This window comes from Mastigoproctus giganteus, chromosome 14 (assembly GCF_048544385.1).
Source record: "Mastigoproctus giganteus isolate SK-2022 chromosome 14, ASM4854438v1, whole genome shotgun sequence".
Lineage (NCBI taxonomy): Eukaryota > Metazoa > Arthropoda > Arachnida > Uropygi > Thelyphonidae > Mastigoproctus > Mastigoproctus giganteus.
The window spans coordinates 75,312,419-75,456,597 of NC_143588.1; the positions used below are offsets into that span (position 1 = coordinate 75,312,419).

General features: G+C 37.4%; 1 protein-coding gene across 1 annotated transcript; it reads left to right on the forward strand.

Annotated features, from left to right (window-relative positions):
- The first annotated feature begins 38,174 nt into the window (after positions 1–38,174).
- LOC150075250 (uncharacterized) lies at positions 38,175–107,102 on the forward strand. Its single transcript, XM_090388413.1, has 6 exons — positions 38,175–38,323; positions 59,173–59,259; positions 70,016–70,116; positions 91,611–91,709; positions 100,477–100,644; positions 106,769–107,102. Exons 1-6 carry the CDS (start codon positions 38,297–38,299, stop codon positions 107,100–107,102), a joined length of 816 nt encoding a protein of 271 aa, XP_090244539.1. The 5' UTR covers positions 38,175–38,296.
- The last annotated feature ends 37,077 nt before the right edge of the window (positions 107,103–144,179 follow it).

Sequence of the window (144,179 nt, forward strand, 5' to 3'; positions counted from 1 at the left end):
TTTTGTCCTTTCTGTGCACATTATACTTACCAAATTCAAATTCCGCGTTCCTTATGTCTGAGTGGCAACATTTTTTGATAACCTTAAAATGTCTGTATTTGATGACCAAACCACGATCTCAAATTCATTAAACATTTTTGCTCTACTCCTATCAGTATACACGCAGGTATACATTCACTTATTTGTGCTCTTAGCAACCCTAACACAGCCCGTGTATGCTTGTCTCTTGAGGATCCCCAAAAGGCCTATATGCCCGACATATTGCTTATCAGGCTAATGCACATCCCAGAAGAAGCAGTGCAAAAATCACTTTCACCTCTGCCTATGGCTGCTGTGAATCTATTAGTCTGTGTATCCCCCCCGCAGAATTAGCAGTTCTGGGACCCACCTAACACTGCGATAGCATCAGCAAATTTTTCGGTCAGGAATTTTTCTGGGCCGTTTTCACAATGTGGTTGAGCTAGTCAGTCTCAGGCGAGGATAGCATGGTTTTCTCTCTCGAAAATTCGGGTGGTTTTCGTATAGCAAAACAGTAAATCGACCACAGAACACACGGAATTTACAGCGCAATATAACCAAAGCTGCTGATAGACCTGAAACCCTACAACTAACAACCAACAAATCATTTAGATACAGGATGAAGAGAGGACCTAAAGGAGAACCTTTTGGGACACGATGTGATACAGTAAAAGGAAATGAAGCCTCTCCTTCAACGACAGCTAATAAATGGCAGACGTTTAGATAGAAAATTACAGTAAATGGCAGAACGTTTAAAGTGACAAATGTCAGGGTGAATGTAATCAAATGCATCGAATACATCGAGGAATAATACATCAATCTGTTTATCTCTACCAAGATTGCTACATAAAATGTGGATAAATACGGCGAGATTCGTGAGTGCGTTTTTTTTTCCTTATATATATAAAGAACACCATAAAGATATATGTAAGTGCACATAAACATTATGTAAGTACAATTATTCATTTCACTCCTTGATGCTCTTCCCTGTGTGAATAAGATAGAGATTTGCACATCTCTTTATCTGCTGATAAAGTTGGCAAACATTAAATTAATGTTTGTCAACTTTATTAGCAGCTTTGTGTTAAGGAAACTGCATGTTACATGCGATAGGAGTGTCTGGTACTTATTTTTACAAAACTGAAAATTCTTTCTATTTATTAAATCAAGGGACACAGAAAATTATTCGCAATCAAATCACAAAGGGGATTAGACGAGGTAAAATATATAATATGGATAAATAAGGCGCCTGGGGATGATGGAATCCACCCAATTTTATTCAAAGCAGCAGCAAGGGAGGTAAGCAAACCTTTATCCATAATTATGAGCGTACCCTTGGATTCATGGGAGGTCCGTACAGATTAAAGATGTGCAAATGTCTATCCTATTCACACAGGGAAGAGAATCAAGGCGTGAAATGAATAATTGCACATCTGTAAGCTTGACCTTTTCTTCCATGGAAAATAGGAATCGGTGTTAAAGTAATGCAGGGCCATACAGACAGGAACGCAATTATACGGCCGCACAGCATGGATTTGTTAAAGGGAGATCTTATCTGACCAATCCAATTGGATACTATGTATCAAAGTAGCAAAGGCAATGGGTGCTAAAATAATATTTTCGACTTTATATTGTTAGATTTTCGAAAATCTTTTGATACTGTTCCACATGAAAGACTGTTAAAAAAATTGGACACTTTGTCAATATGTAAGGGCTACTGGGATGGATAAGGGCATGGTCGAGTGGCAGGAAACATAGAGTGATTATTATTTGCCACTGCTGTTCATGGATTAATGTTGTTAATGGAATTCCTTGGTACAACGTTGGCCCTCTTACTGTTTATCGCTTTCAATATTTATTAATGATGACATGTCAAGTTTAATGTCTAAGTTCGTTGATTATACAAAAGTTACAGGGCGATAAATAAGAGGAATCATGGTATGCTACTGAAAAAAAATAGAGAGAGCGTGGAACAAGCGCAAAGAAATATCTAGAGAAACTAGGCAGATAGGCTAAAAAGTGGAAACTGAAACTGGAAATTGGTAGAAGCTAGTACTTGTATTTATCAATGTATTTATCTCAAAATAACATAACAATTTAATGCTACCATACTGAAGGTGGGAGGAAACGAAAACGACCTGATGTACATTCCAACATGAGGTTCTCAGAATCTCATGAAATGCCAGTACAGCTCATGGGGGTTCTGTCAATGATATATAGGATTTTTTTCTGCAGGAACATGGAGGCAATTGTCCCATTATATAAAAGAAATGGTTGAGCTGCACCTTCAGCAATGCATACAGATCTGCAAGCCTCGTTTTAAGAAGGTTGTCGATCCGTTGGAACAAGTTCAAAGAAGTGCAACAAGATTAGTCAGGGATTAGTCAAGTTAGTCCCTAACTAATCTTGTTCAAAGAAGTGCAACAAGATTAGTCAGGGACTAAACTTGAAAAAGCCTTCAGTTCTGTAGACTGTAAGTAAAATGCAGCATCTGGAAACTAGGCACCTGCAAGGAAACTTGAATGAAGTACTTGAGGCTTTGAGGCTTTAAATGGATTGAATAAACTAAATACTGATGCACCTTTACCCTTTATCGGAAGATACACATACGGAACATAAATTGAAAAATGATGGTCGAAGGATGGATGCATGGAAATTTGCTTTCAGAGAGAGAGAGAGTGCACAGCTTAATCATTTAATTCGCAAAATGGACCTATCTTAATTTTACGGTTCATTGCTGAAGCCTGCCGACTCTCTCCTTTTCGAAATATCTTGCGGAGTGTATTCACTTGTACCATCAATGAACCCACTGATCGAAGCACTCCGGAAGCCATTTCTTGATAAGTCTTTGAGAATGGTCGTTTGTCACAGATCCTCGACCTTCTTTAATATACGCCTGTGCTACTTGAAAACTTGTATCCTGGCATCATTCGCCACTGCTAATACGTTCTCGTATTAACTGATGTAAACTGAAATTAGAATACTCTCGTTCAGATCAGTGCTTCCAAACAGAACGCATACGAGCATTACTTAAAATCTTTTTCGCTACAGTTTTTCTTCAAAATTTTATTTTACAAAATTGTGCATGCATTTTACATATTCAAAATACATTTTTCACATAATCGCTGTCTTTGTCTATTGCTTTAACGCCACCCGGACACGGAGACAAAGTTGTCGATCGAAATTCTTTTCAGTTTCTTGGGGCCACTTTGGCAACATCTTTAAAATTACGTTCACGAATAAGGAATAATAATCTTCAGTAGACAAAAATTTGAAAATCCAAAGAAACGAGTTGTGCCGCATGTAACAGTCCATGTGCAGTTTTTTTTTTTTTTTTAATTTCCTTCATTTGCCAAGTAGTATGCGATCTTGCACTGTCAGCAGAATGTACAAATAACATCTTTCGTGCATTTTTCTGGTCGAATTATTTTGGTTGTCGGTCCGTTATACGTAATGTTCATTAAAATATTCATTACTGTGGAAAAGGCTGTTTTAAACACATTCTGTAGGAAGCTTAGATGACGTAACTCTATGGCTTGTCCTTTGATTTATGGCGTTTTTAATCACCACTAACATCTTTGAAGGAAAGGTTTGCCATCTGATTATAGAGCACCAACAACTCAGAAGCAACTTCTTTCCTCTGAAGTCTGTGGCTTAATACATAGTACGAGCCGTTGTTGAACAAACCATGAACACACCTTTCAATGATCCATCTAGTTAATTAGTGTATTCACATCACATCCCATCAAGAATCTATAAAATCCTCCATAACAGGTACCAACTACCATGTACTCGACTGACCAGTTAGAAAGCATGACAGTTTTAGGTTGAACTCTGATGATATTAATACTTTGTTGTTTATTTTCTATATTCTTGAATTATAAAATAGCCAAAAATGAGGCATTGCTTTCTTTCATTATTTTGGATATATATGTTCAAATGGCACGTTTGAAGAGTTTTATAATTGAAATGAACAAAAATGACACAAGGAAAAAGCCTGCCGACCCCTGATCTGGAACGACGCATCAGACAGGACTCAGCAACGAATCAATATAGCGAATCTGAAGGTCATGACTGAACAAGAATAGAATAATATCAGTAAGAACACAAAATATCATGAGGGAGACTCTTAGAAATCCCAAGGAGAGCACCCCACTACTTTTAATTACGCCTCTGACATACCTACCCGAACTCATGCCACGCAGGACGATCAATATCATCGCCGCTAAGGTGGACCTACGTTCTTTTAGGTACATTCTCTATTATTTTGGCAGGGCAGTACAGTTTTCCTGTAATTTCAGGCTAGGAAATCGAGAGCTAACGCAGGCCCCAGTGCAAAAAGTGCATGACGGCCCCCTTGTCTTTATAATAATAAATCACTAAATTAAAAAATTAATATAATAAAAACATATATTTTATAATATTATTATATACATGTATAATATTTTTATTATAAGTTTGTAAACTTTTTCTTGATTATTATATATGAATTTAATTACTTTAAAAACACGTAATATTAAGGTTTCAGCAGGGCTCCTTGAAGAACTGTGGGCCCAGGTACTATAAACTCCTAATCCCCCCCATATTGTCCGGCTTGGTTTCAGATAAGTTACACGCAAGATGTCAATTGTGCTCGCGATGAATTCCAACTACGAAGGATTTATCTACACATATAAATATTTACAAAAGAAACAGAGATAAATTTATTGTTTTTTAAATCTCAGCTCACTAATGTGTTAACTATAGAAATTACACAGTGAATAAGCAAATTAATCATTTTTTTTTTTATTTCTGTTGACAAATTTTACTTTATTAATGTGTGATGATATCACATGAGCGAGGGAAAATGTTTTGCGATAAATTTTAAACGTGACGCTGTAAAACATGCCACAACATAAACAGAAATAAACCACTACAACAATAATAAAACGGAAAACAGTGATGGTGTGTACGAACAGGTATCTTATCACATCCCAGAAAAGATAAAAATAGTTAAAAACCTTTCATATATTTATCAGAAAGTGAAGAAAACCTTCGCTGACTGCTGTGAAACTCTATCCTTTACCCTTTCCACACATAAAAAGAACACATTCGTGAGTGCAATAAGGAAACTACAAATTATGGAGCCGCCTAGCAAAATTCTCGAACTCCTCTTTAATAGCCAAAACTGTCGGGCCCTCTAACTCTGATTACACCAGCACACCTGTCATATTGTTTCGCCACTGCACACATGTAAAAGTAGTATCGAGAGATAATCCGAACTGTCACTCCAGCCGAGTGATCAAGCGAAAGGGTATATTAATTAGTACACGTGCTTTGAGTGATCAGGGTTCAATTCGTAACTGTTAGTACGGTGCTGTTTCATGTACTCTTATCTTGTGAACTCCTGTGACCGTGTGGTTATCCCAGAGTATAAACAGAAAATTAATTTATTTACATGGATCTGCTCAGCAACGATGTTCTAACTACAGAAAGATAAAAACACTCTTAACCACAATTGAATCCGCCTAGAATCAAAATCTAGCCCCAGGTCTATTAGCGCTCTGTGCGAGATTTTTTGGTACGCCCGCTCCGACTTGAAATTTACAGCAAATTAGTAAATTTTCGGGGCATCTTATGCCGCCTCCAAATTTTGGCGCATTGTTCGGGAGAACCGCTCTTCGTGCCTTAAGCCGGCCCTGCCTAGAATAAACTTCTATTTCGTTACCTATGAACGAAGATGTTTATCAGTACACTACGGAAATGACGACGCTTCCGTGCAACGTTAGTGAATGTTATTGGGGTATTTTAGATACTTTGTAGTCTTTCCGAACGGTTTTCCCATTCGTTCGCAGAAATTAATTGAAATGTAACGACAACACAGGTTTCGACTATTATTACTGAGGCTGATGAACAGTAGTCAGAAGAGTGAAATTACATTTTTATATAGCTGTAATGTCTACTCTCCAAAATAGGCTTTCTTTCTTTCTTTTTTATCAGTTGAACTTTGCGTATCATGGCAACTATGTTATAGGCTCTTATTTTTAAGTAACTGAGTGGAGCTGAAGTGCGCTACCTGTATTTGCAGTACTTATGTCATTTCTCTGTGATGGGTGAGGAACTGGACTGTGTTTACCTTCGTACTTATTGCAGCTTAAAAGTTCAAGCTACCAATTGTAATCACTCAGAAAGTGCTACTCTAATATGCGTCTGAAAATTCTTCCTTTATTTTCTCTCCTCCTCGTCCAATCTGCCGCACACTTTCTTTTAACCTTGTGGGTAGCACAGTTGGTAGAATCGCCGTCCTCCCCACACCGGGTGGAAAAGACCTAAGTTCGAATCCCGTTGATGACGGGAGGAATTTTTATGGGTCTTTTTCACAACGTGGCTGAGTAAATCGGTCTTAGGCGAGGACAGCATGGTTTTTTTTTTTTTTTTTTTTTTTGTCCAGAAAACAGAAAATCGACCTCAGATCACACGCAATTTACAGACAATATAGATGGAGCAACATGGCCTTAGTCGCCGATGCTCCTAAAACCCAATAATAAAGTCTATGTTCTTTTCTTTTTTTTTTTTTTTACTTCGGCACAACGACATTTGTCACAGGAGTTTGCAACTATTCATTTTAAAGATAATATTATCCTTAATTGTATTCAGCTGTCATGCGAGCTCGAACCACGGGGAAAATCAAAGTGTGGACTACTCTACTCCAGTGTTAACTCTCGCCCATGTCCTCTTCACCCCTTCCTAATTTTATTAAAATTTAGCGGTTAAAGAAGAATATGGTAGCACATCTTGCCTATTTCTAGCCCACATAATTTTTACTTCCCATAGTTTTTCGTAACTATCAATTAAACCTTCGAGAATGCATCGTTCACTCTTTGTTCACAATTGGAATATCTCTCCGTAGAATTACCAAGGTTCTATACTTCCTACCACCACTAGCCAGCCAAACGTCTATACTCATTCATCCAAACGGAAATGTAAATACATACAGATCTGAAAGTATATACAAACTCAGCGTCCCAACGGGGCATCTTTTCGGGGCATCTAAGACCAAGACAAAAGTGTAGATTAATTTACTGAGCGTTGTATACAAACCGGTATCCATTTCCCCTTCTCCCTGGAATGCAATCCGTTATGCATTTTTGCACTGAATCAGAAAGGTGTCTGATATTCTCTTGAGAAATATACCTCCATACCTGCATGGTCATAAATAACCAGCAGACTAGAAAAAACACATCTTAACTTTTAACTTATCCAAATCACAATATTTGGATAAGTTAAAATGCTTATGACAAAGCTAGAGCTCTGTATTTCTTAGAGTTGCACATCATGCTGACATACAGGCAGAGCAAGTTACACAGAGGAATTGTATCAGCTGGGAAAAAGTGTTCAAGGCAGGCGAGATTATTAAGCTTAGATCGCCATTGGGTGTTACGGGTCCCACGCATGCTCAACGGGAGATAAATAATGAAACAACAAAATCTACAACTTGTCCTTCCGTTTCTTTCCAGTTTAAATCATATCAAGAAGTTAGATACATTCAATATTAATGTAGCCCTGAAGGTTTTAAATGATTTCAGTACTGATCCTGACTTACGGTGCGTAATACAGAACGAGTTATATAAGCAGAGCGTTACCATTTCAGGAGCGTTCGATTTTTTTCTTAAATTAATTGAATTTTTGTTCATTTTCTGTGATTGACAGAAGTGAAAAGTAAACATAGTTTTCTCCTTATCAATTAATTGCTAAGATTATACCGTTATAGAACACTTAATAAAGCTCTATAGTTTTATGTTCTCTAAACTTCGCCCTTTAATTTAATTAGAACTGTATATTTATTACTCGTTCTACCATATACTTTTATTTATCTCTCTCTCTCTCTCTCCACCGGAAACACCACGTTCACGAGTACTAAGAATAATGCAATAAACTACATTTAATCTATGAATTTCTTTTTTGCATACAATTTGTATGGAAAAAATAAGTAATAATTGCCAGGTTTCTATTTGTCCGATTTTAATGAAAATTGGAATGGCTTGACAAATATGAAAATCCATCCACTGGGAGTCTCTCTGTTACATGCATTTCGGGCGGACGTGATGAGCAAGCCAGAAAAACATTTCTAATTGTCCTGTATTTCCTATAATTTTAGAAATCCAGTTTGTCAACAATAGCCACATACTTTTTTTTTCCTTTTAATAAAAATTAATTTAGCCTGTGTGCATTATGCTCCGTATTTCTTGTAACTTGTCTATCAACATCTTATATTTCTGAAAATTATATCCACAATTCGTATATCTTTAGATACTGCATCTTATTTTTCTGCAACAGATTTTCCAAGTTTTAATTGAAAGGCTAGTAGCAGCACTGATTTCGAAACTGCAGAGAAACCGTCTGAAAACATTAGTGGTATAGGGTCGTTTCTTATCCTATACCATTAACGTGTTCAGAAGGTTTCTTGACCCAATACCACTAAAGGACTATTTAACCGTGGAGAAGTGGCAAAAGGACTAAGTAAAGTTTCAACGTAACACATATGTTTAAGATTGCTTTAAACAAATTAGTTAATATAAGTAGGGCGATACATTTCAGACGCTTACATTTTTATTCTTAAGTTGATTTCTTTCATTTTTCTCCGATTAACAGAAGTGTAAGGTAAATCGCTAATTATCTTGCTACCAATTAATTAACTAATAATATATATATGTCACTATCACTTCACCTGCCGATGTAATATTCACTGTTTTGAAATACTTTGTAATCAATAGGGCGTGAAATAAATCAAGTATTGCGGGCTCTGTTGATTGATTTTGATTTTATTGGCGCAAAAACGACTACGGTTATACTGCGACAAGAAAAGCGGGCTCTGTGATTATATATATTAAACAATCGTAGTTTACTGTCAACGCTTTCAGAGGAAAACGTGTGCCATATAACCTCGCCCAGCGAGGTTATATGGCACACATGGACAACAGAACTTATCTGCACCACCTTTATATAAATTATTTAAATATAAAATAATCATCAATGCTGTTTAATTCACAAAAGAACCTTGAGGTCGTCACAGACATTCTCCCAGATATGCCAGACAAGCTGCACTTCCTACATGGGAGTCTAAAACGCTGATGGAACTGATATTCGGGTGACACTCAAGTCAAGTGGACCCAATTTTGGTGAAGTCCGGACGGTTTATGACAGCCAAATCCGCTGCTTGCACCTTCACGATGGTGGGACAGTTAGTAATCCAGGGTATAACCTCCATGCACAAGTACATGGTGGGTTACCACCCAGGTGTGAACCAACGTAAGCAGGGGTCGAGGTGTGGCACCCACACCACAGGGAGGAATGCAGCCCCTCTATGTTACCAGGCAGAACTAGGTGGTAGATGACTCTCATCAACCGGTGCAATACCACCACTTTGCGGCTTGAAGTGGTGGAACCCATGTTTAGTCTCTAGAGCTAAGTTCCGGTCAAACCTTCCCTATCTCTTCCATCATGCACTATGATTGATGACTTTTGAGGTTATGATGAACAACGTGGCAAGATCCAACATTCCTTACATTTCGAGGGTACAGCTCTAAAACGGTGTTCGCAGGCCGGCCCCTAGTTTGTACACTGGACCGAATCTATTGGTAACTCTCTAGGAGGCTTCCGGATCAGCTAGTGTATAATCTTGCTACCTCTAATCTGTCAGATAGTGACTGGAGGGAGTCCGAGTAGTGTGTATGCGGGGAGCATTGTCGAGGCCACGTTATGTCAAGGATCTGGGTATATTCTTACCATGTGTACGCCATATCCAAAAATATCATTACTTCATTCAGCATGTCCCACCCACTTTTTCTTACTATTGAATACACCATGAATTGTCAAACTAACAGAGCACGCTTATCTGCGAAAAGATCTAAACCTCCCAAGGACTTCCTAATTCATTTCACAAATATACGTGGTCTCAATTCCAATCTCAACGATGTCCATTTCCACTTGCAGTCTGCCAAACCCCATGTACTTTTTCTGACAGAATCTCAGTTATCGGTTGATTCAACTACTGCTAATTTCAGATGCCCAAATAATTCCCTGCATGATTCCTTTCGCCTCAAATGTGGTACTTGTGCGTATGTCCGTTCTGATATTCCCTGTCAGAGACTTGGCAATTTGGAATCTCCTCTCTTTGATCTTCTCTGGCTTAAAGTCTCTCTACCTCATTGTGTCAAATTCATCTGTTGTCTCTCCCGTTCTCCCAACTCCACTAATCACTTGGAGCTCTTTGACTTCCTCTCTTTGCAACTTGACTTTCTCCAGTCCAACTTTCTTAAAAGTGAGGTAATTTTCCTTGGGGATTTTAATGTTCACAGTTCCTGCTGGCTTCCATTTTCTAGTCACACCGACCCCGCTGGTCGAGATGCTGAGGCTTTTGCAATTACTAATGACCTTGCACAGATTGTTCATATACCTAAAAGAATACCAGACAATCCTAATCATACAGCCAACACGCTTGATCTTATTCTCACAAACAACCCTTCTAAGTACACGGTCAAAGTGAGAGGTCCTTTAGGCACTTCAGATCACAACTCGGTGTTTGCCTCTTCTGCAATGGAGCCTTTATCTCATGGCTATTCACAACCTCGTGTTGTTTGGCATTACAAGAATGCAAAATGGGATGATCTGCAAGATTTCTTTTCTTCTTTTCCTTGGTCGGATTACTGTTTCAAAACTTCTGATGTCAACGTTTGCTCAGATCGTGTCAGTGAAATTATTCTTGCAGGAATGGAATCCTTTATCCCATACTCCACTTTAAAATCTCGTTCTCTATCTAAACCTTGGTTTTCCAATAAATGTTGTAATGCTGTCCAAGAGAAGAATGTTGCATATCGTAATTGGCTTGTTTCTAATTCTTCAGTTTCATTTTCTGCTAAACCAAAGCTCGCAACAATTGTAAAGCAGTTAGTAATCAGTCCAAACTAGAGTTTGAACAGGCTAAGAGTAGAAAACTTGCTTCTTGCCCTAATGGTAGCCGAGCATTCTGGTCTCTTGCCAAAGCTATTGGCCGCAACTTTTTCCCATCTCTGCTCCCACCTCTGTCCAAACCAGATGGTTCTGTTGTCATTTCAGCCAAGGAAAAAGCTGACCTGCTAGCATCCCATTTTATTTCCAACTCATGTATTAATGATCTTGGTAAAACATCTCCCAACATTCCCAACACGCTCCATTCAATGCATCCTGTGGTCTTCCGTCAAAAGGATGTCAGAAGGATTTTGACGAATCCTGATGCTACGACAGCTCCAGGTCCCGATGCTATTTCTCCACTTGTTCTCAAAACCTCTGTTCCTGAACTTACTCCTATTCTTTGCCGCCTTTTTTCACTTTCTTATTCCAAAGGTGTTTTTCCTTCTGCTTGGAAATTTGCTCATATCCAGCCAGTTCCTAAAAAGGGTGACAAATCCCTCCCATCCAATTATCGTCCCATTGCAATTACTTCTACTCTTTCTAAAGTAATGGAGAAATCAATTAACCGCCAACTCTTAAGCTACCTAGAAATCTTCCGTCTGATCAACGATCGCCAGTATGGATTCCGTCAGTGTCGATCCACTGGTGATATTCTGGCTTATATTACCCCTTTATGGACTAATTCAATGGAAAAGTTCGGTGAAATACAAGCAGTTTCTCTTGACATCGCAAAGGTTTTCGATCGTGTTTGGCATAAAGGTTTTCTAAACAAGCTTCCATCTTATGGTTGGCCAACTGTTTTTAGTAATTGGTTATCTAGTTGTCTCTCTGATCGCTCACTGAGGGTGATGGTAGATGGCTCCCTGTCTTCTAACTTCTTCACTAATGCCGATGTCCTCCAAGGTTCAGTTCTTTCCCCCATTCTTTTCCTCTTGTATATTAATGACCTTCTTCCATTGACTGGAAATCCTATCCATAGTTTTGCCGATGATAGCACATTGCATTCCACTTTCCATTTTGAGGAACCTTGCCCTGCTTAATCAGCTTCAACTTCTCGAAAATCTGCTACCAATTCCTTAAATGCCGATCTTCAGGTAATTCTCCAGTAGGGCAATAACAACTTAGTTGACTTCAACCCTTCTAAAACTCAGTCTTGTCTTATATCTCGCAAAAAGTATTCTTCTGCTCCTATGCTTATCTTTAGTGACACTCTGATTTCTAGGCAAAATGATATATCTCTTTTGGGGATTACCCTGACTTCTAATCTCTCTTGGCACAAGCACATTACAAATATTGCTTCCTCTGCATCTAAAAAACTTGGTTTTCTCTTTCGCTCTCGGCGTTACTTTTCTTCCAAACAGCTGCTCACTCTGTATAAATCGCAAATCCGCCCTGCCATGGAACATTGTTCCCACATCTGGGGTGGTGCCCCCAAAACCTCTCTCAGACTTCTTGATTCCATTCAGAAGAGGGCAGTTAGGCTAATTAATGATTCATCTCTAACAGAGTCTCTCCACTCGCTGTCTCATAGACGTACTGTTTCTGTTGTATGCCTCTTCTACAGATACTTCCATGGGCACTGTTCTTCTGAATTGGCTTCTATAATTCCCGCTTTCTCTTTCAAAACAGTCCGAACACGTGCAGCCACCTGCCAACATCCTTTTACTGTCCAACTTCAAATTCACAGAACCAACTTTTCATCTTCCTCGTTTATTCATTCAACTGCCGTTTTCTGGAACAACCTTCCTTCATACGTATTTCCTGAAAATTATAGTCTACAGAAGATCAAGTCCAATGTCAACAAATATCCTCTTTCGTCTTCTGAACCTCCAACCCAAGCACGGTACTAAGTACTATTGGTTCTAATACCTCTCGTGTTAGGGGTTTACATATACAGTGTATATAAAAAAAAAATCATTTACTTATATCTTCCTGGATTTTAATAACAATTGAAATATAACAGGTATTTAACGTTTATGCTCTGATTAATATAGTAAACAAATAATTTAAAATTATTATATTAGGGGCACCCGTAATCTCTTGTATATAATAAACAAATACTAATAATTCACAATTTCTGTATTTAGCAAACTGATAAAAATAGAACGTGCAAAAAGCAGGTGATTTTTTTATCATTTTTTATGCGCCAGCCGATAACATTTCAATTCTAAGCATCAGCTATATTACTCATTCATTCCTTAAATCAACACACAGCAAAAAAAAAAAAAAAAAAAAAAAACATATCCAACGTTTCAGCTACAATACACAGTATATGGATAATCTATGTAATATGTATAAATAAATAATAATTGCCGGAATTTTATTAGTCCAATTTTAATTAATTTTGGTAGGGCACGATAAATATTTCTAAAAGAGCCAAATATAAAATTTAAGGAAAATCCATCAACTGGAAGTCGAGTTATTACATGCGGACGAATGTATATGAAGAAGACAATGGGCGCTTTTTAAGCATATTGGAATGCTAAGACTCCTAAAAACCACTGGTGAACTATTAGCATGACAGATAACACTCCCATATTTTAGGGTTGAATTTGAAAGTGTCTGCAACCCATAAATTAGGGTTGAATTTGAAAGTGTCTGCAACCCATAAATTAGGGTTGAATTTGAAAGTGCCTGCAATTCTGCCCAGACACGATAGGAGGGAGTATATGATGAGAGTCCTGTCGATCAATTCGGCCCTGGAAAGATTGTGAAAGGCTCAAGTGGTAGAATTTTTTTCAGCCTGGTCTGTACTTGTTAAGAGGAGGACTGCTTCTACAGGGAGGGGATACACTTAAATAGAAAGGGTGCAAGAATGTTTGCTGATGCTATCGAGGCAGTGTTAGGTGGGTCGGAAAACTGCTAGATTGGGGGGATACAAGGATTAATAGATTAACAGTAGCCACTGGCAGAGGTGAAAGTGATTCTTGCACTGCTTGTATTGGAATGAGCCGCAGCCTGGAAAATAAGATGCTGGATATTTCAGAGACTGCTGGGAATCATTGGGGTACAAGTAAACACATGGGTTGTGTTAGGGTAGCTAATAAAAAGAATAGGTGCATGTATACTGGCGTGTACACCAATGCTAGGAGTTTAGTAAATAAATTTGATGAATTTGAGGTATTGCTCAAAACATCAAAGGCAGATATTGTGGGGATTTCAGAGACGTGGTGTCACACAGATATAAGGAATGCAGAACTGGAATTTGGGGAGTACAATTTCTACAGAAGGGATAGACAGGATAGGAAGGGAGGATGGGTTATGCTATTAGTTAAGAAATACATAAAATCCAAGGAAGTGAAGCCAGTCGACATTGCTGGACAGTGCAGTATCGAGTCAGTTTGGTGTGACGTAAGCATTGGGAGATCAAAATTAAGAGTAGGAGTGTGCTATAGGCCTAATGACTCTGATGAGTATAATAAGAAATTGTACAGGGAAATAGAGTGGGCCAGTAAATCAGAGAGTCTTATAATGGGGGATTTTAATTTCCGAGATACTGACTGGAATTTGGGGGCTGGTCACTCACACTAGTAAGGTTTTTGTGGATTTATTGGATGATTGTTTTCTACATCAGCATATTCGGGAGGCAACTAGAGGGAGTAATACTCTTGATTTGATTATCAGTAGTGATTCTTTATGCATTAAGAATCTGCAGGTAAATGAACCACTAGGTGGCAGTGATTAGTGTGCTGAGGTGGGATTTACTCAAAGAGGTAACTACCATTAGGGGTAAAGGGAAGGGTTATTGCTTTCGTAAAGGTGACTACGATAGACTGAGACAGTATTTAAATTCTATACAGTGGGACCAACTGATGATGTTACCAACAGCAAATTCAAAATGGGAAGCATTCAAAAACTTATCTTGGAAGCTACTAGGCTTTACATACCAACTAAGAAATATTGTTCAAGGTTTAGGCCTAAGTGGATGCCAGATGAACTAATGAGACATATGGCAGAGAAGAAAAATGCATGGGATACATACAAATTAACACGTGACACAGAAGCCTATGATAGATACAAGTTGATCTGTAACCAAGTTACAAAGGAGGTTAGGCAGGCGAAGGCAGATTACGAGAAATCTTTGGCAAGGGATGCAAAGAAAAACAGCAAAGAGTTCTTTACTTATGTAAACTCTAGAAGGAAGTGGATGAATCAGATTGATCCACTTGATATCGATGGGTCAACTGTTGATGATCCTGCTCAGGTAGATAACAAACTAAATGAATATTTTGCATCGACATCCACACATGAAGAGTTATTCAGCGAGGGGAATGCCAGAGGTATATTCAACTCTGGCAGTAAGCTAGAGAATCTTATAATAACTGACAGTAAAGTGGAGGAGAAATTGTTGAAGATAAATACAAGAAAGGCACCTGGGGTGGATGGGATCTATCCAGTTATATTAAAGGAAGCAGCAAAGGAAGTAAGCAAACCCTTAGCCATAATTATGAGAGCATCCTTGGACTCAGGGGAAGTACCCATGGACTGGAGATGTGCAAATGTGACCCCAATTCACAAAGGAGGATCAAAGGGCGACACAAGTAATTATAGACCTGTTAGTTTAACTTCTGTTCCCGGAAAATTAATGGAGGCACTGGTTAAAGAAGCACTGCAGGATCATCTAGACAAGACTTCAGTTATAGCTCAGACACAGCATGGTTTTGTTAAGGGGAAGTCTTGTCTGACCAGTTTGATTGGATACTATGATGCAGTCACAAAAGAACTGGATGCAGGGAATAACTTTGATATTATATACTTGGATCTTAGAAAGGCTTTTGATACTGTTGCACATGGAAGACTGCTGTACAAATTGCAGCAGTGTGGCATTGGAGGCAAATTGCTGCTATGGATAAAGGGATGGTTGAGAGGGAGAAGACAGAGAGTGGTAATCAATGGACACTGCTCATCGTGGACTAATGTTATTAGTGTAGTCCCTCAGGGTTCAGTATTGTGTCCATTATTGTTTTCTGTGTTTATAAATGATATTGATGATGGTATATCAAGCTTAATGTCCAAGTTTGCAGACGATACGAAGGTTGGCAGGGTTGTCAATGACACTACTGACACTATGCTACTGCAACAGGATCTGGAAAGGTTGAGCAGATGGGCTTAGAGGTGGCAAATGAAGTTTAACATTGACAAATGTAAAGTACTACATATGGGAAACAGCAACCCCAGAGCAACGTATCAACTCTGTGGTACTACGCTGACAGTGGTAGAGAATGAAAGGGGCCTGGGGGTGGTTGTGCAGGCAGATATGAAGTTTTCTGAGCAGTGCAGACGGGCTGCAAGAGTAGCTCATGGTGTATTGTCGATGATATAGAGGAATTTTTCTAGCAGGGATAAGGAGGTGATTATTCCCTTGTATAAGGCAATGGTCAGGCCACACCTAGAGTACTGTATACAGGCCTGGAGGCCTCATTTCAAGAAGGATGTAGAGATGCTGGAACGAGTACAGAGAAGGGCAACAAGATTGGTGAATGGAACAAAGGGATGCTCTTACGAAGAAAGGCTTAAGTTTTGCAAATTACAGTGTCTGGAGACTAGGCACCAGCGAGGTGATCTGATAGAGGTGTATAAAGCCTTGAATGGTTTGAGCATGCTCAATGCTGATGGGATTCTTCCTCTTGCTAAGAATAATCACCTGAGAGGGCATAAATTCAAATTGAGGAAAGACAGATGTAGGATAGACGTGATGAAATTTGCCTTTAGCAAGCGGGTGGTTGGTTGGTGGAACAGATTTCCATCCCTTGTCGTGGAAGTTAATAGGCTAAATAAGTTTAAGGCTCAGCTGGACAGGTATTTCGAACGAACAGAGAGGTGAAGTGGAAGTGGTTATTTTTTATTTATTTATTTATTTATTTATTTATTTTTTTTTTTTTTGGCTGATGCTGCATAAACTTGCTTTCTTGCATCAAATGCCTCTACTAATGCTAATATCACGATTTCTGGGTTGCGATTTGTAAACCATTGTTGAATTACAAATCTTTCACCAGAGCGTTCCCGCACACATATCCTTCAGTCTTTGCTCTCTCAACAGAACCCTATCTCATCACAAAAAGTAATCGTCAGCATTCTTCATTCGAGCTGGCTTCATCTCCGCACCACGCAAGTTATCGTATACAATGATATGTGTGGAGGAAAATCAACGCAATGCACCACATTGCGTTGATCCTATCAAATTTGTCTCACAAATTTGATAGGATATTATGATGTGGTTACAAAGGAACTGGATGCAAAAAATAATTTTGATATCATCTATTTAGATTTCAGGAAAGCTTTTGACACTGTTGCGCATGAATTGGAGCAGAATGGTATTAAGGGTAAGTTGCTACAATGGATAAAAGGATGGTTAAGTGGAAGAAGACAGAGGGTGGTAATCAATGGGTGCTGCTCTTCGTGGACTAATGTTATTAGTGGAGTCCCACAGGGTTCGGTGTTGGGTGCACTGTTGTTTTGTATACAGTATTTATCAATGATATTGATGAAGGTATATCGGGCTTAATGTCGAAGTTTGCAGATGATACAAAGGTTGGCAGGGTTGTTAATGACAGTAATGGCAGTGTACTACTGCAACAGGATCTAGATAATTTAGGCAGATGGCCTAAGAAGTGGCAACTGAAGTTTAACCTTGACAAATGCAAAGTACTGCATATGGGTAGAAGTAACCCCAGAGAAACGTACCAACTGTGTGGTACTACACTTATGGTGGTAGAAAATGAAAAAGACCTGGGAGTAATTGTGCAGGCAGATATGAAGTTTTCTGAGCAATGCAGACAGGCTGCCAGGGCAGGTCATGGGGTTTTGTCAATGATATATAGGAATTTTGCTAGGAGGGAAAAGGAGGTGATTATCCCTTTGTATAAGGCAATGTTCAGGCCACGCCTTGAGTACTGCGTACAGGTCTGGAGGCCTCATTTTAGGAAGGATGTAGATTTACTTGAGCGTGTACAGAGAAGGGCAACAAGATTGGTGAGGGGAATGAAGGGATCCTCTTATCAAGAGAGGATTAAGTTCTGTAAATTGCAGTGGCTGGAGACTAGGCACCTGCGCGGTGATCTGATTGAGGTGTATAAGGCCTTGAATGGGTTCAGCACGCTGAATTCTGATGTAATCCTTCCACTTGTTCAGATTACGAACCTAAGCGGGCATAAATTCAAATTAAGAAAGGACAGATGTAGAATAGATGTGCGGAAATTTGCCTTTAGCCAGCGGGTGGTTAATTGCTGGAACAAACTTCCATCTGTCGCTGTGGAAGATGATAGGTTGAACAAATTTAAGGAGGAACTGGACAGGCATTTGGAGGGAATGGTATGATTTTTTTTTTTTTTTTTTTTGGCTGATGCTGCATAAGCTCATACACTTGCTTTCTTCCATCACATGCCACTACTACTACTACTACATAAACGCCATCCCGACTTTGCCAGTCGTCTGCTAATGTTGCTTCTTCGTATTTGGTATAGATTTGCCTCTCTCTTTTTGAGAGAAATAAATGTCAACCGCAGCCTGTCAGTGAATTATTCGGTCCTCACAACCTCCGATGTTTAGCATTAGCATTAGTTAAGGCATATGATGCACGAAAGCAAGCTTATAGAGTATCAGCCAAAAAAAAAAAAGAAGAAAAACCTTCCCATTTCACTCATCCGGTCACTCCGAATGTTTGTCTAGTTCAGCCTTAAATTTATTTAAGCTATGAACTTCCACAACAACAGATGGAAGTCTCTTCTAGTAATCAACTACCCGCTGACTAAACGCAAACTTCCGCACGTCTATTCTACAACTGTCTTTCCTCAATTTGAATCTATGTCCCCTCAAGTTCTTAATCTCAGCAAGTGGAAGTGTCCCATCAGCATTGAGTCTGCTGAAACCATTCAAGGCCTTGTACACCTCAATCAGATCACCTCACAGGTGCCTAGTCTCCAGATGCTGCAACTGACAGAATTTAAGCCTCTCCTGGTAAGAGAACTCCTTTGTTTCTCTCACCAATCTTGTTGCCCTTCTCTGTGCTCGTTCTAGCAACTCTTTACTTGGATGCTCGAGGACGACACAGTAGCTATGAGTTGTTCTTCTGGCCGCAAGTGTCAACGTCGACTACATTTCCTATGATCACGTCCAACGGGAACAATTTGCTCAAGAAATCCTCCGGTTTCACAGAGCCTGACTATACGTTCCCGTTCGAATAAATTCAAATGGATATAAATTATTCGCCTGATTATGAAACTCGAGTAAAATTTTATTGCAACAGGTATTGTAAAAAGGTTTATTGCACTTGATAAAGCAACTCAAAGAATTGCGTATCATACAACCGCACTTCAGTAAACCTCCACATGGGCACCTTTAGTAGCATGTCCAGTGAGAAAGCATAGTTGAAAAAATGGAGCTCAGCATAGCGGCAGCGAGGACGAAAAATAGAAAGACCCCTAGTATAGATCAATTGAGCCCGAGATACTTAAGATGGTGGTAGAAACTATACCGAACACAATATTAGGACTCCTCAACCGATGTCTCTCTCGGTGGGCCACTTCCCGGCCTCGTGGAAAATAGCATGAATAAAACTCATCTTAAAAAATCCGACAAAACCACAAGGAATGCCAGGGTAGTATAAGCCAATCGCCTTGCTGTCAATTTTCAGCAAACTCTTAGAGCACCTTCTCTACCAGAGAATTGAGAACCACTTCCAAAAATCAAACCTCATGTCGCCTAATCAATATATGGCTTTAGGAAGGGGCGCTCGGCTGTAGAGGCTCTGAAAAATATTATTGAAACAGCTAAAAACTGCAACACAAAATCCTTCCTCCTAATATCGAATGACTTCGCAGGAGCCTTCGATTCTCTCTGGTGGCCTGCTGTTCTAGCCAGGCTCCGGAAGGCTCATATCACAAGAGACTTGCGTCAAATCCTATCTTGGAAACAGGCAAATCACTGTTACCACTCCATACGCCTCTGTTTCTAGGCTGGACCACAGGGGCTGCCCTCAGGGTTCCGTCCTGGGGCCGCTCTTTTGGAACCTGGTGCTTGACGAGTTCCTCAATTTGGATGTTCCAAATGTTAAAACCCAGGCATATGCGGATGACTGGTTCTGATGCTGCAGGCTGACAGCAGGGCACGACTGGAGACCATAGCAAACTGGGCCACTAGCGACTTGCAAAATTGGGCTAGCGCAAATCTCCTTACTATCTCCTCAGACAAAACAAGTTCAATACTTCTCAAAGGATTCCTGGACACTAAAAGACCTCCGAAGATTAAGATAAAAGGGAAAACCATAAAGTTGCTAACAGAAATAAAATACCTCGGAGTAATACTTGACAGAAACCTTAGCTTCACGCCACATCTTTGCTACCTGAGAACAAAAATAAGAAGATATGCCAGTCTACTGGCAAGAGTCACTAGAAAAGACTGGGGCCTGAAGAAGAGGGCCCTTGGTGTCCTCTATTAGGCATTATTTATCCCAGCACTAGCCTATGCAGCTGGGGACTGGTACACAAAGACTAGCACAGCTGTCAACGAGAAAAAACTGGAGATGACCCACCGATCGCTATTACTCATAACGACAAGAGCTTGCTGCACTGTGAGCACCCACGCGCTCCAGGTCCTGTCGGGATGCCTTCCCCTGGAATTAGAGATTTCGCGCTGGAGGTTGCTGTACCAACATTCCAAAGGAAAAATTGTCTCCCATATAGGATTCACCACAGACCCAGAAAACTTCAAAACCGTGGAGAACAGATGGATTTTACAAAACGTGAAATCACTATGGCAAAATCGCTGGAACCTCACTAACAAAGGTTCCATTACTAAGAGGTTTATATCGGATGTCGGACAAGTTTATCCACTCTCCCCGGCCTGGTTTTCGCACGGACTAAAAACCACCTACCTATTGACTAGACATGGCTAATTTAGAAAGAGGCTATATGACTTTGGAATCTCAGCTACTCCGCGGTGCTCTTGTGGACAGGGGGAGTCCTGGGAGCACCTGGTCTACGAGTGTGACCACTACGATGACCTCAGATGTTAACTATACACCAAGGTTCACTCGCTTCTTCGAAACCAGGAGGACATCGTTCTGCAAGAGGAAGAGACTTACAAAGCCTTCACACTTTTTGCGCAAAATCTGTTCACAAGACAACGGACCCTGCCCTCCCCTTAAGCTGAGGTATCACAAAAGTTCACAAATCCACGAATAGAACAATATCAATCACGAAACAACAGCCATCCCTCAACAGCCCAGAGTAATGGAAACACAACTAAGACTGTGACTCAACTCGGTCAGAGACACCACAGAAGACCAGAAGAACCTCATTTTTCCTTGTTGGGCACCTGGACTAAAGGACATCCAAGATGGTCATATGACTCATCGTACACTGTTTCTCTCTTGAACGGTGCTTTCTTTCCCCTCCCGTGGGGAGACGTGGCTTGTCCCCCATCCACTCCTCCCCTTCCCCAAATCTCTTCCCTCTGGTGGGGCACTGGCCTGCTCCACTGCAATCGCAGGGCCATCCTCTCTATCGGCCCCTTACTTCCTTTTCTTCCCTCCAGTCTTCAGTCTTCCCATCTCCTTTACTGTTGACTTTCACAGCGTTTTCAACCCTGCGCGTCCAAATTTAACTACATCAAAAGTTTCTTGCCCGACCCATTTAGGCATATAGAAAATATTATTTCAGAGTATAGTCCCTCGCAAACTTCTGAATTATTCTAACAAACGCTGGTAACTAACCGCGAACACTTTTTATTTTTTTTTTATTTTAGGTTCTAGCCACTGAAATCTCAACAAAGTAGGTCGCAGGACCCGCCAGAGTACTATATAGGTAACACCCGGCCGGCTTCTCCGTGGAAAGGTATGGTAACGTCGAGTCCCATTAGAGGCAAGGTGGCTAACAAGCCGGATGAACAAGGGCACAACATGCTACATACCACATGACCCATATACTTTTAAATCCATGACTTGTCCGATACAGTGTACATACGCGGAGATGGGAGAAATCCCAGGAGCCGTTAGACCCAAATATACCTATACAGTATAAAACTCTATAAACAAAATCCGTTTCCCTTCCAGTCAATATATTTTTTTTCTGTTGTCCCGTTATCAAGCTTCAACACATTCTTCATAATCTACGCTTCTCCTCCTGACATGAATCTCACTTTAATGGTCATTAATTGTACGGACGCTATTTTTAACCATTACACAATCAATTGTAGTTCAGTTATACAATATAATAACCCCACTCAAGTGTTCACCTGTTCGACTTTTTTCTTGTGCGATAATGCCAGAACGCACAAGCTATAGAATTAGTACAATAGAGATGCTCGGATATATTATGATGCTAAGGTATAATTGCTAGTTTCAAGATGTATCCACTACTTGGCCAGTTGTTAAGGTGTGATCTTTATCGTGAATTACATCTGTACAAGTGTATTAATGAGCTGTTTGGTATGTATGCTGTGCAGGTTGAAAAATACGGAATAACTCATGGGAGTTAGTCTGCGTTAGGCTGAGAGAGTAGCCTAACTACATCTCTGACTGAAGACACCAGATTCCAATTAGGAGACTGAAGATTTTCTTTTTTTAAGTATTCCTCCAGTCTCCGACGGATTCAAATCCAGATTTTTTCAAATGAATGATGCTAAAGAACCTGAGAAAGAAATAAAATGTCATTGGAATTACGACACTAAATGAAAACAATCTACAAAGTAAATGTTGAAATTTAAGCCTAAACAAAAATGTTTGCTGTGTCTTCCCTCCTAATAAAAACTTTCGCTTTTTTTTTTATTTCTTTCTTTCTTTCTTTATACGAAAAATAGTATTATCGCACGCTACATTAAACGTTAGATTCTAAACGGTCTCTCAAAATTCAGGGGAAAACCAAGGAAGCTGATTTGTTATAATAGCATAAATTTAAAAGTTATCAGCATTAGCAACGAAGGATTTCAGCCATTACCTATTTAACAGTATAAAATCTTATTGACAGATTCACTAAAACAAAAACTATCAAGTAAGTTAAAATTAACAGCTTGCGATTAGAAAATTAAACCAGAAAATGTCATGTAGCTTTATATAAACATTTCATTATAAAGATAATTTTTAAAGAAACATCTGATTATTTGTTTTCTATAATTTTATCTCTATTTTATTTTTATTTATTTTTATTTATTTATTTATTTATTTTTTTTTTTTTTTGTATTTATAGAAAACATACAGGTATCGGCATTCTTTTCAGCCTCATGTGAATTAATTTTTTTTCTATAATTTTCATTATTTTCACACAGTTGTCAGTATATTCCAAGATTAAACGTTGTTGCATTTAATCCCAATTTAGATTATTAAGAAATGCAAGAATAATTGCAAGAGCAATTAAAATATAACTAAATTAAGTAAATACGCCATTTTTGGTTTATATTTGCTATGAATGAAATGAACTAACGACATGCTTACGTATAAAGAGCGATGAAATAGTTCGCATGACACTCCGGCTGTAACTACATTTAATGTCACTGCTCTGATAGCACAATTATACGTCAGCAGAAGATAGGAGTCTGATGCAATCAGAATTACTACCGTTTGCAACATGACAACCTGAAACTAAACGTTTACTATTACCAAAAATAAAGCACTTCATGCAGTTACAATATGTATAGAAAAATGACTATAACTGTCATAAAACATCATTTGAAACGAAACTTCCTTAATTATAATGTCATTTTAATAAAATCTATATTTTTCTCTTCGTAAACAAAATCGGGTTCTAACTGCTACAAAATCAATAAGACATAAGATACGGAGATATCTGGAAAAATGATGCTATTATTAAGCCTTAAAGGTTTCTTCAGGCTCTGCTGTCCATCTTGCCAGACCTACTCATCCTAGCTAGCAATTATCTTCTCGATGTATATCAAGATCGTTACTCTTTTATGTCAATTGTACAAGTGTTGTAAAAAAAAAAAGTAACTGCTTTTCGTCTCTTCCTTCTGAAACGAACGTTTGCCATAGTTGCCCTCACTGAAACCTGGTTACATCCATATATATATTTTTTAAAATCAGATTGGGGTGTAAACATCACCCCAGAAACGGCATGCGAAGCCAGGGTTTCTTGCTAATATACAAGGAAAGTAACATTTATGGAATTGTCTCAGTTCAATAGACAAGTGTTTTACAATGTTACTTGAATGAATCATTAAGCATACATAAATGTTACATGAGTGAATATAAACAAATAGTCAAAGAATACATATACAGTCAAACAGTCACATGACTAATTCACAAATAGTTTTGGCACGATGGTGTATACACGATGCACAGTCTCGGTCTGGTAGTTCTTGTCTTTGTAAAATCGGTCACAGTCTATACCCAGGGCGAGAAAAATACCTATAGTATTGGAAGGGAACATCCAGTCTACAGATTTTATCCTGTTCCTGAGTGGCTGCATTGTAGTTTGGCTATGTCGACCGGGTCTGCTGGAAGGGGTGGGGAGTTGGATGGTAAAAGACTATCTCAACTATGCTAAGGATTTCTATCTCTTTGATGATGAGTTTTGAGAGGGTAGATACGTTTATTTTGATTAGTATCAGTTGCCAGGGTACCCAATCTAGGTTTGCTTGAAGGGTACTAAAGATAGTAAATGTGTTTTCTAGGTAGGGTTTAGCCACCTTAGGATCCAGTATTCCACAGTCAGGAACCTCCTGGGATTAACTGGCGCAGACGTCCATACAGGGGAGGCATATAGGGCGATGGGAGAAACACATCTCACCACATAGCGTCTCACGAGATTAGAACTTCGTATCCCTGTCAGTTCCTGTTTAACACTTGAAAATGAAATTTCACCCCTCTTCTATTCTATCGTCTGGATCGAGACTCGGAGGGTGATGGCGTTGATATCTTTACCCATCATGTGGTCAAAGTGCTGCAGTTCAGTAAATATTTCTCTTTTGAAGGTAACTCGTTATTAGTTAACAGACCGTATGCTTTTTTGCCTTGCTCCCCTTCCCCTAGTTTCTTTAGCCACCATTCAACAATTAGAGAGTATTATAGATAAAGCAATCTTTTTGAAGCCTCCAAAAGCAATACCACTCATTCTGCATGATTTTAATGTCCCAACTACCTTTGACTCGAATCGCTCACCAAATTCACCGGCTAAGGAATTCTGCAGCATTCGGCTTAGGGCGCCTCCGTAGCCAGGTGGGCAAGAGCAGCATCTAATCAAGAAGCGTGTGCTACGCTTTTTGATTAGACCGTGGTTCGAGCCCGTGACCACCAAATACGGGAAGGCCAAGGAATGACCACCGCATATTCCCGGAGCAATATGGCCTTAGTTGCTAATGCTCCTAAAAACCAAAAATAACAATAACAATTCGGCTTAGTAATGCCCTAACTGAAATCTGTACCTTTCCCACCCGGAACTCCTCCTACCTCGATTTAATTTTTACCAATGAATCAACTCTCTTTACAATTTCTAAGGATGAAAATTTCATCCGATGAGATCACTTCTCTATTGTAATTGATTTCTTTTCTGAACCTTCCTCTAATAGATAAAAGCTTTAGGAACCCTTACTAGAATTCGTTAAATCGGTTTCTGGGAAATTTTGATTGGATTCCCATCCAAAGCTTTGAATCGATTGATCCTTACACTGACAATCTGTACTTAATCCTCCATTCCATTCTGCAATTTCTAAATTCGTTCGGTCAAATTTTCTTCCACTAATCGTAGTAACTTCCCTCCCTGGATGTCAAACAAGCTTGTGTATCTTCAAAAAATTATCTTCACAAAACGTATTTAAAACTCAAAACTAACTCTAGCTACTTTTTCTTCTCTTCACTATTAATAAAGTTATATAATCTAGATATTCTCATTTTATTCATTCAGTTGAAGCTGAAGTTACTCGAAATTTCAATTCCCGACGGTTATGGTGCTATCTCAAATAGCTATCGAGATCTTCCAGAATTCCTATGTTAACTAATGGTCCAAATATCTCAATCAAATGTCCTCTTGGCATTGCTAACCTTTTAGCCACCAATTTTTCGAAACTGTGTTCTCCTAAACAAAAACGTTTTATTCCCTTTTATCCGCTTGATCTAATACCAATGACTCCTTTGGAAGATTAGTTCTCACTACTTATGACGTCCAAGGTCAGCTATTTCTCCGTCTAAAGATTTCACTGCTCTGGTCCTGATACCTCCCTGCTTTTCTTCAAGAAAAGCAGTATCTTTCTGGCTCCAATTCTTACAAATCCCTTCAATTATTGTCTCCTTCGTGGTTGTTACCTTTCGGGGTTCAAAGAAGTCTATATCATCCAGATATATAAAAGACAGAGTGAGAAAGCTACGCCTACCAACTATGGACGTATTACTACACTGAATACAATTGAGAAAATTTTTGATCTCCTACTTTATAAATATCTTAGTTCCTACCTTCACCCTTTTGTCAATAATCATCAGTATGGTTTTCTTCCTAGGAAATCCACTGTTTCAAATCTGGCCTTATTCTCCCATTTCCTTCAAACTAAATTGGAGAAAGGAAATCAAATTGATTCGCCTTTCCTTGATATTTCACATGCATTTGACTGTGTTCACATCGATCTTCTCTTCAGCTTTCATCTTATGATTTACGATCCCCTTTACTGGATATGCTTGATTCACTGCATAGAAATAGTAAAATATCGGTAATAATCGATGGTACTTCATCAACTCCGTTTGCTGTTTCATAGGATGTTCTTCAAGGCTCACCCTTTTGTCTGCTCTTCTTTACTGTTTACATTACTGATCTATCAACTTTATTTCAGATTGTTAATGTTCAGTTATCTATTTAACTCTGTTATCTATTTTTCAAATGACAGCAATGAACTCCACTCATATCCTGATTCCCCATTGCTCCGGCTCAATAAAAATAACTTGTTTCTAAACCAATTAAAATGTAAATTATGTCGCTTTCGCTCGAGTCGTGTAGTTGCACCTTCCGTCACTGCTGATTATTATATTAGAAACTCTCTCAAGTACTAATACACTTTTCGATAAAATTAACATGAATATTTTATTGTGTAGAGTGTAGTAGACGCGAATATTTATATAATAGGCATTGATATAACGGGCATGAAAATTCCGAGTATCCAACAGAAATCGATCTACCACCTTACAGAGTCGCACATTATGCAAATTATTCATGCCTATAAAAACACAGGTTGCAACCACATCACTTCCTTCCCGGTTTTTTTTTTTTTTTTTTTGCTTGCTCAGTGGGATGTTCACAATTCCAGTACTTAAGATTGCAAGACATCGTCGTTTAGACAATTCTCTGAGATGGCGGGCCGTTGGACGAATTTAAGACGAGCAGTCGAAGGCAGAACGTTGGTTTAATGTATCACGCAGTGCCGTCTCGGCACTATGGTATCAATTTCAGGAGACAGGAACCATCACGAAAAGAGTTGTCCAAGGTCTCCCGAGGGCTATGTAAACCACAACAGATCGGTATCTGGCTCCAACAGCAAGACGGAACCCTACAATGTCCTATCAACTTTTTCTGGAAGTTGTTGCTACTGCCAGAGGTGAAAACATTTCCAACCGGGCTGTGTTAACAAGGTTCGATTCCAGTGGACTCTACACAAGAAAGCCAGTGGTTTGTATCTCATTAACCCCAAACCACCGCAGAGCTCGTCGAAACTGGTGCCATGAACATGACTTGGAGCCCTGACAAATGGGGTTAAGATTCTGTTCTCTGATGAGTCCTGTTTTAGCTTAAAAACAGATCCTAGACGTTATTTCACCTGAAGACAACGAGGAATGCGGTACCATCCCTCCACCATTAGAGAAAGGGACGCTTACAGTGGAGGCCGGTGTTCTCGTGTGGAGTGGAATGATAATAATCAACGGCCGCACTCCTTTTCGTGCTTTTGATAGGGGTACCGTAACTGTGCAGAGGTACTAAGAACAGATCCTCGAACCCTATGTGCGACTTTTTACGGGTGCGGTTGGCTCAAATTTTCAATGCACGACAACGCCACTGCACAGATCTCAAGGGGTAGAGGAATATCTTGAAACTGAAGATATCCAACGACTGCCGTGGCCAGCACGATCAGCTGACTTAAATCCGATCGAACATGTGTGGGACTGCGTTGGGCGTCGCATTGCACGCAGACAGCGAACTCCTCGGTCACTTGGAGCTAAGGTTATGAAAATGACGTACTTGCAACAGATCTTTGTTCATATTCTGACTACAGTTTACTGATGAGAATACTTCCATGGTTTGACCACAATTTACTTTGGAGAAAACTTCCACGGTGCGGAATTCAACTTTCCGGGTTATATTTCATTTATTAAAAAGACTTTTTTCTCAGACTGGACATTACATTGAAATTATATGCACTGACTGCAATTTCGCACTAGCTACTTCTCGTGGCAGGGACTCCAAATTCATTTTATATGAACTGCAGCGCTTCAATGTCTTATAATGGTGCCGGTACACGAAGCGCAGAACTCCAATATCTTGTAATTGCGCGGGAATTAATGCTATAAGTCTGGTTGAGGTTTTTTTTTTTTTTTTTTTTTTAGGAGCATTAGCAACTAAGGCCATATTGCTCCGGGGATATGCAGTGGTCATTCCCTAACCTTTCCGCATCCTCCGTATTTGGTAGTCACGGGCTCGAACCCCGGTCTAATCAAGAAGCATGTGACTATGCACTGCTGCTCCTGCCCACCTGGCTACGGAGGCGCCTATAAGTCTGTAATTATCTGTACAGTATTGTGATTAGTGGCGGGGATGCCAGGAAAGCTGGCTGGGACCGCCTAGTACAATAAATAAATAAAATAAAAAGTCTGTGCTGCTGGAAGAATGGCATTTACTGCCACCGAATCATATAGACGCCCTTATATCGAGCATGGTTCACCGCTGTCACGCCTGTTTAGCAGTTCGAGGGAATTATATGCCGTACTGATGTCATGTCACCATATTTTTGAGCATCTTGTATCGAATTCTGTAATGACCTTTTTAATAAATGTCCCTTATCCTCTTCCTAGCGACTTGAAGAAATTTTGATTTGACAATTATTGAGCGGTCAGAGAACTAACTTTGAAATAATATGTACATATGGTGCATCTGGCAGACCGGAGACGTTCAAGGGCGCTACCCCACCAGACAGTGTCGAAGGTCTGTGCGGTAGTATAGTGGTATCGTCACCGTCCTCCCCACACCGGTTCGAATCCCGTCGATAACGCGAGGAACTTTAATGGGCTTTTTTCACTCCGTGGCTGAGTTAGTCGGTCTCAGGCGTAGATAGGAGGGTTCCCCCCCCCCAGAATCTGGGGTTTTTCGTCCAGCAAAACAGACAAATCGACCACAGAACACACGCAATTAACAGATATATTGACACACAGCACAGCAGATGAATTTAATTATTCGGGTGGCCTAAAAAATAATAGTTAAACTTTCTATATACATTCACGTTATGCTAGTTAATTAATTTTAATACAATCTATTATTATATTATTTATTTTACGTTATGTGATAAATCGGGACAAATGGCGTCCTGCCTAGGGTTCTTTCGAGACGCCTCTATAGAGAGCCGAAAATTCGGGACGGTTGGTCACCCTAACCACCACCCAGACGGCACCGTTTGCAAAATGGTATGGGATAAGATATTCTGTTGTCCACATACTGTCCCTATTAGATTTAGGAAAGCAAAAAAGGTGTAGGAAAGTGAAAGTAGGAAAGGAAGAAGAAGAAGAAGAAATGCAGTCGAAAGAGGAAAGGGACAGTTACCCCTCATATTCAAACCACTCAAAAACTCCTCGAATAGGCAACGCTTCCCCAGTAGAGAGACTTTTGTTGTTACCTTTTCTTAGAAACTCCGAGCAGCCTCAGACACCCCAGGGCGATTTGGCCCGTCTTCGGTGGGTGGATAGGTAGGTACCCTGGTGATGCAATTCTGTCAACCCAGTTGAAGTTAATTCCACATTATGAGACATGCCAGGTATAAATGCACAAGGCATAATACGATATGAGATTAAAATATACATAAAATATCGGTGTAAATACACCATAAATAGCTCATAAAAGAAAAACTACAATCGTAGTGCAAAGGATTTAATTATAGCTCATATTGTGACTACCTTCACAACAAGTTACCATATACTGTATTGCACTACTCGAATAAGTAACGCTTCACTAATAGAGAAGACTTGCTTAATATGGGACATGTTTTGCTGGCAAGAACTAGGACCCCGGTGCGTATGGACCAACATTTTACTGGTGAGGTCTACTGGCAACTCTTAGGAGACCATGTGTACCTGTCGTGTTCCATTTTTTCCCGGACAGGATCCTCCAAGACGATAATGTGCAGTGTTCGGATTCGCGTTGTGCACGAGTGGTTTAAGGAACAAAGTGAAGATATCACACATCTTGACTGGGCTACAAATTCACCTGATCTCAATCCAATTGAACACCTGTCGAACGGAAAGTGAGGCGGGGACATGCAATCGTATCTATTCCGACATTATGGAAAGCATTATGGATATCAAGCAGCATGGCTGCAGATTCCTACGGACGCTTTCAGACATCTAGTTGAGTTATGCCTAAGCGAATAGCGGCTGTCAATCCGTACGAACAGTAGCCCAACACGGTATTAGTTAAATCAGTGGTTTTCAACAACATACCAGGGGTGCCATGTAATTTGGGTTTAAGTTACAGGTACTTAAAACTTTTTTTTTGTTCGTTTTTTTAAATTTATATATTTATTTCATTATAAAAAGGTGTACGGTATCCATTGTACAGTATCTTTTTAATTTTGTAGTGATCTATAATTGATGTTTATTTAGTACCTCTATATAAAGAATAAAATTATTATATAAGTATATATAATTTCTATTATGAATTGTAATTTTGTTTATAATCATATTATTATTATAATAACTATCATATAACTTTTTTAAAATGTTATATATACACACAGAGAGAATCGGATAATTAAAAGGTTGAAAACCACTGTGCTAGGTATTTATTTTGGCCCAGGGGCGCCGAAATAAACAAAATATATAAATATAAATAAAATTGTAATTTTGTTTATAATTATATTATTATAGGAACTATCATATAACTTTTTTTTAAATCTTATATATACACACAGAGAGAATCGGATAATTAAAAGGTCGAAAACCACTGTGTTAGGTATTTAATTTGGCCCAGGGGCGCTGTGAAAAAATTACTGGGACATTAAGGGAGCAGTAAACCGAGAAAGTTTGGGAATCTCTGAGTTAGGTGGTCATAATTCAGTGATCACTGAGTGTCTGTATATGTCCAGGGCCGTTACTATCACGGATGGAAAATTGCGCTCCCGTATAACCCGACCACTAACTTTATATTCTTCATTCATATACTGTTCGCTTTCTTCCAACTAATTTTTTTCCACGCTATGGGCTAAACGGTTATACGAGGACAGGTGTGTCTATATCTATTACAATTCCTTACCTAATTTCGCCTCCTGTTAGCTAAACTGCTATACCATTGCCTGTGACCACTATACACAGTACCATTAATTATTGAGGTCTATCTAGACATCCTGGATTACCTACAATGTGGCAGTGCGTCGGGAAAGGCCCACACCTGTACCAGCAGGATAATGTTCCTATGTCATACTGCTCGTGTTGTGACGGACTGGGACATTAAGGGAGCAGTCGAAAAGTTGGACTGACCAGCTCTGACCTCAATCCTATAGAGAACCTCTGGGGCGAATTGGATCGCCGGGTGAGTGTGAAAAGAGACTGCCCAAAAAACAGAGCTGAATTGGTCGCGGCACTGAAGACGAAATGGCGGAAAATATCGGAAGGCATTTACAAAAAAAACAAGTGATGCGTGTTCCACAGAGACTAGAAATTGCCATAAAAGCTAAAAGTTCCAGCACACGTTATTAGTTTTCCTGTAAATAGAAGTTATTTATAGAAATGCAGGTGTCCGGATATTAATGGTAGAGCAGTGTGTATATATATTAAGTGATCACTGAATTATGACCACCTACTTAAAACCGTGTTAGGCCACCGTTCTCTCGGATAACGGCTGATATTCTCCTTGGCGTTGCCTCCACTAGATGTCTGCAGACGTCCTTAGAGATCTGCAACCACACTGCCAGTAAGGCTTTCCACAGTGTCGGAAGAGATGACGGTTGCGTATCCATACGCCTCACCTCCCGTTCCAAAACATGCCACAGGTGTTCAATTGGGCCGAGGTCAGGCGATGGAGGCTAATCAAGAACTTTGAAACGTTACAAGTGTTTCCATGCACAATCGAATTGAGCGACGCACTGTCACAACAACGTTCGATTAAAACCATTAACATTTGTATATCAGAGAACGAAGTGCGTATCTGGATCAATTACTTGGTATAGGTGTGCACACTCGACTATATCTTACTTTTGTTCACGACGTTTAGATTTTTTTTTTTTTTTGGCGCATTTGTGACAAAAGCTATTATGCCCCAAGACTTTATCCACGAGTGTAACTTCCAGATAAGTGTATCGAATATAATATGACATATTTCTCTCTCTCTCACGACACTACACATATACAAGATCCATTCACTTTTAAATCTCTGGCATTGACAGTGTTCTGTTTCACACCTACAACTACGCGGAGATGGGGGAAACCCCTGGTGCCGTTTCACACTAAACACACTCTACACTCTTCTCTCTCTCATCTGCGACTGATTTATCACATTTCCAGAAACTATAAATTGTTCTAAATGCACGTGATTAAATTATAGTTAATAAAGTAAAATGTTCAGTGAACCTTTATTTAAAAGTGAATTCGGCGCAGTTTTACTGATATATTGAATTGATTAAAAAAAAAAAAAAAAACTACCAACGAGATCTCACCAAATGGATCGACAGTAGGTTGATATTAAGTATTTTTCGTTTCGAAGTGACATTGTTGATTAATATAAATATTAAAAATCACTTTACGAAATTGTTCAGACAAGATTACCTGCTGCTACTAATAAAACATATACAACGCGCAATTCGTTACAGATATAATAAAAAAAAAAAAAAAAGTGAATGTTAGTAACCACAGCTAATAACACAACCGAATGAGAATTGAGTGAGAACAATAACAAGAATGTGACACTGGTGTAACAAGTTGTATTTGTTCCTTAAATTCACAGCGTATTTTCAATTTTCATTAAACTAATGTATAGTTTGCTCTTAGTTGTTGCCAACCATTCCAATTTACAAATATAAATCCTGCACCCCGCTTTGTTAAGCTGGACAATAAAAATCCCGCTTTCAAATTTTTATTGTCTGATACATCAATAAACTCGTCGCTCCATCAATTCCACATGCTAACGCAATGACTGAGCAATTCTTTAGTTTGATGAAAAATGCGTGGCAAAGTGAAAACAACCGGCTGATTCTTAATACATTAAAGGCTGAATTAAGGGTGAGGGAAAATCTGCTTAAAAATCAAATTGGACGATAAAAATTAGACATTAGGCATCGAATGAATTACAGAAGCAAAAGAATTCCTTTTTATTGCAATAATTGCTTTTCTTTGTTTTAGCTGAAATATTTGCTAATTTTGTTGATGATAAAAATTTTAAAAAACTTTAAATCTGTTTTATCATTTTAATGCTATGAGGAGAAATTCAGTATGCTTCCTCTGTTTTCCTTTCCCTTTCTAAATTTCTTCAGTTTCTAAATGAAGACTTTTAAAACGATTCCAAACAAACGCTTTGTGCGAAGTACAAGAAAAAAATAATCTTATCTAGTGGATTTCGAACTGCTTTTCCAAATCCACAGATTGCAACATGCGTAAATGCAAATGTTAAAAGTAAACGATTAGAGAAACAAGGTTCTTTGAAGTAATGATAAGACTTACGCATTGTTTTACCAAAAGGTGACAGATTACTTTGTTCAGATCAATCGTCATACCAATGACAACACAACTAATCATTGGCTAATTTGACTCCATCCCACTTACAAAACAGTCCAGTAAATCAACATTATGCATAATGAGATACAAGTTTAGGGATATTGTTCTCAGAAATCATTTATCTCACTTTACTTAGTTATTTTGAATTGTTTCATCTATTATGATTGAAACAGGGTTGCTTGAGTATTTATAAATACAGTCACTCCTCTACTTAAGTAAGGGTTGCGTTCCGTGGAACCTACGTAAGTCGAATTTTACATAAGTCGGAATTTCCTTAAAGGCTTATGCACTCGCAACTATACGCGCTGAATTTGGTTGAAACAAAAAAGAAATGTTCGACGAACATGTAAATAGAATTACTTATTCAATTTTTTTATCTCATGCACAGAAAAAATTACAAAAGTGTACAAAATGAGAGAGGAGACAGTCATAACGTCAGCAAGTTTTGCCTTTCGAGCATCATTGCCAGAATTAACTCACCAGTTGATGATAAGCACGCAGCTGCGGAGTTGAGGGCTGTGGAGATTTAGAAGGGGTTTTTTCCAACACATCACAATTTCTCTGCAGCTGCAGAATCGGCACTGGCGACTTCACAGCATACTTTAATGTTCTGGAAACCAGCGCGATGCTTGAACCTATTAAATCACCCGTTGCTTGCCACGAACTTGGCAAGCAACGTTTATACGCACACTGTCCCTTAAAATAGTATTCGCTGTTGAAGCAGAGAGATCTAATTCCATGCAGTACATTACAAACTTTGTCCTGCTTCGTACTTTTTAGTCATTTTCATCTTCATTTCTAAATCAATTTTGTTTCGTTTCCTAGCACTGCCAGCACTTGCACTTTCCGTTGGTCGCTTTCCCTTCACCATTGTAATAAGTAAATAGGAACGAAGAAAAGATTCTGAAAATTTATTTATGAAGATCTCTGTGAAGGGGAACTCATTTCACCATAATACAGTAACGTAAAAACCCACACAATTCCAGTTATCGGTATTATCGCAAATGCAATAAGGTCGAGTTTACTACCCGTTTATAATAGATTGCGCTAACAGAAAAGCCAATAAACCGGAAAATGCAAATTGTTTATTGTTTTATGGTAGTGACCTCCAGAAATGTTTTAGAAAAATATCAGAAAGGCGTTCAAAATTGATTCTTATAACGGAACATATGATAACGATGAAAGTGTAGTTCAATTTCCATTATAAAAATTACCTCTTAGAGAGATAAATAGCTTAGTTATATAGCGAAAATTTCAACTACCGAGATCTTGGAACGAAATACCAAAAAAAAAACAACGTGTTACTGGGTTCACATTACGATATTTTTACGATACCTCCATTTATTCCTACGGGATGCAAAATGGTTTCCACAATTTTTTTTTTTTTAAGTTTGCACCGGCCGGCAAAAACTTACGTAAACTCGAATTTCCGTAAGTCAAGCATTACGTCAGCCGTGGAGTGCCTGTAAATGCTTATGTTACTTCAGAACGTGAATACTTGTAAGAAGCTTAACTGAAACTTTTGGCTCACGAGTTATTGTAAGATATTTTGAATTTTGAAAACGCACCTTGTTTCGACAATACTTGGAACGGTACATGATAAATATAATGTTGGCTTTCCTATGGTAGCCAATTGGTACGATATCTCACCGTCTGAAACTCATTTAGAAAGGTCTGAGTTCGATTTCCTTCGAGGACATGAGGAATTTCTATAGTTCTCTTCTTTTGAGGCTGTAGTTCGCCTTGTCAGGGGAAGTAAGTAAGGTTCCCCGCATCATTTCGCGTTTTGCAGTCGTACAATATGCAAACCGGCTTGGAAAACATGCACTTCTACAGACAATAACAAAAAAATAATATGCAATTGAGCAACAATTTCGGTGCCGTTAAAAATAATAATGTGAATTCGCCTTCCCAAAATCGAATGTGTTCGATTACATTTACAGGATTACTTTCATTACAATTACAACAAAAACATATTCAAAAGCATACGCTTATCAGAAAAGCACAAAAATCGTAATTAAAAACTGAAATTGATATATAATTGTAAAAGTTAAATCTTTTTTCGCGTACTAAATTTAACTTTATTCCGATTTTAAACTGGATATTTACGGTGATACTTATAAAAGGATACTTAAACCAACATGCAGATAACAGAGTATTATTTGCAAAGTGTATGAAACATGTTTATTCTTTACTAAACATACGAGTAACTAACCGAATTCTTTACTAAACATACGAATAACTAATACCGAAAAGAGGTTTCGAATATACCAATCATCTTCATAAAGGCTATCCATATAAAGTAGGTAAATGAGGTTGGATTCTCCGTTACTCAATTGTCACTCGTTTGGAACTAAGATGATTTCATTACAAAACGCGTGAGATTAGTTACAATTACTTTTTATCACCTTTACAATTTAAACCCAATACATTTTATACACAGCTAAAATAATAACAGTACTCTATTAGAAATATAACAAAGATATGTACAATTCAAAAACGTTGCGCAAATGATTTCTACAGTGTGTCCGGAATATCGCGGTACAAAATGTAACATACATTCGTTCTGTAAGAGTACACTCTTATAAATTAAATGAAAATATTTATTTATGTGAAATAAATTCAAGTAGGGCAGGGAAAATGGTAAATATTAATAAGGTTTGAATATTAAATTTGAATATGGTAAATGTTAACGTTGGAAAATACAATATTTGGAAAAGGGGGGGGGGGTATAGAATAGCAGTCAAATGGAAAAGAATAACAAGTAGTGCAAATAGAGTGAACTGGGAGTAAACAAAACACTGGCCCATACTGTGGAAGGAGTGGTCAATTGCAAACAGGCGAGAAAGGTTACTATGGGCAAGAACAATACGACGTTTGAAGTCTGCCGCGAAGCAGAACAGAAATAACTAGGCACAGGACAGTCTGGCGTGCGTAACGCCAGCGTGACGGATTTTTGGGGGTCAGTTTTGGTAAAGCACCTTTTCCTAAGCAATAGTTGAAATTTATAAATTGTGTGTCAGAAATTACCAATAAGGAAAAAGGACAGGAAGGGTTCTGTTACCAACGTAAATTATGCATACATACGAGGAATAATTGAGAACAGTTGATGTTGTGTGTGAGATGGTGCATTGTCTTGTATCATAGTTCCTATATATGAAAATTTAAATTTGGAATTTGTTATGTGTATATTGTAAATTTTGTTTTATATCAGTCACATAAAAATTTTTGTTATGTAAATTTTGTTATATAATTCTTATTAAAAGTTTGTTATTTGTGAAAAATTTGTGTCGCCTTCATGCTCTGCTAACTCACCGCTTTACACACCCTAGAATTTGGAATTTTCTGAAAACTGAATTCAGAGTTGCGGTTTGTGTCCGCCCGTGACTTCAGTAGAGTGGAAGTCAACAAATCAACAACAAGTCTTTTAATAACTAAATAGTTTTACAATACGAAATTTTTAGAAATCTTCAAGTACCGTGTTATTAGACTAGAAAAGAATAGCGAAAGCTTAAAAAGTGAGTACCGCTTTTTAAGCTTTCGCTATTCTTTTCTAGTATAAATAATTTTATTAAAAAACGGGCGCGTACAGTTACGGAAACCTTGGTAAGCATTTTCCATTGGTTTAATTTCTTGATGGAATGTTTCCTATTGGACCTAGAATGGGACCAATAGGAACCCAGAATAACTAAATAGGTCCTAGCATTCAAAAGCACAAAAACCACTTCTTATGTCTTTAATGTATGGTTACCATATGTAAATTCTAATCCCGGGACCGGAGAGATTCAAAAATCGAGACAAAACTGGACTTTTATGCTTCGCATGCAATTTCATTCTCGCATATATGAGACTGAATGCCTTTAATCTAAGAATTTATATATACATAATAAAATTCATTAAATATCATTTTATTATTTGGTATGTATTTAGCATTTATGAATTCATACTGTAAGTAATACATAAAAGTAAATCAACCCAGCGAACAACATATCACAGCGAATTGAAAGGAATCGAATGTGGCCAGCATTTTTTTTTTTTTTTTTTTTAACTACTGGGCACCAGACTAACTGATGTCTGTACGAGTGGCCCACGTAGTATCTGACATGCTGGCACGTGGAAAGTCCATGTCTGCCTTCCGGCCTGCTCATACACTGAGAAAGAGTTTCGCTTTCCGAATAATACTATTCACGCACAATCTTGCATCACTTCCTGGTAAACATCATTATCAAGGCTATACCACTGGTTTTTCTAAGGAAACTGGCTGATAGATGGCGCTTCACATATATTTAACTGTCGCCAAAAGTACGGTGACATTTCAAACCGCAAGGTGTAACTGTATAGCAATAGTGTAACTACAGTCACATCTGTTGAGTTCAGAGTGGGAAGCTTCAGGCCGCATTGTATAACAAGGAATTTTAGCAACACTTAAAAGAATTAGGCAAGAAAACTCTAAATATGCTATCAGAAGAATCTGAAATAATGGTAAGTTCATAAATAAATTTTTTTGATATGCGCTGCAGCAGCATGCTGGGACACATGGGGCCCAAAGCGCCACCTCATCTTAGCAATACTAATGGGTATTTGGCGTGAGAAATTTGTACCTAATGATAAATCCAATGCTACTGTATTGCTATACTGAAGTACAGTATTTGCAGTATACAGTGTAAACAATTACTACAGTGAAGTAATTGAGCGGCCTGATATTCTTGGATGATTTTAAAAAGTACAGATTTTCAGAAAATTATTAAAGAACTATCGCCCATTGAGGATGTCGCAGGTTTACCCTGGGACAACAAATTCAGGTAAAATGTGGTGTCTGTGGGAAGGGGATGTGCACGTTCTCTTCCTCCCGTGCATAAAAATAGTGTTATAAATACTATATACATATGTAAAATATATAATTAAATTAAGCGTCTCCCACCTGCTGGGCGTAATAACTATGTAGCTCTACATAGCCTGGCCTTTCAGAATCTACTGACACCTTGCGTGCTGCAGTCACCACAAATGTAAAATTATATTACATATTTATTGTATAGAATTAACTGGATGCATTCCACTCTTCCATTTACACTTAATTATCATATATATATATATATATATATATTTTTTTTTTTTTTTTTTTTTTTAGCTACACCACTAGCATATACTGCGGTACCGTGGTGAAGCTGCACACTTCAATTTGAATTGAGTGACATATCCTTGTCAGCATGCATAAACCACCGCAAAAAATAAAAGGTACTGTTATATACTGGTTGCCATAAACCGGACCATAACAAGATTCTGAAGCACCCAGGCGCAAACAAAAAAAATGACCCCGATTGGCCGCTGTCTTATAATGAAAAAGTCGCACTAATACTGTTCATTTTATTCGCTTACAAGCTACCACCTTATGCCGTAAAGGTCTAAGAATTTTGGTCAAATTATTAATACAAATGTTAAAAGAAATGGTCCCAGTGATGAACCTTGAGGGGCAACTGTAGGATATAATAGTAGTAGTAGTAGCAGCAGCAGCAGTGGCATGTGATGCAAGAAAGCAAGTGTATGAGCTTATGCAGCATCAGCCAAAAAAAAAAAAAAAAACATACATATATATAAAAAAAAAAAAAAAAAAAACACACCATTCCCTCCAAAATGCCTGTCCAGTTCCTCCTTAAATTTATTCAACCCATTAACTTCCACGACAGATGGAAGTTTGTTCCAGCAATTAACCACCCGCTGGCTAAAGGCAAATTTCCGCACATCTATTCTACATCTGTCTTTTCTTAATTTGAATTTATGCCCCCTTAGGTTCGTAATCTGAACAAGTGGAAGCATCCCATCAGAATTCAGCGTGCTCAACCCATTCAAGGCCTTATATATCTCAATCAGATCACCGCGCAGGTGCCTAGTCTCTAGCCACTGCAATTTGCAAAACTTAAGCCTCTCTTGGTAAGAGGATCCCTTCATTCCCCTCACCAATCTTGTTGCCCTTCTCTGTACACGCTCAAGTAAATCTACATCTTTCCTAAAATGAGGCCTCCAGACCTGTACGCAGTATTCAAGGCGTGGCCTGTTGACAAAACCCCATGACCTGCCCTGGCAGCCATAATGCTTGACAAACTGTTCAACCATTATGAAGTCATTTATAATGGTTGAACTGAAAATGCAATCGGTTACAAACTGAAAGCATACAATCGGTTAGCAAACTGAAAATGGAACAATCGATACGGTCATTTTTCAATTTGTGTTTTAAAATAGCGTGATGGGCAAAATCAATATATATTGTATCCTCCCCTGTCAATTTCCAAAAGAGCAGTTTGACAGAAAGAAACCGGGTTTCTACACGCAGATCTTGTACAAATCTGTGTACTTGAAGTGACAATCCATGATCGAAATAAATTACTAATTTTTTTTATTAGTAGCAGCAGCAGCAGGGGAAAATGGTGCAAGAAAGTGGCTTATTAAGCATCGGCCAAAAAAAAAAAAAAAAAAAGTTCACATAATTTATCTAGTTCTCCCTTTAATTTATTCAAACTATACAGTTCCACAAAAACAGATTAAAGTTTGTTCCAACAATCAACAACCCGCTGGCTGAAGGCAAACCACCGCATAACTGTCCTGCAACAATCCTTCCTCAATTTGAATTTATGCCCCCTCATGCGTGAAGTCTGACCAAGAGGAAGATTGCCATCAGCATCAGTTTGATCTGATCACCTTTCAGGTGCTTCTCCAGATGCTGCAATTTGTAAGACTTGGTAAGGGCATCCCTTTGTTCCACTCACGAATCTCGTTGCCCTTCTCTATACTCGGTCCACCAGTCCTACATTCTTCCTAAAGTAACGCCTCCAGACCTGTATACTGTAAACTCAAGATGCGACCTGACCATTGCCTCGTATATAGTATAATCACCTCCTTAACCCTGCTAGAAAAGTTCATGTACAATATATCGTTGACAAAACGCCATGAGCTTCCTTGGTAGCCTGTCTGCATTGCTCAGAGAACTTTGTATCTGACTGCACATTTACTCCCCCTCCCCCAAGGTCTTTCATTTTCTACTGCCCTGAGTGTAGTACCACACAGTTGGTATATTAATCTGGGTTTGCCCACATTAATTATGCCCACATGCAGTACTTTGCATTTGTCAATGTTAAATTTCAAGTGCCATTTTTCAGCCAATCTGCCTAATTTTTCTAGACCTTGTTGCAATAGCTTACCCTGATTACCGTCATTAACCACCCTGTCAACCTTTGTATCATCTGCAAACTTTCATATTTATACCTCTGCTGAGTTAAGTTATCAAATATTTGATCTCAGTTCCCCAAAAAAATAAATAAAATAATGCATTTTATCAATATTAAAATAATGTTTTGTTTTAGAACGTACTTTATTCTTCAATTTAAGTATGCGTTTAAGTTGATTATATTCGTGATATGCATGCGCTAGTGCCAAAAGGTTGCTGTGCCCTGCGATATGGTATCAAAATTTCTCTTCTAAAGTGCATTTTTAACAGATGGTGTCAGGTAACAGGTGGAGTCTACAAAATAAAATACTTTGGAACTGTTTTGAGTTTTATATTCCTCAGTCGTGTCCCTCATTGATCCTCCTTAGATCCATTATTATTTAACATATATGTTAATAATGCAACATAGGGCCAGTCCTTGGGTTCAGGTAGCCCATGTGCAAGAATTAATGATGTGGCTAACTAGTCATCCTTGCAGAGACTCAGCCCCCCCCCCCCCCCGTTTGGATTTTGGGTCCTTTTCAATCAGGAGGAGGATGGACTCGCCCTGATGTAACAGACATTTTCCTCCGAATATAAAAATCTTGTATGGTAATGACATCAAAATTTATACCCCTTGTCATAAATTAGATCGATCTCAGTTTCTGCAATATACTCTTAATGAATTCAATAGATGATTTCAAAAAGTAATTTAAGTTAATATAAATATTGTATTTACTTTAAAGACCATGGAGCAAAAATACTTAATGTTCTTATACGACTAACAGCAACGTTCTTAAGAGAGTAATCCATTTTATATAATTTGGGAGTAATATTTCTATACAACTGTTCTTTAAAAATCATGTAAATCATAATGTAAACCAAAATCATGTATACGATAACCACATAAAAAGTTAAAATTTGTTAAGCTTTTTGTTACTAAGCTACATACTCAGAGTTCATAAATTTTGTTGTACTTTACCTTATATTAACTACACTAAAATTCACTTCTCCAGCCTGGAATTTAAACTTAAGTGCATTAAAAGATAAACTGAAAAAAATAATAAAAAATATATATATATATATGTATATACAAACCATATATTTAATACATGTTGAAACAAGACTATTTTCAGCTATATAGAAAAACTGTATTTTCCATATTTGAACAAAATCAATATCACCTTAAATCATTATCAACTAGAAGACAAATAGAATCTTAAAAATATTATATAAAATAATAAGTAGCAAATGATTAAATCTTCTTTTACTGCCATACACAACGTTTCCGAAAGTCAAATAAGAAGCAATTTCTTTTCAAAACAAACTTGAGAACTGAATATGCAGGGCGCATTTTGGGAAGAGTTGGGGGAGCAGCAGGCACGGGCCCCAACATTGATTAAATAGGCCCTGTGAATATGGATGATGAACTGCAATAAAGCACCTTAAATTATTAGACCCTAATAAAGGGATTGGTCCCTTTATTAGGGTCTTAACTTCTAATAGCATTTATTGTTAATATAAAGTTAAGAAAAATTTTTATGCAGAAATATAATATATACATTGGCGTGACCAGAATCTCAGTATGAGAGGAAGGTCGCAATTCTGCCTTCTCAAATATCGGTACTTTTTACAAGGGACATTAAATATTTTAAATATGTATTTTAAAAGGGTTATATTTGTCGTGAAATTTATCTCTGACATGTTTTAAGCTATTTTTAAAACAGACCCGCTTCAGCTTCAAAGTGAAAGAACCATGGGAGTTTGAGAAACCCAGCCCCCAAATTACACCACTAAATATGTCTGTTTTTTTTTTTTTTGTTTTTTTTTTTCACTTTCTCATTAAAATACAATATTATCATTTGTAAATTTTCAAATTACAACTGACAATAACCTAATCTGCTTTAATCAGAAATGTGAATCTTAACAATAGGCTATTATGTATTTCTTTGATTAAAATTTTTAACGTTTAATAAAGGTAAGGATTTATTATTATTATTATTGCTTCTCTTATATTATTTCTTCCTGATTGGGCGTTCCACCTCGTGACGGGTATTGCTACCAAGTACACAGGGTGGTTGTTGTTATGTCTGATGTTACTGTTGGTCGAGGAACTCTCTGACAATCCTACAGGTGTTCAGGATTGCGACTTTCTGGAGTTCCTTGTAGGTGTTCGCTGGGAGACCTATTGTTGCTAGGCTGTTATGTAGAGGTCTTTGGCACCATACATGTGGTTGACACGATGATCGGGATGGTCGTTACTTGTTGCATATGCCACAACTCTTTGATCTCCTGTCTTAGGTTCGTGTACTTCCTGATTTTTTCCCCATGGGTTTTCTGCAGGTTGCCAGTGTTTAGTACCTCTATGTCAATCAGATAGGTAGCCTTTTCCTTCTTGTCCACAAGGGTTATGTCCGGTCTGTTGTGCGGGATTGTTCTATCCGTTATTATGGCGCGATCCCAGTACAGCTTGTGGGTTGGGGTCTCTAGTACTGCCTGTGGTTCGTACTTGTAGTACGGTACGCTTTCTTCAATCAACTGGTATTTCCTTGCTAGCTTTTGATGTATTATCCTGGCTACCTGGTCGTGTCTATGAGTGTGCTCAGTCTGGGTGATCACCTTGCATCCCGCGGTGATGTATTGGATCGTTTCTGAGGCCAGGTGTCATCGTCGACATGTGTCATCCAACACTCCGGGCTCCTTGGCGATGTATTTTCTATAGTTCCTGATGTTAATTACTTGGTCTTGGATGGCGAGCATGAATCCTTCAGTCCCGAGGAAGAGCGTCCCGCTCGTGAGCCATGCATTGGAAGCAATTTTATCTATGTGACCCTGATGGAGATCATTGTAGTGTCTGCCATGGAGTGTATTCTCTGCCCATCTTTCTAGCTTCGTTTGTACCTCCTGGTTGGGGGGGGGGGAACTCCTCGCTTAGGTTGAGTGGGGTATACCGCTTTTCTATCTTCCTTATGGCTTGGTGGAGTGCTGCTGTGTGTTTCTGGAAGTAATCCTTCAGGTTAACTATCGCTGTTTTCTGTTGCTCAATGAAGTCTATCAGGCCCTTTCCTCCTTCTTCCCGGGCAATTGTCAGTCTCTCCACTGAAGCTCTCGGGTGATGTTGGCGGCTCTTTGTCATCATTGTCCTTCTCATGATATCCTCCAGCTCAGTGTTAGTCCAATCTATGACGCCGAAGGAGTATGTTAGCACTGGGACTGCATAGGTGTTTATGGCTTTAACTGTGTTCCCTCCGTTAAGCTTTGCTTTCAGCAGGCTTCTGAGTCTCTGATGGTATTTTTCAGAGTTACAGCACAAGGAAATTAAGGCAGGCCTTAATTTCCTTGTGCTGTAACCGCTGAACCTGCATCATCCCCAAGTATTTGTAGGCCTCTCCCTCTGCCATGGTTTCGATCTCTTTACCACTCTGCAGCTGGTAGTTTTGGTTGACTGATTTTCCCTGACGCAATCCGTGGGTCTTGCATTTGCATTTATTATTATTATTAGCCATGCGGTGCAAGGAAGCCTGCTGCACCAGCCAAAAAAAAAAAAAAAAATTCTCAATTACCCCAAGAGAGAATAATGATGATATCCATCTCAGGACCCTAGGTGTGCCAAGCCCATACTAACCAGATGTGAGCCACTGAGGTTTTGATGAAATAATCATAAGAAGTTATTGTATATAAAATAAAAATTTAATTAGCAGTTGTAAACATTATATTCGGTTAGTATGCCTAAAATGACCAGACGTCCCGGATTTTAGTCGTTTGTTATTTAGTTTTTAGGAGCATTAGCAACTAAGGCTATATTGTTCCGGGGGTATGCGGTGGTCATTCCGTGACATTCCCGCATCCTCCGTATTTGGTGGTCACGGGCTCGAACCCCGTCTAATCAAGAAGCGTGTGCTACACACTGCTGCTCCTGCCCACCTGGCTACGGAGGCGCCATTTCAGTCGTTTGCCCCACATTGCATGTCCCGGATTGGACATGTAGCCAATCCGGGACATAATGCAGATGATTTGCATTATGTCCCGGGTTGCATTATGTTTTCCGGGAACCAATGGTACACCGGAAAGAGTTTTCGATAGTAAATAAGTTGTGGACGTCAACAAAAAAAAAAAAAAAACTGAGCGTAAAAACGCTGATAGCAATACTACAAGTTAAGTACAATTTTGCTAATTCTTGTGAAGAATTTTACGAAGAAGTAGTAAATAATGATGAATTATTTCTTCATTATTTGCTGAATAATGAAGAAGAATTAAGAAAAATTTACTCAGCAGAAAAATATTTAATTATATTATTTAATTTCTCTTTTTATTGTTAAAAGAAGCATGCATTATTATTATTTCACAGGAAAAAACTAACCTTTTTTTTCACGAAACAAAAATGAAACTCGATTAAAAACACGACCCCTGTAATAAGGGTTTTTTCCCCCTTTCTAACTACAATTATTTTTCTCAGTTCACATCCTTCTGTTCGTTGTGTAGCGTAACACGAGGGGTACCATATACTGAATTTCAGCCTTTCTGTGAAAAAAAAAAAAAAAAATATATATATATATACACACACACACACACTATATGTTGTTTTTTTTAAGAAGTTTGATTTTTTATTTTATAAGTACAGTTCAAAGAAGTCAATGTATTTTATAAGTACAGTTCAAAGAAGTCAATGTATTTAATTTTTTGTATTTTGTATGTGAATATTTTTTATATATAAAATATGTGTATATTGTTTCTAGGGGGTGGTTGAAAACCCCCCCAGACGTCCCGTATTGGAATGCTAAGGATCTGGTTCACTTTAAGTATGTCAGTTTAAAACTCTTTTATGATATAGGTAATATTAACCCCAGGGGCTCACATCTGGCAAGTATGGGCTTGGCACACCACGGATTCTGAGCTGGATATCATCATTTTTCTCTTACATGGTGCTCTCTCTCACTCTCAGGGTAACTCAGGAATGTTTTTTTTTCTTTGGCTGTTGCAGCAAAAAGCCTCAGGCTTCCTTGCACCATATGGCTAATGATAATAATATGTTCACTTGCCAAAATATAATTACTTGCCCCATTGAATTTCTAATTTAAATTTTAAAACTGCAGTTTTAATCAACACATTGTAAATGCAACAACAGAAATTGTAATGACTTTATTGCCTGTAATATGCAAATATTAAATAAATATTAGATTTGTTTGTTTGTTATTTGGTTTTTAGGAGCTTTAGCAACTAAGGCCATATTGCTCCGGGATAAGCGGTGGTCATTCCTGACCTTTCCGTATTTGGTGGTGACGGGCTCGAACCCCGGTCAAATCAAGAAGAGTGTGCTATGCACTGCTGCTTCTTCCCACCTGGCTACGGAGGCGCCTAAATATTAGATCTGGCTTATGGTGGAATATACGTCCAAATTAGACGGTAACTAGGGTTTAGGGATTTTTCATCAAATAATCAACGTAGGAATTTATATGGAAGCCAGAGGAAGTTCGGAACAGAATGGTAGTAGTAGGGTTAGAATGAGAAGCACTGTGCCAAGTAAAAAATCTGAATGTAACAGCAGATTGGATGCTATTTTCTAATTTTGAATGAGGGATCAAGAAGCGGCAAAATCAGTTTTTTCCACATGATAAAAATACTTCAGGCCATTAAGACGAACTATTCTCACACTTTATACACCACAATATCATGTTACAAACCCATTACCAGGTTCTTTTTCACATGCACAATGAATAAAACAAAAAAAGAGCAGCTTGGGAAAAAGCAAATTTGTAATTTTTGCTCTTATACTGTTCACATTATCAAGAGCCTGTTAAGGGGTTTGAGGCGTGATGCACATTTATTAAAATATTTATTGTGGTGCATAAAGTGTTAGACTAGTTTATTTCTTGATGGATCTCACCCACGAAGAAAACGTGTCATCTAAAGACATGATTAAAGTGAAATACTTCAGACCGTTTTAATGAACCACGGCAGTGTCGACTTAATATTTCAGTAGCAAGAAAATTAATTACAGTACAATGAATGCTGAATACATAATCAGAAATAATAACAATATCAATAAACTTCTTGCGCTAAATAAGAAACTTAAAACCAGCTTCGAAAATCGCGATGCTGGTGCAAAGTGTGCTTGTGAACAGGGCCTATCTTAGGACTAGGCATGTGCCTAGGGCCCGTACTTTGAGGGGGGGGAGGGCGTAATTTGCAACAGACACAGCCAAAATCGTAACGTATGACATTTTCTGCTTTATGATGGTTAAAGCTTATTGATTCCCCCCCCCCATTAGGGCAAGAAGCAAGTTTTCTACTCTTAACTTGTTCAAACTCTAGTTTGGACTGATTAATAACTGCTTTACAATTGTTGCAAGCTTTGGTGTAGGCAGAAAATGAAACTGAAGAATTAGAAACAAGCCAATTATTCATAAAGTACTATAATATATTCAGAAAGTACTAACTGTTATTTTTTTAATGACAAAACCCTTTTAAAATTTATTAGACAGCTGCAGCTATTAGATAAAGAATATTTACTGCCATCATCATACCTTTTATTGAGAATATATCCAACATCATATGCTATGCTGATGATATAGAGATACTAACCAGAATTAATCCTGGTGACAGATCAACCCTAATACCAGTGCAAATCTCAACGACTCAAACCATCTGAAATGCTTCAGGCTCTCCATCAAGTCAAAAGACAATTAGCCCAGATTATCTTCATTATAAAATAATCCAACACAAGTTGTAGCTACTACTGGAAGGTCCCAGATACTAAATATGCCCATGCACACCGACTTATAGTCTTCAACCCCAAGTTACTAATTCACAACCACATCAAACAAACACTTGCAAATTCTATAGCATGTGCTAGTTATCGAAGTGTGAACTTCTCCACGTCCTTAAGCATGTGCTAGCTTGCAAATACATAGCCACTTTCCTCTATGCTGGAATCCTGTAAACAGCTGAAATCTGGGCATCAGGTGCCCACAGTAATGTGAAGGCATTCATGCCGAAATATCTGGTTGGTAAAATGGATTACCGAAACATTAAAGCGCTTCCCTCTGCACAATAGACAACAGTAATGGCACAGGAAATGGGGCCAAGCATGCTACCAAACCTGGTTGAAGAAGACTTGTGGTCACTGCCAAAATGGTCACAGCCCAATATACTTTTTTTTTTGTTAGTTGTTGACGCATTGGCTTCTGTGGCCATAATGCACCTCCCAAAGTTTTTGCATTTTACTCTGATCCAAGCCCAAGGCGGGAATCGAACCCGTGACCTTTGGGTTGCCAGGCAGGTACTTTACCCACCTGGTTAGCCCGGTCAGCACCCAATATATGTGACATAGGTTCATGGCACATCTTCTATGCATATCTAATATCACCAACGACAGTAATTGTGCATTCCAACAGGCTTGCCTTACTGGATCATTTCCTACCCCATCAGATGCTTAAAATTGAAGAACTCTATGCTGAACTCCATCTGCTTGCTACCAATGCAGCTTAGAGGCTCCATGTGCTTCTAACAGCATGCTCCCCTGCTGACTCATCATCATAACTGTGTAAACTGGGCCTTTCAGTACATGCTACTTTGCATCTGGTTTCAACACCTCCAGCTGTGGATGGACAATTAGTCCATCTTGAGATGGACTATCTGCACAGTGACCCATAGAACTATTAAGTCTCCCCTCCATTCACAAATTCATGGGCCATTTTGTGCATGAAACATCCATTTACTTAGCCTGACAACTTGCTGTGATGGGAATAAAGATTATTTTTTTAAGAAATTTTCTAATAGTGAAGCTTTTCCACAAAGTTGACAGTGTGGTTTTTACTCACAGTGAATAACCCAAACATCTTTACTCTGCTCCATCATCAAAATACACAATTTACCAAGCAGTTAAAATAGATCTGAGAGCAATTTGGTGTGATCTAGACTTTTCTAGAAATGGTAGACTTAAATCAGAACTAGAGAAAGTTCAGGGTGAGTTGATGATGTCGTACAGAACAGTCCTCGCCATGTTGCTTTCTATATTTTATTTTTAGCCACCACTGTATTCTTTGACACATTAATTGGTGTCATTTTTTCCCTCCACACATTATACATATAAATGACTACACTTATCTGGATATACATTTTTTTTTGTGTGTGTATGGTTTTTGCATGAAATTTAATTATTAATTTAATTTGCTACTTATATTTTAATATTTCATTTGTTAATATATCAATATGCAATCATTGGAAAAACAATTGCCTATGAATATTCTAAAATCATAGTATTTTGTTTGGTTTGTTTTCTTAATTTTCTATTTTGATCTACTTGCCTTGGCAGAAATGTACAAAACATTAATGCCCCAATGCATAATTATAGTTGTAGTCCCCTGACTTAAGTTTTCTACAATGTTCTGCTTTACTTTGCCTTTCTTTCTTCCCAGTATTCATATTCTACCCATTAACTTTCATCCTAAGACTTTTATTTATATAAGTCTCAGTAGAGGTACCAGGCACCCCAGTGCCCCTACTGCAACAAGATCTAGGAAAATTGGGTCAATGGACTGAGAAATAGTAGTTGAAGTTTAACATTGGCAAATGCAATATACTTCATGTGGGTAGCATTAACCCCAGAGTAATTTATCAACTGTGTGGTACTACACTCAAGATAGTGGAGAATGAAAAGGACCTAGGGGTAATTGTGCAGTTGAACATGAAATTCTCTAAGCAATGCAGACATGCTGTCAGGACTGCTCATTGAGTTTTGTCAGTGATATACAGAAACTTTGCTAAGGAGGTGATTAACCCTTTGTATAAAGCCATTTTTAAGCTGCATCTTGATTACTGTATAGAGGTCTGGAAGCCTTACTTTAGGAAGGATGTAGATCTGCTGGAACAGGTGCTGAGAAGGGTAACAAAACTGGTGAAGGGAACAAAAGAGTGTTCTTCCCTAGAAAGGCTTCAGTTCTGCAAATTGCAGCATCTTGAGACTAGGCACCTGCAGGGAGATCTTATTGAAGTATTTAAAAGCACTGAATGGACTGAATAAGCTGAATGTTAATGCATTCTTCCACTTGTTGAGACTATGCACAAGGGGGCATAAATTCAAGTTGAGGAAGGATGGTTGCAGGATAGATGTGCATAAGTTTGCCTTCAGTTGGTTGATTGCTGGAATGGGTTTTCTTCTATTTTTGTGAAAGTGGATGGGTTGAATAAATTCAAGGAAGAACTACGTAGTCCTTTTCTTCTTTTTTTTTTTTTTGGAACATCCTAGAACAAGCAGGCAGCTTAGTTATATACTGAAATTACGTCAAACAGGAAAAATTAGTGAGAAAACTTCTCCATGAAAATATTTACACTATTTACTATTGATCAAAAAGTAACCTATAAGCTTCTGTAAGATGAACCTCCTGGCAAATTTTAATAACAAAACCCAACATCCTCCTTTTGGAAAGGCTGATCTCCCATAGGGTGGAAGTTAGCCTCCATACAGAAAATTCTTGTTAGTCTCAACTTACCATTTTTTTATTAAAAATATATTTAGAGCTGGTTAAATTTACTCTGCATTAGAAGATTTAGGAAAGAATTCTAGGACATAACTTCAGTCTTTTCTAAATTTTAATAAAATTTGTGCAAGAAATCCAGTCAAAGGGAAAGTACTAAAATAGGAGATGATGCCTGCCAGAGAAACAACATATGCAGTAAATATACTTTAGAAGTTAACAGTAAATGTATTTAGACATAATGGTTGACCATTTCCAAAGCCTTATATTTGAGTGGACATAACAAATGTTAATACACCAGAAGCTAGGAAAGTGGATGGTGTCAATCCTAAATTCACAGATCTCGGACACAACAGGTCAGTCTCAGGTTGGTTTCTTGTTTCTACTTAAAGAATAGATTCCAAGCTGGGAGGCAGAAACAACTGAAGGGGCCAGTTGCATTTTCCTTTCAGGGAAAAAGAGTGAACCTACCATCTTTGCCATTACATAAGAAGAAGAAATATTGTAAGAAAATTATTGGATGAAACAGGATCTGACTATAATCTAACTGACTTTTCACAAAATTTTTGCAATTATAAATAAAAAGAATTTGGAAACAGGGTTTTCATTGGTTGGGCCAGAGTCCTCAGAAAGGAAGTGGAGTAAGACACAAGGGCAGTTATGGAAGTTGTTGTTGTTATTTGGTTTTTAGGAGCATTAGCAACTAAGGCCATATTGCTCCGGGATATGCGGTGGTCATTCCCTGTCCTCTCCGCATCCTCCGTATTTGGTGGTGGCGGGCTCGAACCCCGGTCTAATCAAGAAGCATGTGCTATGCACTGCTGCTCCTTCCCACCTGGCTACAGAGGCGCCTCAGTTATGGAAGTGTGCAGTGTAAAGTGCAGTAGTGAAGTAGTAATAAAAGTATCATATTAAGTTCACCCAAGGACTAATTCATCTGCTCATATGTAATATACTCATAAATTGCTTGTTTCTCAGGTAGTTGCTGGATGAAAAACCCAAGCTTTTGGGAGGGGGGGGGCCCTTGCTGTCTGTCACACCTATAAGACCAACTAATTCAGCTATGAAACGAAAAAAAACGATAAAAATTGGTAGTGTGGATGTGGGAGTAATTTCTTAAAGAAAAGGGAAGAGGTGCAGTAAGGTGACGTGTCAAAGGCTATGGTTTAGTGGGATGCTGTGGTAGAGAGAGGTAGTTGCTGTTTGCTGGATGAAAAACCCAAGCTTTGGGGTGTCTGTCACACCTAAGACTAACTAATTCAGCTATGAAACGAAAAAAAACAATAAAAACTGGTAGTGTGGATGTGGGAGTAATTTTTTTAAAGAAAAGGGAAGAGGTGCAGTAAGGTGACGTGTCAAAGGCTATGGTTTAGTGGGATGCTGTGGTAGAGAGAGAGAGAGAGAGAGTTATTGCCCCAGAGGAAGCAGCACTTTCTTTAGTTTTGATAATGTCACATTGATGATGAAACTGACATACAACTGTATCAATTTCATAATCAACTAATTTTATTGTAATCAGTTATTTCGATTATTGAAATAATTGATACTAGTGATTGGGCATAATTGAATGATTATGCCCATCACTACTTTGAGTAATGGGAAGCAAAATAGGTTCTTGTAGTGTTTCTATGTAGACGCATTATATTAAAATCAAGGTGGGGGCAATTACAGGGTCTGCTGAGGATCCTCATGGTTCAAGCAATTACATGGATTGTGTTTGAGTTACTAACAGCACAGGCAGGCACATGCATACTTGTTTATAGTTTAATGAGAACACTATGGTAAATAAATTTGATGAATTTGAAATATTGGTGAAGTCATCATATGCAGACATTATAGGAATATTAGAAATACTGCTCTGACATTGGTGATGTAGAATTTCAATACAGTTTTTTTTTTTTTTTTTTTTTTTTTGTGTAAACCCCAAACACGAGAGGTATTAGAACCTATAGTACTTAGTACCGTGTTTGGTTTGGAGGTTGAGAAGACAAAAGAAGATATTTGTTGATACTGGACTTGAACTTCTGTAGATTGTAATTTTCTGGAAATACGTATGAAGGAAGGTTGTTCCAGAAAACGGCAGTTGAATGAATAAACAAGGAAGATAAAAAGTTGGTTCTGTGGGTTTGAAGTTGGACAGTAAATGGATGTTGGCTGGTGGCGGTATGTGTTTGGACTGTTTTGAAAGAGAAAGCGGGAATTATAGAAGCCAATTCAGAAGAACAGTGCATATGGAAGTATCTGTAGAAGAGGCGTGCAGCAGAAACAGTATGTCTATGAGACAGCGAGTGGAGACTCTGTTAGAGATGAATCATTAATTAACCTAACTGCCCTCTTCTGAATGGAATCAAGAAGCCTGAGAGAGGTTTTGGGGGCACCACCTGAGATGTGGGAACAATATTCCATGGCAGGGCAGATTTGCGATTTATACAGAGTGAGCAGCTCTTTGAAAGAAAAGTAACGCCGAGAGCGAAAGAGAAAACCAAGTTTTTTAGATACAGAAGAAGCAATATTTGTAATGTGCTTGTGCCAAGAGAGATTAGAAGTCAGGGTAATCCCCAAAAGAGATATATAATTTTGTCTAGAAATAGGAGTGTCACTAAAGATAAGCACAGAAGCAGAAGAATCCTTTTTGCAAGATATAAGAAAAGACTGAGTTTTAGAAGGGCTGAAATCAATTAAGTTGTCTTTGCCCCACTGGAGAATTACCTGAAGATCGGCATTTAAGGAATTGGAAGAAGATTTTCGAGAAGTTGAAGCTGATTGAGCAGGGCAAGGTTTCTCAAAATGGAAAGTAGAATGCAATGTGCTAACATCGGCAAAACTATGGATAGGATTTCCAGTCAATGGAAGAAGGTCATTAATATACAAGAGGAAAACAGTGGGGGAAAAGAACTGAACCTTGGGGGACACCAGCATTAGTGGACGAGTTAGAAGATAGAGAGCCATCTACCATCACCCTCAGTGAGCGATCAGAGAGAAAACTGGATAACCAATTACTAAAAACTGTTGACAAACCATAAGATGGAAGCTTGTTTAGAAGACCTTTATGCCAAACACGATCCAAAGCCTTTGATATGTCAAGAGCAACTACTTGTGTTTCACCAAACCTTTCCACTGAATTAGTCCATAAACATAAGCCAGAATATCACCGGTGGATCGACACTGATGGAATCCATACTGGCAATCGTTGATCAGATGGAAGGTTTCTAGGTAGTTTAAAGAGTTGGCAGTTAATTGATTTCTCCATTACTTTAGAAAGAGTAGAAGTAATTGTAATGGGACGATAATTGGATGGGAGGGATTTGTCACCCTTTTTAGGAACTGGCTGGATATGAGCAAATTTCCAAGCAGAAGGAAAAACACCTTTGGAATAAGAAAACGAAAAAAGGTGACAAAGAATAGGAGTAAATTCAGGAGCACAAGTTTTGAGAACAAGTGGAGAAATACCATTGGGACCTGGAGCTTTCTTAGCATCGAGATTCATCAAAATCCTTCTGACATCCTTTTGACAGAAGACCACAGGATGCATTGAATGGAGCGTGTTGGGAATGGTGGGAGGTGTTTTACCAAGATCATTAATACAAGAGTTGGAAGAAAAATGGGATGCTAGCAGGTCAGATTTATCCTTGGCTGAAGTGACAACAGAACCATCTGGTTTGGACAGAGGTGGGAGCAGAGATGGGCAAAAGTTGTGGCCAATAGCTTTGGAAAGAGACCAGAATGCTGCTACCATTAGGGCAAGAAGCAAGTTTTCTACTCTTAACTTGTTCAAACTCAAGTTTGGACTGATTAATAACTGCTTTACAATTGTTTCGAGCTTTGGTGTAGGCAGAAAATGAAACTGAAGAATTAGAAACAAGCCAATTACGATATGCAACATTCTTCTTTTGAACAGCTTTAGCACATTTATCGGAAAACCAAGGTTTAGATAAAGGACGAGATTTTAAAGTGGAGTATGGAATAAAGGATTCCATTCCTGCAAGAATAATTTCACTGACATGATGGGAGCAAGCGTTGACATCCGAAGTTTTGAAACAGTAATCCGACCAAGGAAAAGAAGAAAAGAAATCTTGCAGGTCTTCCCATTTTGCATTCTTGTAATGCCAAACAACACGAGGTTGGGAATAACCACAAGATAAAGGCTCCATTGGAGAAGAGACAATCACCAAGTTGTGATCTGAAGTGTCTAAAGGACTTCTCGCTTCGACTGTGTACTTAGAAGGGTTCTTCGTGAGAAAACGATCAAGCGTGTTGGCTGTATGATTAGGATTGTACAGTATTCTTGTAGGTAAATGAACAATCTGTGCAAGGTCATTAGTAATTGCAAAAGTCTCAGCATCTCGACCAGCTGGGTCGGTGTGACTAGAAAACGGAAGCCATCTAGAGTTGTAAACATTAAAATCACCAAGGAAAATTACCTCACAGTTAGGAAAGTTGGACTGGAGAAAGTCAAGTTGCAAAGAGAGGAAGTCAAAGAGCTCCAAGTGATTAGTGGAGTTGGGAGAACGGTAGAGACAAGACATGAATCTGACACAATGAGGTAGAGAGATTTTAAGCCAGAGAAGATCAAAGAGAGGAGATTCCAAATTGCCAAGTCTCTGACAGGGAATATAAGAACGGACATATGCACAAGTACCACCTTTGAGGCGAAAGGAATCATACAGTGAATAATTTGGGCATCTGAGATGAGAAGTGGTTGAATCAACTGATAAGTGAGATTCTGTCAGAAAAAGTACATGGGGTTTGGCAGACTGCAAGTGGAAATGGATATCGTTGAGATTAGAATTGAGACCACGTATATTTGTGAAATGAATTAGGAAGTGCTTCGAAGGTTTAGATCTTTTCGCAGATAAGCTTGCACTATTAGTTTGACAATTCATGGTGTATTCAATAGTAAGAAAAAGTGAGTGGGACATGCTGTATGAAGTAATGAAATTTTTGGATATGGCTTACACATGGTTTGTTATTTGGTTTTTAGGAGCATTAGCAACTAAGACCATATTGCTCCGGGATATGCGGTGGTCATTCTCTGACCTTTCCGCATCCTCCGTATTTGGTGGTGACTGGCTCAAACCCCGGTCTAATCAATAAGCGTGTGCTACGCACTGCTGCTCCTTCCCACCTGGCTACGGAGGCGCTGCGTACACATGGTAAGAATATACCCAGATCCTTGACATAACGTGGCCTCCACAATGCTCCCTGCATACACACTACTAGGACTCCCTCCAGTCACCGTCTGGCAGAGTAGAGGTAGCAAGATTATACACTAGCTGATCCGGAAGCTTCCTAGAGAGTTACCAATAGGTTTGGTCCGGTGTACTAACTAGCGGCCGGCCTGCGAACACCGTTTTAGAGCTGTACTTCGAAATGTAAGGAATATTGGATCTCGCCACGATGTTCATCATAACCTCAAAAGTCATTAGTCATACTGCATGATGGAAGAGATAGGGAAGAGTTGACTGGAACTTAGCTGTAGAGACTAAACATGGGTTCCACCACTTCAAGCCTCCAATAAGTAAAGTGGTGGTATTTCACCGGTTGATGAGAGTCATCGCCCACCTAGTACTGCCTGGTAATATAGAGGGGCGGCATTCCTCCATGTGGTGTGGGTGCCACACCTCGACTCCTGCTTATGTTGGTTTACACCTGGGTGGTCACCCACCATGTACTTGTGCATGGAGGTTATACCCAGGATTACTAACAGTCCCACCATCGTGAAGGTGCAAGCAGAGGATTTGGCTGTCACAGACTGTCCGAACTTCGCCGAAATTGGGTCCACTTGACTTGATTGTCACCTGAATATCAGTTTCATCAGCATTTTAGACTCCCAGGTAGCAAGTACAGCTTGTCTGGCATATCCAAGAGAATATCTGTGACAACCTGAAGGACCAAGTGAGTACAATGTGTGCAGAAACAGAGCAGGTGAGGAATTATATAGGGATGATTATAAATTACTAGAGGACACAAAAGCCTACATGAAGTATAATGTAGTTGCAATTGGCCCCTAGTTCTGGAATCATAACACTGAAAATTTCACTCTCGTCATTTTACTTTTCACCTCCCAGGATACACCTAAATCAAATCTCCTCTAATGTGTCTAGTTTCTAAGCTCTGCAACCCACATATTCAAAGTTTTTCCTCACATGGATGGCCTTTTGCCAATCTCAGCCAGCATATTTCCTATTTTTGGACCCTCTCTACCCAAGAAGCTCGGTCTGTTTTTTTTTTTAGGTGCAGTCTCCATACCTGGACACAGTATTCCAAGTATGATCTCACAATTGCTTTACACAGTGGTATTATGACCTCTCTAACTCTACAAGCAAATGTTTAATAAATCATTAATAGTACACCTTGGGCCCTGATTGCCATAAGTCTACACTGCTCGAAGAACTTCATGTCCGACCATGTCATAACTCCCAAATCTCCTTCCTCTACTGTTTTTCATGCTCGGTTCTACCAAACCAAGTGTGTAAGTTATTTTGGGGTTGCTATTCTCCAAGTGTAAGACCTTGCATTTTGCTGCATCAAAACATAGCTGCCACTTTTCTGACCATCTCTAAATTCTAAGTCATCCTGAAGAAGCTGTGCTTGGTGCTGATCATTAGCTATTCTATCAATCTTGATATCAGCTTCATTTTTCGACATCATGCCCTCTGTCCCTTTGTTGATGTAATTTAAGAAAAGCAAAAACAACAATGGTGGTCCCAGTACCAAATTCATGGAGAACCCCACTTCTTATATTAACCCAATTTGAAGAATACCATTAATCACAACCATCTGCCTCCTGCCCAGTAGCCATTCTGCAATCCATCTAAGGATTTTTCCTGTGATTCCAATGTGTTCCAGCTTATACAGTACCCTCTCATGTAGGACTGGGTCAAAATATCTTGCTGAAACCTAAGTAAACAATGTCAAAATTATTTCCTACAACCATCTCATGAGTGACTCTGTCAAAACAGCTAACTGAGTTGGTTAAACATGATTTTCCCTTTGCAATTTCCTTCAGAATTCCACTTCTTTTAAATTATTCTGTAATGCACACTTTATCATTGCCTCTATGATTTTCCCTAATACTAAAGGTCAGACTGATCAGTCAGTAGACATTAAGTTCTCTTAGAACCATCTTTATGTATTGGTGGTACATTTTGGCACTTCTCCAGTTCAAGGGTATAACTCCAGTTCAAGGGTATAAGGGTGATGACCTTATAATTAATGTCAATGGCTCCATGCACTCTCTTGCCACCTTTCTCAAAATTAGTGGGTGTAATACCATCAACTTCGGGAGCCTTACTCACCTTTAGGCTTGAATGTTTTTCTAATAAATAATCTTCTGAAATTTCAGTATCGCTAATTTCATGCTTTCCATCTTCAGTTGCCCAACAATAAAATTTCCTATGACAACTGACTGAACTTTAAAGTTTTTATAAGTTTATTAAAATAAACTTACAAAAAAGAAGGGAATATAAATAATACAATAATAAAAAGTATAAAAATACAAACAGGATAAAATATATTAAAATTGCAAAACGTAAGCAAAAATAAAATCAATTATATGAAAAACATAGTAGTTTTCAAGGCAGTGAGCTTCTTCATCAACCAAAGAGTGCATGCCACTGTTTTTTCTCCTCTTATATTCTGATCGCTTTCAAGGAAAACAAAAAAAAAAAAAAAAAAAGCTAATACCCTTACAGCTGTTTCCTTCGAAACAAATATTTACAACTGAGTGTGAATCCTTCGCAGACTGCATGTGGTACTGGGAAGTAAGAAAATGCATTTGCTATTGTTATCATCATTTAAAAAATTTCAGCAGCAGGATGTGCAGGTGCACTATCTAACAACAGGAATGCCTTAATGTTTTATTCTGCATTTAATTCTTTCTTCAGAAATTTTACTTCTTTTAAGTGATTGTGAAACCATTCCATAAAAAGGTGAGGACCACATCATTAAATTCTTGTTTAGTAAAAATCTCTGTTCTGTAAATGAAATACATATGCATAAGGGAAAAGGGAAAAAAAAGGGGGGGGACAGAAGGCAGTCTGAAAAGCCCAAATCAGTGAAATATTTTTGTACCTCCTAAAATGGCTTAGATTGAATTTGAAGATGTTAACAGCAGAACTATATAGTCACTTTTTGCAATCAGTGATGTATGAATTGAGAATGGTTCTGGTCATACATATATTAGCATATCAAAATTATTGTTTAGTAAGTAACGTTGGCCAACATAAATTTATCTCTACTAACACATCAACTAAAAATATATTCTTGGCTAAATGCTAAGAGTATGAAAGAGATGGTTTATGTATGGGTACTTCACATACATCATTATGCAGTACCCATGCATAAATCACTCCTTTAACACATCAACTGTTTCCAGTCTATGCATAGATTCCTTTGGAATCTAACTTTTGCTCCAAATGTACTTTTTTTTTTTTTTGGCCAGTGGAGGTCAGCTGCATAGCAAAAGATCTCACAGGGAAACTAATCTGCAATTTGCAAGTCAAATATAACCTCCAGATAAACATTACAAGTTAAATTGTAATGGTTATCTGTAATTATAATTTTAAAACCTATTTAAGTTTTAAACATAGATAAACAAATGATATCATAGTCTTACTCTGCTATTCACATGCTCTTTTTTTTTCCTATATATATAGATAGAAAGAAAAGTGAAGGTCCTGGGGCCAGTAAATGTTGTAAGGCCAAAAAATGTTCATTATACAACTTATATAATAACTTTACGGGTAAGTGAACAGTTTTTTTTTTTTTTTTTTGGAAAAGGGATGTATTTAAAAATAGTTTTTAGTATTTTTAGAAAATATTACTTATCCGGGAATTAAAAATGAACATGTTAGAGGTACTGGAAATATCTCAACAACTTCTGTCACTTATTACTTGAAGGGATTTTTATTTATACTGTATATATATATATATTTTTTTTTTTTTTTTGTTTGTTTGTTTAAGCATAAAATTCTTTCATTATTTAACAGATTTCCCTTGAATGATACAAAAATTGTGAACCCAATCCACTTCATTTAATATAATAAAACTATGGGAGGAAATGGTTTTATACCAGTAGAGAATATCTGTTTTTGTATTATGAAATTGAGATATCACAATCAAAATGTTTATCAGTGAGTAATAATTACTTGTAATAAGGCTTAAGTTTTGTTCTACTTTCATTTTTTCTGGCACTTAGATTTTTCCTTTAGCCAGCGGGTAGTTGGTTGGTGGAACTGACTTCCATCCTTTGTTGTGGAAGTTGATAGCCTAAATAAATTTAAGGCTGAGCTGGACAGGTATTTGGAACGAACAGAGGGGTGAAATGGGAGCGGTTTTTTTTTTTTTTTTGGTTTTTTTTGGCTGATGCTGCATAAGCTTGCTTTCTTGCATCATATGCCTCTATTAATGCTAAAAACTTTCCATGACTTGCAGAAGTTTTTAATAGGTATAGTTTTTCTTTTTCCAATAAATATTTTTCTGAATTCAGGAATAGGATCATATCCTACCTTTCCCCACCACTTGCTCAAAATCATGATGCATTTTTTCCTGTTTTCATTTCAATTTTCTACAGATTACTACTCAATACAGATAACTGATGACATACAAGTACCAGTATTTGGAAAGCAAAACTCATACAGCACCAACAAAAAAAAAATAAAGGAAACAAATTGTATATTCATTTGTCCATCCCTTCTAATAATTTGTCCAATCCTTTGAATAAATTAAAAATTTCTCCCTACACTATGTGAGTTATTCTTACTTTCTAGCAAAAAGGAAACTTCAATATATCTATTCTGCAACCATATTTTTTCAATTTGTATCTGTTTAGAGTTTTAGTTCTTTAATTTGTGTATAAATAATATATTTCAAGTTCTCACAGAGAGTAAACATGGCATCAGAATTTGCTCATCATCAGCCATTTTCAATCCACTGCAGGATGAAGGCCTCTCCAGCAACTTTCCAGTTCCTTCTGTTTTGTGCAATGGCCATCCATTTACTACCTACAAACTCATGAATTTCATCTGTCCATCTCCATCGTTGTCTTCCAGGTTTTCTCTTAGCTCCTCTTGGGTACCATTCTGTTATTTACCTAGTCCATCTGTCATGATGTCTTCGAGCTGTGTCTTGCCCAAGACCATTTTAGTTGTTTCGTTTTGATAAGAACGTCCTTTACTTGAGTTTGCTGCCTAATCCATGTGTTTCTCTTCTTATCTAACAGTCTGATTCCCAATATAATTCGTTCCATTCTTTGCTGTGTAGTTCTCAGCTTCTCTTCCATTCTTTTGGTGAGTGCCCAAGTTTCACTTCCATAAGTCACGATGGGAGTATACATTGGTTCATTATTTTATGTTTCAGACAAATTGGGATATTTCTCCTCAGTATGTGACTAATTTCCTGAATGCTATCCATCCAAAATTTATTCTTCTCTTGAATTTCAGCCATTTATCATTATTACTGCTCCTTCAATCATTATATCCCTTTCTGTGGCATACTTGTTCATCATTACTTTTATTTTAGCCATATTCATCTTTAGTCCAAAATGCTTAGTAACTCTGCATAACTGATTAAGATTTTCCTATAATTCTTTGAGATCGTGGCTTATGACCACAATGTCATCTGCAAATCATAAATGGTTTAGGTACTCTCCATTCACATTGACTCCTTTCTGCGACCAGTCTAATCAGAAGATTAGACTGGTGACAGTCTAATGGAGTCAAATGCCTTTTCATAATCCACAAATGCCAGACATAATGGTGTTTTATATTCATTTGCCTTAGCTGTGATATTACGTGAAGGTGATCCATAGTTGAGAATCCTGTCCTAAAGCCAGCTTGCTCTTTTGGTTGATTCTCATCAAGCATTCTTTCTAATCTGTTAGTAATGACCCTTGTGAACAACTTGTAGATGTGGGATAACAAGCTAATTGGTCTGTAATATCCAATTTATCGCCTTTCTTATGCAGCAAAACTATGATTGCATTATTGCATTTCGTAGGCGTCACACCTTTTCTAATGCATTTTGTGAAGATTTGCCAGTTTTTGTGTTATGTCTCTTCCTCCCAATTTTAACAACTCTACAGTAACTTCATCTTCCCCCAGGGCTTTCTGATTCTTCATTTTCTTCAACGCATGTTCTACTTCATCAGGAAGGATATCGGGTATGTCGTATGTGTTACTAATTTGCGATCCATCTTCCCCACTGCTGGCATCATTCCCTCGCTCCTTGTATAATTCTCTATAGTAGTCTTCTGCTATTTGAATTATGCCTTCTCTGCTATTTATAAGTACACCATTGCTATTCTTCAGTTTCAGTATCATTTGTCTTTCTGTATTACTGCTCATGGCTGCTGATTTAAATCCTTTGTTTTCCCTTAATGCTGCTTCTACTTTTCTTGTGTTAAATCTTATGTCCTCTCTGAGTCTCTTTCTAATGGCTTTGCATAACTCAGTATACTCAATTTTCTCCTTGTCAGTGTTTATCTTGCTCTTCTTCATTTGTTGTGTTCAGTTCATCATGACAAGTGTTTCTTGACTAATTTTTTCTTCTTTGGATTTCTTTTTGCCTATAGGTTTCTTGGGCTTTATCACTTTCAGAAAGTTGTAATATTCCTCATCGATATCTTGGTCCTGAACAGTCTGCAGAAGCTCAAACTTGTTCTTAAGTTCCAGTACATACTACTTTTTCTCCTCTTTTGTTATCTCAAAGACCTTCGTATTATTTACTTGAGTCAGTTTTTTCCTTTCTTTTCTTACATTTATATCAAGCATGCACCTTGCCATTATGTGATCAATTCCAACATTTACTTTGTTCAGGATGATAACATCATTCACGATATATCTTCTGTTAGTGAGGATGAAGTCTATTTCATTAGTTGTTAATCCATTTGGGATCTTCCATGTCCGCTTTCTGCTCACCCTTTTCTTGAAAAAAGTGTTCATTACTGACAATCCTAGAGATTCTGCAAATTCCACAAGTCTTTCACCTCTTTCATTTATTTCACCAATTCCAAAATTTCCTATAGTTCCCCTTTCTGCACTGTTTTGTCTCTTTCCAACCTTAGCATTGAAGTCCCCCATAGTGATAGTGTAGTGGGTTTTCTGCTCATACAGAGACTCAAGGATTTGCTCACTCAACCCTTTTAAAGCCTTAAACACTTCAACTAGATAAACACCTCAACACAAATGTTTCTTGGTCAGAATACCCTTTCCTCCCAACTAATCTTCTTGCTCTTCTCTGCATCTTTTCCAACAAATTTACATTCATCCTAAAATAAGGCCATCTTTTGCTGTTTGTAGGTCCTAGATACTCTTGGTGTTTACAGGCCTAGGTATGCTTTTCATTCCAAGGTTTCACTACATTATATCAAACGTACTAAAATTGTGATAAATCTAAATTTTTTTTTTTTGTTTAAAAGTGTTTCTGTAACTTTGGTTGCACAGTTATTTCCACAACATTTATTCTAGTGCTAACTTACTTGCAATGTAAACTTTGATATTATTGGTGCACAGAAGAGAAACGAAATGAGATTAGTGAAGGAAACAGAAGGATGGTCTTACCAAGAAAGGATTCGATTCTGCAAATTGCAGCATTTGGAGACTAGGCACCTGTGAGGTGATCTGATTGATGAGTATAAGGCATTGAATGGTTTGAGCAAGCTCAATGTTGATGAGATTCTTCCTCTTGATCAGACTACACAGATGAGGGGGGAATAAATTCAAAACTGAGGAAGGATGGCTGCAGGATAGATGTGTGGAAATTGGCCTTTGGCCAGCGGATGGTTGATTGTTGGAACAAAGGTTCCATCTGTAGTTGTCGAAGTGAGTAGTTTGAATAAATTCAAGAACAAGACAAAATATCGGAGGGGTGGATGGGTGATGTGGGAGTCTGGTTTTTTTTTTTTTTTAGCTGATGCTTTATAAGCTTGCTTTCTTGCATCATTTGCACTACTAATAATACTTTTGCTAACAAGAATACAGTACATATTATGTACTGTATTCTTGATGCAACATGATGCAAGTCAAAAAAGCCTATCCAGTATCAGCTTTAAAAAAAAAAAACCTTCATTTCCCCATTCCTCCCAGTATTTTGCTGAAGTCTTTCTTTAACCCTTAAATTTAATTCATAAACTTCAATCTGATGGCAAGTAGCTTTAATTTTTAAAATTACTCGCTTCCACAACATTATTTTGGAATATCAGAAGTTCATCAAAATCTAATAGGAAGTTAAATGATATTTTAATAACTAAGAGAAACATGTAAAAGAAATTGTTGAAGCTTAACATATAAAAGGTGCCTGGAGTGGTTGGAATCTATCCAATTACATTAAAAGAAGCAGCAAAGAAGGTAGGAAAACCCTTAGCCATAATTATGAGATCGTCTTTGGATTCACAGAAGGTTCCTATGGACTGAATATGTACAAATGTATTGCCAATCCACAAAGGGGGATCAAAAGGTGATATGAGTAATTACAAACCTGTTAGCTTAACTTCTGTTCCAGGGAGAATAATGGAGTCTCTGGTTAAAGAAGTAATGCAGGACTATCTAGACAGGACAGGAATGCAATTATACTACTGTCACAGCATCAATTTTCTAAGGGGTAATCTTGTCTGACCAATTTGATTGGATACTATGATGCAGTAACAAAGGAACTAGATGCAAAAAATTATTTTGGTATCATATACTGTACTTGGATTTCTGGAAAGCTTTTCATGCTGTTGCACATAAAAGACTGCGGTACAAATTGGAGTAGTGTGGCATTAAAGGGCAAGTTACTGCTCTGGATAAAGTGATGGTTGAGTGGGAGAATACAGAGAGTGGTTATTAATGGACACTGCTCCTCATGGACTAATATTATTAGTGGAGTCCCCAGGGGTTTATTGCTGGAGCCATTGCTATTTTCTGTATTTATTAATAATAGTGATGAAGGCATATCAGGCTTAATGTCTAAGTTTGCAGACAATACAGAGGTTGGCAGGATAGTTGATGACAGTAATCAAAGTAAGCTTGTGCAACAAGATCTAAAAAAAAATTAGGCAGTTGGGCTGAGAAATGGTAGTTGAAGTATAAAATTGACAAATGCAAGGTACTGCATGTAGGTAACAGTAATCCAGATTAACATGACAACTATGTGGTATCACAATGAAGATAGTAGTGAGCAAAAAAGAATGGGGGGGGGGTAATTGTGCAGTCAGATATGAAGTTCTATGATCAATGCATACAGGGTGCCAGAGCAGTTCATGCAGTTTTGCCAATGATATACAGGAACTTTGCTAGCAGGGATAAGGAAGTGATTATCCCATTTTACAAAGCAATGGTTTACGCTACATCTTGAGTACTGTATACAGGTCTGGAGGCCTCATTTTAGGAAGGATGTAGAACTGCTGAAGCAAGCACAAAGAAGGGCAAAGAGATTGTTGAAAGGAACAAAAGGGTGCTCTTAACAAGGCTTCAGTTCTGCAAATTGCAGCATCTGGAGACTAAGACATCTGTGAGATGACCTCATTGAGGTGTTTACAGCTTTGAATGAATTGAGCATACCAGAGATCATCTGTGGATTCAGGGAAGGTTCCTATGGACTGAATATGCACAAATTATCACCAATTCACAAAGGGAGATCAAAAGGTGACATGAGTAACTCTAAGAAGAAGAATGCTGATGGCATTCTTCTTACTCAGTACACATGTGAGGGGGCATAAATTCAAACTGAAGGATGATTGTAGGACAGATGTGTGGATGTTTGCCTGTGGGTGGCTGACTATTGGCAGCAGAGCTATGCTGAGGGTGAGGAAAACTTGCCTCAGGTTAAAAGCTGAAAGGGGAGCCAAAAGAAAGATTAAATAATTGTTTTCGATTGTATGTTTTGATCATTCCAATCCATTTATCATCTTGCTTTTGTAAGACGAAAATCTTTGTCGTGCCACTGTACAGATAACGAGCTCTGTACGCCAGTGCATCTGGGATGACAACTATGGTTATCCCTTCACTGGTTGTCGTTGACAAGATGAAATTGATAAAAACTATTTATGGTCAACATTAAGCCAAGAAAAATTATCTGATATGGCCATTTTATCAACTGAGAGCACCATATGTAATCAAATAAGTTTCAACAAAATTATTGATGACTTTTTGTCACTCAAAGCTCGCAAAATAAAATTGTAATCTTTACATATAAAAGCAGTGTGTGTGTGTGTATGTGTTTGTCTGTAATATATTATTGTTAATTTATTAAAGCAATATTGTTTATTTATAATTAAAAGTATTCTAATTTGTGATATTTTTTGCAAAACATTTGTTTCAAGTATTATAATAATATTGTTATTTTTGAAATGAATGAATGATGCATAAATAAATCTGTTATATATTTATAATAAATACTGCTTATGAGAATAAAAATCACTTTAAACAGTTTTATTTTATTTTTTTGTCATCATTTTATTTTTATTAAAATGTGTACCCAAAAAAGTATTTTAAATAAATTATTATTTTTTTTTTATATATTTTGGAAGGGCGCAATTTTTCATTCTTGCCTTGGGTACTAAAATGTCTCAGCACAGTGCTGATTGGCAGCAAACTTTCATCTGTTGCTGGGGAAGTAGGTAGTTTCAAGGAGGAACTATAATTACTGGAGCTGATGGACAGGTGATGTGAGGGGGTTGTGTTTTTTTTTTTTTTTTTTGGCTGATGTTTTACAAGCTTTCTTTCTTGCATCATTTTCCACTACTACTAATAATAATTAGATGAAACTTTATTCCAACAATTGATTACTATTTGGCTTGAGTGAATTTCTACACATTTATTTTACAACCAACCTTTTCCAGTTTAAATTTATACCCCCTTACATTTTTCATCTGAAAAAAGGCATGTCATCAGCATTAAATCAACTTAACTCTTTTAAAATTGCATACACTTCAGTTAGCATTAGTATCACCAGTGGAAAATGATGCATGAATACAAGCTTATAGCATTAGCCAAAAAAAAAAAAAAAACAACACTACACCTCCCATTTCACCAATTCATTCCCGCCAATAGTTTGTCTAGTTCTTCCTTGAATTTATTTAAACTATCAACTTCCAGAAAAACTGATGGAAATTGGTTCCAACAATGAACCACCCATTGGTTAAAGACAAACTTCTGCAACCATCCTTCCTCAGTTTGAATTTGTGCCCCCTCATGTGTTTCTGGTCTAAGCAAGAGGAAGAATCCCATCAGAATTGAGTTTGCTCAATCCAATCAAAGCATTAAATGCCTCAATGAAATCGCCTCACAGGTGCCTAGTCTCCGGATGCTGCAATTTGCAGAACTGAAGTCTTTCTTGGTAAGGGCACCACTTTGTTCAGCTTACCAATCTCGTTTCCCTTCTCTGTACTAATTTGAGTAGCTCCACATCCTCCCTAAAATGAGGCCTCCAGACCTGTATTCAGTAATTAAGGTGTGGCCTGGCCCATTGCCTTATACAATGGAATAATTTCCTCCTTATTCCTGCTAGCAAAATTCCTGCATATCATTGACAAAACCCTATTAACTGTCCTGGCAGCCTGTCTACATTGCTCAGAGAACTTCATATCTGACTGCACAATTACCCTCAGGTCTTTTTCATTTTCCACTACTCTGAGTATAGTCCCACGCAGTTGGTACATTACCCTGGGGTTACTGCTACCCATATGCAGTACTCAACATTTATCAATGTTGAACTTCAATTGCCATTTCTCATCCTGTCTGCCTAACTTTCCTAGATCCTGATGGAGTAGCATACTACTAACCTTCATATCATCTGCAAACTTGGAAATTAAGCCTGATATGCCTTCATCAATATCATTGATAAATACTGAAAACAACAATGGGCCAGACACCAAACTCTGGAGAACTCCACTAATAACATTAGTACACAAAGAACAATATCCATTGATTACCACTCTGTCTTCTCCTGTTTAACCATCCCTTTATCCATAGTAGCAACTTGCCCTTAATGCCATACTGCTCCAATTTGTACAGCAGTCTTCCCTGTGAAACAGTATCAAAAGCTTTCTTGAAAACGAAGTATATGATATCAAGATAATTTTTTGTATCCCGTTCCTTTGTGGTCACATTATAGTATCCACTCAAACTGGTCAGACAAGATTTCCCCTTAACAAATCCATGCTGAGTTTGAAGTATAATTGTGGCCTTGATGATCCTGCATTACTTCTCTTACCAGTGACTCCATTATTTTCCCTGGAACAGAAGTTAAACTAACAGGCCTGTAATTACTCATGCCACCCCTTTGTGAATTGGGGATACACCGATACATCTCCAGTCTGCAGGGACATCCCCTGAATCCAAGGTTGCTCTTGTAATTGTGCTTAAGAGTCTGTACTTCCTTTGCTGCCTCCCTTAATATAACTGGATAGACCCCATCCATCCCAGGTGCCTTTCTTATGTTTAACTTCAAAATTTCTCTTCCACTTCCCTCTCAGTTATTACAAAATCACTTAGCTCCCTGTTAGAGCTTGATAAATTTCTAGCATACCCTTCCCTAAACAATTCCTCATGTATATATATAGATGCAAAATACTCATTCAGTTTGTCAGTAACCTGATGAGGATCATGAACAGTCAAATCATCAATATTAAGTGGACCAATCTGATTTATCCCCTTCCTTCGACAGTTTACATGAGTAAAGGAGTCTTTGCTGTTTTTATTTGCATCCTTTGCCAAAAATTTCTTGTAATCTGCCTTTGCTTACCTGACATCCTTTGTAACTTGATTACAGACTATTTTATATCTACTATAGGCTTCTTTGCCACCGAAGAATTTATATGCATCCCGCTTAAGTCACTATGTAGATGCCTAGTGCCCAGAAATTGAAATTTACAGAATCTGTCTTTCTAGGTAAGAATATAGTTTTCTGACTTCTCTGCACCCTTTCCAACAAAGCTATGTCCATTCTAAAATGAGGGTTCTAATCCTGTCTGCAGTATTCCAGATGTGGCCTAACCATTGCTTTATACCAGGAGTGGCCAACTTAATTTATGATGCGATCTACATTTTTTCCTTCAAAATGTGCCACGATCTACCATCTCAAAAAAATTCATTGCACAAGGTGCACAAATCAAGGGATGACTGTATATTTAAAATTTGTTATGATCGACCAAAATTAAATCCACGATCAACTCATTGGCCACCCCTGCTTTATACAATGAAATAATCACCTTTTTTTTTTATTCTTACTGACACAGTCCTGTATATCATCAACAGAATCCCATAGGCTGTTCTAACAGTATGTTTCAATGCTCAGAGTATTTCATGTTGGACTGTACAATTACCCCTAGATCTTTTTCATACTGTACTACCTTGAGTTTGATACCAACCAGATGATATGTTATTCAAATAAACCTCAATTATCATTTTCCAGTCCATTTGTTGAGTTTATCTAGATCCTCTTGAAAGCATCATACTCTGATTATTGTTATTAACCACTGTGACCAACACTGTATCATCAGAAAACTTAGACATCAAACTTACATAAAATCACTAATAAATTACATCAGTATCATTAATAAATAATAAAATGATTAAGCAGCCCATAACTGATCCCTGTGGAATCCCATTTATCACATTGGTTGCCTTATGGCTCTACTCAAGGTCAAGATGATTATGCATTACTTCTTTAAACATTGGACTGGAGATACCTGGGAAATGGAGACAGAAATTAGACTGACTGTACTCCATTATACTAACTATTTTATTATTTTCAATATCATTTCAGCTTGTGATAGTTTTAGACCAATAAAGGTGATATATCATCTTGCTGGTTTTGCAGAGTTTTTGACCTCTGAAAATTTCTTCCAGTCATTTTGTGCAATTCATTTGTGATAACTATGTGTGAAAAGAGACCTACCATCTCACTGCCATTTTGGAGTTATTCCCTTTCTTGCAATCAGTCTGTTTACCTTGTATAAGGGCAGATTCTATTTATATCCTTAAAATTTGGTACTTCTGTTTGGTTGGTGGATGCATTGTATTTTTTTTTTTTTTTGAGCCCTCACTAAAGGACATTATTTATGGTTTAAAGACAATACTTGTCAATTCTGGACTCTGTTAAATTTTTCTCATATGCATTAATTATTAATAAACACAGATCTTTGATAAAACATAAAATATGTTTTGACGAAGAGATAACTTTGTGTGAAAAGAGACCTACCATCTCGCTGACATTTTGGAGTTATCGCTCTTTCTTGCAATTAGCCTGTTTACTTTGTATAAGGGCAGACTTTATTTATCTCCTTAAAATTTGGTACTCCCATTTGGCTGGTGGACACAATGTACTGTGTCCACCCAGCCAAATAAAGGACATTTATTTATAGTTTTAACATAATAATTGCTAATTCCAGCCTCTGTTAAATTTTTCTCACTTGCATTAATTATTAATAAACTCAGATCTTTGGTAAATAAAATATGTTTTGATGAAGAGAGATTTTATCTTATACTTATTTACTTTTACTTTTTTTCCATCCTACAGAGTAACGATCCTTCTTTTTCATTTCCAAGTTCGTGTGTTCATCGTCGCTATTCGGAATTTGTCTGCTTGAAACATCTTTTGAAATTGCACCATCCTACTGTGTAAGCAAGCATTTATTTATTTTAATTTGTTTTATAAGTTTTAGTTCAGTAGATTCTCTTCAACTTTTAGTTGAATACTGAATCCAAAATATGAGTATTTTAAGCATACTTGTTTTATTTTCACTTAAAAAGAAGGCCAAGGTATTACCTTGAAGTCACTTTTTTATTTAATACTCTGCTATTCATGGGTACCTCTGACACAGTTTAACTTTGTCATTTGATGTTTGCTGCAGAAGTAGAGAACGTCAAATAAACCTCCTGGATTAAGAACGTCTATACATCTGTGCTTAGATTAAATATTGACTTAGAGTCTATTAGTAAAGACGATTAGATTAACATTAGATTACATCTCAAATAATATTAGAATGCTTATTTAATTCCTTCCAGTTTAGACAGCTAATAAGAATATCAAAGAGCTAAATGGTTTGCAAACTCGAGAGCACTAGTGGTTCTGCTAACAATTCTCAAATCACTGAAATGACTGGAAGATCATATTTAAAAGTGAGCAAGGTACCAGAAACTAGCGGAACATCTCCAATTATACAAAAGGCAGTAATATTCGAAGTTATTAAATTCTTAGCTATAGTCCTTATGCAGGACTCCCACAATGTCCTTAATAGTGCAATCCTACTAAAACCTACAGCAGATTCAGCTTGTTGTTCATAATCTATGTACATGTTCATATTCCTGGGGAGGACAAAATAAAGGACAATTAAATATAATGATAAATGCCCTTCTTATGAATTTTCAGTGTTAAAAATCCAAGAAAGTAAACTTCTGAATAGTCCATATATGTGCTTTTGTGGTGCAGGCAGATATGAAGTTCTCTGAGCAGTGCTGACCAGCTGCAAGGACAGCTCATGGGGTTTTGTCAATGATATACAAGAATTTTGCTAGCAGGGTTAAGGAGGTGATTATCCTATTGCACTAGTTAGACCAAATTTTGAGTACTGCACACTGGTCTTGAGGCCTCATTTTAAGAAGGATGTGATCTGTCTGTTGGAACAGGTGCAAAGAAGGGCAATGAGACTGGTGAAAGGAATGAAAGGGTGGTCTTAACAAGAGAGGCTTCAGTTCTTAAAATTGCAACCTTTGGAGACCAGACATCCTTAAAGTAATCTGAATCACCTCACAGATAAAGCCTTCAACACCTCAGTCAGCTGAGGTGTTTAAGGCTTTAGATGGATTGAGAAAGCTCAATGGTGATAGCAATCTTCATCAGACTACACACATGAGGGGGCATATATTCAAATTGAGAAAGGATGGTTGCAGGACAGATGTGGGTAAGTTTGTCTTCAGCCAGTGGATTTTTGATTGTTGGAACAGACTTCCATCTGGTGTTGTGGAAGTGAGTAGTTTGAATAAATTCAAGAAAGAACTACTTGTCCATCCCCTTTAAAATTAGAGGGGATGGAGAAGTGATCGGAAGAGGGTTTTTCTGGCTAATGCTTTATTAAGCTTCATTGCATCATTTTCCACTACTAATACTAATATTATGAAGTATATAATAATAATAATAATAATAATAATAATAATAAATGCAATATTACTGTTATTTGACATAATGAAAATTATTTTTATAATAACACTTTGGGAAAGTATTTTTTGACTTTGCTATTAACACAAGAATTTCTAACCATAGCATTAGTCTTCTATTGTTTTTGTGTAGCAGATCACTCATGATCTTTCAGCATTCAAAATACATTACACATGTATCAAAACCTTTGGTCATTTTAAGCAGTTTCACTGACATGGGGAAAAAATTTGACTGAATCAATAAAGCAAACTACTACGTACAGAATAAACCAGCCAAATTAAATTTTTTTTCTCCATTACTTAATTTTCTTTCAAAAAAATATGCCACAGAAAACAGTATAATTTAAAGCATTTCTTGTTTAAAGTATTGCTTGCTTATAAAAGGGATTTTTTTCTATCATAAATGTGATTCAGATATAAAATTATTTATCACCTTTGTATGATTTACATTTTTATCCAGGTGCAGGCCACAATGCAGTTACTTAGTTTTATGTTCTTAAAAATGCCACTGTATATGTGGCACACATAGCATATAAGAATATTTTAAGGAAAGTTGTCGAGGTATTTGTTCCTTTTCTAACGTACATGTTTTGGGGGACTAGGGTCTACCTTATGGTATGAATTTTTGTGAGGAAGTAACATAAGGCTATTAAAGATGGGGGTGAGATGGAATGATGCTAAGAAAATTACATCATTTAATCATTAATAATTTTTTTAATAAAAATATTAAAGTATTTGCCGATTCCTACTGGACCTTAAGATTTTCTGGATTTTAAGTATTACAATTAAATTTACAGGCATCGAAAAAAAGACATCTACCGCAAACAATTGAAAGAATAAAAAAAGCAAAAAATACTCCATTTCTGTACTGCATCTTATTATATCGCACTGTGCTGTATCAACAGAAAAGTAATGTATAGCACATTGAAAATTATTATTATTATTATTGCACAACAGAGAAGAAATAAAATAGAAGATAATTTCTTCTTCCATTTACAGTTGATGAAATAATGCAAAAACTTTCACACTCACTCTGCAGAGGTCCCATTGCCAAGTTTCTTTAATAATGAAACCTTTTCTATAATGAGAGATTACTGTACAAGATGGAACATATCAGGGTCTCAGGTAAATTTTTCAGATGGATCACAGGGTAACTGCAGAAACCAGAGGGTTATGACAAATGTTACTCTGCGGATTGGTCTAACATTAGAAATGGGTTCTCTGAGGATCAGTTGTGTAACCACTAATTTCTGATTTTGTTTATAAATGACATTAATGAAAGGATAGAGGGTGTGATGTCAAAAGTTAGCATTAGTAGAGACATATGATGCAAGAAAGCAAGCTTGTGCAGCATCAGCCAAAAAAAAAAAAAAAAAAAAAACCACTCCCACTTCACTCCTCCGTTCGTTCGAAATACCTGTCCAGCTGAGCCTTAAATTTATCTAGGCTATCAACTTCCACAACAAGGGATGGAAGTCTGTTCCACCAACCAACTAACTACCCACTGGCTAAAGGCAAATTTCTGCACATCTATCCTACATCTGTCTTTCCTCAATTTGAATTTATGCCCTCTCAGGTGATTATTCTGAGCAAGAGGAAGAATCCCATCAACATTGAGCATGCTCAAACCATTCAACGCTTTATACATCTTTATCAGATCACCTTGCCGGTGCCTAGTCACCAGACACTGTAATTTGCAAAACTTAAGCCTTTTTTCGTAAGAGCAACCCTTTGTTCCATTCACTAATCTTGTTGCCCTCCTTCTCTGTACTTGTTCCAGCAGCTCTACTTCCTTCTTGAAATGAGGCCTCCAGACCTGTATACAGTACGCAAGGTGTGGCCTGACCATTGCCTTATACAAGGGAATAATCACATCCTTATCCCTGCTAGAAAAATTCCTGTATATCATTGAGAAGACACCATGAGCTACTCTTGCAGCCCATCTGCACTGCTCAGAGAACTTCATATCTGCCTGCACAATTACCCCCAGGTCCTTTTCATTCTCTACCACTGTCAGTGTGGTACCACAGAGTTGAAACATTACTCTGGGATTACTGCTTCCCATGTTGTCAATCTTTACATTTGTCAATGTTAAACTTCATTTGCCATCTCTCAGCCCATCTGCTCAACTTTTCTAGATCCTGTTGCAGCAGTGTACTGTCATTAGTGTCATTAACAACCCTGTCAACCTTCATATCGTCTGCAAACTTGGACATTGAGCCTGATATACCATCATTAATATCATTTATAAATTCAAAAAACAACAATGAACCCAACACTGAACCCTCATGGACTCCACTAATAACATTAGTCCACGAAGAGCAGTGTCCATTGATTACCACTCTCTGTCTTCTTCCACTCAACCATCCCTTTATCCAAAGCAGCAATTTGCCTGCAATGCCACGCTACTCCAATTTGTGCAGCAGTCTTCCATGTGCAACAGTATCAAAGGCCTTTCTAAGATCCAAATATATGATATCAAAGTTATTCTTTCCATCCAGCTCCTTTGTGACTACATTATAGTATTCAATCAAATTAGTCAGACAAGACTTCCCCTTAACAAACTCATGTTGTGTCCAAGCTATAACTGAAGTCTTGTCTAGATGAACCTGCAATGCTTCTTTAATCAGTGCCTCCATTAATTTCCCTGGAACAGAAGTTAAACTAACAGGTCTGTAATTACCTGTGTCTCCCTTTTATTCTCCTTTGTGGATTGGGGTTACATTTGCACATCTCCAGTCCATGGGTACCTCCCCTGAGTCCAGGGAAGCTCTCATAATTATGGCTAAGGGTTTGCTTACTTCCTTTGCCACCTCCTTTAATATAACTGGATAGTTATATTCTGCTATCTAGCTTACTGCCAGAGTTGAATACACCTCTGGCATTCCCATCCCTGAATAACTCCTCATGTGTGAATGTCAATGCAAAATATTCATTGTTTGTTGCTACCTGAGCAGGATCATCAACAGTTGAACCATCGATATCAAGTGGACCAATCTAATTCATCCCCTTCCTTCTAGAGTTTACATAAGTAAAGAACTTTGCTGTTTTTCTTTGCATCCTTTGCCAAAGATTTCTCGTAATTTGCCTAATCTAGGCAGATTACGAGAAAGGGTTGAATTTGAAAGTGTCTGAAATTCTGCCCAGACACGATAGGAGGGAGTATATGATGAGAGCCCTGTCGATCAATTCGGCCCTGGAAAGATTGTACAGGGCTCAAGGGGTAGAATTTTTTACAGCCTGGTCTGTACTTGTTAACAGGAGAGACTGCTTCTACAGGGATGGGATACACTCAAATAGAAAGGGTGCAAGAATGTTTGCTGATGCTATCGAGGCAGTGTTAGGTGGGTCGGAAAACTGCTAGATTGGGGGGGGATACAAGGACTAATAGATTAACAGTAGCCACTGGCAGAGGCGAAAGTGATTCTTGCACTGCTTCTATTGGAATGAGCAGCAGCCTGGAAAATAAGATGCAGGATATTTCAGAGACTGCTGGGAATCATGGGGGTACAAGTGAACACATGGGTTGTGTTAGGGTGGCTAAGAGGAACAGCAGGTGCATGTATACTTGCGTGTACACCAATGCTAGGAGTTTAGTAAATAAATTTGATGAATTTGAGGTATTGCTCAAAACATCAAAGGCAGATATTGTTGGGATTTCAGAGACGTGGTGTCACACAGATATAAGGAATGCAGAACTGGAATTTGGGGAGTACAATGTCTACAGAAAGGATAGACAGGATAGGAAGGGAGGAGGGGTTATGCTATTAGTTAAGAAACACATAAAATCCAAGGAAGTGAAGCCAGTCGACGTCGCTGGACAGTGCGGTGTCGAGTCAGTTTGGTGTGACATAAGCATTGGGAGATCAAAATTGAGAGTAGGAGTGTGCTATAGGCCTAATGACTCTGATGAGTATAATAAGAAACTGTACAGAGAAATAGAGTGGGCCAGTAAATCAGAGAGTCTTATAATGGGGGATTTTAATTTCCCAGATATTGACTGGAATTTGGGGGCTGGTCACTCACACATTAGCAAGGCTTTTGGGAATTTATTGGATGATTATTTTCTACATCAGCATGTTCGGGAGGCAACTAGAGGGAGTAATACTTTTGATTTGATTATCAGTAGTGATTCTTCATGCATTAAGAATCTGCAGATAAATGAACCACTAGGTGGCAGTGATCACAGTGTTCTGAAGTGGGAGTTACTCAAAGAGGTAACTACCATTAGGGGTAAAGGGAAGGGGTGTTGCTTTCGTAAAGGCGACTACAATGGCTGAGACAGTATTTAAATTCTATACAGTGGGATCAACTGATGATGTTACCAACAGCAAATTCAAAATGGGAAGCATTCAAAGAACTTATCTTGGAAGCTACTAGGCTTTACATACCAACTAAGAAATATTTTTCAGGGTTTAGGCCTAAATGGATGTCAGATGAACTAATGAGGCATATGGCAGAGAAGAAAAATGCATGGGATACATACAAATTAACACGTGACACAGAAGCCTATGATAGATACAAGTTGATCTGTAACCAAGTTACAAAGGAGGTTAGGCAGGCGAAGGCAGATTACGAGAGATCCTTGGCAAGGGATGCGAAGAAAAACAGCAAAGAGTTCTTTACTTATGTAAACTCTAGAAGGAAGGGGATAAATCAGATTGGTCCACTTGATATCGATGGGTCAACTGTTGATGACCCTACTCAGGTAGCTAACAAACTAAATGAATATTCTGCATCGACATTCACACATGAGGAGTTATTCAGCGAGGGGAATGCCAGAGGTGTATTCAACTCTAGCAGTAAGCTAGAGAATCTTGTAATAACTGAGAGTAAAGTGGAGGAGAAATTGTTGAAGATAAACACAAGAAAGGCACCTGGGGTGGATGAGATCTATCCAGTTATATTAAAGGAGGCAGCAAAGGAAGTAAGCAAACCCTTAGCCATAATTATGAGAGCTTCCTTGGACTCAGGGGAGGTACCCATGGACTGGAGATGTGCAAATGTGACCCCAATTCACAAGGGAGGATCAAAGGCTGACACAAGTAATTATAGACCTGTGAGTTTAACTTCTGTTCCCGGAAAATTAATGGAGGCACTGGTTAAAGAAGCACTGCAGGATCATCTAGACAAGACTTCAGTTATAGCTCGGACACAGCATGGTTTTGTTAAGGGGAAGTCTTGCCTGACCAATTTGATTGGATACTATGATGCAGTCACAAAAGAACTGGATGCAGGGAATAACTTTGATATTATATACTTGGATCTTAGAAAGGCTTTTGATACTGTTGCACATGGAAGACTACTGCACAAATTGGAGCAGTGTGGCATTGGAGGCAAATTGCTGCTATGGATAAAGGGGTGGTTGAGGGGGAGAAGACAGAGAGTAGTAATCAATGGACACTGCTCATCGTGGACTAATGTTATTAGTGGAGTCCCTCAGGGTTCAGTATTGGGTCCTTTATTGTTTTCTGTATTTATAAATGATATTGATGATGGTATATCAAGCTTAATGTCCAAGTTTGCAGACGATACGAAGGTTGGCAGGGTTGTCAAGGACACTACTGACACTATGCTGCTGCAACAGGATCTGGAAAGGTTGAGCAGATGGGCTGAGAGGTGGCAAATGAAGTTTAACATTGACAAATGTAAAGTACTACATATGGGAAACAGCAACCCCAGAGCAACGTATCAACTCTGTGGTACTACACTGACAGTGGTAGAGAATGAAAGGGACCTGGGGGTGGTTGTGCAGGCAGATATGAAGTTCTCTGAGCAGTGCAGACGGGCTGCAAGAGTAGCTCATGGTGTATTGTCAATGATATATAGAAATTTTTCTAGCAGGGATAAGGAGGTGATTATTCACTTGTATAAGGCAATGGTCAGGCCACACCTAGAGTACTGTATACAAGCCTGGAGGCCTCATTTCAAGAAGGATGTAGAGCTGCTGGAACGAGTACAGAGAAGAGCAACAAGATTAGTGAATGGAACAAAGGGGTGCTCTTACGAAGAAAGGCTTAAGTTTTGCAAATTACAGTGTCTGGAGACTAGGCACCAGCAAGGTGATCTGATAGAGGTGTACAAAGTCTTGAATGGTTTGAGCATGCTCAATGCTGATGGGATTCTTCCTCTTGCTCAGAATAATCGCCTGAGAGGGCATAAATTCAAATTGAGGAAAGACAGATGTAGGATAGATGTGATGAAATTTGCCTTTAGCCAGCGGGTAGTTGGTAGGTGGAACAGACTTCCATCCCTTGTCGTGGAAGTTGATAGCCTAAATAAGTTTAAGGCTCAGCTGGACAGGTATTTCGAACGAACAGAGGGGTGAAGTGGAAGTTGTTATTTTTTATTTATTTATTTTACTTTATTTTTTATTTTTTGGCTGATGCTGCATAAGCTTGCTTTCTTGCATCAAATGCCTCTACTAATGCTAATGCTAACCTCCTTTGTAACTTGGTTACAGACCAGCTTATATCTATCATAGGCTTCTGTGTTACATGTTAATTTATATGTATCCCATGCATTTTTCTTCTCTGTCAAATGTCTAATTAGTTCATCTGATATCCATTTAAGCCTAAATCTTGAACAATATTTCTTTGTTGGTATGAAAAGTCTAGTGGCTTCCAAGATTAATTCTTTGGATGCTTTCCATTTTGAATTTGTTGGTAACATCAGTTGGTTCCACCGTATAGAATTTAAATACTGTCTCAGACCACCGTAGTCACCTTTACGAAAGCAAAAACCCTTCCCTTTACCCTTGACGGTAGTTACCTCTTTGAGTAAATCCCACTTCAGCACACTGTGATCACTGCCACCTAGTGGTTCCTTTATCTGCAGATTCTTGATGCATGAAGAATCACTACTGATAATCAGATCAAGAGAATTACTTCCTCTAATTGCCTCCCGAACATGCTGCTGTAGAAAACAATCATCCAATAAATCCTCAAAAGCCTTGGTAGTGTGTGAGTGACCAACCACAAATTCCAGTCAATATCTGAAAAATTAAAATCCCCCATTATAAGACACTCTAATTTACTGGCCCACTATTTCTCTGCACAATTGCTCATTATACTCATCAGATTCATTAGGCCTATAACACACACCTACTCATTTTTCCTTTCCCAGTGCTTATGTCACACCAAACAGACTCAACATTGCATTGTTCATCAACGTCAATTGTATGCACCTCTTTAGATTTTGTGTTTCTTAACTAACAGCATGACCCCCTCCTCCCCTCCTGTCCTGTCTATCCTTTCTGTACACATTGTACTCCCCAAATTCCAGTTCTGCACTTCTTATGTCTGTGTGACACCATGTCTCCCCAACAATATCTGCCTTTGATGTCTTGACTAGCACTTCAAGCTCATCGAATTTATTAACTATACTCCTAGCATTGGTGTACATGCAAGTATACTTGCACCTGTTTCTACTCTTAGTTACCCTAACATGGCCCATGTATTTACTTGTTCCACTATGACTCCCAGCAGTCCTGGAAATTCCCATTGCCTTACTTTCCAGGCTGCTGCCCAATTTCATTTCGATAGAAATAGTGCAAGAATCACTTTTACCTCTGCCAGCAGCTACTGTTAATCTATTAGTCCATGTATCCCCCCAAGCTAGCAGTTTTCCGACCCACCTAACTCTGCCTTGATAGCATCAGCAAAATATTCTTGCACCCTTTCTATTTAAGTGTATCCCATCCCTGTAGAAGCAGTCTCTCCTGTTAACAAGCACAGACCAGGCTGAGAAAAATTCTACCCCTTGAGCCTTGAACAATCTCTCCAGGGGCGAATTGATCGACAAGGCTCTCATCATATACTCCCTCGTATCGTGTCTGGGCAAAATTGCAGACACTTTCAAATTCAACCCTAACTCATGGCTTTTTTCAGTATTGTCTTGTACTTGTTAAGTAATTTTACCGGTCTCCTACTCTTAATATCGTTAGTGCCAATGTGTTCAACAATATCACCCTATATGCCCTTAAAAGATGGTATCTGCCCTACAGTGTCATCAACCTTTTCCCCTGGCAGACATACCCTGGTCCTGTTCTATCTATCCTTTTTGCACAATAATTAGGCCTAGTACAACAGTATCAAAGGCTTTTCTAAGATCCAAATATATGATATCAAAGTTATTCTTTGCATCCAGTTCCTTTGTGACTACATCATAGTATTCAATCAAATTAGCCAGACAAGACTTCCCCTTAACAAACCCATACTGTGTCAGAGTTCCCCATTTCCCTGACAATAGAGTCACCTACCACAACTAGTTCCTTTGGAACCAGCGCATTCTGCCTTGGGGGTTGCCACTGTTTTTCGTGATGTTCAAGTGCAAGCTCTGCCATTGATGTGGGCAGCTGAGAGCCTGATGGGCCCCCTCAATTTAAATCCTTCAAGGGCATCCACCCTGTCCTTCAAGCTCTCATATAAGCCCATAAGATCCCTTTTGTTTTCTAGCACCATGAGATGGTACCACCCAGTTGTTATGCTATTCTGCAATTACAGCTACCCATATGCAGTGCCTTGCATTTATTAATGTTAAACCTCAGTTGTCACCTCTCAGTTAATCTGCCTAACTTTTTTACTTTTTTTGCAGTAGTACACCATGATTTCTGTTATTAATCACCCCTGATAACCTTTGCATCATCTGAAAACTTAGACATTAAGTGATATGCCTTCCTTGGTATCATTAATAAATATTTAAAATAATAAGGGGCTCAAGCACCAAACCCAGAGGACCTTCACTAAAAACACAAATCCAAGAAAAGTAATGCCCATTAATAACTACTCTCTCTCATCTGCCACGTTACCATCCCTTTATCCACAGCAATAACACCTGTAATGCCACTCTGCTCCAATCTGTACAGCAGTCCTTCATGTGGAACAGTACCAAAAGCTTTACTGAAATCTAAGTATGTTACAGTATATCAAAATTAAGTTTCCCATCCAGTTCCTTTGTTACTGCATCATAGTAGCTAATTAAATTCGTCAGGCAATATCTCCCACTAACAAATCTATGCTTGTATTGCCTTATAACTACATTCTTGTCAAGACCTGCATTGCTTCTTTAATGCCTAGCTCTATTATTTCTCCTAGAATAGAAGTCAAGCTTACAAATCTGTAATTACTTCACTGTTTGATCCCATTTATGAATAGAAAAGACATATGCACATCTCCAATCTGTTAGAAAACCTCCCTGATTAAAAAGGGGACTTTCATAATTATGGCCAAGTGTTTGTCTTTTGCTGCTGCTTTTAATACAATTGGATAGATTTCATCAGCCCCAGGTGTCTTATTTACTTTTAGCTTCAACAATTTCTCTTCCACTTTTTCTTATTTATCACAAAATCATTTAGCTCCCAGTTATAATTTGTTATGCTTCTGGCATCTTCATCCCTAAAAATATTTTCAAGTATGAATATAGTGCAAAATATTTATTCAGTTTGCCAGCAACCCGAACAGCAATGCCATTCATATTCAGTGGACCAAGGTGATTCATCCCTTTCTTTCTCGTGTTAATGTAAAGAAGTTATTCCTACTTTTCTTTGCATTATTAGCTATAGACTTCTCATAATCTGTCCTAGCATGCCTAGCCTACTTAGTGACTTGATTTCTGTGTTTTCTGATAATCTGTAAGCATCTCATGTATTTCCTTCTCTGGAGATTTTACCACTGTTCCATAAAAGAAAGTTGAGATCAGTTTATTCCTTTTCAGCTAAGGCATTTAAAATTGGAACAGAATGGACAGTTAAGAGCCTATTTATTGAAAAGGAATTTTATTCAAGTGAACTATAACAATTTAAAAATAGACTACTTACTTTCATATTAGCATATTTTTTGCTATTTACGGTTCTTTTGTTCATATGCCTACACTCCTGTGATGAACATTTCGTTTGAGACATGTACAATGTTTTTTTTTTTTTTTTTTTCCAGCTGGAAAGAACAATACTAATATTAATGGGGAAAAGCCTTAAGTCAGGAATAAGATTCATAAAAATTCTTTAAAAGACTGGCTAAACAGGAAAACAGAAATTTAATATTAGGCAAATGTAAAAATATAAAAACACACATCTAATAATGTACAATTAAACCTGGATAAAGTATAAAAAGAAATAAAAAAAAATATACACAATATATAAAACATGCTAGGGCTAGGCATGCAAAGTGGTGTAGCCAGGGTAGGGTCAGCAGGCAACACTGTACCCCCTGATGCCAAAATCTGGTATTGTTGCACTTTTTTAGCATTGGGCAATTGGTGCCTTTTTTTTTTTGTGAATGTACCTGCTGACAAAAAATCCTGGCTATGCTACTGAAATGATGTCTTCTTCAGCCAAAATTCTTAAACACTACAGTGATATAACAGGAGCAATGAAGGATAATGGGTGTGCCTGCATATGAAAACCACGTGTATAAACTACATCTGCCCCACCTTTTTTAACATGAGCTAATACATAGAATGTAGAGACTATCTGCTTTACGGTGTTAACTATACTACTCCACACCCTCTCCTCCCTCCATCCCTGGCTGGAATTTAAAATAATGGTTTTTTGGTCTGAGTGAATCTTAGTACTTTCATTTCTATTACCTATTATTTCTTGGTCTGTTTTGCTTTATGTGCATAGGTTCCAACTAATGTTGGTATTGGCTATTGCAAAATGACAACTTTTTTTAAAGCAGATTTCATAATTTTTATCAGAAAAAAAGCAGGTTTTTTTTTTTTTAAATCCTGACACTGGTCTTAAAATTAAATTTCAATGAAAACATGCATATTTTGTATTAAGATAAAGCATATGATTGTTCACTAGCAAGAGCATCCTCAACATCTAGCTTTCTGTCTTGGATTTTTTTTTGCTGTTTGATTTGTGATTTGATTTGATTGTCTGTTGGTAATGTCTAGACATCACCACTGATTATCATTACTTCAAGGAAGATGCTGTTGCAGACTTTGACCCTATTCTGAAATGTTAAGTCAAAATTTTGTTTAGAACATTGGTCCTACTATCTAGACTTGATTGTCACAACACTTAAAAACAATTCATCAAAAAGATGATTTGAACTCAGTTTGGAATTTTTTTTTTTTTTTTCACCTTGCTGAATACCATCTCACCTACCACATTGCTCTGAGTAATCGTTAAAAATTCCAAGCATGGCATGAGATAATTTGTTATGTTTCAGGCTTCCTTCTGCATTATTCCAACAAACAACTACTATATACTAATTCTTTCTGCTTTACATATTGAAATTGACAGAACTGATACTGCAAACAGTGATGCATTTAACTCTTGAATGCTCATGCCCTAAATGAAACAAGTTCACTTGCATGGCATTGAACAAAAAAACTAGAAAAACCAATAACAATAAAAAAAATGTTTTTATCAGTTTATTTTAAGTTTAAGGTCACTTATCCCCCAAACTGAAACACAGCTGTACTAACAAGTTGGTATTAGTATGAAAGTAACAAATAATGCAAGAAAGCAATCTTTTTTCGTACCAGCAAAAAAAAAAAAAACACCACCTTCCCACAACACCTGTCCATATCCCCTCCAATAATTATAATTTGTCTAATTCTTTGAATTTATTCAGACTATCCACTTCCACAACAACAGATGGGCCGACCGGGCTAGCCAGGTGGGTAAAGTGCCTGCCTGGCAACCCAAAGGTCGCGGGTTCGATTCCCGCCTCGGGCTTGGATCAAAGTACTGCAAAAACCTTGGGAGGTGCACTATGGCCACAGAAGCCGATGCGCCAACAACTACCAAACAAAAAAAAAAAAAAAAAAAAACAACAGATGGATGCCTCTTCAATTATCAGCTACCCACTGGCTGAATGCAAACTTCCACACATCTATCCTGCAACTGTCCTTCCTCAGTTTGAATTTATGTCCCATCATGGGTGTAGTCTGAGCAAGAGGAAGGATGTCATCAGCATTGATCATACTCAATCCATTAACATCCTTAAACACCTTGATCAGATCTCCTTGCAGGTGCATGATCTCCAGACCAGATGGTCTCACTGGCATTATGCAAATGCCATGTGAAAATGGAACTTGAATACAAGAAAGACAGGTGCTTTTGCTTCCTGGCATCTTTTAAATGCTAACAGGGCCAGCCCAAAAATTTGTGGGACCCTGTTCAAGAATTATTTGCAGGCCCAGGGATCCTGTGCAAAACTTATACAGTGTGTTTTTGTAATAGTGATTTTTTAATTTTTTTTATTTCTTCAAATTTTACAGTAACTAAGAAATAATTAAATAATTTTATATTATACTGAACAAAAATTTTAAATGCAAATAATATTTAATACATTAATCAACAATATTGTTTAACAATTGCAGTCATCTCATAAAAATAGGAACATGAATAAATAATAACAGGAACCAATAATCATTATTATTAAAGCAATTATTGCATACAAACATTGTTTACATAATTACAAAATATTTCTAGCCCTTTTGGCTGCAAAACCATAGCCATTTTTTTTTTGCTACATCATTTTCAATGGAAATAATTGATAGTGAAGTTAGTCTTTCCTGAGAAACAGATGACCTTAAATAATTTTTTAACTATTTTTAGCTTGGAATGGAATCTTTCATTTGATGGCACTGTAATGGGGCTTGTAAAAATCCATCTTAAGGCTATGGCAACATTTGGGTATAATTCTGTTAAATTTTTGGTATATATGTACTGTAATATTTCCAAACACATAACATTATATTAGTTGGTTATTATTTAGACCATTTCAGCTCTGTTCGACAGAACCAGTTGAACATGCTTGTGGTCAGCATTGAATGCTAATCAAAAAATTAATTTCTTGTAACATAGTACAGTGCATTCTGGTTAATCGGGGCAGCCGCTTATTTGGGGCAAATTATGAAGAACAGAAACAAAACAAATATTTAGCCTGAATTTGTTTCACTTATTTGGGCCAACTCGCCACTTAATTGGGGCAATGAAGGTCTTGATTGAACAATAAACTATATTTAGATGGTGCGCACAAACATCTAAATATAGTTTATTGAACAATAAACTAATTTAGATGGTTCATAACAAAGAGATCATGCGGGCAGCAGCTGAATCAGTTATTGCAAAGTCATGCTGTACAGTGGTTGTTTTACGTTTGTTCTGTATCGTGGTAATTGGATTCTGAAGAAATTTTGCTTGCAGTTGTTTACGATCACACTAGGTACATATGTATACATCTTGTGGGTTAGAATAGATTAAAAACTGTACCAAACAGTGCACTGATTTTGGTTTCCCCCTCCCCTTTTTTTCAGTACATTTAAGACCCCTGTCAAGATGCCACATAAAGATTTGTCGCTTTCAGAAAAAATCACTATTCTTGACAAGATAAAAAATCAACCTCCTAACATCAGTCATCGTCAGCTAGCGGAGATAATAAAGGTGCCAAAATCTACAATTTCACAACTGCTACAGCAACACGAAAAACTTAGAGAGGAGTGGACATTGCGCGTGGATTTAAAGAAAACATCTCATAAGCGAAAGAGGGAAGGCAAAGATCCAGACATCGAAGATGCTTTGAATCAATGGTTTTCCACTTTATCTAAACGAGGAGCACATGTAAGCGGCCCTATGCTAAAAACCAAGTCAAAAGAGTTGGCCAGAAAGCTAGGTCACATAAATTTCAAAGCGACGGATGGAAGTGTAGACATGACATTAGTTACAAAAAAGCACATGGCAAGAAGGACAGTGCTGAGCAATGGAAATCTGAAAAACTGCCAGAGTTGCTTAAAAAACTTAGTGGGGATGACATTTACAATGCCGATGAAACAGGTCTGTATTATCATGCTACGCCGGATGGTTCCCTCAGCTATCAACACATAACACTGTCCGGTTCAAAGAAAGCAATGGATTGTGTAACAATGTTGTGCTGCTCAAACATGTCAGGAAATGATAAACTCAAACTTTTGGTTATTGGTAAAAGTGCCAAACCTCGTTGTTTCAAGGGGCTTACAATAGGCAGTTTGCCAGTTTCGTATTATGCCAATAAGAAGGCATGGATGACCACATATATTTTTACGCAATGGCTAATGAACTGGGACACGGAACTGCAACCAAAGTCCAGAAAAATTCTGTTGATATTGGACAACTGCACCGCACACACTCTAATGTAGCTGGTTTAAAAAATATTGAACTGGAATTTTTACCCCCTAACACCACATCCCTGATACAGCCTATGGATGCGGGAATTATAAAAAATTTGAAGACCTATTATCGCGGAAAGCTGATTAATCACATCCTTGAAGCAATTGAGGAAAATCTGCTGACATCATCTTCGAAATCAATAGAGGTTAGTGCAAAAGTTTCAATGTTAAAAGCTGTACAATTTATCGCTGATAGCTGGCGAGGAATAAGCAGCAAAACAATTCGGAATTGTTTTGCTAAATGTGGTTTCACGACTAATTGTGATTCAGACGTGATAAGCTGTACAGAAAATGAAATGGCTGTGGTACTGCAACAGGTCCATAATTGTGAAGAATTTTTAATGATTGACGATAACCTTCAATGCCACGGTGAAAATGAAGATTATGAGGAAACGATTATTGAACAAATTGCGGCAAAACACTCAGAGACACCAAAAGACCAAGAAAATGATGACAATGATATACCTAAGCGAGTGACTAACCAGGATGCCAGGAAATGTATCGCTGAATTGAGATGTTATTTCATGCAGGAAGGCAATGAAGGCAGTCCTTTATCAGCATTAGATTCAAATTGAGGAAGGACGGATGTCGGATAGATGTGCGGAAATTTGCCTTTGGCCAGCGGGTGGTTGGTTGGTGGAACCGACTTCCATCACTTGTTGTTGAAGTTGATAGCCTAAACAAATTTAAAGCTCAACTGGACAGGTATTTCGAACGAACGGAGGGGTGAAATGGGAGTGGTTTTTTTTTTGGCTGATGCTGAATAAGCTTGCTTTCTTGCATCATATGCCTCTACTAATGCTAATGCTAGATACCTGCGCCGACTTTGTTCAATTACAGTCCATAAAGAGAACACATCAGTGTACACTTCATAATTTTTTTCAAAGTAAGAACCCTTAAGTAATGTGTAACCTTTGCTTGTCACAGACATTATTCTGTTCTGTATCTTCATTTTATATATGTACATTATATGTACATTTTGTTTGCTTTTTTTTAGCTTTAGTTATTTTTAAATAAATGTTTGTACCAATATAACTTAAATACAATGTGCTTTCTTTAAATACCACATTCCCTTTATTTTATTCATACCTTTTTGCCTCCGTTAGAATGTGCTTTTCAGCTCATTAAAATTTCGCTTAATTGGGGCAGGCGCTTAATTGGGCCAAAGTGATCTGTCCCGATGTGTCCCAATTAACCGGAATTGACTGTATATTGAAATGAAAACAGAACTGTATAATCATTTAGAGAATACTGGCATGTAAAAGTACACAGAAGAATATCATTTCATTTACAAATTAAAAAAAAACAGAAAAATTCAATAAAGTAGTGTTGCCAGATACCACATTATCAGTGGGAAGTCAAAAATTTGCAGACCCTAGACATATCTGTACATGGATTCCCTCCAGAGAAACTTTAAATAATAAAACTGAAATTCTCCCCAAACCATAAAAAACAGCAACTTTACTGCAACTGTATTTTAACAAATCAACATACATTTAAGTAAATAAACCCTACAATCCATAAAATATTTTTAAAAATTACAATTTCTTCTTTCTCCTTTTTTTTTTTAAGAGAAATAATAAATAAACTTGTCATAATTAAGGGAGTCCATAACATCTATCTCAATTTCCAGTACTGATAATTTGCTTTGCCCCATAAAGAAACTTAAGCATAAAAGAAACTTTCTAAACAAGCTTCCATCCTAAGAGCTGTCTTCAGATTTTTGCAATAGGTAGCCAGTTTCCTCTCTGGCTATTCTGTGTGATAGTAGATGGCGCTTCGTCTCCTAACTTCTCAATTGATGCTAGAGTGTTTTTTTTTTTTTTTTAAGGTTCGGTACTTTCACTTGCTCTTTTCCTCTTATATAACTCCTTGAACAACCACCACTAATCACTTAAATACTGATTTCTAAATAAATTCTTTAGTGGGGAAAAGGAAATTTAGTTTTAATCCTTCTAAAATTCACTTGTTTTATTTCTTGCAAAAAGTCTGCATCTCCCATTCAGAGGTGTGCTTGTGAAGGCTTGCATGAGCCCCTTGTTAAAAAAATTACTTTGATAAAATTTAACAGATTGTTAACCAGGGATGACCCTTAACTGAAATTCTTCTTGAATGAGCTTTTTTTAACAAATTAGCAGCACGCCGCTATCCCACATTCACCTTGAACAATATTCAGATCTCTGGACAAGACCACTAGGGATAGCTCAGATTTGTAATATTTCTTGGCATAAACATAAGAATATAACACATTGATTCATATTAAAAGAAATATCTTCTGCATCAACTTTTGCCTGAGAAATGTATGACTACTGATAAACTTGCAGAAGCTTTAAACATTTCACACAGAAGCTGCCATGGAATTTTGCACAGTGATTTGTACATGCACCAGATTGCTCGGTATGTAGTACCCTCAAATGTTTACTGATAAAAACACCTTCTGTATAATGATCTATCAGAAAATTAAAATAGGCCAGTAAATCAAAATAATAGGATTTTATAATGGGGGATTTTAACTTTTTGGATACTGACTGGAAGCTATGGGTGTTACTAACCTTCATGTACTAAGAATCTCCAGATAGAGGAACTACTAAGCGGCAGTGATCATAATATATTAATGTGAGATTTACTTAAAGATATAATCTATTAAGGGTAAAAGGGAAGGGATTTTTACTTTCATAAAAGTGACAGTGGTCTTAGACAGTTTTTAAATTCTTTTCAGTGGGACCAACTGATGATGATGTTAGCAACTATAAATTATAAATGGCAAACATTAAGGAAAGTAATCACAGAAACTACTAAGAGTCTAAGAGAAGAAAATGCATGGGATGATTATAAATTACCAGGGGAAAAAGAGACAACCTATAATAAGTACAAACTTCCAGCAGTCAAGTTACTAAGGTGTGGGGATAGACAAGCTCAGAAAAATTATGAGAATTCTTTGGCTAAGGATGCAAAGAAAAGTGGCAAATAATTCTTTGTTTATGTTAACACTAGAAGTAAAGGGATGAACCACACTGGTCCACCAGATATCAGTGGCATAACTGTTGATACTCTGTTCAGGATGCTGACAAAATGAATAAACATTTTGCATCTACATGCAAGTGTGAAGATATTTTTAGAGATGGGGACACCAGAAGTATACCAAATTAAAAATGGAAGCTAAATGACCTTGTGATAACTGAGGAGGAAAAGAAATTGTTGAAGCTAAAAGTAAAGAAGGCACTCGGAGCTGACAAAATCTATCCAATTATATTTTTTAAAAAAAGCAGCAAATGTCTGGCCATAAATATGAGAGCATCCTTTTTATTCAGGAGAGGTCACAACAGACTGAAGATTTGCAAATATCTCTCCTAGTCATGAAGGGGATCAAAGGGCAAAATGAGTAATTACAGATCTGTAAAACTGACTTCCACTGGAAGGGAAATAATTGAGTCAGTGGTTAAAGAAGTAATGCAGGATTATCTTGACAAGAATGCAGTTATAAGGCAATCCAAGCACAGGACTGTTAAAGGAGAACTTGTCTGACCAATCTGATTAACTACTGTGATGCATAACAAAAGAAATGGATGCAAAAAATAATTTTGACATAATAAAATTAGATTTCAGTAACACTTTTGATACAGTTCAAAATGAAGGATTGCTGTATGAATTGGAGCAGAGTGATACCTCCTTATCCCTGTTAGCTAAATTCCTGTATATATCATTTACAAAATCCCACTAACTGTCTACATTGCATAGAGAACTTCATATCTGACTACACAATTACCTCAGGTCTTTTTCATTTTCCACTACCCTTAGTGTAGTACCACACATTTGGTACATTACCCTGAGGGTTACTGCTAACCATATGCAGTGCTTTGCATTTATCAATGTTAAACTTCAATTGCCATTTCTCAGCCCATCTGCCTAACTTTTTTCTAGATCCTGTTGCAGTAGCATACTGTCATTAACCACCCTGCTAACTTTCATATCATCTGCAATCTTGGAAATGAAGCCTGATATGCCTTTATCAATATCATTGATAAATATTGAAGTTGAAAACAACAATGGGCCCAACACCGAACCCTGGAGAACTCCACTAATGACATTAGTCCACAAAGAGCAATATCCATTGATTACCCCTCTCTCTCTCTCTCTCTCTCTCTCTCTCTCTCTCTCTCTCTCTCTCTCTCTCTCTCTCTCTCTTCTCCCATTCAACTATCCCTTTATCCATAGCAGCAACTTTCCCTTAATGCCACAATGCCCCAATTTGTACAGCAATCTTTTATATGCAACAGTATCAAACAGTGTTAGAATTTAAATAAAATATAGATATTGGTATGGGTGTTTAAGGACACAAGGACAGCATAAGCCAAAATGTGCCAATAAAGTATAGAAAAATATACAGCAGACATTGAGGACTAGCTAAATGTCATACAGGCAGATTTTCAAAATATGATCCTTGCCAGGTCCTAGATTTCAAGTGGCCATATTATAATCGTATTAAAAAAAAAAAATTGCATTTCTACATGGCAACTTACTGCAAAACTTACTACAAGTGTATCTCACAGTAAGAGAAAGTTAATGTACAGCATGTCAAAATTTTTACATTATACAGTAAAAATAATAATTATTTCGACTTCCCAAAATATGCTGTTTAACACTGATGAATGAACACCAAAATTTTCACACACACGTTTCCCCTAAATCCCACTGTCAAGTATATTTAAAACAATTTAACCTTTTTTGCAATAGTTAATGGCCAATGATTATGTTCTGAACCATCACAATCCTCTGGGCCAACTGCTTTTCTTTTAGAGGCATATGGAGAAATCAAATGGATGTGAGTGTATGGGTTGTTGTTGCTTACAAGCAGAGAGATCTAAAATTAGTGTTCAGTGAATAGGTTAGATCAGCTTATTCATTTATGAATTGCAAGATCAAGAAACTCTTTGAATAATCCATCATGTATTATAATTGTAGTAGTAGTAGTGGCATGTGATGCAAGAAAGCAAGTGTATGAGCTTATGCAGCATCAGCAAAAAAAAAAAAATCACACCATTCCTTCCAAATGCCTGTCCAGTTCCTCCTTAAATTTATTTAACCTATCAACTTCCACAATGACAGATGGAAGTTTGTACCAGCAATTAGCCACCTGCTGGCTAAAGGCAAATTTCCACACATCTATTCTACATCTGTCTTTATGCTCCCTTAGGTTCATAATCTGAACAAGTGGAAGGATCCCATCAGAATTCAGCGTGCTCAACCCATTCAAGGCCTTATACACCTCAATCAGATCACTGCGCAGGTGCCTAGTCTCCAGCCACTGCAATTTGCAGAACTTAAGCCTCTCTTGGTAAGAGGATCCCTTCATTCCCCTCACCAATGTGTGCTAATCTTGATCATGAACAACAGTAGGCACTCCCATTACCTTCTAAAATTTGTCTATGTGGTTGGTAAGTGGTAAAAACCTTTGTGACTATCTAGCAAAATTTCCATCCTGCACAATCAACTGTAATGCCCTGCTTCAGCAAACTGTTCTTCAAGCATTTTGTTGGAGTCATCCAGTTTTCTAAAATAGTTCAAAAATCAATGGTTCTTGATAATGAAATGCTGGGTTTGAGAGGTTTAATTATATGGTAAACATGATCAGAAAATCTCCAGGTATTGTGGCTTATAATGTGATCAATAACAGCTTAATGGATGTACCATGGTTATATCATTTAATATTGTATGCATTATTTATATCATTAAAATGAATAAAGCATTTTCAACTATTTTATTTTTAAAAAATTATAAGAAACTTTTTATAATTCCAGAACACCACCTTCCCTACCTCGTAGAATTATTTTATGTGGAAAAATTTCTCCGGAAGGTTTAAAAAGGAGGAAACAAGGGCTTCAGCAGTTCTTAGAACAGTATGTTTCTTTTCTTGACTTGTTACTAATTGCAAATGTATTTATACTACAAATCATTGTTACTTCTTTGGTTTTTACTATTTATTGTATTCTATTAATTAAATAAATTTTAAATATATCAAGATGTGAGTTACATGATGTACTAAGTATATCAAAAAATTATAATTAAAATTTTAATATTAAAACAATCTCAGATTATAATAATATTGGAATTTATTCATAATAGGTGCTACCACCCTTACAGCTAACCATCTGTGAAGGGTAATCAATAAGTAATTACTTTTATTTTTATAAATTAAATTTATTTAAATTAATGGTGGATTCAAAGGTACAAGTAAAAGTACATTTCCTCATCTACTTACCATACTTTCCATTTACAAAGATACTTTTATCTCATCATTGTGCAAGTTTAAAAATACCCAGTATGATCAACTAGAAAATTTCATCCTTTGGCTGGAGAGTTTTGAGACTTCCCATAATTAGCATCCAGTAATTATCACCTTTTTGAATGCTGTGGAATAACATCCAACAGAGAAGACATTACAAGTTAATAAGGAAGCGCAATTTACCATGCATATGTGATTGAATGATTAATTACTTATTAATGCTCTTATAATACTGCTACTTATTAATCATCCCTCATATGTCAATTAATATCATCTCAATGCCAATGGATTATGTTGGAGTGCTGTATAGTAATCTCCTAATTTACGAACACCATACAATTTTTCATAAATTGGGAGTGAGTGTTATAATGGGAGATGCATAACAAAAACAAATTTTTGAATCGTTTTTAGTCTCACTGATGGATGAAATGCATGAGCACCGATACATTATTTAATGAATACATTACACTTTATTTTAAATAAACAACACATATATCACAGTAAAAAAAATACAGTGCAACAGTGCTTTTTAGCCTCTTCAGCTGCAGAACTGGCCCATTTTGCAAACCCAGATTTTTCACTGAACTCTGACATCTCTAAGACAGTAATATGTATGTACAAACTGAATAAAAAAAATCAATAACAAAACAAATTACAGGGTATTTTAAAATCACTGCACTACAGTATTATGTTGTGCAATGATAGATAAGGTGATACAAAGTGTCATTGATACTAAAAGACATTGGATAAAAGGCATATACTCTGCAAACCACATCTGGAAAATTGCACAAGGTTTTGTTTGAATGGTTTAACCTCAAACTTTCCGAAGGTGCTTTGATCACTGGTCTGGTGCTAATGGAGTAGGCCATAGACTTCTTCAAGTATAATACAGTGGGTTGTTTTTTTTGTTTTTTTTTGTTTTGTTTATTTGGTTGGTTTTTTTTTTTTTGGTTTTTTTTTGATTTTTTGAAGACTTAAGTAATTTTGAGTGACTGAGTTCGGGTAATTCATAGGTAGCACAGCAAGCTAGAACTCCTCTATATCCAAATATTTTGTTTTTCCAGCCCTATTAAAGTTCCAGCAGAGCCAGAAAAACAAAGTTCATTGTACACTACAGTAGATATCATAAGAAGCACTTTATATTATTTAAAATAATAGTCACTGGTTAAAGATGCATTGCATGATCATCTAGACAAGACTGCAGTAATAATTGAGGTACAGCATAGGTTTCTTAAGGGGAAGTATTGTCTAACCAATTTTATGGGATACTATGATGTGGTGGTTACAAGGGAACTAGATGCAAAAAATAATTTGATATCATATACTTGGATTTCAGGTAAGCTTTTGATACTGTTGCACAGGGAAGACTACTGTACAAATTGGAGCAGTATGGCATTAAGGGCAAGTTGCTCCAATGGATGAGTGGGAGAAGACAGATAGTGGTAATTAATGGACACTGCTCTTTGTGAACTAATGTTATTAGTGGAATTCCCCAGGGTTCGGTGTTGGGCCCATTGTTTTGTATATTTATCAATGATACTGATGAAGGTATATTGGGCTTAATGTCCAAGTTTGCAGATGATACAAAGGTAGGCAGGATTGTTAATGACAGTAATAATAGTACGCTACTGCAACAGGATCTAGAAAAGTTGGGCAGATGGGCTGAAAAGTGGCAACGGAAGTTTAACATTGACAAATGCAAAGTACTGCACATTGGTAAAGTAACCCCAGAGCAATGTACCAACTGTGTAGTACTACACTCACGGTGGTAGAGAATGAAAAAGACCTGGGGGTAATTGTGCAGTCAGATATAAAGTTTTCTGAGCAGTGCAGACAGGCTGCCAGTGCAGGTCATGGGGTTTTGTCAATGATATACAGGAATTTTGCTAGTAGAGGGAAGGAGGTGATTATTTCTTTGTATAAGGCAGTGGTCAGGCCATGCCTTGAGTACTGTGTACAGGTAGGGAGGCCTCATTTTAGGAAGAATGTAGAATTGCTAGAATGAGTACAGAGAAGGGCAACAAGATTGGTGAGGGGAATGAAGGTGTGTTCTTATCAAGAAAGGCTTAAATTCTGCAAATTGCAGAGGCTGAAGACTAGGCACCTGCAAGGTGATCTGTTCAAGTTGTATAAAGCCTTAAATGGATTGGGCAGGCTGAATGGGATTCTTCCTCTTGCTCAGATTATGAACTTGTGGGGTCATAAATTCAAGTGGAAGTTGATAGCTTAAATAAATTACAGAAAGAACTGGACAAATGTTTAGAGCAAATTATGTGAAATGGGAATTTATTTTTTTTTTTTTTTTTGGCTGATGCTGTATAAGCTTGCTTTCTTGCATAATATGCATCTACCAATGCTAATATACTAGATTAACGAGAAATAGATAAAATGCTATAATAGCAATACAAATTAATATAAAAAAAATTGCTGTATTATACCATACTAGTATTATATGTACAGGGTGTCTCAAAAATATTTGTACAAACGTTTAGGGGAGGTAGGTAACATCTAAAGGAATGTGAATTGCATAGGAACCCATAACCGAAAACGTCACCATAAGTCGGTAGACGCCGTTGTTCATCTGTTCGCGAGAGGGAAAATTTCTGGTTTACTCATTCAAGCAGTAGTCGCCGCACGAAGAGCATGCATCAATATATATGAACTACGAGCTGGCAAACATGCACCTAGTGTATGGATTAGCAGAGGGCAATGGATGAGCCACTCAACGAATTTATGGAGAACGCTTCTCAGACAGACTTGTACCGGACCACCGTTTTTTTTGCAAGCGTGCATCAAAATATTTGCGATTATGGGTCGTTTAGAGGTAACAGGAGTAGTGCGGGCAGACCACATTCGACGCGAACTCCCACCGTGGAAGAAAGTGTGAATGCCGTCCAGAATAATCCTACTACCAGCACACGTGCTGTTGCCTCTGCCTTAGGAGTGTCTCGCAGTGTACAGTGTGTCTGGCATGATAATTCCTTACACCCCTTTCATCTCTGAAGAGTTCTGTTACTGCTCCCCCAAGATCATCCTGCACGTGTGGCTTTTGTGCAGCAGTTTCTCCAAGAAAGTGTTCAAGACTTGAATTTTCCAGCCTATGTTTTGTTCACGGATGAGGCTTATTTCACTCGGGAAAGCTTATTCAATCAGCACAATGCTCATGTGTGGGCTCACGACAACCCACATAGTGTGCGCCCCCATGCTGCACAACATCACTTCGCAATAAATGTGTGGGCAGGTATGGTCGGTGACTGCTTAGTCAGCCCATACCTGTTACCATTTCGCATAAACTCCGCTAAATATCGGATCTTTCTTGAACAAGTTCTACCAGGGTTACTTGACGATGTTCCAGAAAACGTGAGACACAACATTTGATTTCAACATGACGGGGCGCCTGCCCATCATGGAAGGTGTGTCCATGACCATTTAAACAAGCGTTTTGGGTGTCGATGGATTGACCATGGTGGACCCGTTGCCTGGCCCCCACGCTCATCGGATTTATCGAGCCTTGATTTCTTTCTGTGGGGGGGGGTCCTCAAATCTATCGTGTATGAATCACCTGTGGAGACGGAAATGGATCTCGTGGCGAGACTCATCTGCACTGCTGCTACTGTCAAAGAAACTCCAGGTGTGTTCGGCCGTGTCCGCCAATCCATGCTGCGTCAGTGTCACGCATGCATCGCGTCTCATGGTGGAACCTTTGAGCATCTGTTGTAACATCATGAAATGCATCCATCTCTTACTCCATTGTTAATATTATGTCAAATAAATGTTTGCCACTAATTACTGTCTTGTGTCATTTCTGCTTCTCGTGTCTCTGCAACTACTTTCCCATGACGTTTCCAGTTATGGGTTCCTATGCAATTCACATTCCTTTAGATGTTACCTACCTCCCCTAAACGTTTGTACCAATATTTTTGAGACACCCTGTATAAGTATATAATTTAAACAGATGTCAAAAAAGTATTAAATTCTCATTCATTTCACTTTCAAAAGATAAATATCTTGTAGAGCAACTGGAGTTGAGAAAAAGTTCATAAATCAGATTTGTGCTGTCAGATTTTTTGTTTATAAAAGTTCATAGATGTAGTGTTCATCTTTGAATTACTCTGTTCAAAGTTTTCTTGTCTTTACAAAAGTGAAGAAAAAAGCATAAAAGAACTGAAATTAATGAAACTGAAGCAGAATAAAATACTGGCAAGGATACACAGTTAGATATACCAAAACATCATCGAAGTGAATCAACTTTTGCTCCTGTAGTGCACTTTTACAGGGCATAAATATGATCCTGATTGTGCACATCAGTCAAGATCATCTTCCTGATTTTTTTATTTGTAACAGCATGTAACAGCCAAAACATGTAAGGTTTGAACTTTTCTGTTCTTTAAGATTCTCAGAATACTCTACTGACAAAAATGCAGTTTGTGGGAACACTGTCTTGTCAACTTCTTTGGTGACTGGGCATATATATACTTCTGATGGCTTGGATGTTTCTGGCACTTCTTTTTCTCTCACAACGTTCCTTATTAATGTTGTGAACAATTCCATACTCACAGAGTTGGGTTATTGTTAAACAAGTTGGCACTCTTTTCCTATATTGATGTTTCCATCAGTAAATGTTAGACATTCATACATTCTGAATGTCTAAAATTTCATACTTCTAATAACATTTCAGAATGCACTTCCTTTAAATGTTAATTCATTATTCTCCATACTTAATACGTCACTAGTTAATGTGCAACAATGAAAACTGATTTTAAAAAACTAATTATCTAAATTAAGCTACACTATTATATTGTGTCAGTTATAAATGGTACTTTAAGAGATCTACAATTTTCGAATTGTCATAAAAACTAATTATTTATTTTAGCTTTAAAATGAACAACTTTTTATTCAAATTGATCATTCTTTCTACAAAATATGACTATATAGTGTTTGTACATAATTTTGACTCACCCTGTATGTACATAGAATTGTTTAAATTTTCAATTCTAAAACTGCAAGGCTTAGCAAAATATTTGCCATCTTAGAAAAGAATGCTCAAAAATAAGGGATTAATGATTAAGCACCAGAAAATCCCATAACGTATACTGGTATGTCTGAACCTCGGTAAGAGGTCCTTGGTGTTTCTGAGTGAGTAAGTATTCTTGGGAATGCAGCATATTTTATCTGCCATTTAGTTACTTTTCACCGACTATGAAGCAGGCAAGAAGTCCTCTTTAATGTGCCAAATATAGAGAGAAGAGAGCTGACTATTAAGATTCAGGTGCCTCTGTCAGGAACCATGACTTGAAGCCCTTCTCACTTGCAGCAGTAGCTCATAATTAGTCATACCAAAAAAGCATTCGAAGATAAAATGAGTTTTATCTTCAAGTGGTATCAATGATTCATCAACAAAACCATAAACAAAACAACTGAAAACTTCAACCAAGGTCAAATGTCTTACTCCACTCAGCACTTATCTATACTGTACATCAGACTATCCAATGTCAGTGATTCCATAGCAACAAAAGCAAGAAGTACAGAGCAAGAAGGTATAGTATGTATACTTTACAGAACTTCATAAAACATGTGCATTATAACACTAGTTAAGACACCAACAGATGCCCCAAACATTACCAGAATCTCATATGTCTATTCAAGAGACTTGAAAGCTACACTACAAGTATCGGGTTATGTTACACAGACATAACAGATTTGAAATAAAACTAACCATGTTTCTACTGGAGGACATAGTATGCTCTACAAAATGACCAGATCCTTTCTACAAACAATTCCAAAGTCACAAGTATAAGGAAGCATTCTTTATACAAACAACAATGCCACATAATCATCATAGAAGCAGGGATCATGGCCTAATTAAGCTAGGATTGCAATCAGTTTTCACTAGCAAAAACAGCTTTCAATATTTGCACAGCACAAGTGTTCCCTCTCTCTGCAGCCAACTTCAATTTATGTAATCCATTTAAGAAATAGTAATAAACAGAAGTGAAAAGAAAAGTAAAAAGAAGTTCCCTAACACTGTATCTTACATGCGACTTCTATGAATGATATATCCTACAATACAGGGCCTCCGATCAATACACAGATGATCATTCAGAGCCAGAAACACATGCAATTCCCCAAAATTGATGTGTAGAAATAATTTATATCATAGCCTATGAAAAAGTGTTTTTTTTTTTTTTTTAACAAGTTCTTAGTTCTCTCTCTCTATCTCTCTCTCATTCAGAACCTTTGAACAGACCTTGCCTTTTCAAAAAATTGGTTCTTGTGCTACTCTAATCAAAAAGTATGTTATCATATTTACATTCCATAGTCAATCTTAAACTTGCATTCAATGGCAATATAGATAAAAAATTTCAAAAACAAAGAGTACAAGTTCAGTATGGAGAAGATTAAGAACTTAGCCACATTAACACACTTTACAGGGGTGAAAATCTTCAGATTATTAAGATAGAGTGAAAAGCTGATTTAAAAGCTAAAATCATTAAAAAACCAGGACAACTATTTAGTAATATCAAGTTTAATTTTCAACAGGAGAGAAGGATACTATAAAAGTGATAATACGTTAATTCTCCGAAATGAATGGAAATAAAGGCTTACGTTATGCTTATCCACACTCTTACATTCGTCAGGTGTTACTAACAGATGTTAATTCCATCTTTCAATCTTTTTCCAGCAACTATGTATCAAATTTTAATTGAAATTCATTGGTAACTGTACTTGAAATTGTACAAAATCAAAATGATAAACATTCTAAACTTACAAGTTTATTTAGTATTGGATTAGTGTAAATAAGTATAAAATTCCAAAAATCTGAAATACAAGGCAACTTCCATATAACACAATACTTCTACAACAGAATTGATAAATTGAAGCATTTTGAGAATTGCGGAGAATTGCAGAAAACCTAGCATGGTATTAATAACATGATATTTTTGGTAACATGGTATTAATAACATGATATAATAACATGATATTTTTGAGCATTTGAATGGGAAAAACCCTGCTATTATGTTGGATATAATTTTTCAACATTTCCATTCTTTTTTGTTAATCCCCACTATTGACTCGCTAGTCGTTATGCAAAAAAAAAAAAAAAAAAAATGTATTGGAAAATCCCATATTTTATTTTGTTGGGAAATCCTCATGTTAGGTTCAGTGCTATTGAACTTGTGCTTGTTGAACTTGTGGAAAAATCTAGATTTCAAAGTTTTATTACTATTGGATAACATGCCAAGTCATCAAAATGTTGAAGTAATGTTCCTAACACCTAATACAACTTCTTTAATTCAGCCATTAGATCAAGTATATCTACCTTTAAAACGCATTGCATCAGAAAATCATTACAATGTATTTTGGAAAAAATTGATTCCGAATCTATTGAAGTGATGAAGGCATGGAAACAATTTTTAATTGTGGACTGTAACAGCTTTATCACTGAAAGAAGTAATACCGTCAATATTAAATGCACATTGGAAAAATGTATGGCCAGAGTCAGTTCATTCAGGAAAAATGGTTGAACCAGTATAAAATGGAATTGGTGCAATAGTATAACTTGGTAAGTCGGCAGGCGGGAAAGGTTTTGATGATATGACTACTGAAGCCCTCCAGTTGGTAGAATCGCCATCCTCCCTGCACCGGGTGGGAAAGACCAGAGTTCGAATCCCGTTGAAGATGGGAAGAATTTTTAATGGTCTTTTTCACAATGTGGCTGAGTTAGTCAGTCTCAGGCGAGGGTAGCATAGTTTTGTATCCCAGAAACTCTGGTTACATAAGCAGTTTATAGACAATATACACAGAGCAATATGGCCTTAGTCGCCAATGCTCCTAAAAAAAAAAAATATGGTTACTGAAGATGTTCAAGAATTACTGGTAGAAAAAGAAGCTGGTGAAGTGGATTTGGTGGAAATGGCATCAGAGGTAAACCAAATCAATTCAGAGAATGACAGAGTAGATGAAAATTCTGAACTTCAAAATTTTACACTAAAAAGCATACGGGAAGGCATAAAGTTAGCTGAGTAATTATAATCTTATTTTTTGAATGCAGTTTCTTCAACTGAAAAGAGCCCAAAGTTCAAAAGGGTAGTTCAAACATGCTTACTGATTTTTTTTTTTTTTTTTTTTTTTTAAAGAGAGCAGAAGATACATGAAACCTGGAATGGTGTATTTTTGTTAGCTTTTGGAACATAACCTCCCTTTTTGTACTGATTCTTAGTCCCGTATAACATGGTTTCGCACTACATGAGATTTTATTGGAACCTAACTACCGTATTATACGAGGGTTACCTGTATATATGAATTTATTTTATTGCCATTTTGTTCACACATTTGAAAAAAAAAAAAAGCATAATTTTTCCTTCCCTTTGTTATTCTAGACTATTACAAATACCGTTGTATCGGTCAAACAAATCTTTGCACCTTTTCCTACAAAGTGAACTTTCTATGCATTGCATACAAGAGGAGGTCAGTGAGGAGACATCAAAACTATCATCATTTCAGCTAAGACAGCATGTTTCCACTTATTCTATTCTTTGCGAATTAAGGTAAGAATTTTTTTATATTGCTTTTACAGTGTACACCTAAATGAAATTGATACTAGCAATTTAAAATTTAATACAAAATTATTTACTTAATCCATCCAGAGGGTGCGAAAGCTTTTGAATGTTGCAGGAAATCTGAAGTTCTTAAAATAGTAATTGAAAAAAGTATTATTTTTAGAAAGTTCTAAAAAGTAATAGTACTTGAACTGTGATACTTCATGGTAACCTTGGTTGAAACCAAGATTTAATGTAGAAATTTACATCAATTAATTCAAGTTAAAAGTCATACATTTTTGGCTTTACATGAAGCTTTTCTGTTGTTGCAAAATATGGATTTAGCTAATTAAGTTTAATGTGCAAGCACAGAATTACATGTCACCTTTGTGACACATAAGTCTGTTTTACCTAAGTCACTATAAATGTGTAATGGTGTCAGTCTAAGTTTACATGCAAAGTGCAATCAATTTAATCCATATTTTGTCACAGTATGAGGCCTTGAAGTCAAGCCCAAAACATATTGATTTTAAATTAAATTAATATAAATTTCTAAATTACATTCTCTATTCAGCCAAGAACACAATGATGAATACATCTTCCATGTAATTTTCCACTCTTCATTAAAAATGTGCCTTTTTTCAATGATTATATCAAAGTTAAGTAATAAATTACACTGGCCAACATGATTTTTACCTCCACTAATATAGCAGCCATTTGCAGTCAATTTTTATGCTAGATTTCAAAAATTATTCTTAATTTCCCATCACATCACAATTTCTGTATACAGGTTTTTGTGTTAACCCATAATACGTATATCATACTACAATTTAGGGAAGTGGATATGACACTGATCTCTTATATTATCTGCAAATAATATTATTTGCGTATGCTCATAGATGGCAGTAATCTTGAGGAAAGTTAACATGTTCAATCTTATCTGTCTGCTTCCCACCTCCCTATTTCAGTAATTGAAAGATAGTTGTAGTGTGAGTACATGTACAGTGTATCTATTTTTCATTGTTTGTTTCTTCTGTGTTTACTTAGTAGTGTATTGTTAAAATGTTTAAGCAGAAGCAAAGAAAGTGTTTGAATCACAGTAAAAATTTCTGCTATACATGTGGTTGGTTTACAACAAAAACTCAGAGGAAGCAAACCTACAATATCAATAAATGTGCATATTCTTTGTACTTTGGTTGCAAGATTGTTGATCAGGACAAAACTTGGGCTCCATATTATGTGCAGTATTACCAGTATTACAAATCTGAAGATGTGGCTAACTGGGAAAATTAAAAGTTTGCTCTTTGCTGTTCCTGTAGTTTGGCAAGAACCATGCAATCAAATCAATAATTGCTATTTCTGAATTATAAAAACATCAGGGATGCCCAGAAAAACAAGCACAGCATCAAATATCATAATATATCAACAGAAATATAAGCTTGTTCCACATAATGAAAACCTGCTGATACCAGAATTCTCCAAAATAATGGGATAAAGGAAGCAGCAATGAATGCAGCAAGGATTCTTCTGTCGTAAACTTTGCTGGACTGTCCACTTCAACAGACTTAGATTGCTAACAAGATAATTATAATTCTCACTTAATTAAGCAAGAGTTGAATGACAAGTTTGTGATTTAAACTTATCTAAAAAGCAAGCAGAATTCCTTGGTTCTAGATTACAACAGTGGATGTTACTTAAAGCAGGAATTAAAATTACAATATATCAAAAATTATTATTATTATTATGATTAGCCATATGGTGCACCCCTAGGGTAAAATATCACTAAACATCATTAAAAAGCAGTTTTTCCTGCACAATGGAAATGCAGTCCCATCAGTTACTCTACTTTGTACTGTTAGCTTGAAAGAAACATATGAAAGTATGTACAAGATCCTGAGTTCAATAAAGTACCATAACTTTGCTTGGAATATCCATGGTGATCTTAAGGTAATTGGATTACCCATCAGTTTATGGGGAAGTTTCACTAAACACCATTATTTTCTATGTTTATGGGACAGTCGTGCAACAGAAACGTATTGTGCAGCAGTGGGAAAAGAGGGCAGAATTTTTACTAGGGAGAAATAATATAAAATATGTTCCACCAGTTGAAAAAACAAAAAGTTCTTCTTTAACCTTTGCATATAAAGCTTGGATTAATGAAGAATTTTGTTTAGGCTCTGGATAAAGAAGGAAGTTGATTCTGCTACTTCTTGATGTTTTCCCATGGGATATGTTTTCTTCTTGCCCTCTTGATCTTGCATTTGTTCTGCTCTCAAATGGTTGCCTTGCATTACTACATGTGCTGCCTACAAGGTGACCAGCATAACATCAATTTATAAATGCTGGTAGGTTAGGGAACTGGGCGCTGCCTTTTCTTTTGGGTAGAAGGGCAAAAAAAAAAAACATTTTACACTCACCTTAACTGCTACCTCTATACATAAGACTCTGGCAACTTTAGTGTCTTGCAAAAAAAGAAAAATTCCAAATTCTTGAAATGCCACCTCTGGTAAAAAAATCTTGTCCTCTAGGATTGATTACTCCTCTCCTTCTGACCTCTTTACATGGCATGGACATACAGGTATTCTCCTAACTGCTTAAATTGTTTCAAAGGTCCATTCTTCCTCTTCTAACATCATAAATGCTGTCTCATCCTTTCTCTCTCATATTCACTATGAAAAGGAGGTCTCTACCATCACTAATCTTTTAGAAACTACTTTTCTTGCATCTGATACTATTACCTGCAAGGATCAACTTGACTTAGTCTATCTTGATTTATCCTCTGCATTTCATACTGTTTTCCCAATAATGCTTCTGTACCTACTGGAAAAATTTTATGGTGTACAAGAAATTTGCTATTTTTCATTCAAGAATCCTTCTTCCATAAAACCCTTCTATTACACTTTAGTGATTTATTGATAATTAAAGAAGCATAAGTGCTCATCATCACTTATGCTAATGAAGCACAGCAAAACAACTCACTTTTTAATGATGCTAATGCTATTTTACCCTGTTTTGTCCTCATACTAATCCTGATAAGTCTGCCCACATCTCTTTCTACATTTAATCTTGGTTCTCTTGCTGTTAAACTCAGTTCTCAGTTACAAAGATCTTAATGTACTCTTCATTACTAAACTCAAATATCATTCTCATATCAACTTTCTTAAAGTTCTATCTCTCCATAAGATGTAGCTTTTGAGACAACAGCTCCTTTATGTCTCCAACCCAGTTATTATTCTTTGCTATATAAAACCTATCTTCTTTCTTATATGCTGCTGAAATATAGTCAGCCACCGCACCCACACACATTAAGTGTCTCCTTTTGGTGTAATATCAACTGCTCACATGGGCTAACCTAAAAACTGACCACAAATACACCATCTCCCAAACTAAAATGATAGAAAACTTAAATTGAGTTCCACTCCAGAAGTTTCCTCACATTAAATCTTTACAGGCAGTTTTCAAATTCATCTCGAACATTTGGCAGGCCCCTTCTGTTTGGGATAAGGTTAGCTGGCACATTCCCCCAAGGAGTACTAGGCAGAAGCCATCTTTAATTGCTCCCTCCAATCAAATTATTTCTCTTGATAAGTTCTTTTCACATCCATCGCTCAAACTTATTCAGCAGCTGAGTGTTGATATATTCTTATTCTCTATAAACCTTCAATACAGCAAGGAAACTGTTAACACCATCCAGTCTGTCTGTCTGTCTGTCTGTGTTCTCCAGTCAGTTATGTGTTTGCCTAGTGTAACAAATAAATGGATATTTATTTACCTAAATAAAATATTTTCTCAGTTTAACAGATGAAAAACTGAAAGATGGAATTTTCCCTGGCCTCAAATAAACTGTTCAAATTTGATGTATTTCAAATAAAGCTATATGAAATTGAACTAGCACCTTGTCAAACTTTTAAATCAGTTGCACATGGATTTCTTGGATGAAGCAAAGAAGATGATTGTGAATCTCTGGTGTAAACTTTACTGTAATGTTAAAGATACAGACTGTCAAAATGTCTTTTAAAATTCCTTTTCTTCATTCCCACCTCAGTTTATTCCCCCTCAAAATTTGCAATAAGTGATGAGCAAAGGGAATGCTTTCATCAGCCCATGTCCATGATGGAAAAGTGGTATTCATCCTGAAATCTTCCTATAAGTTAGACCTCAGAATGCCACAAAAATATGGTTCCTTCACTATAAATCTTGTGCTAAGGCTAACGTGTGGCAAGAGAAAAGGGATAGAGGCATAAGTGCACAAACAAAACAATGTTTACTTGTAAACCAATAATACTACATACAAGATACACCTGAGTTAAAAGGAGCAGTTTGCGACATACATTCATTCGTGTATAACATTAAGGGTACATGTATCCAACAGGTTTTTGTTCTTCGTGACTCAGGCTACATGTATTCAGTGATCCAATTCGCATGTTTTAAGAGTACAAGTGTGCAGGTGTTACATGTGTGGTGATACTTCTGTGGATAACAGTTGTCTCATTACGTTAGACTCTAATTGGTTAGTGGTGAGGCAAGTAACATTACATCAGATAATGTTTTACTGAGGTGCTTATGTCCTAAATTTAGAGTATAAAGACTAATAAAGAATTGTCTGATCCACCTCCACTGGTTTTGTATCTCTCAGGTCCCAAGGAAAAGCGGCAGGAATGACAAGAATAGGTTTCCCCCCCTTTTCGCCAACACCATGTTCTCATTGGCTAGGGAGCTCATGAGTTGGGGGACAAATTTCCAGGGATTGTTATCTGGGGACAAGGAACATCCAAAATAAAACTTATCGATGAGAAAAACAAATCTCACATCAGGGCAAGGTAAAAGTATCAAGTATCTCAGCAGGTGTCCGCTGGGCTCGGAAGCCTGATTTCATGCATAGGAGCTGTTCAATGCAGTCAACCAGCAGCTATGAGATTCATATTTCACTTTGAAGTCTATTTTGGAAATACCTTCTCATTCCTTTCTGGAGAAAACTTGGTCAACAGTTGCTAGAATAACATTAGCTCAATGTGATGTGGCCCACTTAACAAAAATTGGATAGTGTTACATTTCCTATCCTTCACCTAGTAATCTGAAGAAGACTGATAGTCACAGGATCGAATTACTCACTATAAGTTCAGTAGTGGCCAAAAGTATGAGGTGACTTGGCTAATTAATAGCCTTTTAAGGTAAGCACTAGGTGAGAATACAGCTATTCTACATATTCAAAATGTTATTTAGATACAGTGCCTATCTATCATAGATGACTCTCTCTTAATAAAATTTATTTTGACCAAAATATAATAATAAATTAAATTTATTATTAAAGAGACCATAAGTATTTCATCTCAACAATTTTAATGGGTATTTCATGTGCAGCCAGCTCGACTAACACCTAATAAAATAAGGGGGAAAGAACCACTTAAGAAATATACATGCAGCATAAAATTCTTATGTAACTTCTAAATAAAATGACACTGTTAGAATAAACAAACTCTTTGGCATCCTGTTTCATCTTTATTAGAACAACTGGATAACTCACTAGAAAATAGGACATCAAAAAAGGAAATTAGGTCTGCCTGTAGCCCCTCAGAGCAGCCTCAATTCGATAAGGCATGGACTCACTGAGATGTCAAAAGCCTGCGTGCCACAGGAATGTTAGCCACGTTGACTCAAATGCAGTTGTATCAAATTTGATGATTGCAGATCTCTACTCTGAAAGGCTCATCCCCCAAGTGCTCGACTGGAGTTAGATCTGGTGAGTGGGGAGACCATTGTAGTAGGCTGAATTCCCTCTCATGTTCCTCTAACCACTTCTGTGTAATTCTAGCCTTGTGACATGGTGCACTATCCCAATTGAACTCGTTCACAGATGGATATGCCATGGAGTATTGCACCTGGTTGGAAACAATTCCTAGATAACCTGCAGCATCTAAATATTACTCCACTGATATCAAGCAACCCAATATGCACCATGAAACACTCCTCATACCATCACACCACTCTGGACTGCTCTGTATAACCAGATATCTGCTCACTATTTTAGTTTAAGCTTATTTCTTATGTATATCATGTTATTAAATCTGTGCATGTACAATTTTGGGTTACAATAACTAGTGACTTAATTTTATTTTATTTTTACATTTTTCAGTAATTCAACAAGTCAAGAATGCTACTGGGAAACAAGCCTCCTAGCATATATTCCTAGTCTACCTGGTGATAGTATGACACATGCTTGCCATAAGTGTAAACATACCGAATCGTGTAAATATTCTAGTAATATTTCACAGTGCAGTACAGGGTGTTCTTCACTTCAGGACAATTTCTCAATGTGTCAGTGTTACAGCAATGATGAATGCAATAGTTTATTAGAAACTATACCAAAACAGGTGTCATTTTCAGAGAAAGTTCTTGTTGCTAGTGTAAGTGAACAAGAGTGGCATATAGAGCAGAAACCAATGAAAAATGAAACTTTAATATACTGAGCATTAATAGTTCTCACTAAAATTATTATGTAAACTATACACATTTTGTTTATAAAGCAGACTTAAGTTACATATGTAATATACTGTACATACCAAAATGGCATTTATTTAAATTTTATAGGTAACTTGTTTAATGTCTTTTTGAAACCCCGTGCTTTCATTATCAGTCAGGAAACATTAATCTTTTCAGCAGAAAGTACTCTTGGTCACCTCCTGTAACAACAGTATTCAAACTAAGTAGTTAACTGGGTAACCATTAATGTTCACCAATTGCTTGAAAGTATCCTATAAAAATTGCCATTTTTCTGGTCAGAAAAATGGCAGCTGTGCTTTAATCCAACAAAGTGTAAGGTATTACACCTGGGAAACAGTAATCCCAAAATAACTTATTCACTTGGTGGAGTTCAACTAAAGCCAGTACTGGAGGAAAGGGACTTGGGTGTTACGATACGGTCAGACATGAAATTCTCTGAGCATTGTAAACAGGTTGCAAGGAAGGCCCATGGTGTCCTATCAATGATCTATCGAACTTTTGCAAGTAGAGATAGGGACGTGATAATCCCATTATATAAGGCTTATGTTAGACCACACTTGGAATACTGTGTTCAAGTATGGAGACCGCACCTGAAGAAAGACATCGAGCTTCTTGAAAGGGTGCAAAGAAGGGTAACTCGCCTGGTGAGATCGGCAAAAGGGCGTCCTTATGAAGAAAGACTTCGAATATGTGGGTTGCAGAGTTTGGAAACTAGACACCTTAGAGGAGATTTGATTGAGGTGTTTAAGGCTCTGAGAGGCATCAGTAAAATGAATGAGGACAAAATTTTCAAGATTACAAATGATGCTAGAACTAGGGGACATAAATTCAAGTTACGGGGGGAAATGTTTAGATTGGACTGCAGGAAGTTCTATTTTAGCCAGCGAGTTATAAATTACTGGAATAAGTTGCCTTCATGGGTGGTAGAGGCCGACAGGTTGGGGAAATTCAAAGGTCATCTGGATAGTACTTTCGGGTAAGGGAAGCACATAGGATGATAGGTTTAATTTTCTTTTTATTTATTTTTTATTTTATTATTATTATTTAGTTATTTATTTATTTTTTATTTTTTTATTTTTTTTTTTTATCATTGTTTTGTTCGGATTTATATATTTTTTTTTTTTTTTTGGCTGGTGCAGCATAAGCCATAGGCTTTCTTGCACCATGCGGCCGTTACTAATACTAATACTAAAAAGTGACGTGGTCAAAAAGTGACAACTCTAAAACAAGCATTCACTTATCTTACCAGCTGTCTGTGTGGGTAATGTTTATTTATTGGTGGCATTTGGTTGCACATGCTTCATTGTTCACAGAGAAAAAAATTAGGAAAAAAACAAAAGAATTTGAGTTGCATACAAAGGGAAATAATTACTTTCTTGAATCTGAGGTTAGGTTTGATTAATCACCTAAAGAATTATATTTTCAAAATATAAGAATTATGTAAGAATAGAATATACAAGAATTATATTTTTAAAGCTTAGTATTGAAAGTTGACCTGAAATTATAAGTTATAAAAGATCACCTGAGATCAGGGCTATCAAGACTTTTAAAGCCCAGATGCTAACAAAAAAAATGCTGCTGCTCTCCCTGTTGCATAAAAAGTATCTCAATAATGCTGTATTAATTTTGTCCCACTACTGGAGGCAGAGGGTTGTGATAAATGGTTATTCCTCAGATTGGATTGATGTAAGAAGTGGGGTTCCCCAACGATCAGTATTAGGACCATTGTTTTGTTTGATTTTTCATAAATGACATTGATGAAGGGATAGAGGGCATGATGTCTAAATTTGCGAATGCCGTAAAGATTGGTAGAGTAGTTAATGATCACCGCCAAGCAGAGCCTCTTCAGAGTGACCTAGATAAACTTCAGGGATGGTCAGAAAAATGGCAACTATGCTTTATCCAGCAAAGTGTAAGGTATTACACCTGGAGAACAGTAACTCCAAAATAACTTATACACTTGTTGGAGTTGAACTAAAGCCATTAGTGGAAGAAAGGGACTTAGGTGTTACAATACAGTCAGACATGACATTCTCCGAGCATTGTAGACAGGTTTCAAGGAAGGTCCATGGGTGTGCCCTATCGATGATTTATTGAACAATTGCTAGTACAGATAAGGATGTCATAATCCCATTATAAAAGGCTATTGTTAGACCACACTTGGAATACTGTGTTCAAGTATGGAAACTGCATCTAAAGAAAGACATTGTGCTTCTTGAAAGGGTCCAAATAAGGGTAACTCACCTGATAGGATCGGCAAAAGGGCATCCATATGAGGAAAGACTTCAAATATGTGGGTTGCAGAGCTTGGAAACTAGGCACTTTAGAGGAGACTTGATTGAGGAGTTTAAGGCTCTGAGAGGTACAAGTAAAATGAATGAGGACAAAATTTTCACAGTTATAAATGATTCCCGAACTAGGGGCCATAATTTAGTTATGGGGGGAGATGTTTAGACTGGATTGCAGGATTTTATTTTAGGCAGCAAGTTATAAATTACTGAAATAAGTTATCTACATGGGTGGTAGAGGCTGACAGTTTGGGGAAATTCAAAGGTTAGCTCGATAATTACATACAGGAGGAGAGAAGCGCATAGGTTGTCTATTTCCTTTTCTCTTATTAATTATTTTTTTTTTTTTTTCTTGGCTGTTGCAGCATAAGCCATGGCTTCCTTACAACCATGTGGCCATTGCTAATACTAACTAACACTAATACATGAAAAGATCTTATTGGTACTATTTGTTTTGTTCCCCTAAAAACTGGCACCTGACTTCCATCTTAAAATGGCTGGCCTTGCCTGAGATAATGAAATACTTAAAAAAAAAAAAAAAAAAAAATTACTGGAGCATTGAAATGGCAATATTATTACATAATCTTTTTGAAATTAACTTTTGCCATGCAATCTTTGTTTAAAACAGTCTTAAAGATATTCATTTGATTTAGAGTTTGATTAGCATATATCACTTTGCATTCCAATCAAACTTCTTCTCTCAGTCAGCTTTATACATGAAAATGATGAATTAGCAAGTACTGAAAAACATGCTAATATCACAAATAAACAAGCATTACTGAAAAATCAACAGTTATCAGATCAATCATCTGGTAAGGGTATCAAAAGTTCACTCTGAGGCCATGTCTCATTTCCAACATATTTCCAAAAAACTGTCACATTAAGTCAAATTTCCAAATAACACTCATATTACCTAATTTTAAATAGCACTGAAGTATTTTTAAAAAATTTAAGTTTTTGTTAATATTTGGAATCTTTTATAAATTAAGCTTGCATTCTCTCATTCTTATCACATAATAAATACGATTATCCAATTGAGTTATTCACTTAGTTTAAAATATTAAGGAGCTAAAAAAAACTAATTTTCACTTTTCAGAAAGTGTATATTTTTTCCAATAAATTTATTAACTAAGTAGTTCATGTATTTTTAGTAAACCATATTGTATTCAATCCATTCAGGATTGACTGCAGTATGTTTAAATACTTCATTACATACCTTTGATTTGTGGTGACAAAACAATAAATAAAAAAATAATAATAATAATGAATTTGCCCAAAACATATATTTTTTCCTTCTCATTCAACTGCTAGTAAAAAAAAATCATGTAGTTTAACATAATAACAGAAGAGCATATTTCAGATTAAGTTTAAAAATTTCTTCAATGCAGATAATTTTTTTAAAAATTATATATCTAATTAAGAATTTAAAGGGACTCAAGTTACCAAAATATTTCAATATTAAAATTCATTGCAAACTGTCAAAACTATTTAAAAGTAATATCTTTGTCTTCTGTAAAGGTGTAGTGGTTTTGCTACCTGGCTCCCCTTTGGAGAGGTTAGAGTCCCAGCATAGGCTGAAGGAATTTGTAAATCTCTTCATGGATTGCAGATATTCAAGATTTTTCTGCCCACATAACATTCAAATTAACTGGTCAACACAAGTTACACTGTACCTGCACTTTGGCAGAGACCAAATATCAGTTCTAGTATCATGGTCAAATATCTCATCTGAACACGTATTTGTTACCTTTGAATATAGAAAAAAGTTTAATCCTAGAGGCACCATTCAGCATCTCATCTGCAGTGCCAAAAAACCTCAGGTTGGTACTGTGCACTACACATTTTAGAATACATCTGGGTACAAGTGGGGAGTTTCAAATTCCTCCAGTGTAATGTGGCCCATGTGCAGAGTACATTTTTGCTTTAGTGCAGATGACGTTCAGAGATGAGTCTCATTGCACATTAGTGATTACCTTTGCAACTGTAGCTTCTGCTACTGAAATCAAGATATACCTCAATCTTCATTTTAGGTATCACCATTTGTGCTGACCTTCTTGGATTCAAGTGCAGTGCAGTCTAGATAGGGATCTTGTGACAAGTATTTTTGTTTGTTTGCTAACTTATTTCTTCCACTGCTGCATGTCTGTTGTATGCAATATAAAATTAAATCCTCAACATATAAAATTAGTTATCAGCCAAGAAAGGCTTCTGCAAAAAGTATGACAAGAGCATGTCCCCCCCCCCCTCCTTGCAGGAAACCTTTGATATGATGAGGCCAACTTGAAAGTCCTGGTCCTGATGTCCAGCAATATCTTTGCTTGAACATGACAAAATATTTATAGCAAGTTTTCTGTAATATTAAAATAGCTGTCCAGGATTTTAATTAGTAACAATACTAAGATATTATTATTATCCTATTGCTGCAAAGATGTCCAATAAAGATCACATCTAACTGTTACTTGTAATTTGGTGGCAATCCAAACTAAGCTATCTCCACTTCACCTGAGGAGGCACAGTAGAACAATTTGCATATTAATAATGTTGCTATGGTCACTAATTATTCTAGTCTTCTTGACTTTTATACTAATCCTGATAAAGTGTGCCCATATTTCTTACTCCAGGAAAACCTCTACTTTTAACCTAACCCCTCTTGTTGGAACCCAGCCTATTTAAATCAGTTGTCTTATAAAAATCTGGGGATACACTGATACTAAACTTATCTTTCACTCTCACATTAACCTTCTTAAAACTCTACCTCTCCATAAGATGTGGGAATTGAGACAACTTCATGTCTCCAACACAGTTATAATCCTCTGCTATATAAGTATTTTTTTCTTTTGTGCTATATGCAGCTAAAATCTGGTCTGCTGCAGCACCCTCTCAAATTAAGTCTCCTCTGTGTAGAAAATAGACTATTAACTTGGGCAAACCTAAAACCTGGCTATGAATATACCCATAATGACAGAAAGTTTAAACTGGGTTCCACTCTGTTGGAAGTTGCTTGAGATAAAATCAGTAAATGCAACAACATTTCAAATTCTTGGCAAGCCTCCCTTCTGTTTGGGATAAGGTAAGCTGACACATCCCCCTCCCAGGCTCCCAGGAGTACTAAGCAGAAGCCTTTATTAGTTCCTCTCTGTAATTGAATCTTCTCTCTCTCTTGATAGATGATTTTTTTTTTTTTTTGCTTTTGTTTATATTTGACTCGATGTAAATATGATCCACTTTATCGTTATCTACTTTTGTAATCTCCTGTAAACCCTTCTGGCCTTGGCCATAATAAATATGTCATTAGCAAAGGTTATATGATTCACCTGAAAAGGTACAGTAGAACAATCTGATTATTAATGATGCTAACTGCTATGGTCACTAATTATTTCAGTCTTCTTGGCCTTCATACTAATCCTGATAAGTGTGCCCATATTTCTTTCTCCAGGAAAATCTCTCCTTTTAATCTAACCCCTCTTAAAGCACAACAAATAAACAGATATATATTTATTTATTTATTATTATTACTACTATCAGTTTGGTAATACTATAGGATTCACCCTGAACAGCCAAAGGCTAGGAGACTGATAACTACATACTTAGGTGTGAGTTACCACATGCACAAGGGGTTAGGCTGCAGTAGATGTGAACCCCATCTGCTGAAATATTTACATAAATCTTGTTTAAAAAATCTTATCTACAATATCTTATATTCTTAATATCTTTAAATTTGCTAACAAGAAACATTTAACTTAAATGTAATCAGGATCGATATGATGATTTAAATACAAGACAGTAACTGGATTGTGTGATTACCTTTTTCCTGCACAGAGGCAGCAGATTTGCATAGCCAAAGTTGTCCTCTGTTCTATCCTTTTTGTTATTGTGGGATTTTCTCCTGCTGGATTAGTTACTGTAGAATTTTTTACACTGATGCATTCTTCTCCCTCATTCAGAATGCAGTTTTAACAGTAGACTTCTTAATTGCAATAGGAAGGAGGCATTTTTAACTAGATAAAGAAAACATAAACCAAGCTCGAAAATAGCTGAGGCAGAAAGGGAGCTGTTTTGGGTAGGCTTCTCTTGGGAAAATTGGCCAGGCTTAAGAGGAATATCAGAAAATTCCTCAGTTGCTGTTCACAGTTGATACATATTGTCTTAGGTGAGTAGCACATTCCCAGTGGGGGTGCGGAGACATCTGTTTAGAGTAGTGGTTTTCAACCTTTTTTTTAATAATGGCACCCTTAAGTAATTTATTTTATTTTGTGGCACCCATACTCAATTTTCTGCATATTAGATCTGATTCTCTCTCTCTCTCTCTCTCTCTCTCTCTCTCTCTCTCTCTCTCTCTCTCTCTCTCTCTCTGTGTGTGTGTGTGTGTGTGTGTGTGTTTAAAATATTAAAAAATGTTATATGATAGTTATATTATTATAACTATAAACAAAATTAAATTCATAATACAAATTATGTATACTTATATAATAATAATTTTGTTCTTTATATAGAGGCACTAAATAAACATCAATTATAGATCACTACAAAATTAAAAACAGCATACAGCCATAATTATGAATACTGTAAACCTTTTCATAATGAAATGAATATATAAATTTTTTAAAAAAATCAGTTTAATTAAATTAAACCCAAATTATGTGGCACCCTTGGAATGTTGTTGCAGCACCCTAAGGTGCCCCGGCACCCCAGTTGACAACCACTGATCTAGAGAATACACAAATATTGAAGGTCAGTTGTGCTGCATGTGCATACACCCCAAGTGATTTTGCTCATACAACAGACCTTTATTGTTCTGACCTCTATTGTAGAAAGCAGATCATGGAGAAGTAATGACCATTTCACTATTTTTTGTGGAGTGAGTTAACAACTAAATACTGATATATAAAATTACTTAGCTAAATTAAACATCTGAAGGCATTTGAACAGGATAAAGCAACTCAGTATAAAAAGTCAGTAGCTTTGAATAGAAGATCACTGCTAAAATTTCACTTTAACACAGAGCTAGTCTTTAAGCGACCACACCCTTCATATGGGATGCAGATTCTATTTATTTATTTAGCACTTTCTGTATTAGTAGGAAGATATATAGGAAGTACATTATCATTTACCACTTGATAAGCAAGAATGTAAGTGTAAAGGAAGTTAGGCAAGCTAAGGAAGATTACAAGAAGTCTCTCTCTCTAGCAGAGAATGCAAAGATAAACAGCAAAGACTTCATTACTTATGTAAACGCTAGGAGGAAGGATATGAATCACACTGGTCCACTAGATATGAATGATTTAACTCTTGACAAACCTGTTCAGGTTGTTGAAAAAATGAACAGGTTTTTTTTTTTTTTAACTATATTGTGACATGGGCAATTTTTTTGGGATGGGGATGCATCCCCAGAAGGGTATCAAATTCAAACAGGGAGCTGAATAATTTTGTGATAACTGAGAGGAAAGTGGAAGAGATATTGTTGTTGAAGTTCAATGTAAAAAAGTAACCTGGGGAGGATGGGATCTGTCCAATTATATTAATGGTGACAGCAAAAGATGTTGGCAACCTTTAGCCATAATTATGACAGCATCCTTCAATTCAGGGGATGGACTGGAGATGCGCGAATGTATCCTCAATTTACAAATGGGAATCAAATGATAAAATAAGTAATTACTGACCTGTTAGCTTAACTTCTGTTCCTGGGAATATAATGGAGTTACTGGTTAAAGCAAAACAGGATCATCTACACAGGAGTGCAGTTATACTTCAGTCACAGGATGAATTTGTTAAGCGGCAGTCAGGTTTGGCCAATCTGAATTGGATACCATGACACAGTGACAAAGGAAATGGATGCAAAATATAATTTTGGCGTAATAGTAATCGTGGCATGTGATGCAAGAAAGCAAGCGTATGAGCTTATGTAGCATCAGCCAAAAAAAAAAATTCACACAACCATTTCCTCTAAATGTTTGTCCAGTTCCTCCTTAAATTTATTTAACCTATCAACTTCCACAACGACAGATGGAAGTTTGTTCCAGCAATTAACCACCCACTTGCTAAAGGCAAACTTCCGCACATCTATTCTACAATTTGAATTTATGCCCCCTTAGGTTTGTAATCTGAACAAGCGGAAGAATCCCATCAGAATTCAGCGTTAATTTAATTAATATACTTAGATTTCAGATGTGCTTTTGATACCGTAGCACAAAAGATTGCGGTACAAACTGGAGCAGTTTGGTGCATTAAGAGCAAGTTACTGCTATGGATAAAGGAATGACTGAGTGGCAGAAGGCACTGTTCTTCGTGGACTAATGTTATTAGCGGAGTTGCACAGTTTTGGTTCTGGACTCACTGCTGTTTTCTGTTAACTCGCCAGTGTATGTCCCACACAATTTATCAAATTAATAATGTCCAAATTTAAAATGCACTTACATACCATTGAAATCTTCAGAAACTAGGTGGCAAGGCCTGCCAGACTACAAAATAAAATCTACTGGGTACCTGACCTGCCTCCCCCATGCCAAGTGTGGTAACGGTGGGGCCCAATGGCTAAATTGTCAGAAGAACAATGATACACAACACTACACATCCTTCCACTCCTCACACTTATTAAATCTCTGGCCTACATAGAGTTCTGTGCTACACAGAGTACACAATGCAGAGATGGGGGAGACCCCTGGCGCCGTCAGACAACTAACACACTTTGCACTTTGTTTTCTGTATTTAATGATGAGGATATATCAGGATTAATGTCCAAGTTTGCAGATGATTCAAAGATTAGCAAGGTGGTTAATGACATTAACAAAAGTATGCTGCTGCAACTTGTTGCAGCAGCATACCTTTGTTTGATTTTTTGCCTAATTTTTCCATTTCTCAGCTCAACTGTAATTTTTCTAGATCTTGATATAGAAAAATTAGGCAGTTGAGCTGAGAAATGGCAGTTGAAGTATAAAATTGACAAATGCAAGGTACTGCACATGGGTAGCAGTAATTGCAGAGTAATGTATCAACTGTGTGATATTACACTCAGGGTAGTGGAAAATGAAAAAGACCTGGGGTAAATGTGCAGTCTAATATGAAATTCTCTGAGCAGTGTAGACAGGCTGCCAGAGCATCTCATGGAGTTTTGTCAGTGACATACAGGAATTTGCTAGCAAGGATAAGAAGGTGATTATTCATTGTATAAGGAAATGGTTAGGCCACATCTTGGGTACTGTATACAGGTCTGGAGGCCTCATTTTAGGAAGGATGTAGAGCAGCTATAACAGGTACATAGAAGGGCAACGAGATTGGTGAGGGGGAAAAAGAGGTGTTCTTTCCAAGAAAGGCTTCAGTTCTGCAAATTGCAGTGTCTTAAGACTAGGAACCTGCAAGGTGATCTGACTGAGGTATTTTAAGCTTTGAATGGCTTAAGAAAACTCAGTGCTGATAGGATTCTTCCTCTTTCTGAGACTATGTACGTGAAGGGACATAAATTCAAACTGGGGAAGGATGGCTGCAGAATAGATCAGTGGAAGTTTGCCTTCAGCTAAGGGTGGTTGATTGCTAGAACAAGCTTCTATCTGTTGTTGTGGAAGTGGATGGTTTGAATAAATTCAAGGATGAACTAGACAAATTTTTTTTTTTTTTTTTTTTGTCTGATGTCGTATAAGCTTGCTTTTTTGCATCATTTCCCACAATTAATAGTAATATACCATATGGTATTACTATTAATAATATGGATAATACTAATACCCTACAGCCTCCACTGAAGAAGCCTTTAAGAATTCTTATATTTTCCAATGGGATTTGAACCCAGTTCTTTACAAACAAGTAACAAGCAAGACTTCTCACTCATATTGTGAGGTCTGGAGGACCCATGATGCATTGAAGAGATTATTACTTCTAAAGATGAGCCAACACGCTATTAATTTCATCCAATAAGTGTTTTTCTCAAATCCACAAGTGTCCCTAGACTCTTGGTAGGGTAACATATACTAGCTGACCTCAATGTCTCCTAGAGCATTATCCAATTGATTCAATCTGATGGACTATCTTGGTGTCAGCCTATGAAAAGCATTTTAAAAGCACAGTATTTTTATACCTTTCAAATAGACAGTATACCATGTTTGTAACAGTCCCACTAGCCTAAAGGTGCAATCAGAGCTTTTATTTTTTACAGAATGATTGGACTTATCCAAAATTTGGCCCTTCTTTGGCCCATTTGTGGGACTAGAATAGCAGCCTTCACTATCATTGCTGGAAGAATTTCTTTTAATGTGAATTGCTTTAGCTCATTGCAAATGCAAAAAATATTAATGTTAGAAAAATGAAATTTGAAAAAGACAATATCCAGCATATGCAAAAATGAAAAGTGCACAAAAAAAAAAAAAAAAAAATTTCCAGAGGCTCAGTGGAGAAAAACTGGCACTGTGTGCACTAGATGGAAAATCTAATCTCGTCACAAGACTGTTGCTGAGAGGATTTAGAACTGATTTTTACTGAGATGATTTAAAAGTTGCTTCTAAAAAGGCCTAAAAACAGAGATGAAGAATGCAGTTAGCAGACCTTGAAATGATACCCCAAAAGCTCAGTCTTTGTTGGTAAAGTTATTTTACCAGAACAACAGCAACTCCATGGCTGTGCAGAGAATACCAGCATTTAAAAAAAAAAAAAATTAAGAGGCTCCTTTCCCAAATTTCATCTTTCTACCATTAACAGCTTTCCACCTAGAGCCAGCTGAAGTAGTGTGCTGTAATTATAACCACTCCATAATTAAATAAGTTCCATCACCACAGTGGAGCACAGAATGTAAACACTGTGCCCATTCAAAAAATTAAAACAACATATCATATTGGGCCTGAGGCACATTATGCTGAATGCATAATGTGCCCCTGACCCAATTTATAAGTTAACAACATAAGTGGCTGTCTACAGTACTAAAATTTTCTACACTTTCCATAAGCTTCCTGAGAGCCCAGGCACAGCTGCCTTGCAGCAGCAGGCCTACGTGATATCAGGGTACTCGGGTGGGCCACTGTAGGCTCACCCAAGTATTCCTAAGGACTTCTCAATCAAATTCACCAATAGCAGGTAAAAGAGCATAGCCACTAGATAGTAGGTAACTGAAAACAGTTTGCATGAACTGATAAGTTACATTTCCAACTGCACCAAAAGGAGGGACAGGTATGGATGTGGTGCACCCAACATCAGGCTCTTGAACTCCACAGCCCAAAGAGTTTTACAGGGCAGCATAATGATCTGGAGAATGTTTAGATGGGAAATTCTGTGCCTCCACTGTACTTATCAATCAGCACTTCATTTTAAAATGGATGTAGAGCAGCTGGAACAGGTACAGAGAATGGCAACAAGATTGGTGAGGCTTTGCAACTGCAGACTCTCATAGATCCAATATGTCTTACACTGATTTATGGTGACCAACTTTCTGGACCACCACGGCATCTTTCAGCAAGAAGTTCTGTGCCACAAATCTGCAGCTGCACTGGAATGGTACAATGAGTATTCAGGTAAGTTCTCCATCATTCCATTGCCACCAAACTCATCTGATCTCAGCCCAAATGAACAGTGTGGGACATCATGGAAAGTCACTCAGCACCTGGATACAGAACCATCAAATACTCGGGCCGACCGGGCTAGCCAGGTGGGTAAAGTGCCTGCCTGGCAACCCAAAGGTCGCGGGTTCGATTCCCGCCTCGGGCTTGGATCAAAGTACTGCAAAAACCTTGGGAGGTGCACTATGGCCACAGAAGCCAATGCGCCAACAACTACCAAACCAAAAAAAAAAAAAAATCAAATACTCGGCATGGGTTGCTTTACCTGCAGACAGCTTCCACCACTGCTGGGTTATTAAAGTGCACAATGACCAATGGCAATATCAACAATCAACTTCGACAGGCAAAACGCTTAACCTTCCATTGCTAAGATGGCACTGACAATCTTTTTAAATTTTTTTTTACTTTTTTTTTTTCTTTTTTTAAATTTTTTTTATAAAAGAAGTCAAATCCTCCCATGTACTGCCCACTAATATTATCTAAATGGTTATACAGTATTTTCTGTTTTTATTTTGATATCCTATATGAATTATGAAACAAAATTTTTGTCTGACATTTAACAGATACCAGGAGAGCAAAAACATCTACCTTTCTTCTAGGCAATTCCCATTCCCACATGCTTGAGATGACAGCAACAGTTTAATCTTGTCATGGAGCTTTTTTCACTGCTACATGCAAACGGCTAACAAAAATACAGACATTCACATTGCATCTGCCAGATGATGTGCAACAGTTTGGATTTTGATCTGGGAGATCAGTGACCTACATTGAAAATTCTAAAAAAATTTAATAAAAACTTTATTATTATTGATTTCTCTCATTTATTTTCTTAAATGAGAGAAATCAAAAGAGAAATTATTTTTTAAATGAGTTTAGCAAATAATATAATCACTATTATAAATTCATTAAAAAAGCTAAAAATAATTTTTTATGTAAGTGAAATTGTTTCTTACTTGGTTTTCAAAATTGCTTACTTACCAGCAACTCATGGTAATCTCAAATGAAAATTTATTAGATTACAGTTTGACTGGATTTAATATAAAAACAAGACGTATAGATTCTCTATACATTATCATCCACTATGAGAAACTTTGTTTAATTAAAATATTTATTATTTGCTTTGTAGACAAATATGTAGAATTTTAATTTCAAAACTACTTTTCCAAAAAAAATCAATCGTACAACTGATGAATTGATTAATGATTTTTATTTTGTACCTTCATCCTTAAAACAACATTATCATATTATTATAATAATGACCATCTGATACCTGCACAGCATGCCCATCTCCATTGCCAGAAGATAGGTCTTCTATAACATTGGTCTGCACATATTTTGATGTTTCCAAAATTCATGGTGTTTCCAGGTGTACTTTTAATGCTAATTCTAAAAATAAAATCCAAGCCATTTTTACAAACAGTAAGAATTTTTTTCTTTGATACACATCCCATATATACATAATATGCATACTACTTCCTTTGTGACTGGCAAGTATAGATGTGGACCGGTGTGTTTAATCTTGTCAAGGCCTGCTAATTAGCATTAGTAGAGACATATGATATAAGAAAGCAAGCTTATGCAGCATCAGCCAAAAAAAAAAAAAAAAAAAAAAACCCTCCCATTTTACCCCTCCATTTGTTTCAAATGCCTGTTCAGCTCAGCCTTAAATTTATTTAGACTATCAACTTCCACAACAAACGATGGAAGTCTGTTCCACCAATCAACTACCCGCTAGCTAATAACTATATAAACCTGCAATGTGTTTTTTACACATTCAGTTGTTTTCTGGTGCAGTCGTACTAGTTGTATCTGCTTATGTGATTTTCATATTGTGTGCCTTTGACAATGGCAACTCCTGGTTGTGCAAACAATCCAAACATATTTTGTTACATTTTCGGTAACTATGTTCTGGTGAAACAAATGCAGAATATAACATCATTTGTGAAAAATGTATATGCTGCACATTTTGGAATTAAATTATGTGACTGAGATAGATTTTAGGTCCTCCCAACAAAGTGTTCCATACATGTGTGGACAGCTTGTTGTCGTGGAAATGTGGTAAAAGAAAGAAATGTGATTTGCCATTTCCATGGTAGGGAGGGAACCTCAGGATCATATTAATGACTGCTGCTTTTGTTCCATAAATGTAGCAGGTTATAACACAAAACATTCTGTACCCCAACAACATCACTTCAGCTGAAAGGCCAAGTACTCTGTGGACCTAAACTACCAGTACCACCTCCACCAGTTGTTCTTCAACATATACCATTAGATCCTGAATCTGACATTTGTGACCTAGAGGATGATATACACTACTGTAATGAAGAAATTCACTGCTCTGCACCACTGCTGTTTACACAAAGTAAACTCAATCTCATGGGAGATTTAAATCTACCCAAAGGGTCTGCAGTTTTTAGGGTCAAGACTGAAATCCAAGAATCTGCAGACCCTAGGAAGAGTCTTTTATGGTATGAATATCATGAAAAAGAAATGGCTCCCCATTTTACCAAAGAAAGCTCAATGATATATTACAACAACATTCTTGCAATTATGAACTTTTTTTTTGGGATTTTCCCTCAACCAACAGAATGGAAGCTTTTATTGACTCATCAAAGCAATGCCTCAAAGGAGTTCTCCATAATGAAAACAAGCATCCGTCCATTCCTGTAGCCCATTCAGCACACTTAAAAGAAAACTATGAACATGTAAAGCTTCTTTCAGAAAAAATTCAGTACAAGGATTATGGTTAGTGTTTGGAGATTTTAAAGTTATTGGTTTACAACTTGGTTACACAAAAATGTTTGGCTTTCTGTGACAGTAAGACAGTTGAGCAAGAAGTAAACATTGGGAAAGGAAAGTATGGCCACCAACACAGTCTCTGAAACCAGGTTCAAAGAACACTGAAAGCAAGCTACTAGTAGTTGTTGCCTCCTCTGCACATAAAGCTAGGTTTAATGACACAGTTCATCCAAGCCATGAATAAAGAAAGAAATGGTTTCAAGTATGTCACACTAAATTCTCACTGCTTACATATGAAAAAATCAAAGCAGGAATTTTTAATGGGCCTCAAATCTGAAAGTTGCTGCTAACACTTTATGTGAAGAGTCCATGAACCAAACTGAATGAGATGCTTGGACTGACATTAAAAATGTGTTACACATTTTTTTGGGAAACAATAAGCACTCATTATGAAATGATTGCCAGTGGCATGCTGGAGAAGTTTAGAAAACTAGGCTGCAATATGAATGTTAAGGTATACTTGCTATTACAGAAAATTGAGGTAGTTTAAGTGAAATGCAGAAGGAAAGATTCCAGGATATAAAAGGAGGAAATGTTTGGAATATAAAAGAAACAGAGAAAAGGTACCAAGGCAACATGAACATTAGCATAAAAACATCAGAAATGAAATGAATTAAAATGAACTACAGTTGTCTAGAGCAGAAAGTAAGTAGTGTCATAGAGACTAAGTGCAGAAATATAACCAATCTTTTTTTTTTTTTTTTTTTTTGCTCCAGTCACATTTTTGTTTTTTTACAATAAATTATGGATGTGAAGTTTGGTTTTGTGTGTAGAATGAGTGACATACATACCTGCTAATATTTAGAAATCAGAATACAGAAAACAGTTAATATAAATCTTTCAGCAAGCACACCAGAATAGTATTACAAAAGGTTTCTTCCAAATTAATAAATAAATATAAATATTACAAGTTCATTTCCATGGTATTTATTATTTTTTCTTTCTTTTTCCTTTGATTAATCTACAGCACAGCAAGTCAATCTGCAGCTAGCAATTTCTGTTTTTTTTTTTTTGCATGGGTTGAAGGCTGAGAAAGTAGAAGTTCCAGGATATTAAAGCAGGAAACGTTCAGGATATAAAAGAAATAGAGAAAAGATACCAAGGGGTGGAATGTCAATATGATGGCCGACCACTGCTGGATGCTAAAAAGAGGAACAGTCACTGAAACTAGCTGCTTGAGAAAGTCAAAAAAGGCACTAGTTTAACCAGTCTGTTACATAAGAAATACATTTTGTGGTCATCTATGCTTCACAAAAAGGACAACTTTGATATTTCTGTTTACACAAATTTTCATCAGTTTTCTGTTTTTATATATACTATGTATTTTTATATAAAAAATACATAGTATATAGTTGGATGAGGTATTTTTATATAAAAAATCTGCAAAAACACAAATCAGGAACACCTCTACCAATATTATTGCTTGTTTTGTTTGTATTTATAAAAATTTCCAATACATTCGAGCAAATTTTAAGTAATTTGCTTAAAATTTTCCATTAAAAATGTAGTTCAGATTACTTATCAGCAGTAAAACAATAGAACATTCCTTAAAATGCAAACTAGTGTTATCTATGGCAATGTCGTGTAAACTTTCTCAGCCATAGGGCCCCTTTTGACTATAAGTAAAAAATTTGTTCAGTTATAGTCAAATCCATTAAACCTTTTTCTATCTTTACTGGTGGCTTTCCTCCAAATCATACCTCTCAAAATTAGTGTGAGAAGAGAAGTCATATCTTCTTGCAGACCCGTATGGACTTGCATGTGGACCACAGTTTGCATGCCAGTGATCTAGAGAAAGCACAGCTAAAATAAAATCCTTGTTATGATTTTGTAGCTTCTAAATTTTGTCTACTAATAATTATAGAACTCCTGCTCTTAAAACTAACCTTTCATATTCAGAAAAACATTTTTGTTTTAAACAATTCTCAATTATCATGTACATATTATTTTAATTTATTTCGCCTGCAGATATTTCTAACCTAAACCCTTTATATATTGCACAATTAAATACAATGTGTAAAACAATTTCAACCACACCACATAAGCAGTGATCACTTTCTGACAACTCCAAATGATAAAGTTTAAAATTTATTGAACTACGTCCAATAATTAGGTATGTAGTCTCTAGGCCAAACTATTGTCAAGGTCTCATCTTCATATCTTTATGCTCACAAAATCAACTTCAGGTATTTATATCTATGTGTCATTTAGGTGCACACCCAGGTATTCACCCAGCCATTAGCTGCTGGGTGTCATTCTCCCCCAAACAGGTTAGAGGATCAAAGCAGCAAATCTGTTCCACATCCCCCCTCAAAGAAAAATCCTGGATGCACACCCGGTGATACCCTTCCTTCATCCGAATCATTTCACACCTGATCTGCCACCATATTGACTCCATTTTAGCAGAGTCGATATTTGAGATTGAGAAGCCTTCCCCTTCTCAATCTCCAGGAACTCATGATCACAGATTGTATTCAGGCTAGGACAAAAAGAAACACCAAAAACAGCCCTATTAATGTACCTCTTTGTAAAGTTAACCAATCCCTTTCATGCATTAGTTAATCTAAAGGGAAACTATCTACTAGCTTTTCTAAAGCATCTACTGATACCATTCTGCATGCTGGAATGATTGAGATCAATGTCATTCTTTGTAATGATGTTGCTTAATCATTAGTATATTTTCTTACACAAGGCTTCAGGCAGCACACAACCAGTGATATGACAACTTATTTATAAATAAAATTTACGTCTCTTCCCAATTTGTTTGGATAACTATTTTATAAAAGTTTTCTTTACTCCTTCCTTGAAACGCTTGATACCATTTATAAAGGACGGCATCGGCATACCATCTAAATTATCTCTGTTTATTAACAGAAACAAGGGTGCTGATTTCCACTCAACTGCCTTCAAGAAATATGTTCACAGGCTTTCCAGGTATATCTTCATGACAAACTGAGAACCTCAGTCTATTTCTGATCTCACATGTAGCAAAATGTCCTTGGATTCCTTCTTAACTTTTTTAGGAATTACCATAATGAACGTGCAGATATAATTCCTAAACTACTGTAGAGTTAATTCTACAATAAATTTTGTTTTTACTGTTTTTAAACATATACAGTATCGGCAATGAAAGCTGAATCAAAAGAAAATTGTTTTTATTTATTTATATTTTTAATGATACTTGTTTACTAGTTATTTTTCTGGTCACATACAAATGGATGATTGTTTTCTACAGCAGCATGTGTGACAGGCAACCAGAGGAAGTAATACTCTCGATCTGATTATCAACAGTGATTATTTGTGCATTAAGTATTTGCAGATAAAGGAACCACTAGGTGGCAGTGATCACAGTGTACTGATGTGGGATTTACTTAAAGATGTAACTACCATCCAGAAAAGAGGGAAGGCTTTTTGCTTTCGTAAAGGTGACTACAATGGTCTCAGGTAGTTTTTAAATTCTGTGCAGTGGGATGATGTTACCAACAGAAAATTCTAAATGGGAAGCATTCAAGGAATTAATCATAGAAGCTACTAGATTTTTCATACGAACTAAGAAATACTGTTCAAAGATCAGGCCTAAATGGATATCAGATGAACTAATGAGACTTGTCACAGAGAAGAAAAATGCATGGGACGCATATAAATTATCAGGCAAAACAGAAGCCTATGGTAGATATAAGCTAGTACTTAATCAAGTCACAAAGGAGGCTTGGCAAGAGAAGGCAGATTATGAGAAATCTTTGGTAAAGGATGCAAAGAAAAACAGCAAACAGTTCTTTATGTAAACTCTAGAAGGAAGGGGATGAATCAGTTTGGTCCACTTGATATTGATTGTTCGACTTCTGATGATCCTGCTCAGGTTGCTGACAAACTGAATGAGTATTCTGCATCTACATTCACACGAGGAATTCTGTAGGGAAGTGGAGGACAGAAGCTTATTAGCATTAGTAAAGGCACATGATTTTGTAGCTAAATGATTTTGTAATAACTGAGAGCAAAGTGGAAGAGAAATTGCTGAAGTTAAACATAAAAAAGGCACCGAGGTGGATGGGATCTATCCAGTTATATTAAAGGAGGAGGCAATTATCACTCTTCTCCCATACTCTTCTTTTTTAAGTCTCTTTTTTTCTATGGATACACTGAGTTGGCTTTCCATTGAAACCTACTTAATATCTTGTAAGAGCCACCTTTTGTTGGTAATACAGTCCATACATGTCTTGGCATGGACCCCACAAGTTATTGAAGTGTGCCTTGTGTTAGTGCTACCCATCTATTGCACTATGTGTCCAGTATTGTCAGGATAGTCACAGCTGGTGCATTTCATCTTGTCTTTACATATATTTCATTACCTACCTGGATTTTTATTTTTTTTTGGTGTGCTGTTGTGGAATGTACATTCCACACAGGACTTGCAAACTAATATTGGGAGAATTAGTGAAGTATACAGAGTTTTGTTTAAGTTGGATGAGGAAAATTGCTTTATAAATCCCATTTTTTTTATATGCTTTTGAGCAATGATATTATTGACATGTTTGTGAAGGAATAGTTCCTTGAGAAGGTAATTTCCAAGTTCATCAGAAGGAAATCTAGATATTATTTGTTGATTGATGGAATAATCGTATAGTATGAACTTTTTCCAAGGATCACTGAATGCAATTACATAACATTTATTTACATTAATTATAAAAAAATTCACGAAATGATTTTTTTATAATTAATGTAAATAAATTATTAAAAAATTAATTAATTACTTAATTTTAAAAAAATAAAATAAATTATTTTATTTATTTTTATAATGAAATTTTATAGTTCCAGTAAAAACACCCAACAACTTCATAACCTTCAATCTGTTCCCTCTCTCTCTATTTTGATAAATTTGGTGAGAGCAGATTAAAGGTTATGACAGTGCTGGATTTTTTTAAGAATATAAAATTTGACATCATTGGCATAAAGAAGAATTTTAACTCCCTTGGAAATTTGGACTAATGTCAGATTATTAACAAATGAATTAAATATTAATGTTCCCAAAGAGAATCTTTTGGATATACCTATTAAAATTGTGATTGATCTCAATTGTCCTGAATATTAGATTTGATAAGATCATTGGGATACAGGGCCTAACAACCAGTAATTCCATATAACTGTAATTTTTTAATTAATATGGAATGGTCTATTGAATCAAGTACTCTGGACAGGTCAATATAAACCACATCAGTTCAGTTCATCCCCCCCACCCATGTCAAGTTTATTTGAAACAAACTGCCAGAGAGAAACTAGGTTGGCTATAATGAATCCTTCAGAGCAGAATCCATGTTATTCAGTTGTTAGTATGGGATTAAAGTATGGACCAGATTTAAACTTGTTGTGGTCCTAAGCTATAACATGTATGAGGCCCTTCTCTCTCTTACTGTTCGCCTGTGGCAATATTAAATAAGAATTTATTAAGTTGGAGTGAGACACCGTGTAATGTGAGGCCCTAAGCTGTAGCTTATAGGTGCCTCCGTAGCCAGGTGGGCAGGAGCAGCAGTGCGTAGCACACGCTTCTTGATTACACCGAGGTTCGAGCCCGTGACCACCAAATACGGAGGATGCGGAAAGGTCAGGAAATGACCACCGCATATCCCCGGAGTAAAATGGCCTTTGTTGCTAATGCTCCTAAAAACCAAATAACAACAACAACACTAGCTTATATGTAAATCAGGCCCTGGGGAGAACACATTATAAATTATGGTGTCAAATATTTTAGATATTGTGTTTAACAAAGTTACATGACTGCAGTTTTTTGCTTCTAGTTTATACTTATGCTTGTAAATAGGAGAAACTATCCCATCAGTTTGAAGAAAGCCTTGATATGGATGGGATATTTTCCTTCTCTTAACAATTTGTTATATATATACAATAAATGGGAAATAAAAGTTTTCAATATATGACACCAAGATACTAATGGGATATCATCTGGTCCCCTACAGTGATTGTTTAACTTAAGTCTAATTAAAACATTGCAGGGCAATGCTACATGAGCATGTAAAACACTGCAAGTAGCACACATGTTCCATATGAATATTGTGTGAAACTAGACAGACATATCAGAAACACTGTGTGTAACATGACAAAGTAAACTACACAGGCATTTTTTGTCAGTCTAAAAATGGATTTCATTCAGATCAGATGGGTGTCAGCAATCTGCATCTATTTCAAAATAAAATCACAAAACAGAAATCATCACAGGTAGGGCCAATCAATGCTTAGGAGCATTCTAAGTATTTGTTTTTTTCCAATATAAATTTCAAAAAGGCATTTTTTATTTACTATCTCCTGTAAGCATAATTCCTTTTCATTGTGACAGGACTTAAACAGCCTAGTTAGTACATCGTTAACAGCAAAATAAACTTTGCCTCCACAATGACTTGCCCTGTTATCACACTACTTTCAAATAAATGGCATTGCCAAAGCTATTTTTGTTATTTATTCAAAAGGAACCATGTGATGAGGGAGCAGAAAGGCTTGAGAGAGGCTGCTATAGCAGTGTCCCATCTCTTAAATAAATGAAAGAGTAGCCATTTGTTTAAAAATAGTGCAATACCAGAGAAACCCATTGCGAAGTTGTTTTTTTGTTTTTAGATTCTTCCTCAACTTACTACACTCATAAGCCAAACATTATGACCACCACTGTTTCCATGAGTAGATGCATCCCACATCCCCTAGGAATGATATCATTGACTGGCAAAGCACATATAGTAATAGGCTCGGGTAGGACAGGGTGGATGCCCTCGAAGGATTAAAAGTGAGAGCCCATCAAACAAGCTCTCAGCTGCCCACACCAATGCCAGAGCTTGCACTTGGTCATCACGCAACACAGCGGCAGACCCCAAGACAGAATGCACTGGTCCCAAAGGAACTAGCAGTTGTTTGTGACTCTATTGTCAGGGAAACGGGAAACATGCTTTGTAAAAAGGATAGATGGAACAGGACCAGGGTATGTCTGCCAGGGGCAAAGGTTGATGACGTTGTAGAGCGGATATCATCTTTTAAGGGCACAAAAGGTGATATAGTTGTACACGTTGGCACTAATGATATTAAGAGTAGGAGACCGGCGGAATTACTTAACAAGTACAGGTCACTGTTGAAAAAAAGCCGGGAATTAGGGTTGAATTTGAAAGTGTCTGCAATTCTGCCCAGACACGATAGGAGGGAGTATATGATGAGAGCCCTGTCGATCAATTCGGCCCTGGAAAGATTGTGCAAGGCTCAAGGGGTAGAATTTTTTTCAGCCTGGTCTGTACTTGTTAACAGGAAAGACTGCTTCTACGGGGATGCGATACACTTAAATAGAAAGGGTGCAAGAATGCTTGCTGAAGCTATCGAGGCAGTGTTAGGTGGGTCGGAAAACTGCTAGATTGGGGGGATACAAGGACTAATAGATTAACAGTAGCCACTGGCAGAGGTGAAAGTGATTCTTGCACTGCTTATATTGGAATGAGCAGCAGCCTGGAAAATAAGATGCAGGATATTTCAGAGACTGCTGGGAATCATTGAGATACAAGTAAACACATGGGTTGTGTTAGGATAGCTAAGAAAAAAACAGGTGCATGTATACTTGCATGTACACCAATGCTAGGAGTTTAGTAAATAAATTTGATGAATTTGAGGTATTGCTCAAAACATCAAAGGCAGATATTGTGGGGATTTCAGAGACGTGGTGTCACACAGATATAAGGAATGCAGAACTGGAATTTGGGGAGTACAATGTCTACAGAAGGGATAGACAGGATAGGAAGGGAGGATGGGTTATGCTATTAGTTAAGAAATACATAAAATCCAAGGAAGTGAAGCCAGTCGACATTGCTGGACAGTGCAGTGTCGAGTCAGTTTGGTGTGACGTAAGCATTGGGAGATCAAAATTCAGAGAATGAGTGTGCTATAGGCCTAATGACTCTGATGAGTATAATAAGAAATTGTACAGGGAAATAGAGTGGGCCAGTAAATCAGAGAGTCTTATAATGGGGGATTTTAATTTCCGAGATATTGACTGGAATTTGGGGGCTGGTCACTCACACTAGCAAGGTTTTTGTGGATTTATTGGATGACTGTTTTCTACATCAGCATATTCGGGAGGCAACTAGAGGGAGTAATACTCTTGATTTGATTATCAGTAGTGATTCTTTATGCATTAAGAATCTGCAGGTAAATGAACCACTAGGTGGCAGTGATCACAGTGTGCTGAAGTGGGATTTACTCAAAGAGGTAACTACCATTAGGGGTAAAGGGAAAGGTTATTAATTTCGTAAAGGCGACTATGATGGACTGAGACAGTATTTAAATTCTATACAGTAGGACCAACTGATGATGTTACCAACAGCAAATTCAAAACGGGAAGCATTCAAAGAACTTATCTTGGAAGCTACTAGGCTTTACATACCAACTAAGAAATATTGTTTAAGGTTTAGGCCTAAGTGGATGTCAGATGAACTAATGAGACATATGGCAGAGAAGAAAAATGCATGGGATACATACAAATTAACACGTGACACAGAAGCCCAAGATAGATACAAGTTGATCTGTAACCAAGTTACAAAGGAGGTTAGGCAGGCAAAGGCAGATTACGAGAAATCTTTGGCAAGGGATGCAAAGAAAAACAGCAAAGAGTTCTTTACTTATGTAAACTCTAGAAGGAAGGGGATAAATCAGATTGGTCCACTTGATATCGATGGATCAACTGTTGATGATCCTGCTCAGGTAGCTAACAAACTAAATGAATATTTTGCATCGACATTCACACATGAGGAATTATTCAGCGAGGGGAATGCCAGAGGTGTATTCAACTCTGGCAGTAAGCTAGAGAATCTTGTAATAACTGAGAGTAAAGTGGAGGAGAAATTGTTGACGGTAAATACAAGAAAGGCACCTGAGGTGGATGGGATCTATCCAGTTATATTAAAGGAGGCAGCAAAGGAAGTAAGCAAACCCTTAGCCATAATTATGAGAGCTTCCTTGGACTCAGGAGAAGTACCCATGGACTGGAGATGTGCAAATGTGACCCCAATTCACAAAGGAGGATCAAAAGGCGACACAAGTAATTATAGACCTGTTAGTTTAACTTCTGTTCCCGGAAAATTAATGGAGGCACTGGTTAAAGAAGCACTGCAGGATCACCTAGACAAGACTTCAGTTATAGCTCAGACACAGCATGGTTTTGTTAAGGGGAAGTCTTGCCTGACCAATTTGATTGGATACTATGATGCAGTCACAAAAGAACTGGATGCAGGGAATAATTTTGATATTATATACTTGGATCTTAGAAAGGCTTTTGATACTGTTGCACATGGAAGACTGCTGCACAAATTGGAGCAGTGTGGCATTGGAGGCAAATTGCTGCTATGGATAAAGGGGTGGTTGAGGGGGAGAAGACAGAGAGTGGTAATCAATGGACACTGCTCATCGTGGACTAATGTTATTAGTGGAGTCCCTCGGGGTTCAGTATTGGGTCCATTATTGTTTTCTGTATTTATAAATGATATTGATGATGGTATATCAAGCTTAATGTCCAAGTTTGCAGACGATACGAAGGTTGACAGGGTTGTCAAGGACACTACTGACACTATGCTACTGCAACAGGATCTGGAAAGGTTGAGCAGATGGGCTGAGAGGTGGCAAATGAAGTTTAACATTGAGAAATGTAAAGTACTACATATGGGAAACAGCAACCCCAGAGCAACGTATCAACTCTGTGGTACTACACTGACAGTGGTAGAGAATGAAAGGGACCTGGGGGTGGTTGTGCAGGCAGATATGCAGTTTTCTGAGCAGTGCAGACGATCTGCAATAGTAGCTCATGGTTTATTGTCGATGATATATAGGAATTTTTCTAGCAGGGATAAGGAGGTGATTATTCCCTTGTATAAGGCAATGGTCAGGCCGCACCTTGAATACTGTATACAGGTCTGGAAGCCTCATTTCAAGAAGGATGTAGAGTTGCTGGAATGAGTACAGAGAAGGGCAACAAGGTTAGTGAACGGAACGAAGGGTTGCTCTTAAGGCTTAAGTTTTGCAAATTACAGTGTCTGGAGACTAGGCCCCGGCAAGGTGATCTGATAGAGGTGTACAAAGCCTTGAATGGTTTGAACATGCTCAATGCTGATGGGATACTGCCTCCTGCTCAGAATAATCACCTGAGAGGGCATAAATTCAAATTGAGGAAAGACAGATGTAGGATAGATGTGCGGAAATTTGGTTGGGGTTTTTGGTAGTTGGTTGGTGTTTCAGGTAGTTGGTTGGTGGAACAGACTTCCATCCCTTGTTGTGGAAGTTGATAGCCTAAATAAATTTAAAGCTCAGATGGACAGGTATTTCGAACGAACGGAGGGGTGAAGTGGAAGGGTTTTTTTTTTTTTTTTGGCTGATGCTGCATAAGCTTGCTTTCTTGCATCATATGCCTCTACTAATGCTAATGCTAATGAAACGGAATGGACTAAGCACACGCACGCACCAGACTTGCTCAAAAGATGCCTGAAAGCCATGAGCAGAAGGTACTTGAATTTCATTGTTTTGTTATTCAATGTCGGAAGACATCAGTTTGAGTTGGGACAGATTGCAAATATGGACGAAGTCCCCCTTCAATTTGATGTCCCAAGTAACAGAACTGTTGATAAGAAGGGGATGAAAACTTTAACTGTGAAGACAAGTGGACGTGAAAAGAGCCATTATACAGTTGTTCTAGCTTGTTGAACTGATGGAACCAAGCTGCCTCCTATGCTGATTTTCAAACGCAAAACAATGCCAAAAAAAGATATTCCTCGAGAAGTGATTGTCCACGTTCATGACAAGGGTTGGATGGATCAGGATGGGATGAAGATCTGGTTTGAGAAGGTTTGGAGCAGGAGACCAGGTGGGCTCTTACGCAAACCTGCCCTGTTGGTGCTTGATCAGTTCAGGGCACACATAACAAAAAACACAAAGAAGATTGCTGCAGAGAAAAAAACAAAACTTGCCGTTATACCTGGAGGCTTGACATCCCAGCTCCAACCACTTGATGTCAGCATTAACAAACCCTTCAAAGCTGCCATGAGAGACGAATGGAACCAATGGATGAAGTCTTCTGGGAGCAATTTGACACCAGCAGGAAGAGTGAAGAAACCAACTATAGGAGAAGCTTGTACCTGGGTGAAAAGATCCTGGGATAATATCAAGATTGATATTGTTGTCAAGTCATTTAAGAAGTGTGGCATTTCAAATGTCATAGATGAAACTGAGGATGAGGCAATATATGAAGACAGTGATTTGTCATCAGACACAAATGAGGACAAGCTAATGGATGGGAGTTTTGACAGTGATGAGGAGTTGTATGAATTTTATGATGAATAAAACTTGAGTTCAATAACTTTATGTAATATATTTTTTTTTCAAATTTCGGGCCCCAAAATTAAGGTGCGTCTTATACATGGGGAAATACGGTAATTATTTGTGCCACCCTTTGAACCCCTTTTGTGAATTGGGGCTACATTTACACATCTCCAGTCCGTGAGAAACTCCCCTGACTCTAAGGATGATCTCATAATTATGGCTAAGCGTTTGCTTACTTCCCTTGCTGCCTCCTTCCATTATAACTGATTCCATCTTGCCCAGGTGCCTCTTTTTTACATTTAACTTCAACAATTTCTCCTCCACTTTGCTCTCAGGTATTACAAAATCACTTAGCTCCCTGCTAAAGTTTTATAAACTTCTGGCATTCCCCTCCTTGAATAACTCCTCATGTGTGAATGTAGATGCAAAATACTCATTCAGTTTATTAGCTACTTGGGCAGGATCATCAATAGTTGAACCATCTATGTTAAGTGGACCAATCTCATTTATCCCCTTCCTTCTAGAGCAGTGGTTAACAACCTTTTTTGACTCACGAACCCCTTTTAACATAATATTTTTATCGGGAATCCCTAAGCCTATATTCTCTGAAATCATATAATAGTACTGATTTTTTATTATAAAATATTCCCAGTGCCGCCGTAGCCTAGTGGTCAGGCGTGCGGGTGTATAAGTACACGTGCCTTGAGTGACCGGGGTTCAAGCCCTGAATGCTGAATACAGTACTGTTTCTTGTATTCTGTGTATCTTGTAAACTCCTCTGACCGTTTGGTCGTCCCGGAGTATAAACAGAAAATTTATTTATTTATTTTACTGCATTTTTATAAGCAACATTGCGTAATAATAAAAATTATTATTAAGTTGTTGTTGTTATTTGGTTTTTAGGAGCATTAGCAACTAAGGCCATATTGCTCCGGGATATGCGGTGGTCATTCCCTGACCTTTCCACGTCCTTCGTATTTGGTGGTGACGGGCTCGAACCCCGGTCTAATCAAGAAGCGTGTGCTACGCACTGCTGCTCCTTCCCACCTGGCTACGGAGGCGCCTTATTATTAAGTATTATTTATACTTTGTAAGGCAGTTATCAATCAGTCCAAACTAGATTTCGAACAGGCTAAGAATAGAAAAAACTTGCTTCTTGTCCAAATGGTAGAAGAGCATTCTGGTCTCTTTCCAAAGCTATTGGAGGCAATTTTTGCCCATCTCCGTTTCCGCCTATGTCAAAACCAGATGGTTCTGTTGCCACATTAGCCAAAGATAAAGCTGACCTGCTAGCATCCTATTTTCCTTCCAACTCGTGTATTGATAATCTTGGTAAATCACCTCAAACCGTTCCCAGTACACTCAATTCACTGAATCCTGTGATTTTATGTCAAAAGCATGTTGATCGTTTTGATGAATCTGATGCTACGAAAGCTCCAGGTCCTGATGGTATTTCTCCACTTGTTCTCCAAACCTGTGCCCCTGAACTTACTCCTGTTTTGTGTCGTCTTGTTTCACTTTCTTATTCCAAAGGTGTTTTTCCTTTTGCTTGGAAATTTGTCATATCCAGCCAGTTCCTAAAAAGGATGACAAATCCCTTCCATCCAATTATCGTCCCATTGCGATTAGTTATACTCTTTCCAAAGTAATGGAGAAATCAATTAAACTGCCAACACTTAAAACGATCTAGAAATCTTTCATCTGATCAACGATCGCCAGTGTCATTCCACTGGGTGATATTCTGGCTTATGTTACCCATCTATGGACAAATTCGGTGAAACTCAAGCCATTGCTCTTGATATTTCAGGAGCTTTTGATCGTGTTTGGCATATAAAAAGGTCTTCTAAATAAGCTTCCATCCTATGGTTTTCCAGCTGTTGTTTGTAATTGGGTATCCAGTTTTATCTCTGACCGCTCACTGCGAGTGATGGTAGATGGCTCTCTGTCTTCTAACTTCTCCACTAATGCTGATGTTCCTCAAGCTTCAGTTCTTTCCCCCCCCACTCTTTTCCTCTTGTATATTAATGGCCTTCTTCCATTGGCCAGAAATCCTATCCATAGTTTTGCTGATGATAGCACATTGCTTTCAACTTCCAGTTTGAGAAACCCTGCCCTGCTCAAACAGTTTAACTTCTCGAATATCCATTACCAATTCCTTAAATGTGGATCTCCAGGTAATTCTTCAGTGGGACAAAGAAAACTTAATTTCGAACCTTCTAAAAGTCAGCACTGTCTTATATCTCACAAAAAGGATTCTTCTGCTCCTATGCTTATCTTTGATGACACTCCGATTTCTAGGCAAGAACTTGGGGTTTACTCTGACTTCTAATCCCTCTTTGCATAAAGCACATTACAAATGTTGCTTCCTCTGTATCTAAAAAACTGGGTTTTCTCTTTCGCTCTGTGTTACTTTTCATCCAAACAGTTGTTTACTCTGTTGAAATCGCAAATCTGGTCTACCATGGAATATTGTTCCTACATCTGGGGTGTTATCCCCAAAACCTCTCGCAGGCCTCTAGATTCCATTCAAAAGAGGGCAGTTGGGTAAATTAATGTCTCATCTGTAACAAAGTCTCTCCACTCTGTCTCATAGATGTTCTGTTTCTGTTGCATGCCTTTTCTATAGTTACTTTCCACAATAGTTACTTCATTGTAACAGTGTCACAATATTATGTCTAATAATAACACTGTTCTTCTGAATTGGCTTCTATAATTCCCACTCTCTCTCTTTCAAAGCAGTCCGAACACGTGTTGCAACCAGTCAACATCCTTTTACTGTCCAAGTTCAATTCCACAGAACCAACTTTTCTTCTTCCTCATTTATTCATTCAACTAATGTTTTCTGGAACAACCTTCCTTCATACGTGTTTCCTGAAAATTATAATCTACAGAAGTTCAAGTCTAATGTCAACAAGTATCCTCTTTTATCTTTTCAATCTATGCATGGTACCAAGTACCAAAGGTTCTAAAAAAAAAGTACCTATACATAACAATGATCCTTAAGAATGAAAAAAATTAGCATGGAAACCATATTTATTTTAAAAAAAGGTTGTTTAGGCATGGGTAATGCACTTCCATTGTTTCTACTACCGACATAGTATGCATACATCGTTTGATTATGTCTAATATTATGAATACCTTCACAATGAGTAGCCGAGGTGTTGCGCAACTTTGAATAAGTAACTTCACCAGTGGACAAGAGTAATATTACTTATTCTCGGCGGATAGCTATTCCCAGATGGCACCGTTTCGAAGCTTGTTGGCTTACTCATCGGTGGGTAAGCAGTTACCCTGCTGTCACAATAGTCACAACCCGGTTATGAAATATAACTCCACAATATCAGAGATGCTTGATGGTTTGCATGGTTTAATCTAAAAAGATTTTTTGACTAAATGTTTAAGAATATGAAAAAGGTTGTTTATGCATGGGTAATGCACTTCCATCATTTCTACTACCCAGGTAGTATACATGCATCGTTTGGTTATATCTCGCATTACCCATGCATAACCAACCTTTTTCATACTCTTAGACATTTAGTCAAAAAATAATTTTAGATATTTATTTAACTTTAATTAATTAAGATCACTAGGTGGTAGATGGCTCTCATCAACCGGTGCAATACCACCACTTTGCCTCGTTTATTCATTCAACTGCCGTTTTCTGGAACAACCTTCCTTCATACATATTTCCTGAAAATTACAGTCTACAGAAGTTCAAGTCCAGTCAACCCTTCCCTATCTCTTCCATTATGCAGTATGATTGATGACTTTTGAGGTTATGATGAACATCGTGTTGAGATCCAATATTCCTTACATTTCGAGGGTACAGCTCTAAAACGGTGTTCGCAGGCCGGCCGCTAGTTAGTACACCGGACCGAACTTATTGGTAACTCTCTAGAAGGCTTCCGGATCAGCTAGTGTATAATCTTGCTACCTCTACTCTGCCAGATAGTGTCTGGAGGGAGTCCGAGTAGTGTATATGGGGGGCGAGCATTGTCGAGGCCACGTTATGTCAAGGATCTGGGTATATTCTTACCACGTGTAGGCCATATCCAAAAATTTCATTACTTCATACAGCATGTCCCACCCACTTTTTCTTACTATTGAATACACCATGAATTGTCAAACTAATAGAGCAAGCTTATCTGCGAAAAGATCTAAACCTCCCAAGCACTTCCTAATTCATTTCACAAATATACGTGGTCTCAATTCTAATCTCAACGATGTCCATTTCCAATTGCAGTCTGCCAAACCCCATTTTCAGATGTACTTTTTCTGACAGAATCTCAGTTACCGGTTGATTCAACTACTGCTCATCTCAGGTGCCCAAATTATTCGCTGTATGATTCCTTTCGCCTCAATGGTGGTACTTGTGCATATATCCGTTCTGATATTCCCTGTCAGAGACTTGGCAATTTGGAATCTCCTCTCTTTGATCTTCTCTAGCTTAAAATCTCTCTACCTCATTGGGTCAAATTCATCTGTTGCCTCTACCGTTCTCCCAACTCCACTAATCACTTGGAGCTCTTTGACTTCCTCTCTTTGCAACTTGACTTTCTCCAGTCCAACTTTCCTAACAGTGAAGTAATTTTCCTTGGTGATTTTAATGTTCACAACTCCAGCTAGCTTCCGTTTTCTAGTCACACTGACCCAGCTGGTCGAGATGCTGAGGCTTTTGCAATTACTAATGACCTTGCACAAATTGTTCATTTACCTACAAGAATACCAGACAATCCTAATCATACAGCCAATACGCTTGATCTTTTTCTCGCAAACAAACCTTCTAAGTACACGGTCGAAGTGAGAAGGCCTTTAGGCACTTCAGATCACAACTTGGTGATTCTCTTCTCCAATGGAACCTTTATCTCATGGCTATTCCAAACCTCGTGTTGTTTGGCATTACAAGAATGCAAAATGGGATGACCTGCGAGACTTATTTTCTTCTTTTCCATGGTCGGATTACTGTTTCAAAATTTCTGATGTCAACGTTTGCTCAGATCGTGTCAGTGGAATTATTCTTGCAGGAATGGAATCCTTTATCCCACACTCCACTTTAAAATCTCGTCCTTTATCTAAACCTTGGTTTTCCAATAAATGTGCTAAGGCTGGTTCAAGAGAATGTTGCATATCGTAATTGGCTTGTTTCTAATTCTTCAGTTTCATTTTCTGGCTACACTAAAGCTCGCAACAATTGTAAAGCAGTTATTAATCAGTCCAAACTAGAGTTTGAACAAGTTAAGAGTAGAAAACTTGCTTCTTGCCCTAATGGTAGCAGCATTCTGGTCTCTTGCCAAAGCTATTGGCCGCAACTTTTGCCCATCTCTGCTCCCACCTCTGTCCAAACCAGATGGTTCTGTTGTCACTTCAGCCAAGGATAAAGCTGACCTGCTAGCATCCCATTTTTCTGCCAACTCATGTATTAATGATCTTGGTAAAACACCTTCCACCATTCCCAACACGCTCCATTCAATGCCTCCTGTGGTCTTCTGTCAAAAGAATGTCAGAAGGATTTTGATGAATCTTGATACCAAGAGAGTTCCAGATCCTGATGGTATTTCTCCACTTATTCTCAAACCTGTGCTACTGAACGTACTCCTGTTATTTGCTGCCTTTTTTCACTTTCTTATTCCAAAGGTGTTTTTCCTTCTGCTTGGAAATTTGCTCACACCCAGCCAGTTCCTAAAAAAGGGTGACAAATCCCTCCCATCCAATTATCGTCCCATTGCAATTACTTCTACTCTTTCTAAAGTAATGGAGAAATCAATTAACTGACAACTCTTAAGCTACCTAGAAACCTTCTGTCTGATCAACGATCGTCAGTATGGACTCCATCAGTGTTGATCCACTGGTGATATTCTGGCTTATGTTACCCATTTATGGACAAATTCAATGGAAAAGTTCGGTGAAACACAAGCAATTTCTCTTGACATCTCAAAGGCTTTCAATCGTGTTTGTCAATTTTCTCTCTGATCGCTCACTGAGGGCGAAGGTAGATGGCTCTCTGTCTTCTAACTTCTCCACTAATGCCGGTGTCCCCCAAGGTTCAGTTCTTTCCCCCACTTTTTTCCTCTTGTATATTAATGACCTTCTTCCATTGACTGGAAATCCTATCCATAGTTTTGCCGATGATAGCAAATTGCATTCCACTTTCCAATTTGAGAAATCTTGTCCTGCTGAATCAGCTTCAACTTCTCGAAAATCTGCTACCAGTTCCTTAAATGCCAATCTTCAGGTAATTCTCCAGTGGGGCAAAGACAACTTAGATGATTTGAACTCTTTTAAAACTCAGTCTTATCTTATATCTTGCAAAAAGGATTCTTCTGCTCCTATGCTTATCTTTGGTGACACTCCGATTTCTAGGTAAAATGATAAATCTGTTTTGGGGATTACCCTGACTTCTAATCTCTCTTGGCACTAGCACATTACAAATATTGCTTCTTCTTCATCTAAAAAAACTTTTTCTCTTTCGCTCTCGGCGTTATTTTTCTACCATACAGCTGCTCACTCTGTATAAATCGCAAATCCGCCCTGCCATGGATTATTGTTCCCAAATCTGGGGTGGTGCCTGCAAAACCTCTCTCAGGCTTCTTGATTCCATTCAGAAAAGGGCAGTTAGGTTAATTAATGATTCATCTCTAACAGAGTCTCTCCACTCGCTTTCTCATAGACGTACTGTTTCTGCTGCATGCCTCTTCTACAGATACTTCCATGGCACTGTTCTTATGAATTGGCTTCTATAATTCCCGCTCTCTCTTTCAAAACAGTCCGAACACTTGCTGCCACCAGCCAACATCCATTTACTGTCCAACTTCAAACTCACAAAACCAACTTTTCATCTTCCTCGTTTATTCATTCAACTGCCATTTTCTGAAACAACTTTCCTTCATACGTATTTCCTGAAAATTACAGTCTACAGAAGTTCAAGTCCAATGTCAACAAATATCTTCTTTCGTCCTCTCAACCTCCAACCCAAGCACGGTACTAAGTACTATAGGTTCTAATACATCTCGTGTTTGGGTTTTACATAAAAAAAAAAAAAAAAAAAAAAAAGATAGTAAAGTGATTATAAGGAACTGTGCGAGATGTGGTTTCTTTCATTGGCAATTCTTTGCTTTTTATTTAATTTTATTTTACTTTACTGTTTATTATTAGTTATATTTTGTAGTTTAAAATAATATACCTATGTAAATCTAAGCAGAAGGCATTTCAGAATTTTTTGTGCAATCCCCTTGGAACACTTTCGCGAACTCCCAGGGGTTCGCAAGCCACCGGTTGGGAACTGCTGTTCTAGAGTTTACATAAGTAAAGAACTCTTTGCTGATTTTCTTTCCATCCTTTGCCAAATATATCTCGTAATCTGCCTTCACCTGCTTAAGCTCCTTTGTGACTTGATTACAGACTACCTTACAGCTGCCGTAGGCTTCTGTGTCGCCTGATAATTTATATGCATCCCATGCATTTTTCTTCTCTGCCACAAGCCTCATTAATTCATCTGACATCCATTTAGGCCTGAACCTTGAACAGCATTTCTTAGTTGGCATGAAAAGCCTAGTAGTCTCCAAGATTAAGTCCCTGAAGGCTTCCCATTTAGAATTCACCGTTCGTAACATCATCAGGTGATCCCACTGTATACAATTTAAAAACTGTCTGAGACCACTGTAGTCACCTTTACGAAAACAAAAACCCTTCCCTTTACACTTGATGGTAGTTAAATCTTTCAGTAAATCCCACATCAGTACACTGTGATCATTGTTACCTAGTAGTTCCTTTACCTGCAAATTCTTAATGCATGAATAATCACTGCTGATAATCAGATCAAGGGTATTACTCCCTCTGGTTGCTCCTCAAACATGTTGCTGTAGAAAACAGTGCTACCATCTCCGTAGCCAGTTGGGCAGGAGCAGCAGTGGTAGCACACTCTTCTTTATTAGACCGGGGTTCGAGCCCATGACCACCAAATACGGAGGATGCGGAAAGGTCAGGGAATGACCACCGCATATCCCTGAAGCAATATGGCCTTAGTTGCTAATGCTCCTAAAAACCAAATAACAACAACAAAACAATCCTCCAATAAATCCACAAAAGTCTTGCTTTATACTGGCTCTTATTTCTCTGCACAACTGTTCATTGTACTCATCAGAGTCATTAGGCCTATAACATACTCCTACTCTCATTTTCCCTTTCCCAGTGTTTATGCCACACCAAACTGACTCAACATTGCACTGTCCACCCGTGTCAACTGGATGCACTTCCTTAGATTCTATGTGTTTCTTAACTAACAGCATAACCCCTCGTCCCTTTCTACCCTGTCTGTCCTTTCTGTACACATTGTACTTCCCAAATTCCAATTCTCCACTGCTTATCAGAGAGACACATTATTGTGATATCAGAGACACCATGTCTCTGATATCACAACAATATCTGCCTTTGATGTCTTGATTAACACTTCAAATTTATCAATTTTATTTACTATACTTCTAGCATTGGTGTTCATGCAAGTATACATGCACTTTTCTTACTCTTAGTTACCCTAACACAGCCTAGTCATCATGTAACTTGTTCCATAATGACTCCCAGCAACTTGCTCTTTAGGCTGCTGCTAATTCAATAGCAGTGCAAAAATCACTTTCACTTCTGCCTGCGGTTACCGTTAATCTTTTAGTTTGTGAATCTTGCCCAATCTAGTAGTTTTCCGACCCACCTAACTCTGCCTCGATAGCATCAGCAAATATTCTTGCCCCCTTTCTATTTAAGTGCATCCCATCCCTGTAGAAGCAGTCTCTCCTGTTAGCAAGCAGAGACCACACTGAAAAAAAATTCTACCCCATGAGCCCTGCACAATCTCTCCAGGCCCGAATTGATTGACAAGGCTCTCATGATATACTCCCTCCTATCATGTCTGGGCTGAATTGTAGACACTTAAAATAATTTAAGTTGCGAGTTACGCAACTTTTTCTCAGCATTGACCTGTACTTGTTAAGTAAATCTGCAGATCTCTTACTGTTAAGGTCATTAGTGCCAACATGTACAACAATATCACCTTTTGTGCCTTTAAAAGATGATATCTACCCTACAACGTCATCAGCTTTTGCCCCTGGCAGACATACCCTGGTCCTGTTCCACCTATTCTTTTTGCACAATATATTCCCCGTCTCACTGACAATAGTCACCGACAATAACTAGTTCCTGTGGGACCAGCGCATTCTGACTTGGAGATTGCCGCTGTGTTGCCTTATGCGCAGAGTGAGCTCTGGCATCGAGTTGGGCAGCTGAGAGCTTGATGGGCCCTCATATTAATTTCTTCGAGGGCATTTACCCTACACCTCAAACTCTCATAGATGCCCATCACAACGCTCAGGTCATGCCTAATTTCTTCACAGTCTCTGCACCTAGCACACACACAAAGACATCCTCCTTGGCTAGATCATGTCCTGTTCTAGGCAGGTCTGCAAACATTTCACATTTCGCGCATTGTTTTAGACTGTGATGCACTGGAGAATTATCCCCTTCGGTTCTCCTTTCAATTTTAAAAATTGAAAAGAAAATTTGAGGAAGTTAAAAAAAAGTCAAGAAAAATGTTAGGGGTATGTGATAAGCCAGTAGCGTAGCTACCCTTTTTCGGGCCCGGAGATAAAGAACATGCTCGGCCCCTACTTAATTAATGAAAATTGCAAAAAGAGGAGTCAGCCAAAGACGCCGGGTCCCTAAAGGGCACGGGCCCGGAGGCAATTGCCTTACCTGCCTAAGGTTTTAAGAGATCAGCAGAAACGACGCTTTGGTGGCGCCTGAGGCAAAACCTAATTCATATCGTATCTTAACATGCATATATGCAGTAGTGCATCTAGCAGCGCCTATTTTTAGGCGACACCTGTGGTAACCACCGGTGGCGCCTCCCACAAAACACTATACCTCACTTGCACACCCCTAGCGCTGGGCCTGGATGTCAGTATGCTATGTAACTGCGTAGGTTTATTCTTAGGCTGATTTGCTGAAAGAAAAACCCAATCTTTCAGCACAACAACAACGAAAAAATAAATAATAACATATTACTCTCTGTAAGACCACCTAATTTGGCGAGTTGTGAAATAAGCCATAAAAATTCCTCCGATCAGTGATGAGATTTGAACTTGGCCCTTAACAATCCAGCGTGGGAGGGTAATGATTATAACCACTGTACTACATGGTTCGATCACAGTGTCAGATCAGACACTGTGATCGTAAATCATAGTGTCTAATCTGTTTTTTTTAAAAAAAACGGCTAATTTGAAGTCTAATTAATACCCAAGTACGATAAAATTAAAATAAATATACTGTATAACCGGAAATTAATTACTAAAATGAGTACTACATTAACGGTCAATATCATGCCAATAATATTCAGTAACACCAAAAAATACAAAAATTTACGGCTAAGGTAAAAGGAAGTCCACACGAGAAGCACGCAAAAGTTCGATGACATTTACCGGTAAAAGTACTTTGTCGTAACGGCATATGTACTGTTGCTCGCTCGGTAAACAGACGGTGGGTGTTATCGGTCTGAAGTAGCAGTTGAATCCCACGGGAGCTTAAAACTCTCCCGAAGTGGAGGGGGGGTAATCTGACTTTTTTTCTTTAGAATCACTAATTGAATCATGAACAGAGTCTATTGGAAGTTCTGGCGTCGTAAAAAATGTTCGTAACGTAGTTTCACCGGTAAACGTTTTCGAAGTTTGCCGTGCTTCTCGTGTGGTCTTCCTTTACCTTTGTTTTTTTTTTTTTTTTTTAATAAACAATTCATCCACTAGTCCAACGGTGATTCTAAAGAAAAAAAGGTCAGGTTACCCCCTCCACTTCAGGAGGGTTTCAATCTTCCATGGAATTCAATTTCTACTCCTGACCGATAACACCCACTGTATGTTTACTTAGCGAGAAACAATACAAATGCCGTTACGGCAAAGTACTTTTACCGGTAAATTTATCGAACTTTTGCGTGCTTCTCGTGTGGGCTTTCTTTACCTTCGCAAAATTTACTTTTCACCAAGAATCAAATATTTTCGTCCACTTCACAGAGCTGGCCATAAGACTTACAGGGAAAACCCCAGTG

Excerpts from the sequence above, each read along its gene's own strand:
- LOC150075250 (XM_090388413.1), top strand. The coding sequence starts at position 38,297 with ATGCTATCAGAAGAATCTGAAATAATG. Across the intron at positions 70,117-91,610 it reads AAATTGCACCATCCTACTGT|AACACCACCTTCCCTACCTC; the intron begins GTAAGCAAGCAT and ends TTATAATTCCAG. Across the intron at positions 100,645-106,768 it reads TCTATTCTTTGCGAATTAAG|TAATTCAACAAGTCAAGAAT; the intron begins GTAAGAATTTTT and ends TACATTTTTCAG.